Genomic DNA, 104,480 nt, shown 5'->3' with positions numbered 1-104,480 from the left:
ACTATCTCCTGCGGACGTCCGAAATAAATCCCAACGTCCATGTCCTGAATTGGATGTCAGGTGGACATCTTTGGGAGCTACATGGAGGGACGACCATAGCCGTACATCCGCAGGCTGTACTATAACGGCCGTTTCAAGGATTGTCCGAATAGGGTCCCTGACGGGATGTTACACGGAGCATTACCGCAGGAGAAAGATAAATGGCAAGGTGCGTCGCTGTGTGAGTTCGGCTTTTGATGAACCAATCGAATGCCTCAAACCAAGAGCACTAAGAAACACAGACATTATCGTCTTAGGGAGTTAATACGCCAGGCAGGTCTTCAGTCCAGTGTTATTGATATACGCAATCGCATTAAATTTAAACACCTCACCCTTTAGTTTGACTCGCGGCAAACAGGACTCTCGAATTTGGGAGGGTATGCCATTGCCATTCTAAGTGACCTTCATGGTTCTAACAAACCATATACATCCCAGGTACATCATGGCAATATCGCAAATTGGATGTTAGGATATCCATGGGAGCTTCACAGAGAGTCCGTTTACGTAGAAAGTACATGCGACTGCCGGATTGCCTACTGTCACGTCCCGGAACCGTCGCATAGACATCTATTTTGGATATTTGGATGTTCCGGGGATATTTTAAAATTGCTGCTATTTTTGTGTTGAATCAATTCGAAATTGATACTAATTGATTGCTATAACAAATGAATGCTGCACACTCTAATTAAACAAAAAGGGATCTGCTTTTGGCAGCACACACCACTTGGGGAGGGGTGCCCAGCAACCTTTCGGTCATAATCCAAGACCAATGCGGACCGCTCGTAATTAAATGTGCTTGCGCCTTTCACCATACGAGACGCACGCTCCCTTTTTGGCCCCTCCACCGCGTACGCGGATTTTGATACCAGAGCGAGCATATACTGAAATACAAACTTTGGGAGTATGTTCATCAAGTGTGGCGTGGCGTATCACGTTTGCAACGGTGACAACATCTTTGCAGTTAACTCGTGTGTCTGCAAACGACTCCAGCGTATACCTGCGAACGTTCTTGACGCCCCATCGTGGCAAATATCGTGTTTTTAACTCAAGCTACTGTCTGCAATGTGATTACTTGGTAAATAAAGTAGTCAACCCAAAAATTTTCCCCGTTTGTTTACGTCATGCCACTAAGGGTCACGTGTCCCAGATGTCTCCGAAAAATAGCGCGCGCTTGCTCCTTTATTTTTACATCTACGAGACCCAGACAGAACACTTTCTCCTGTGGACGTCCGAAACAGATCCCAAGGTCCATCTCCGGAAATCTATATCCGTCGGATATCACTGGGAGCCTCATACATGGACGTCCCAGGATCTGTATCCACAGGATGTCCGGTCGCGGCTGTTTCAAGAATTGTCCGAGTTAGATCCCTGTCGGGATGTTACACGGATCATTTATTGCGGGAGAGAGAGAAAAGGGTGGCAATGTAGCACTGGGAAGTTAGACTTTCGATGTACCAGCTGAATGTCTCTAACCAAAACCAGTAGGACGTTGTCTTGATAGCGAGTTAATACACCGAGCAATTTTTCACTTCGTTGTTGTATGCGTGCGTAATTGAATTAAGCTTAGACAACTCACCCATCAGTTTGATTCACAGGCGAGAAGGTATCTGGAATATGGGGATGCTCGCGAGACAAGCAGTACATGGTATCTGTTCTCTCTTTGGAAGGAAATGGCACTGCCTTTCGAAGTGAGCTTCCGGGACTGGGTGGTCCTGTCGGAGCTTTTGTATACATATATTTTTTTCCTGATTAAAACGCTGCGTTCATTCTCCGTCATGTCATGCACGAGAAACAAAGAGGAGCAACAGAAATTAAAAAGTGCGTAGGCGGGGATTAAAAAAATGTGGCAGGCAGAAAAAAGCTGATTTCTACGAAAACTGAGGATAAATGTATCTCCTCTACTGATGTGTGTATACCCACACAACGTGTGCATGTACATAAGTAGGTCCGTGCAATGTCCAGACATCTCCATGTAACATCCTGTGAGGACAAACGACGGATATATGTGGGAAGTCCGAACCGTGGCCACTCGGAGATGTGGGGGACGTCCGTAGGAAAAATGTCTGTCTCCCAGGGAGATCCGAATTTCCGTGAAGGGATATCCACAGGAACACTCCGAGAGGTTTTGTTCTGTTTGGGGATGTCCCAGGGATATAGAACGTAGGACACTTTTCAAAGAAACATTGTGGACGTACAGCTAACGTCGCATAGACGTGGTGGACATATGCGACGTGTGCGACCTTTGTGGAACGTACCTGGGATATTTCTGGTTTACTCGGATATGCGTGTCTTTATTTTTGCTTTTTAAAACTTCGTGCTCATAGCACAGCCCATATCGAAAACACGAGAACCAAACAAAGATGAGCAACAGAGAAAGGCCGAAGCTTAAACAAAATGGCAGCAAAAACACCTACTGGCCTAGTAAAAATCTATTCACTTACTCAGCACCTCAATAAAACAGCATCAATAATAATGAGAAAATACAGGGCCCAGAGTAGAGCCCTGCACCATCCGCGGATGGAAGCGGATATCCGCGGATATCCGCAATATACTTGCGGATTTGGATGAAAATTTAGCACTTTCTGCGGTGTGCGGATCGGATGCGGATGGCTCGAGGTCGGATGCGGATCTGATGCGGATACGAAGGCAGCGGATCGGTAGCGGATCGGATGCGGATATACCGCGTGCTGTCATTTTTCCACCCGCAATTTATTTGTGTTGCGCGCCGACAGCCGACAGCGAGCGCATGCTCTGGTTCACCTTTGACCATGCACGGCGCCAAGACGGGAGAGGAGGCATTCAGGCGTCTCGAACCGCGCGAGCGCCGACGAGGTAGCGTTCCACGCGTTCCAGAAGTCTCTCCATATCGCGTTTGTTGAAAGGTTTACCTTTGCTTGTCGTCATGACTGATTGGATTGGATTGGAAAAGAAAGAAAAATATGGAGAGGTTAGTCCCGACCCAGTCAGAACTGGCTACTCCAAAACGCGTTTGTTGGTAAACAAAAAGAAAGAAAAAGGTCAGCTACGAAAAATAGGACAAACAAACAAACAACCAAGCAGGATAAAGCATAAAGGAAGACGGGGGAAAGGAAAGGGGAGACGTTCGACGCCGAGAATCACTCACTGCACAATGTCAGATATAGTGCGAACACAATGTCACCGAAGTTTTCACAGAGTGTCCAGCAAGTCCGAAGCGATAAGAAAGTCCACAAGAGCGCGCCATGCCGGCACCTGGTGTTGGGCGGGCCAGCAGCCTAGAACCTTCACAACGGAGAAAGGGCGATTGTCGAGGCGGGCTAGTGCCGCCTCAAGGGAAAGACGAGGCTCTCTGTATCGAGGGCAGGCTTCTATAACAGGGCAGGGCAGGCTTCTTCGTCATGACTGAGTCCTTCCGTGACTGCATGGAGGCATCCGAAATTATAAAAACATGCTTCCGGCGGTCTTTATGCGTCTTTCGAAACGTGCGGATTTTTGCGGATCGGATGCGGATGGTGCGTTTTGCTCAGCGGATCGGATGCGGATGTAAACTGTTGTGTATGGTGCGGCTGCGGATCGGATGCGGATAACGTGTGCGCGGATGCAGGTCGGATGCGGGTGCCAAAAACCTCATCCGCGCAGGGCTCTAGCCCAGAGCACGTACGCAAGTACGTCCGTACAAAGTCCGGGTATATCCGTGTAACTTCCCTTGAGGACAAACGACGGATATTTGTGGGAAGTCCTAACCGTGGCCACTCGGAGCTATGGGGGACGTCCATCGGAAAAATGTCCGTGTCCTAGGGAGATCCCGGGAAAGGATATCCCCAGGAGCACTACGAGAAGTTTTGTTCTGTTTGGGTAGGAGCGTACGGACCACGGGCCCTTCGATCGCTCTGCTCCGCGCAGATCAACGATCCAAGGACCGCAGCCGAACCCAATGTAGCGTTATTTCAGCAATAAGAAATAGTTTTTTGTACGGGTCTGGCATCTCAGTAGTGCCTTGTTCTTCTTGTTACGATTGGCATTGCCCTTTGAACAGGAATTTTCCCAGAGGCCTAGGTCCCCCAGCTGAAAGGGGCGTGACCCCCCACCTTCCGCGGAATCTCAACACGACCCTGTGATGAAAATATTCCCAAATTCCTGCCTTGAGACTAGACGCAACACGATCTAGTGCTGCGGTCACAGTTGTCTCGCGAGGCCATTATGTGGTCTTTATCCTTGCGGTAGAATTCCATCATTTGGTCACAGGTCCCCATATTGCCCATTTTGTCATAGTATGTAATGTTGTGCAACTGATATGGAGAGAGTGTGCATTACACGTATCCCTAAGATAAAAACTTCACTTGATAATTTGTGCCAATTCCACATATCTCACAGTCCACATACACGGACCATGGGCCGGAGTCAGGATCGCGACGTAGCGAGACTGGCCACTATTTTCATTACAGTGCACCTACTTCTTGTATCGATCTGTTTGGCAAAGGAGAGGCTACTGCTGCCAGGCATTAAATTGCCATAGGTTATGAAGTGGGCATGATTCGGAACATTCTCCCTGGGCGAAAGGCAGAGGCAGTACTACGGTTCCTCTACCCCGCATTGCCACGCGCACACCACCGCCGGAGGCAGAGCGCAACATTCACATTGCCATAGGATACTTTTTATATATTTATATAGAGGGGTTTTGTGGACAGTGTGCCCCACCCCGTCCGTTACACCTCTTCCTCCTCAACCCAACACACACTCTCCCAAAGTAAACCACCAATGACCAAACCTAAGCGAAAACCCAGCCAGTCGGGCCACCACAGTCAGCCACTTCCCTTTCTACCACTCTCTCCCGTAAGCCGGAAATACGAGGGGTGTTCAAGTCAAACGGGGACTTTATGTCTCCTGAGTGTACAAATGGCTCGCGCTACCACAGCAGTGTCACAGTACTTCTTTTTCGTCATTTTCACACGCGACATGCAGGCCTCCGCGTTCACCACGTGGTGGTCCAAAGTTTGTGCAAAACAGAAGGCACGTGCTGGACAAGATGGCCGACAACGAGGTGAGCGCGCACATTGAAAAGCGAATTGTCATGAAGTTTCTTGTGAATAAAGGCGTAAAGTCATCTGAAATTCACAGAAGACTTCAGGCTCAGTATGGCCACGATACATTTAGCCGCACCAAAGCGTTTCAGTGGTGCAAACGGTTCCGAGACGGGGCGGCTCAGAGCCCAGTGTCAGAGTTCCCGAGAACATCCAACTTGTGGAGCGCCTGATCCTCAAGGACCGACGGATAACATGTCTCGAACTGGCTCGAAAGACGGACCTTTCTGTGGGAACGTTGAACACTATCATTCATGAACACCTCCAGTTTCGGAAAGTTAGTGCCCGTCCCGTGGCAGCTCTCCGTGTTTGACCGGCAGAGAAGACTGGAAATCTCCCAAGAGCTAAGGTAATTAATAATAATTAGGGGTTTACGTCGCGAGACAACTGAGATCATGAGCGACGCCACAGCGGTCGGTCTGTGGATTGCATTTGCCCACCTGAGGGTTCTTTAATGTGCGATGAAAGCTCACCACACGGCATCCCGTATTTAACGTCTCTCGCGGAAGACGGCGTGTCTTAGCAACTTGTACCCTGCCACCAAGTTGCTGGCGTCCTCGGACGGGTTCGAACCCGCGATCTTGGGATCAGAAGGCGAGCTAAGGTACCATTTAGACACTGAATGACAGCCTGATCGGATCATCACGTGCGATATGAAACGTGGGTGCACCATTTCACTCCCGAGTCTAAACGCGCATCAAAACAGTGGAAGCAACCGGGCTCGCCAGCTCCCAAGAAGCTCCGAAGCACCCCTGGTGCTGGTAAGCTGGTAAGGTCATGGCCACGGTTTTCTGGGACAAGGCTGCATGGCGTTGTTCATGTTGATTTTCTGCCCAGTGGTACCACCATCAATAGTGCATATTACTGCCAGGTGCATAGGTTCTCAGAGATATGCATAAGGCGCTGAAGCAAAAGCGGCCGGGCCTCATCACCAGAGGAGTCCTCCTACAGGACAATGCACGCCGGCATACCGCGCATCTCACGACACGCACCTTACAGGAACTTGGCTGGGAGTTGCTGCCACATCCCCCTTACAGTCCAGACCTCGCCCCCAGCGATTTCCATCTCTTCGGGCCACTGAAGGCGTTCCTTGGGGGCCGCCACTTCAGCTGCGACGACGAGGTCAAGAATGCGGTCCGATCATGGCTACTACGCGCCGGTAAGGATTTCTACAATGGTGGCATCCAAGCCCTCGTGAAACGCTGGGACAAGTGCATTAGTGCAGCTGGAGATTACGTTGAAAAATAAAACTAATTTCTCGCCTGTAAGTTCATTTTACTTTTGCGAAAAATGAAAAGTCCCGGTTTGACTTGAACACCCCTCGTATTTCTACCATTTATTCACTTTCAGGCGGGCTTATACGAACGTTGAGGAAATCGCTCTCTCTAAAGCTCGGGCACATGCTACTGTCCTCAACACTGCTCTTTCGTACAGCACTGGCAAAACTACTAGGGATTGAAATTCCCCAATCATCGTCATAAAATAAAGTTGTTGTTGTTGTTGTTACCGAAGAACTGCATAAATATATCAGTTGTACCACCCTAGCTGCCGTGCCACCAAAATGCAGTGCTTATTGTATGAAATGTTTCACGAAGTTAATCATAAATGTAAAAGACGGTTGTTTGTATCAGAGAGTTGAACCGAAACGTTTAACGGTCCGGTTCGGGTTTAGGTTCGGCGATAAGGGTTCGGATCCGGTTCAGGTGCAGAAGGCAATTATAATGGTTCAAACCGCTTCTTTCCAAACGGTTCGGTTCCCGAACCGGTTCAGGAACGGCGGGTGCGAATGAAGCACAACAGGGAGGTTAAAAGAAGCTTCCGTGTGTGTGTGTTACAGTGTTTGAAGTGGGCAGGAAGGCGTCAGTAGTTGTTCAGGATTTTGAACGAGTTTGTGCGACATGAAAGACAAGATTAGTAGCGGTTACAAGAAGGGCATACCCATGAATTACTGGTTTGAATTGACTTTCCCCGCACGTAGCTCAGGTCGCGGGGTTGTTAACGGAATCTCACCAGGAATGTCTGTCAACCAAGCCTGCTACCTTGGCCTAAGTCATTTAAGTAATTGAAATTATCCGTTACCAGTCAGGAGCGCGAATACACGTTAATCGAATAATGACGCTTCATGGTATGTAGTTGGATTGGAATGGTGCGATCGTGAGCTCGGGGACGTTATGTGTAAAGGGCACGTTATTGTGTCAGCACTGACCGCCACCGTGCTCGGCGTTAGCGTGTGGAACAAAGACAAAGCAAGTGCAAACAGAGAGTTCGACTCATTTTAGACCCACTGGCGAGTTTTAGATACTGTGTCAGTATGGTCGTTTTTGCTTCTTTTATTTTAAATCCACAAAGAAAGCCAACTTGGCATGTTCTTTTCATTCTGACCAGCATGAGTGTGGCCGGTGCTTTACTTTCTAGTACCCTAGGCACGCGGCAAACTTAATGCTTTAAACGGAATGACAGTAACTTCACCTCCTGAGCAACCATCGTCCCGAATGACTGCGTTCCCTGCGTCCCTGCTTTCAACAAGCCAGGAGAGAACGACGCCACACAAAATTATAGTTGGTGAGGAGGTGAACTTACCGCCATTACGTTTCATTAACTGTGGCTAGCGTATAATGGGCTTATGTAAGTTCACACGCGCACACGTTGGGAATTATGCTGCAGCGTTGTATACACGAATACGTGCTAGAGCTGAGCTCAGGTAGTTTGCTTTCGCAATGCATTACGTGCAAGAGAACAGAAGAAGAAAAAGAAAAAAACGAAGGGGAGACTATTTGAAAGACCGAAGGTCGCACAGCCGACGACATATACGTCGCTTGGTCCGCGTATTGGTATTTATATACAGGATGCCTGCGATAACGGCATTGATGATCTCGAAGACATAGAGCTGTCAAAGAAAAACTGACAGGTTTTTGTTGCAAACGGACTGATCTTGAAATGCAGCGCCAGGACACCCTGTGAGCTCACTGACTAGTATATTATAATATGTCACTTAATGACTACTACCCAAAACTGTCCCTACTGTCCTGTTGACCTTTAATTCTTATATATACTTATGTGTATGTCTTAGACGTTAGTAGTCCTGGCAGTTTTCAGTTACTATCTGTTGCTATTTCGTGACTCAAGAGATCCAAATAATTGTTGCAGGGCACGACTTTTTCGGCAAGAAAGACGATGTCTACGAAGCTAATAAATGAAGAAAAAATACGAAAAATAGTTTTTGTGTTCATGCACAACATCCAAAGTTTCGCACTTAATTCCGTGTGAACCGTTATTTCAACCGGAAACCGGTATTTGTTTACCGGTTTAGTTCCGGTTCAGCTCCAAGATGGCGTCGACTCTTTCGGTTCGGTTCAGTTCTGGTTCGGCAAAAAATAACGGTTAATAACGGTTTCGGGTTCGGGTTCGGTTCGACTCTCTGGTTTGTATTGACCTGAATCTGCATTTCAAGTTTTATAGCAAAGGGCGGTATAGACACGTAGAAAGTCAAGGCGAACAGCTCTGCCAGTGAGGGGCCGTGGGAAACGTCACGTGCTTACGAGAACCAATAGGTATTGCGGAGGCCCTTTCTCTTCGGAGGTTAGAACTCAACGCAGAAGGCAGAAGTGTGTTCAAAGGCTTGTGTCTCACCAGCTAGGTCACGTAGAAAAATAATGCTTTTCCCCTCAATAATCTAGCGTACAGTACATGATCCGTACACGATGTGTGCGTGATGCAATGTACTACATTCATCAAACTGTCACCAGGCGTGCATCTGGGGGAGGGGTGGGGTGCGGATGTCGTAACACCCCCCACCCCCCCAGAGCCGTAGCGACGGGGGGCGGGGCGGGAGGGGCAGCCGCCCCGGGCGCCCTTGCCAGAGAGGGCGCAAGAACGGCAGGGCCTGGCTGGTTGACTGGACAGGATACAGCGGGAACGAAGAGAATTTGAGTTTACGATCTCGGAAGCGCTAATAAGCGTTTTCATTTCTTTGTTTACAGGGCTTCTGAATGCAGTGGGAGAGGGGTGTGGGCGCTTCAGATTTACCCTGCCCTGGGCGCAAACTTGCCTCGCTACGGCTCTGAACCCCCCCCCCAAAAAAAAATTCTGTCGTAACCAATGTGCTTCAATCATGCTCTTCAGGACCGGACCCCCCCTCAGAAGAGTCCTGGATCCACCCCTGTAACGAACTAAAAAAGGGGACAAAATCTGGACTATCCTTGCGTTTGCTGACCAAGAGCGAGGGAGGCTCCGCCTCCTGGATGCCGGCCAATAGGAGGACGCGGAGGCCAGGCACTTCCCAAGCCCCTGCTCACACCACTGATCTCTATGTATAAAGGCTGGATCGCGCATAGGAGAGGGGCTCGTGGGAGAGAGGTGCCGCAACCGGCCGCCATGTTGGAGGGCCCACTGGCGCCGGCTGCTCCCATAGGAAACAGTGGGAAGCGATTTGATTTGGAGTATTTATTGCGCTTTAAACGCTCCTCATTGCTGATTAGCACGCATCTTTTTTATGAATCAGTGTGGTGATGTATTGCAAACGTGCGTCAGCCGTGTTCCTCTAGTTTTTAATGGTAATTGCCTTCTTTTTCTTCTCCGCTGCATGTATTCCGAATAGGGGGTCGTAACTGTCGTGCACAGGGCGCGTACGCAAGAAGGTGAATTTGGTGAATGTCAACCTATAAAATTAATTATTTTTGCTCAGAAAGGTTTCACACTGTCTGTTATTGTAGGTACCTCCGTTTTTATACTTTTTGTTTGTTGTTCGGTTTTCGTCTGCTGATCCGCGGTTCTCGTTCGTTATTATGTGATTTGGTATTGTACGGTTCTCGTTTGACTTTTTCCATTATCGTACTATGTTCTACAAGTGTCTGTGTGTGTGTGCTGCAATAAGACCTCGATCCTTATTCTGAAGGGGCTCGTTATTTTATTCACCACATCATCACCAGCAATGGGGTGGAGTATAGACCCTGGCAATGAAACTCCCTATTCCTCATCTTGAAATAACGTTATTGTCACGAGTGCTTCGCAGTTGTTCAGCTGTCAGCGTATTTTATTACGGAAATTCGAAGCGCTGTAGGAGCAACTGCACATACGAGGTTAACACAGCAGTTTATTTACTTCCACCGTACCTCAGAAATTACAAGAACAGTGGAACAAATTGGCATATTGGCGTACGTTCTCCATATCCGGTTCTTCGGCACAGCTGAGCAACTGTGAGGGGAACCTGCAAGCACAAGCGCATTGTTAGAAAATACATGGTCTTGAGATTTGTAGGAGCAGCCACACATACTTTCTTAGTACGTAATGGCACCGGCAAAGTTGCAATGAAAACAAGTCCGATGCACGCCGCACGAATAAACAGATTTTTCTTCAAAATAAAGAGCTTACCTATGAAAAATTATCTCTGTTTATCTGTCCGTGTGAAGTGTACTCAAAGCTGCAACAAACTGGCGTGACATGCTCTTTAATTTAAAGGAAATTTTAAAAAAATACGGGCAGCCCCGCTTGAACTAAATGCAGACGACAGGATGCGATGGGCCCACCAATATGGCGGCCGGTGACCACGCTGTGGACCACCCTATGCGCGATCCAGCCTATACTATAGAGATCAATGGCTCTCACCTAAGAGATGGCGCAGCATTACCGTCGTTTCGCGTGTCGCAAGGCTTCTGCCATGGCGCACCGTGGCGCACCAAGCTAACCAACTGCTCTGACCAACTGCTTCGCCGTCCGTTAACCAGCAGCTGCCGCTGTTTCGCCTGCCGCAAGGCTTCTGCCATGGCGCACCAATCTAACCACCGGCTTCGCCGTCCGTTACCCGGCGTACGCGCGACTCCAGCTTGGCCTCGTTCCCATGTTGACTGACGGCGAAGCCGTTGGTTAGATAGATGCGCCATGGCAGAAGCATTGCGGCAGGCGAAATAACGGTAGCTTCGTGCTTTCATTGTTTCGTTAATGCTAAATTAATTCGGAATTGAAGTGCCACTACGGACTGAATAAAAATATATTTATTTTATTTTGTGCATTCAAACCACCTCGCTCAAAGACCCAGCACGCAAAACTCAATGAACATTACGCGCGTCCACGAATTTTCCAAAGAAGCCGCTGCTATTCAAGGAATGGGCGACGCCACTGCTGCCACCCTGTGGTAGTGGTTGTCACAGGAACTGTGTACGTGTGGACATGTGGACTGCTGTTTCTCGAGTTCCTTCATTTGCCCGTGTTTGTGTTCGTTCATTTTCGTGTTCTTTGGTGTTCATTTCGTGTCCGTTCATTTCCCCCCGCTCGGGAACCGGTGTAGAAAAGATATGTCGCATCGGCCAGCACTCCTCACGTGAACAACTGCGCATATCGCACGCGGAAGCAAGCAATCTTCTTAATATTAATGCGTTAGCATTAGGAGAGGAGTGTTGTTGTTGTTGTTGTTAAACAACAAGTTGCTGTTGTTAAAATGGAAAAAGCTGTATGTACGTGTATGCGTGTGTGTGTGTGTCCGTGTATGAGATGGTGATGAGACAGCGGATAAGTGGACATGTAAAGGGAATATAAGAGGATAAATGTAAATGGAGGTAAATTATTTGAAATTGAAGTAGTCGAAGGTAATTAAGAGTAAGAGGTAAGAGTAATTGAAGGTAATTAGAGATAATTAAAGCAAGAAAGTTGAGTTTAAAGGTAATGAATGTAAGCTACATGTAATTAAGAGAAACATTAAATGAAATTAAAGATTACCGAAGGCAACCGCAGGTTAGCGGAGGTAATTAAATGTAATGAAAGGTAATTAACGTTAATTAAAGGGGAATTGAGAGTAACTGACGCAAGTGAACGTAATTAAAGAAAATTAAATGAAATTCAAGATTACCTCATGTAACCTGCGGTTACCTTCGGTAATTAAAGGGTAATTGCAGCGTAATTGAAAGTAACTGAGACTAATTAAAGGTTAATTAAATGGACTTACATATAGTAACTGAAAGTGTCGAACCGGAAGTCAGGTATAGACCGGAGGTGTATAACCGGAAGTCGATACTGGAAGTCAAGTATGGACCGGAAAAGGCGCTTAATGCTAACGCATTTCTCTCGCATTTACCGCTAAATCGCCACTGAATTTTTTTCCTTGATGTTTCGAACATTGATATGCTACTCAGATGTTTACGGGTTAGCTAGTTATATGGAATGCTACGTTATCGTCAGTTGTGTCGTTGCTGGGAACGAGGCTAAGGAGCGCACGGAGATCGGTGGTTTCAGAGTAACGCGATAAGGTCTATAGTTTCGGATTCTCCAAGAGTAGGGTGATGTCTTCGAGAGTTTGGTCTCTCTCCCCTAGCAACAGCGCGAGCCACTCCAATCTTCGCCCATCTAAAGTGTTGTTGTTGTTGTTGTTGATGTTTTTTTTTTGTGTGTGTGTGTGTGTGTGAGTGTGTGTGTGTTAGCGCCAGGGGCTCGGAACCGTTATTTTGGGGGGTTCGGTTCGGGTTCAGGTTCAGCGCAACCAAAATAACGGTTTGAACCGGTTTACGTGTGCTGTGCTAATCAGTGTACCAAATGTAAGAGGTAATATCAGGTTCCGGCGATGGCTTGCTCCTCCTTTCTTCCTCCAACTAACATAGAACAATGCAGTTCAATGCAGATCGTCCTTTACTGTACCGAAAAGTGCTGGGAAATGGCGTGCAGCATACCGAAAAAAAGAGAAGAAAGCGGTCATGATAGATAGGAGTGTCCCAGAGTCCCATGCGCAGGCCGGCACGCTGCTCTCCCTTGAAAAGTGAGCGAGAAGCCGCTCCTGTGTTTCCTTACTGCATGCTCTGGACCACACGCCAACCTCTTTCCTGTGGACTCTAGAGATCTGCGCTGCTTGCGTATGTCACTGTGAACTATTAAAATTTACGTCGCCTTCTCACTGCGACGCTGAATGAAAGAAGCAGCCAGGCAATAATGCAAAATGTACCTGTCATGGAGCGCATCTGTTCTTTTTTTTTTTTTTTACATCTCGAGTCACAAAAATGTACAGGGATGTCGTGTACCTTTTGGGGGTGAGGCTGTAGGAGGTGCATGGACTCACCCTTCTTGGTTTATCAATTTGTCCGCTCTATGAATGCTGGAAGATTCCGAGCGATGCAGGGAGCTGGTCAGCGGCAGTCCAGTGGGAAGGAATAGGCGTTTTTACCGTCCGGGGAACCGGTTACCGCATCATATTTTTTTCGGTTCAGTTCCGGTTCGCTCAAGGGGAGAAAAAAATTTTGACGGTTCGGGTTCGGTTCGGCAAAAAATAACGGTTATTTGCGGTTCCGGTTTCGACCCCTGGTTAGCGCCGCGAAGCAAATGCGGCTATGAGCGGCGTACAGTTGTGGACAGAGGACAGCAGGATGGAGTGGGTGACAGGGGGGTTAGTATAGGTCCTGGGCCGACTTCAGGGGGAACTGCGCCGACATTCTTCTGGAAAGTTTCCGGAAAACCCAGGGACAATCTCAGACAGCACAGCCGGTGGTAGGATTCGAACCCACCACCTCCCAGCATTTAGCATGACATTGGCTGCCACCAACCTCTCGACCATGTCGCTGGTCTCAACTAAGTACACTTAGCCCCACACGTTGGAACTTGGAAGTCTGCCAGCGGCTGTGGTGGTGGTGAGGCGACGGAAATCGACCTTCCGAGCGCAATGTTGCCAGACGCATTGCGATTGCGCATCCTGTGACGTCACGCTTCTGAAAACTGGGAATTAATTTTGTGACACTACCGGCTTCACATAGATTAGGAGAATACCGTGCGAGATACATGGATGACAATGGCAGAAATTCGGCAAGGTTCCGAGCGGCACTTCAAAGAGGCTGTGACAACTAGCCCCAAGCTATTCGAGATAAAAATGTAAAAGACGACTATATGCACCGATGTGAAAGAAAGTGAATTCCAACTTTTACAGGGAGGGGCGGAATAGAGGGGTAGAAAATCGAAAAAACTGGGAATACCGAAACCCATCCGAAAGTCGCGTCGCATGACGCCGGGCGTCGCCCGCCGCCACTAAGGCAGCCGCGGGCGAGAGAGCTTGATACGGAAGTTTGTTGGATGGTTTCTATCTTCACGAGGGGCGAGCTAGTCCACCATAGCACAGAGGTGTGCAAATGCCCTCACAATCTTTGCCCTCACCTCAATTTTCGTCCCAGATGTTTTTCCTCACCTCACCTCACCATATTCCTGAAAATGCGCAAATCCACAGTTGCTTCGCGGCGCCAACACGGAATTTAAAAAAATTCCTCGTCTCACCTCACCTCAACATTTCCAGGACACTTTTTCCTCACCTCACCTCACCTCAACCTACTTGTCTCATGATTTTTTGCCTCGTCTCACCTTAACCTGTTTCCGCAAAAAGTTTTCGCTTCACAATAGACCTCTCCCTGTTTGTAAACACATGACGTCATAGTGTTCGACAGCGCCACCAGTCTGGTAGAGTTGAACTATGCTCCAAGCTAGGGGCGAACGAAGTCGCACCCGAAAGCCACGGTGTTGAGGGGATTACGATTGTCCCTGAAAGGGACGCAACCGTCGGTTCTACTTTTCTTTCAATAGGAGGCAGCGAACAAGTGGCCATTCGTGGAACCACCGTGGTGGAACCTAGCCCTCCCCTTCCGATTTGTTTCGGTTTCAGTCTGTCTACCAACGTCATGATGACATTTCTCGGGTAGATGTTTATTGCTATTTCTGTTAGGAGTGGGTAGGTGTAGGTAATATGTCGTAGTTGGCTTTTTACTGCTTCGTTGGTTGATTCCTGACAAAAAGTTCCAAGTACCCACTATTAAGATTCATTACCTTGCTTGGTTCATCCTGGTTTCATCAAGTATCCACTACATGTACAATCAGTAAAAATTGGACGTTGGGTACTTGGGTAGAGAAGTTGCACAAACCGAGCAATTTTGAGCTGTTTCTCTTTTTTATACTGGCAAAAGAGGAATTGCTTTTATCGAATTGCTCAAGCGAGAATGATAATAGAGCTGCGAAGTTCGTTTTCGGGATGGTGTGCAGCTACACTACATCGCTACAGCTATGTGTACATCTTGCATTTTTGTCTGTTATGATTTTATATTATCGATCAATATTGTTTAAATAGTAGATTTATTCATTTGTAGCCGGAATTCGGGGACCTCGTCTTCAAAGACCCTTGTTTTGAAGCCATCAGGTAGGCGAGCTGTACAGGCTACTAGTGACTTATGTTTTGACTTACTAACCTATATAATATATTTTAACTTATTACTTAATTTTAAAATTACTTTATGAAGACACAAACCTCTTGTGCCTTTTCACCTAACTTCATTGCTGCTAACTGGTCACTAAAAGCTCAATGGGTTAACTTGTGGCAATACGGAATGCATGCCAGCATATGTGCGCTTATTGCACTAAAAGCGCGTGTAGTTTCCTCCATTTCTTACAACAGTGAGGTCATTGGTGGTCATGTACAGGGTGGTAGCAGATAAAGTAGCCCCACAACGCCATACGTGCATGAATGTGGGGCTACTTTACCTGCACCCACCCTGTACTATCGTTCCACTGTAAACGTATTTTTATTCGCGATGTATTAATTTTCGCGAACCGCGCATTCAGTCAGTTGCGAAGTTATTCGCGAGTATTTAATTTCGCGATTCCAGGACTGTTTCCTTTCGCGGGACAAACGTCAAGCTGTGTTAGCGAGTACAATTTTTCGCGATTTTTTAGCGGTGGCGAAATTCGCGAAAATTAATAGATCGCGAATAAAAATACGTTTATAGTATTATGTGAAACACATGGTTACAGACTGACTAAAGTTTAGCTTTATAGAAAATCTAAACACATAAAGCACACATAACCTATAATGACTTGTTCATGTATCTGACTCAACTGACTAGTTTGACTGACTAGAGAGCCCGATCTCACAGTACAAAAGCATTTCTGTTACCTTGGTAATAGACAAACTGGCTCTTCGTGCCCCTTTAAAGAGAGACTCCGCACCAAAAACGTGTTGAGGTAACAGCGCAACATCGATCCATACCGTATGATGTTTCAGTGGACACAATTTCTCATCCCCAGGTGGCACAGATAATTAGAAAACAAATATTTTCCTTTGCGTGATTCGGCGCTCCTCCATGAAAGAGCGGTCCAGCAACACTGGGCTTCACCCCCATCGGCATTCTTCACATGCACCTTTCTGTGGGTTCTGCGTTCTACCAGTGGAGAGAATACTTTGCAACGAAATCAATGGAGCTGATGACTCGTCATCCATGTCTCCCGAAACTGAGTAAACAGCGCACGAGACTACCTGTGACGTTATGCAGGGTCCAGGAGGCTGGAGAGAGGAGCCTTCAGGAGTTTCGGTTTCGATATAAGCTTCCTAGCTCTTTTGACAACTAACGAGTCCCCGACCGCCAAACCAACTTTGTTTCTCATTTCTGAAGAATGTACCGAACTTATTTACACAGTCACTATAGGAATTTCGAAATGTCCCTGAGTATCCCATTAAGTGATCCCGCTATTGAAAATAGCCGCTCCACATCTCCAAACGTTGCAGGCAATGCAAAAAATAAATTTTTCCTCACCTCAAACTCCATTTCGGAAATTTTTCCTCACCTCACCTCAATGTGCGTGAGGTGAGGGTGACGGCACTCTCACCATCATCCGCCCTCGTGAGGATGGCCACCTCTGCCATAGCGTAGCATCAGTGGCGTCACTAGGGGGTAGCGGGGGGTGCGGTCCTCACCGGGTGAAGCGACGGAAGGGGTGACGCGCCGCACCAATACTGCCGCTTCCTCCCGTTCTCTGTGGCACGATGACGCCAAAAACAACATGAGGAGCCTTCTGCGAGGCACTTTTTTTTTTTTCTGACTATGGTGTAATATGTTTATTTATCGTGAATCCCCTGGTACGGAAAGGTATCCGTTAATGGGGGCATGGGGAGGGGTGGGGGGTGACGCAAAGAGCTCCCGCACCGGGTGACGCGTACCCTAGCGACGCCACTGCCATAACGATTATTTTTCTTTTCTTTTCACTTTTTTGCCTCGATACTCTGGCGTGTAGTACAGTACTGGGCAGACGTTTCAGAGCACCGTGCGGCATCATTTTAAAGGGACGGTCGCATCCGGAAACCCATCTATGAAACGGATACCACTATGTTGGGCATCGGCCGACAATCTACTTGGCTAATTTTCTCATCCGAAAAGCGCTTAGATTTCTTAATAAACGCATTTTAAAGATCAGCGCTGCTTTCCCAGCTGGGGAGGCTGCGCAACACCTCCTAGATAGCATCGGGCCTGCGTTCCACGTGACACAGCGTCACACACGAAGGCCTGCTGTGGATGCTGTTTATGACGTCAATGAAAGAGCGAACAAGAGAAAAACTCGAAGCAGCTCGCAAAGCTCACGCAGGCCTTCGTGAGTTGGGCAGTGCGCAGGCCTTCTACTATCTAGGAGGTGTTGGGCTGCGACGGCAAGGAGGTCAACGTGACGTCACTCCCTAACAGGACGAGTGAGAGGAACGTCGTCCAGAGGCCCTCACCCCCACGGCATACCTCTTCTCGAGGCAACAGTGCAGGCACAAGTGTTCTGATTGGGGTGTGGCAAGTGGGGAACTCAGTATCGAAAGAGAATAAACTTAAAAAATCACAGGACGATTACTATTGTGTAATGCGAATTTCAGCGACAGCACGGTCGACATAAAGCCGTCATTTTAACCGTCCAGTTCTAGTCAAAGCAGTGTATAGCAAGTGAACGGCAGCGCGGCGAGATCATTCTTGAACCACAAGCGATCGCAGACCGAGCCTGTACCCAAACGGGTTCTCCCTGAATTGCCTAGCCCTTCGTGGCTCCTTCGGCTTTCGCTTGCCTCTGACGCCTCTTTGCCTCCGCTTTGGCGGCACGTGCTGCCAGGGTCTTGCCGCTGAGTCCGCCTTGCCTCTGTTTCGGCGGCACGCACTGCAGGGTCTTCCCGTCTACGTTGTTTTGCCTCAGCTTCGACGGCAAGACGTTGGGATCCTGACGTCGCGCCCTCTTGTTGGCGGCTCGGCGACCTCTGCGCTTCCGTTCGATCGCGTTCTAGTGCAAAGCTTGTGCGTCAGCATGACCCGGTATCTCCATGGCGTCTGAAGCAGAATCACTAAGGGTGTTTTTTCACTCAAGCGCCATGTCCTAACATTGTCCTCGTCGCCGTCGTCACTATAATGCAAGCGCCATGCTAACATTGTTCTCATCGACGTCGTCGCTATGCTGTGTTCGCTTTTCCTTCTGGGGACGACGCCGAAGCCGCGATCTCGGGGAACGAGGCACTAAAAAAAAAACATCGCGTAATCGAAACCTGGCTCCATATTGAGGTGAAGAGTATTAATTTCGCCCGTTTCTTTTTTCGTCTTTTCTTGTTCGCATCTTTATATGTTAGGTACGCCATCGAAGAGAGCGAACTTTAATAACCACGCGATGAGAACATTAGCGAAGGCACTTTGTTCATGCTTGAATCGTGACTCTATCGTGAAAGAGACAGAGAAAAAATAAAAGAGCGTCGTTCCTTCAGACCTGGACCTATACTGTTGCTATGGAAAAGGGGTATTTTGCGCAGACAACTTGCTGTGCGTTTTTCCCTCTGGATTCTCCGCGGATGCTTTCAGACAAATGTGAAGCCGGCCCCGGACGTCTCCCATGCTGCCATCTACTGTCAGGCAGACCGCTCTGGGTGCAAAAGTAAACAATGTGCAACTCGTTCTGGGAAATACAGAGCACGGTAAAAATGACTTCAACGGAGCGCATCTGACTTTTATCGCAGCTTTTAGTAACTAAACATAACGGTAAACTAAGAAACTAAATGACTCGCAAGGCTGTTCAGTATGACTCAGGGGTTATCCCAGCACCCCGATAATCCCCAAGGTGTACAACCCTCCCCCTCCCCACCACAAAAGGCACATCCAACATAGGGCCAGGCTCCCGAGCGCCATAACCCGGGTTTTCAGGGGAACTACATACCCTTGGTGTCTCTATGTGAGCCTATCCGGAAGCCGAGCGCCAGAGCCGCTGAGCGCGCGCCGCTTATCGAGCTTTCTTTTGTCGTCTGCTTCTAAGTAAACATAGCAGTAGACCATAGCAGTCCTCTATAATCGTATAACTATTTCCCGCCGACATCCAATGATTCCGGAAACACAAAGAGCATGGGCGGTTGCAATGTGTTCTAACGGTTGCGCCATTTCGAAAGGCAGTACACCGGAACATGCGGCACGCTCCGGAACTGGCCTCGCTCTTCCCCAGCGTTCTCCGGCTCCCCGGCTCCGAAGAAGGGGCTAAAAAATTCAGTGCCGATTTAGCGGTAAATGCGAGAGGGATGCGTTAGCATTGGGCGCGTTAAGAAGACTCCCGAGCGCCATATCCCGGGTTCTTAGGGGAACGTACCCTTGGTGTCTGCACTTAATGGTGTTTGTGAGACTATCCGGAAGCCGAGCGCCAGAGCCGCTGAGCGCGCGCCACCTATTGAGCTTTCTTCTGTCGTCTGCTTTTAAGTAAACATAGCAGTACACCACAGCAGTCCTCTATAATATTATAACTATTTACCGCCGACACCCGATGATTCCGGAAACACAAAGAGCATGGGCGGTTGCAACCGTTGCAACGGCTGCGCCATTTCGAAAGGCAGTACACGGGAACATGCGTCACGCTCCGGAACTGGCCCAGCTCTTCCCCAGCGTTCCCTGGCTCCCCAGCACCGAAGAAGGGGTGCGCAGGGTGCACCCGGGAACGTGCAAAGGAAGTCACTTTGGAGGTGTTAAGTGATCCCATGAAAGAGGGAATGTTCCCGGAGCACGAACCTAACGCGCCCATTAAGCGCCTTTTTCGGTCTATACTTGACTTCCGGGTATCCACTTCCGGTCTAAACCCGACTTCCGGTTGTCCACTTCCCGTCTAAACTTGACTTCCGGTATCCACTTCCGGTCTATACCTGACTTCACTTTCAATTCCTTTATTTATTTATTTAACATTTAATTAGCCTCAATTTCTTTCAATTACCCTTTAATTACCGAAGGCAACCGCAGGTTACCTGAGGTAATCTTGAATTTCATTTAATTCCCTTTAATTACGTTTACTTGCTTTAACTACTCTCAATTTCCCTTTAATTGACGTTAATTACTTTAGATTAGTTAGACCTTAGTTAATAGATTTAATTACCTCCGCTAACCTGCGGTTACCTTCGGTAATCTTTAATTTCATTATGTTTTAAAGTGTCTTCATGCCACACTGTATTTTCCCAAAACATTATTTCTCTGTGTGAAGCGGAAGTATTATAAAATTAATTTCTAATCTTGAGAAGTATAACGCCATGGGGTGCGCACTCTGGAAGGCGTCTAGCAACATTGCTCCCCGAAGTTCGATTTCCGTCTCATCACAGCTGCTAGGGGACTTCCAACGTTGAGTGAAGACCGGAGATGCTCGACCTGCAACATCGGCTCTCTCTACATGGCCCAAAAAGCTGTTAACAGACACGAGAGGAACGACAGTTAACAGGAACGACATACGGTTATAGATAGTGCACATCCCAGTGCTCATGAAAGAACATGAAAGAACTGATGTTCTGAGGCTGGAACAACATAGAAGGGACAAACAGATACAATGCCTCGTCTTTCATCCCAGTGCTCCTTGTGCACACGTTGCATCCTGGGGGATAGGGGGGGGGGGGGGCTGGGGGGTCATGAGGAAGGGAGAACGGTCCTTCACGTTTCGTTTTTGCCGACGTTGTCACCTCGTGGACAGTGGGTTGAGAGAGGAGAAATCGAAACAGCTTGGAGACATTCTCCTCCTTTCTGATAAGCAAGTTCCCATAGTTCAAAGCTGCGCTAAGCGCTTTGGGACTTTCTGAAGTCGTCTATTGCGTGCGGCAGCTTCTCCCCAGTGTGGCTTCAAGCACCACTCATGCGTAATTCGTTAGCGCTATGCCCTCGAGCAAACGTTAAAGCTATCGAAATTTGAGGCAGAATGCTAATTTGAAGCAATTTAAATGCTAGCCGTCGGCCGGAACGTTCTGCGGCAGCAGACGATCATAGCAGACGACGCGAACCTTCGTCATCTCATCGCACTTTTTCTACATACCCATGTGAACATTCACATATGCAATTGCTACTTGAATTGCATTCATCAAAATACGTACTGTAAACAGCCATTTTAATACTCTTAGGCATATTATCACATTTTACTCTGATCGCCATCCAACGACACTGCCACCATTCTGGACCATGTGGCGAGCGCCGTTGCGATAAGTAAGCAAACTAAGTTCGGCACAAGTTTTCTATGGGAGTATCGCGAAGCTTTCGGGCTTGCTGTAATACATGGAGGCCTAGCCTCACCACAGCTGCTGGCAACCTTACAACGTGGGGCGGAGAGCGGAGACGCGCACTGCTTTTGCTAGGAAACAGACGACAGCGCTCCCGTCACGTATACTCTCGGAGAGTCCGAAGCTATCATGCTTTGCGGGGTTCTTTCAAAAATTATTGGAATTGCGTGTAAAGTTCTCACGACTCAAATCTGAGCACATGACACCGACGTTCCTGGACGACGTGTCTCAGCAACTTGTGCCGTGCCACGAAGATGCTGGCGTACTCGGCCGGGTTCGAACTCGCATATTCTTGGTATCAGTATAGGCACAGACTTTTATCAACTATATGCCATAAACAACGGCAGTTTTACAAGATGTTGATTGAGTGTTGGCGACACGGGTCACTTAGCGCGAATCTACCGCTGTTCACTGAACATTTAGCCGACGTTCGATATACCAACGCAGGGTATACCTAGGACTTTAACTTTATTCGATGCCCTTTCTTACTACCGGGTATGGTAGCAGAAAATATATATAGGGCAGAGTTGACGTCCAATAGGTAGTAGCACAACAAGGTACACGCAGTGAAGCTTTCTTGGTTTATTGCATGACACTAGCTTTCATGCAATAAACCAAGAAAGCGTCACTGTGTGTACCTTGTTGTACCGGTATGGTAGTAAGAAAGGGCATCGAATACAGTGAAAATTAAAATTAAAGAAAACTCTGAGGGGGTACAATTTTGGAAATAGGCAAAAATGTCCGGTAAATTCTGAGGATACCCTTTTTGAACCATTGACAACTGACACACAAGAAGACAGGAAATAATCAGACCCACCGCACTCTTGTTGTTGTTTCTGTCTTCCTGTGTGTTAGCACTCAATTGTTAATGGTTTTCAGTATCACCAACTAGCCGCATACTAACCCCGCTGTCCCTCACTCCTTTCTGCTGTCTTCTCTCGATCTATCCACATCTTACCCGCTCATATAGCTACAGTTGCTTCGCGGCGCTGACGCGGAATCAAAACAAAACAAAACGTAATGATTGGAGATGTGGGAGTTGTGGAAAGGAAACTTATGAGAAAATTTTGCTTCTAGTACGGGTATGTTTGGAAAAACTGATTTCTTCTTCATTTTTTTTTTTTTTTTTCAAAATTAAACGAAAATGTCAATCGAAAACTGGTACAAGTTGCACATTACAACACTTTTTCGAGCGATAGCCAACTGTTCCACACAGCTTTTAGTCGCCGCACTCAGTGGATTGGCGGATGCAAGAGATTATAATTACGAGATGTATCAGCGCTAGGTGCCCCCATTACCAGCTCCCGTGGCTCAGTGGCAGAGGTGGGCGTTTGTCCTCACGAGCCTCGCCCTCACCTCAATTTTCTGGGAGAAAAATTTTCCTCACCACACCTAAAAAATGTTTGAAATTTTTTCTCACCGCACTTCACCTCAAAATTTTTTTGAAATTTTTCCTCACCTCACCTCAAAGGAGCTTTTGAGACTTTTCCTCACATCACCTCACCTCAATTTTTTTTGAAATTTTCCTCACCTCACCTCAATTTTTTCAAGCTATTTGCGCATTCGATGTGTCGTTCGCAGGGATTGAAGAATCTTCATCATTAAAGTCGCGTTGGCTTTGAGTGACTGCCAATGAACTCGTGAAATTGCTTATACCCCTGTCACACGGGCATTTCGATCCTTCTCGAATCCGATCTGCATCGAACTTCCCGAGCACGCTCGAGTTTTGACGCTGCTACACGGCCGTCTTAAGTTATGACAGTTCACCGGGGTCGAGGATGCAAATGGCGGCCGTCGAGCCGTCTTGAAATTCTCAAGCCTGTTATGGGAGCTGTCTTGAGTCAAGCAGGATCAAAGTTCGATCCTGCTTGGAAGCGGTCGTGTAGCACCATCCGATCTGCATTGGGTTCAAGCAGGTTCGGTCGAGCAGGATCGAAAATGCCCGTGTGACAGGGGTATCAATGTAACGTTTTTTTTTTTTTTTTTTTTGCTGGCAGATTTGGCCTAATCAATCACAGACAACGCTTCGTGGAACGATTGTTATAGACCACTTGCACTCCTACGTCATCGATTACGTTTCGCCGCCGCGCAAAGCATGCTGGTGGGCACCTATCAACCTTATCAGCCTTTTCGGCCTATCAGCAGACGCGTTTTTCCCGCTTCTTGCCAACCAGAGCAAAATATAACCTCGAACCGGTCTTCTCGGAACGCCACATGTTTGTAAACAGAAAGTGGTCTATACCCGTAAAAGTTGCGCGTATCACCGGCGAGAGAGGAGGACAGTCCCCGCCCAGGTGAGAGACAGAAGCTGCAAAAAGAAGGAAAGATATCCCGTGTACGCGCGGAAAAAGTTTTCATAAAGTGCGCGTTCATAAAGTTTTCCTCCCCTCACCTCACCTCATTTTTTTTTAATTTTTCCTCACCTCACCTAGAAAAATTGAAAATTTTCCTCACATCACCTCACCTCAAAAAATTTAAAAAGCTTTTCCTCACCTCACCTCAAATTTTATGAAGATTTTCATCACCTCACCAGAAAAATTGGCCCTCACCTCACTTCACCTCAAATATCGTGAGGTGAGGGTAAGTGAGGAAACCCTCACCCTCACACGCCCTCGTGAGGGTGCCCACCTCTGCTCAGTGGTTAGCGTGCTGGCCATGTCACGTCGAGGCTGGGAGGTACCGGGTTCGAATCCCGCTGCCGGCTGTGCTGTCTGGGGTTTTTCCTTTCAGACATATGTTGGCACACTTCCCTTAGAAGTCCGCCCAGGACGCACATTTCCCCAGCAACATTCCCTCTGTGAAGCCGACAACGGCGAGCCCTTTCACCAGCTCCACCACCAGGTGCCCCCATTGCTTTGACCCCTTATTGCTGGGTGATTATTGGATCAACAAAAAGAACATGATTTCCCTAAAGGAACCCGGGGAGAAAAAAATGAACTCTATTCATTGCATCATTCTCTCCTAGAGCTGGGATGATGTATGGTTTGGAGCTGCATTTGGACACGATATATATAGTTGCTTTTAAAAGTAAATGTGCCACTAGTATGGTTACCGAAATGGTTGATTATAATTTAATTATCCATTTGAAATAGTAGTCACAGTGAGAAACAAACCCGCAGTTGTCTCGCGACGTAATGCCCCGAATTATATGGCAAGAAACAAACCGAAACCTGCCCTCAGCACGTTCTTTGCGCTCATGTACAGCGTGATGCACATTGCGTACGTACAGTATACGCGTCAGCAGAGAAAGATGTGGAAGGTGTGTCTGAACTGAAGCAGCGCTTTTTTCAATGATAATATTTTTTTCCTAGTTGGTTAATTAATGTATAGCGATTAATCACACGAACATCGAAATTCTCTAACAATTCTCTAACGCACAACAAACAGTTAACAAACCGCTCAATTCTCGACACGGGACGCTTCCAAGGCGCTACAACGTATACTTTTGAAAACAATTCAATTGATTAATTACCCAATAATTAAAATGGATCCATTAACGGCTCGCGTCTATATCCAGCAACTCATGCTCCCAACTATCCAGCTAGTAAACTTCCACATATTACGCAAAAGCTTTCATGTTAAAAAAAAAGTAATAAAAAAAAATCTATTTTATATTAATAAAACAAAAATAACTTTTCCTGTGCAGTTGATCAGAGTTTTGCAGAAATAGTCAAAGACACTGCATATAGTTCCGTACGTTAACTCTCAGGTTGGAAACAATTAATAAAAAAAATAGACCACCGCGGTGCCGCGTATATGATCATGATCATAGTTGACCCGCGACATAAAACCATGAATTACCGGCTTTAAACTTATAATGGGACGGTTTGCATGTCGCTTATCGCCTGCCGGCGTTCCTAAAACCTTGCCGACGGGCATTCATTGAATTAGATCTGTACCCCCCCCCCCCCTCCCCAAACACACCTCCTCCTCTTATGTAATATATACTTCTTCTAAATATGCATTTTTTTTTTTCACCCCTAATTCGTCATGCTGCCTGGCCGACTTTGCAACTTCCTTTTCGCGGTGGCATATCATGCACAACAGTTTTTGTCATTTCTACTTTCTTTCCCTGCAGTTAATTTTTCTGTCGTTGCTTGTCCTCTGCCAGCTACCCATAATCCCACACGCAGTCCCACCCATCCTCCGCAAGCGACTGCTAAGGTGGATGAGCACCCATGTGTGTTTCAGAAGATGATCAGCCCTTTCTTCGGTGGTGACTAAACTGTATCGCTTGGATGGAAAACTACTCCGCAATGTACCTGGAATAACTTCGCTGCCCGTGTTTCGCGTCCTGTTGTGTGAGAATCTTCTGAATCCGCGGCGAAGTGCAAGACATTCTTAGGCCTAATGTCATGGGCTGTTTTGGAGGCTCGAGCTCGAAGAGCGACGCCGAAGAGGATAAACGTCGAAAAGAAGCCAATAAGAAAATCGAGAAACAGATTCAAAAGGACAAACAGATTTATAGAGCGACACACCGGCTGTTATTACTAGGTTTGTAGGCTCCTAAATCGTTTAGTGCCTACCGACAGTTGTTGATCGTGAAAAAAAAAAAAAAAAAAGCTTCCGTCTGAATGTTACCACCGGCACAATTTTCATAGCATGAACTGCTTTGTAAATGCTTCTATTTATGATTTATCTGCACGCGATCGCCTCACGTTTAGATAACGATATTTCTTTTGTGCTTGCTTGTTGGCTGTTGATTCCGCACGAGCAAGGTGAATCGTTGCTACCTGTACCTCACTTAACAGGATTTGGTGCGAGATCGACGGAGCTGTAACCAATTCGGCTAAGCCTAACTTATTATGTATGATATATTGAGTATACTTGGCTAATAATGCCTCGCTTGTGATGTCCTTACTGGCGCTGCGGGGGGAGTGCGCGATCGCAAGCCCCAGAGTACTGGGGCCTGCGGTTGCGCGGCCTGGGGATCCTATACACAGTAGTGTAGGCTCCATGTGTCATCCTAAGAAAAAGCCCAACCTTGTATTACGATTAGTGTTATCACGCGTACTTTTTTCATGTTTTGGTTATGTGAGGACGGTACCATTGCTATTTTCGTCGAGCAGGTATGCTTGAATATGCGTCCATATAGGAGGGTGTATCGCTCGTGTTAAGTAATTATGATACGAGTGGCTAAATGCAAGGGAGGAAATGCCGCAGTTACTGTTTTTGCAACTAAGATGCAGTATATCTAGCATTTCTGGAGGGAAATCGCACCCTGAAGGCTGTGAGAGGTAATCAGTGGTGTTTGTCGTGTTGTTTTTCATTTATTCGGCAAGAATTTGACCAAGTGTTGACTGGCACCTTCTGTGTCATTTAGTGTCATGCCCAGTTTATGCCGCTTGCTGATGGGCCATTAGCCTTGCTCCTTCCCTGCACTGTAAAACACACCGGATGAATGATACCTTGCTAGAACAAAAGTACTCTTGAGTTCCCTTTATCATCACAGCCATCTTCCTGTTACCCATATTTTACTCCATTGAAGCAGTACAAAACTGGCCTGTGGTTATAGCAGCATTAATGGGGTCTCTGCCAACTTATAAAGGTTCTGAATGATTAACAAGCAGCTGTCTATAATTTGAATGTTTCCTGCACAGTAATTTTGATGTCTAGTTTAAAGTTGTCACGTCATGTTATTTGAAGTAACAAGGTTCACTGAGATTGATTCTTTTGAAATTCTGAATTTTGTGACGGCCCTGACGTGAATTTTGAAGATCATAATTGTATCACAGAGGACACTGAAATATGCAGCTTTGCTTCTGCTCAGCTAATATGATATATCTCAGCAAGAGCAATTCAGCAGCTGCAGGAAAGCCCTTAATAGTGGGCATTTCCCACAGGTTTATAGCTCAGAGGTGTCCAAATGGCTTAACTTTTAACAGAAAGTGACTCATCAAGTTTGGGTAGGAAATGTCAGAGTAGCAAACAAAAATTAGGCTCAGGACAAATTATTCTACAAAAATTATTCAAACTTACTCAGTTCCGGCCTTCCGGTTTGCACTTTAAAGGGTAACACACTATATAGTATTACGGCTAGTCTTGTGAAGCTAAGATTCCCCATTGATGGATAAGTTGTTGGAGAGGGACTCTCTTTGTTTTGGCCGTAATTGAGCTGTACGTTTGTAATCATGGTGAGACGTAAGACTGTTCTTGTGACACTCCTCGTTCATAGAAATTATGGCTTTAGCCAGAAATAGTCTAAACTATTGGTATCGAAACCCATGTTCATGCCTTGTGTCTTAATCTCATTGCTTCTATCTTCAGTTGCCGTTATCAATGTCATAGGGACAAGTTAATCAATGATAGGTGATATCCATTACTGATAGAGGTGGCATATTGGGTTGCACCTCCTGTGTGCTGCTGAGAGATGCTTCAGGGCTCAATCATTGTGTTGTGATTATTTTATGCAGCTAACTATTGTTTGGCTTTCTGTAAAGAAACTAAGTAGCTGCTACACTACAGGTCAAAATGTGCGTCCAAGTATTTCATGCCAAATAAAAACATGTCTGGCCACTTTCTGCAGTGTATACCCTCTTGGCATGATGTACTTAATGCACATTTTTCCTGGTGCAAGAAAAAGCTCCTTACTTTTGCACGAGAATAAGGGACTGCATAGCTGCAGTTACTTATCTCTGTTATGAATTCAGTGGGTCTGTCAGAAAGAAAGGGAAGTGAAAGCCAGGTAATGATGGTTATTTGATCTTGGGTGCTATTTGGTGTTGGGGGGTGGGGGGGTAGCCAATTCCACATTTCGGGGATGGCAGATGTGAAATGACAGGTATTGCTGGGAGTTTGTGGGTTTGCGGTATAGTTTAGTTGTCGTGGTATCATGTAGCCTCTACGGCTAGAAAATTAATGCTCCTTCAAAAGTACAAGTGAGTGAAGTGAAGTAAGTGTGAGTGGGTGAGTGAGTGCCATCTTGTAGAATAATTTGTTGTGAGAACCTTTCCAACACTTTTCCACAGTAGTCAGGAGGGCTACGGTGGTTCTTGTACTGTTGCTGCTTCGAAGATCCATCATTCTCGAGTGCACTCTCTGCACCATTGGCTCATTGAGGCTTTTTTATTGTGTCTTGTTTTACAGGTGCTGGTGAATCTGGAAAAAGTACGATAGTGAAACAGATGAGAATACTCCATGTGAATGGTTTTAGTGAGGAGTAAGTACAATGCTGTGTCTTTTGCAGCTTTGATTCTTTAGGTCTGAGGAGAGGGTTGCCACCCTTTTTGTGAACCAGAGCATAACCTGTACAGCAAAGCAAGGAAAATGCTTGCATGAAGCAGTCCAAAATACTCAGTGATTTAAAAGGATGAGCATGCTTTGCCAATAAACAAGGATTTGGCGCAGTGGATCAAAAGTTTGGGGGCGATTCCTGTCACCTGAACTAATCGTTGCTACTTCTGATCATTAATAGAACTGGTGATGTGTTCAAATAGAACTTTGAATGTGCAGAAAGAAACACAAATTAGTATTACACTACAGAGCTGCTGTTATATTTAACTTTGGCAGGGTATGTAATCTGTGTTTGAATGTTCTTGATTTGTCTAGATGACGAGAATGGTGCAAAATTGAAGAATTCTCAGAGCCAAGAGTTTCTGAAGTAAACGGTATATAGAGAGCTATGCTTCATCATGATATGATGAAGTGATAGCATGGTATCTTTTGCTGGCTATTATTGGGCAAAGATATTAGGCGCAGCGCCTGACTTTGTCTTGTCGCACCCTATTGTGCTCATATTGTGACAGAAATGGAAGTGTGCAACAAATCTGTCTTACGTCTGGTAATGAATCACTGTGATGATACTTGACATAAAGTTAGTGCTTGTACTCCACGTTCCGTCAACAATTTTAGCTGTGCTGTCTTCCCCCATTTTGGGGGCGCATTCCTTGTCCAGGACATGTGCGGTTCACGAGAATAACTTGCTCTGCCGATTCTTGAACAATTGGCATCTTTGAATTTCTGCCACTCAGTGCTCAGCATCAGTGATGTGTTCCCAACTGTCTAGGTGAAACCCATATTGGTGGCAACCCTGTCTGAGAAAAATAGTAGAATGTATTTTTGTATCTCCCAACAACCGACTGCTGTTATGTGACAAAGGGTCTGTAGCCTAGACTTGAATGCAGGAAAGAAATGTAATGTAATATAGTAGGATACAATAGTGAACTGTTTGTGCACTGCGCATGCGAGTGGGATGTGTGACGCAGTGGAATGGGCACATATCAAGAATTTTCTTGTTGCCTCCTTTTTTCAGAGAAAAGAAACAAAAAATAGAAGATATTAAAAAGAATATTCGAGATGCAATCCTGGTGAGTGTCGCACTTTCGTGCCCTCCAGCACAGTTTGAAAGAATCCACCCGATCAGTCGAAATACGGCAGTCGTCGAAAAAGAGCCGAGGCGGCCGCGGGAACCGAACCAGTCGAAAGGCGCGTGCCAGCGTAACGTAGTGGTTAGCGCACTTGACCGGTAGTCGAGAGGAGCACGGTTCGGTTCCCGCCTCGGTCTGGCATTTTTCGAGGATCTTCGTATTTCGGTTGTTCCAGTTCTTAGGCATCTTGAGGCTTGCGTTGCGTTCACCCGTTTGTGTTTTTCAGCCTCGCAACAGTTACTTTCCATCGTGTCCACCTGATCAGTGTGCACAATGACTCCCTGTGTGCTATTATGCCGTGGAATGCACATTTACGTATCAGATTGTGACAACTGAATATTCAGTGGCTTTCAGAGACCTTCAACCCTGTGAGGCAAGGGTGAGAACAGACTCACTCTTACCCCACCTTCTTAGACACGAAGGAGAGATGGGGTTAAAGGTCACTGAAATAGCCGATGATGAGTGAAAGTGTAGCTGATAAATGCTGTTGAGGTAAGGTTCAAAAGTAAAGGGATTGAAGTATCAGTTGCGCTTACGGTTTGTCAAGGGTGACGTTAGGTCACCTGTCCGTTGGCGTGTGTGAGGTTGTGTTATTATTCAGTAACAAAAGACGTTGGGCTAGTTGGTATACATAAGACATTATGGAAACATTAGTGTGTTGTTCCCATCTTTTGTCCTTGTCTTTTGTGCACATTCCATAATGTCTCGTGTTGTTATTGCTTTTTGAGTGCGGTGCAGTATCCAAAGTGTTAAGGGAACCAGTATGTTGGGGAACCCTTCAGCGATGAACGTTAGTTAAAAAGGAAATTTTAAAATCTGCCACTCCACACTGCAGAGCATTTCTATCTCTTCACAAACCGGACTATTTGCCATCCTTGTTGTTTATGCCGTAAGTTGTATGCCGTTGTTTATGCATTGGTTTTCAAGCCACCATCATTATTGACGTTGGCTGCTGCTATGTTGATAACATATACGGTTGTGCAGATGGTGTTCTGTACACTGGAATAAGCCTAAACAAAATTTATGTTGGGTCAAGAGATGTAAAGATTGTATGGGAAGTCGTTGGGATAGCACAGAAGTGTAAGCCAATGTTTTCAGATTTCATTTCATTTCTAATTTTCAATGTAATGGCTATGAGATGTTGTTCAATGATGCTGCAGTGCTTCTGCACATTTTTTTGTAAGTCGACTCGTCAAAGGCCGCTGAGAATTAGTTGTAGTGATGACGTCGTCCTTATCACACAGAAATTTCTTCCAAGGACAATAATGCCTTCGATTTTGAGAATAGGACAGAGTTAGAAGGAACTATCTGAAGGCAATGTTTTTATTTTCCCACAAATGGGGAAACGTGATGTGCCAGAGGCACATTACAGACATGACACCGAACACCAACGGAATACAACAAATGAGAAAAAATAATTAAAAGTGTAAGCAGAAATATGAGTATTCTAAATGATGGAACTAGTCTGCACTGAAATCTGTTGATTGTCATTTTAACTCACAACCAGACGCACGTTCCAAAATTAGGTTATAATACCAGAAGAAAAAATTGCAGTGGGAAACATCAGTTTGTAACCCATACCCAAGGAACACAGACCTTTGGAATGTGCTGTAGAAAAAGGCATAGCAGACCAGAGTCAATATCAAATGTGACAGGGTGAATCCTGACCTCTTCAAAACTTTTACCACCCGTATAAACGTGTGTGTATGACGTATTTAGGATCCCATACTTTTGGAACATCACGCTTAGAAGTTTTGAAGGTTTCCTATCGAGCGGCAAACCTTTTTTGTGTGCTCTGTGAGGGAAAACTTTATAGCAAATATTTGAACGCCAAACCGTCGATATATGAAAGGCCAAAATTTCTGAGAAATTGTGCATAAATCAGGATTTTGATGCCTGGAATGGTCTATATTGCCCAGTGAGCATTACTTCGTGAAACTTGGTAAATCACATTTATTGTTGCAAATGCGTTGTAATGACCTTTGTACCATTGTGTCCTCAATATCGTCCCTGCTCAGGATGAACATTACCGTGTAACACTACATACATACTGACAGATTAGCACTGGACATACAGCTCCACATTTCTTATTTTCTATTTATAGAAAACATGACCCTGAGGAAGTAGACGGGACGAGACTGAGTCACGTCTACTTCGTGTGTTGTCTGCGTCTTTGCCCCAAAATCAGGGTCATGTCTTGTATGAGTAACATACACCAGCTAGCTTGCGTTCTTATACTATATTCTGCATTATTTTCTATATTCTCCTCCCTCTTATTTTTTCTTCTTGTCATTCCTATCTCCAACATAGTGCTCTATATTCTTTATGTGGTTGACCTACCTATCATGTTGTCCTACAAGGGACAGCATTCATTTTGACAGACAATTTGACCACATTGGTATCTCTGCTATCATGGTCGTAATGTCCATAAAAATGGTTCATTTTGCAATGGTTTCCCCAGTGTCCCGAAGAATATAAGCTAGCATTAAAGGGACTATGAAACGATTTTTTTCTTCGTTTCGTTCGAAAGAAGACATTTTTCTGAGTCTAGAACCGAAATTTTACTTTCGTCGCACGAGCGGATTTCTCGGGAGCGAATTTAAACGGAGCGGCGAAGGGAGGACAGCTAGCGCCACGCCGTGGCGAGCTGCCGAGCGGAGACACAACAGGTAACTTGACGCGACCACGGCCGGCTCAGCAACACGTCATCGTGACGTGTTGCCGAGCCGAGGAATCCCGCCAGGAGCATGCGCCGTAGGATCCCGCGTATGCGTTCATCGGGAGTGGAAGTCTCCATGACAGCAGCTTTCGCGCGATCGGCAGATTTCGGCAGTGGCGGCAGCCACAGCGCGAGCTCGCGGCATTACTTGCCATTGTGCAACACCAGTGACGTAACGGGGAACCGAAGTGCGGTCCGTACAGTTACACCATCGGCAGGGAAATATGCGCGGGAGAGGAGGAACGCGGAAGAGACATTTCCAGCGTGCGCTCCTCGCAGAGTGGAGCGATTTCGTCCGGAAAAATTTGTGGCATATTAGTTTCTCTGCGGGAAGAACAGTTTCCATCGAAAAAAAGTATGGGGGTTCGGGAAATTTCATAGTCCCTTTAAGTACGGATTTGCCTCCTTTTATTGGAAAATATCTGGTTTATCTCTGTCCATAAGGGCTTTTCATGGTCTTGCTCCTTCCAAGGTGTGCATTTAAAATGTTTGTAAGTTTTTACCTGCCCTTGTACGAGAAACCCTGTCACCCTTTCACGCAGATAGGTGAATCTGCATTCGTAAAAACAGCTTTCGTAGTAGGCTGTTCTACCCCCTTTTAGTATGGACACATGGTGCATTGTATTGACCTTCCGATGACAGCATACTCAGCTCATGAATTGAGGTCACGAATGTCTCGATATTCTGGTTTCGTACCCCAAAAAAATGCATTCACGTTTTTGAAAGCGGGGTTTTATAAATTGAGGGAGAAATACAAGAGGGTACCTTCTTTTACAGGGTACCGTTCACAAAGTGAGGTAATTTATAAAATGAAGGTTCGTAAATCGAGGATTAACTTTTTCCTCAGAATACATAAGTGGATAATAAAGCGATACCTTAATGTGTACAGGAAATGTTGTTCAGACTCTCATCAACAACCCTGAAGCATTAATAGGTTCCTGTGCGACGTGGACTGTAGTTGTGTGTGGATGTGGCAGTTCCATTGGGTTCCATTGATTGGGGAGCACGAGAATGAACACTTTGCCGTATGAACACAAACACTGCCTAGTGACACACGGGACGCTGCCGAACCCGTATACAGGGTGTCCAAGACAATTAGGCCGAAGCTTTAAACAAAAAGAACTGGTGCATTGCATGAAGATGGAACCATTGGGATTTGGTTTGCAGTTGTCTTCGCTAAGTAGTATTTCTTGTACTCTGCCCAATTAGCTATATAATTCAGAATAATTAACCAGATCATCTTCAAAGAAACATGCAGTTCAGTTCTTTCGTACACGGCGCGGACGAGACCAGTCAGAGAGTGGCTGGAGGGACCTAGGTGGCCTTGGCAACCTACCGACCGACAAGTGGGCGGGCGAGCCCGCATACTGCTGTGGAATGTTGTTTCTGGTTGGCCGCACGTGTCGCACGTGCTGATGACACAAGAAGGATTACACTTCGTCCTCCTATTCACTACATTGACTTACTGATTTTTCTCGAGCAAAAGTCTCTGTCAACTCTGAATGACCCAGGACGAATACATTGGGTCTATAAGTGAGGGGGACAAGGGAGACTAACGTGACAAAAAATACTTCATGCATTGACGTTTTCAGAATTTAATGCACAGTGTACTCTCACTTCACAGCAGTAAGGCCATGAACCATACAGAACTTGTCTATTTGTTTGTGTTCGGTCTGTTGGAAGGTCGTGGTTTCCCTTTTCCTTTCACAAAACAATCATGCAAAACATGAGCATTTTGAGCTGCAGCACAATGCATTAATTAGTGCATAGGCGCCGATTGCGGGGGGGCGCGGGGGCCCTTGCTCCCCCGGAACATGAACTGGGGGGGCGCCAGTGGCGTAGCCAGACCTCCAAAGTAGGGGGGGCTCTATACGAAAACCCGCCCCACTCCCTCCCCCCTGCTGATCCTGGGTGCGACAACACGCAATACTTGTGCACACCGCAGCATGCGGTTGGGAAAAAAAAAAAACGAACATAATTAATTTGGACATTCACAATACGGTTATACTGTGATGTCCAATGAGGTGATGTCACGTAATTGGAAGGATTTTGAGAAGTTCATACTTTGGAAACCATTCAAGTGTGCCGCTTAGATAGACGCCATGAACTGTAAGACCTTTCGCGATCGTCACACAGGTCCCCCCCCCCCCCCCCCCCGCATATATTATTTTCTCCTCGGATTTGCACGATTTGCGTGTGTCGGTCAGTGGCAGGTAGGGGGGCTCGGGCCCCCCTAGCCCCCCCGTGGCTACGCCACTGGGGGGCGCCGCCTCCCCCGGGAAGTCCCGCTAAGAGACTGACACCAACCTTTGGGGCTTGGCGCGCCCCGGTCAAAAGAGCGAAGAGGCGCCAACCCAAAAATGCATCTTGCAATTTGTAAAATATGTATCCGCCCACCATACTCATTATCACAGTAGAAGGTGAGGCGAAGAAACACAGAGGATGACACAACACATAGCCTGAATTTCGCCCAAAGCAATCAGATTAATGAAACGAAGCAGTCGAAAAGGTACCAGCAGCTGCCAGTGAGGTGTAATGGTAGGATCTTCGGAACGTATATTCGTTGGGAGCAGGTTCAACTCCCGTTGCTCCATTTCATTGACCATATTTATTACATTGCGCGCATTTCGGGTCAAACAACGAGGATTCAATACATTTTGTTCCTTTTGCACCCAGTTTTCAAAGGCGTAATGCCTTCAGTTGTGCACATGTTCACTGTTTACGTTCTCTCTGCTTTTTCTTTTGTTTTGTTTTTTCTGTTCTTCCTTCCTCTTATTTCTATACCAGTTCTGCATACATCATAGGATCCCGCCAGAGTGTGTGATTCTTCAGCTTTAGTTTTGTGTTCTTCATTTTTCTTTTCCTTTCCTTTCCTTCTTTTTGTTTTCTGATTTTCTTTGCCTTTTTTGACTTCCCCCTTTCACTTTTTTTTTTTTTGGAATAACAAGCCGACATCCATCTGGCTTACCTTTCCTTTCTTTTTTTTTTCTTAATAAATATACCACCCCCACCCCCACTCCCACCCCCGCGCCAGAGTACTTACTTTGCGGTGCGCCCTTGCCCCCTCCGAGAAAATGAAAACTCTCCGCCTCTGAATTAGTGCGTAGGTGTGAATAAGCGTTGTGTAAATCGTAGTGTGCACCTTGGAGATCAAACTCATTTTGTAATTTATTTTGAAAAGTGGGAGAGAGCAGCATGGTGTCAAAGAGTACTGCTGCCATGGCTGTGGCTGTTCTCAGTACATTGTGCGTTCACAATGTGTTTTTGCGTATGGGATGAGAAGTCGCTTCTCACGTATCGTCATAATACTGTATTTTGCCAAAAACCGCAGGCCATGTGTTGTGGGGGAGAGGGGTGCTGCAACACTTGTGCAGGAGCTGCCACTCATGGCTGGGTGAAAAAATTTGAAGTCAGATTGTTAGCTTGTTTATGTAGACGCCCTGTATTCTGCGTGCATAACATATTGTTCTGTTTGCATAGACTATCACAGGTGCCATGAGCACACTGGTGCCACCAGTGCAACTGGAGAAGGCTGAGAACCAGTGGCGGGTGGACTACATCCAGGATGTTGCCAGCTCACCTGACTTTGATTACCCTGCTGTAAGTGCTGCTCGTGTTTTGACCTCAAGATCTCGAGAACCCTAACTGAGGAAGAGGAACTCACTCAAGCACCATTCTTGGCACGCAGGAATTCTACGAACACACAGAGATTTTGTGGAAGGATAGGGGGGTGCAGGGGGCCTTTGAACGCTCAAATGAGTACCAGCTTATTGACTGTGCAAAATAGTAAGTGGCCTCTCTGACTTACGACCAGGCAGAAGTGGTGCAGAGAATAAGATAAGCACGTGATTGTTTGTTTCCCTCCCAGTTTCCTGGATCGGGTGGCCACAATAAAGCAACCAGACTATACGCCAAATGAGCAGGTGAGCATCCTCATTGAGCTGCCGATATTATTAGCCTGTGCCTGTGCCTGTGGCATAAGTGAATACTGTAAACGTATTTTTATTTGCAATGTATTAATTTTCACGATTCACGTATTCAGTCGTTTCGGAAGTTATTCGCGATTATTTTGTTCCGCATTTCCAGGGCTCTTTCCTTCGCGGGGTAAAGGTAAAGCTGTGTTTGCAAGTACACTTTTGCGTGATTTTTTAGTGGTCGCAAAATTCTCGAAAATTAATACATCGCGAATAAAAATATGTTTATAGTATATTGTCCTGCTCATTAATTTGGGAAGCTTTAAGCCTTAAACATTTGTTTGTTTAATGAGTTACTTTGATTTACTTGTTCTGCTCATTGTATTGGCCAAGCCATTAAAATGGAGGGTATGGCTAATACAGCTGTCACACGGCAAATTGAATGGTATTCTCTGCAAATGACATTCGCATATAATGTCATTCATTTGTATTGCATTGGGCTACACGGAGAAAAAGAATGTAATTCGCAAATGATGTCACTGTCTATGATTAAGAAACCAGGTCTGAACATATGAAGCTATATGCAGGTTCATTCGTCATATTCTTATTTATTTTTCTGGAAAATAGCGAAACATTAGACTATTTCACAAAATTGTTGCATTTTGGACGACGCTCAGTTGGCTACGTATCCCAAGCCAAGACAAAGTGTCAGTCGCACTGGAATGGGAGACGACTGGGAACGGAGGTAGTTCTCTGAAAAACAGTGTTAAGCCTTCCTTCCTTAATGTCAGAAGTTATGAAATTTGTGACAAAAAATTGGAGTACGACTTTTCATTTGTGTTTGATTTCCCCTAATGGTTTATTGTTGTTGTTTTTGCCACCTCTGTACTGACGAGGGTATTCAGGCAGTGCGAGAGGGAAAAGCGAATGAGCTCCTTGAACACATTCGCTGGGCGAATGCCATTCGCATGTAATGCCATTTGGTTTCACTGTGTGACACAGAACGAATGTCATTCAGTGCGAGTGTCATTCTACTACGATTACTTTTGCCCCTGTTCTGGTAAAATTCTTCAATTTAGAGGGAAAGATGGCCCTGACATCTTTGAAATAAATATGTCTGACAGGAATACGTGAGTCTAAATAGCTCTCCTACGAGCCCTTTTGAAATGACATATTTCTGGAGTGAGCATTCGTATTTTGTCGTGCCAGTCGTCAGTGGACCAGCACCTACGGGAAGGAGCGAACGGAGAATCCACTCATCTACTCGCGTGACCTATCCGTGATGTGTCAGTGCTCTCTCTCACACCTTCTCCTCACGTATTCTCTGCAGCGAGATGCAAAGAATTCTACAGCAGGAGAGAATTCTGCAGAGTCGCACGCCTAGGCCGCGTCCACATTTTCTTACCGTGACGTTGCGTCTTTCTGCATGCGAATTTTGAACCATGTGTATTCCAGTGATTTCTTATAACGCCGAGAATAAATTATAGAGCTCGTGTCGCCGAAAATTGATGCAGGGGTTCGATAAATCGCACATTATCTATTACACACACATTATATATTCGATACACGCACATTATATATTCGATAAATCGCACACTACCTGTGGAAAGTAATAAGCACGAATTGGTGATTGGAGGGTGAGCGATCCCTTTAAGCGAAGGGGCAGTTCCGTAATTAATATGTGCGGTCAGTGGAGAGAAATTTACCAGTCGAAATGTTTTTCCAGTGTTGAGCTTCTAGATATTTGCAGTGCTATGTGTAAGTAAGGGAGCTGTGACTGAAATATGGGGAGGGGAAAAAGTATCTTTATGTGGTGTGTTGCATCAGTTTCAACTATCGTGTGGTGCAACAGAATATATTTTAAGTGACGTACATCAGGAAACTTGTCATAACATACTTCGACGAATGTGCGGTACTATTTGTTAATAAGTAATTGCTAGCTAAATGTGGTTTGCTTCATATTTTGTATGGAAAGGTATGCGCTCCTGTGTCACCTCGTTGTCCACAATAAATGGCACTGCTGGAGCCCACGACCTACTAGATTATAACGACCATGTCATAATCGGCAAACCAAATGAGGAGCCCGTCCGCACGATCCACTAGGGGCGCTACTCATTGGCCCACGAGATCTGCATCATGATTTGCAGATGGAAATTTGAATTTTGAATGCGCAGAAGAGGACAGTTCCTATGAAAACACGTAGAATGATGATGATGATGATCAACTTTAGAAGGAGACATCTCTCGTGGGACATCCACTGCTTGTACAAAAATACTAATGTAAGCTAAAGTGCGGAGTACCGTAGAAATTGAGGAAGCAATAACCGGGCCAATGAGTAGCCCCGCCGCTAGCCTCCAAATGTGGCGCTGTGAAGGTGTCCTTATGACATGGTTGCTATAATCTAGTTAGTCGTGCTGGAGCCACTACTTCTCAGAATGCATCAGCATTTTGAGCATTTGCAGCACACCGTAAGACATAGTAAGCGACTGAGCCAGAAATCAAATTCTTGCATGAATCGTAATACATATAGAGGCAGCTCTGAAGTAACAGTTGACATTGTGCAGGATATCCTCCGGTGTCGTGTCCTAACCTCAGGAATCTTTGAGACAAAGTTTCAAGTGGACAAGGTGAACTTCCACATGTTTGACGTTGGCGGGCAACGGGACGAGCGCCGCAAGTGGATCCAGTGCTTCAATGATGTGACAGCCATCATCTTTGTGACGGCGTGCAGCAGCTACAACATGGTGCTCCGTGAGGACCCCAACCAGAACCGCCTACGGGAGTCCCTCGACCTCTTCAAGAGCATCTGGAACAACAGGTGCACCGTTGTCTCACATAGCTATCTCACCAGGAAGTTTCAGGGAGCAGTGGCAAAACTTGCATTAGTGAACAACTTTTGCCATTATTTCTTGTTACTTCATTTTAGTGTTGATGCTGTTGGTGTGCATTATGTGTACAATTCCCTAGTCTTTGGTGGATCTCTCAAACTAAAAATCTGCTCATATCCCAACCTTTTCATTTCATTTATTAACTCGTTACTCACGGCGTCAAAAATAACAGTTTTTATGTGGTTCGCAAATATAGTTTTTGTGGCTGTGAGTATCACATTAGAATAGGTTGCTATAGAGGAAACCGTACCTAATTGAGCGCCCTATCGAATGATATAGGTTTTGGAAAAGAAGCTGTCCATGTACTGCATTTCCAAAATTAATGTTGAAACACACAAAAATTGGTGCACACAACAGAAAATTCGTGAAGATACGCCTGCATCTTGAAGAAAAATACCAACCTAGAGATTCCAAAATATGGCAATTCTCAACACTCTAGGTCAAGAAGTTTGTGAGTTGTGAAAAAATAAGGTCGACACTCATGCCATACATGCCATTGGGTGACTGAGTTCCTTGAAGGAGTAAAACAGAAATTTGCTATTTCACCACATGTCCATTCCTCCTGGTTGGTTTTGAGGCAGGAAGAACAGAAACAGTGCAAGTTTTACATATCCTTACATTCAGGACAAAAGTCTGGTTTTATCTAACATGTTCAGAGTCGTGTGCTGTTTGTGTGCTAATAAACTAATCTACCCTAAATACGCTTGAAATGAGAGTATTGCGCACTTGCGAAAGAGGTGCGCCGCGGAAAGACGATGATGCATTCAAGATAAAATCTCCACACTGCCTCGTTGGCGCAAAGCCAGTTTAATAAATCGCTGCCATGAGGAGAAGCTAGAGGCGAAACCGAAACTGAATCTGCAGTGTCTGTAGCGTCCACCAAATGTCACCACTTGTCCATATGTGTTCGGGAGGCCGTGTAGTGCCGTTTGCAAACCGTCGATCACTGGTGATCGACACTCTATTGGCACGGTCAGGAAAGAGTTAAATCCTAGGAGCCCTGTAAGGGACAATTCATGGGAGAAGAATAAAGGCAGCAGTTACACATACCAAGTCGTGTTCTAGGGTTTAAGGGTTAGGGTGTCTTAGGGTTTAGGGTGGCGCAGAAAACATGGATCGAAGGAGATTATTCCTGGCAGGTTAATTGAGCATCACCATCTCAGACCTCTGCCGAAATTGGGGACTACCACTGGGGCAATTACTCGTCAATCTTATGAATTTCAGAACAAATAAGCAGAGATAATCTTAGCTCTTGCTCATTATGGTCAATACCCTGCTGAAGTGGACAGCAAACCACATAAACTGGAGCAAAAGTAGATACAAGTAAAGTATCAGATCAGCTGCTGCCCATGTTTTTAACATGGGCTACTCTTCACTCTTCAAAATGTGGATAACATGACCTTGAACTTGGGGACTGATGGGCAGCAGACAAGAAGTAGACAGATGAGATGCAAAACCAGCACCGAAGTCTTTATTGGACCACAGGAAATCAGGTTGGGAGGTTACAGAACGAAGGTTAAAGGGCAAGAGAAGGTAGATGAATGCACCCTTGACTTTGTCTATTAGTGCAAGTGGCATGACAGTGCTGTGCAAATAACATGTGCTCACGTCCTATTTGGTCCAGGAGCACATATGTACATACAGTAGTGTTGAACAACCTCCCGTGCTACGTTATATGAACAGGCCTTAGAAACTACAAGCCTCAAGCTCAAAAATGTTTGACCTGTTGGAATGTTCCTGTCAATGCTCAAGAGCCGTCTATGTCTTTGTCGCTGCTCCCACTCTAGTGGTTTACACAAACCGACCACGTCACCAACGATTGGACTCCCAGTTCTCTTCTTTTTTTTTTTTTTTCGTTTTTTTTTTCGTTTTTGCACATCAGTATTCCCTGGTAATGCTTTACCATAAATTTTGCAAATCCCTATGCTAAATGCTAAATTCATGCTAAAATGCTAAAATTGAAATGCTAAAAATTTGTGGCTGAAAATGACCACCTTTCATGGAAAGTTTGACCCAAAGAAGGAGTAGCCTTCTAATTACATCCTGTGAGAAAAGTTAAGAGAAAGGGCTGCTTTGTAGGGCACCACAGTATTACATGTGTTCTACAGTTGTTTGCTGACTGTGGGCTGGTGCGCATAAGAAATGAGCTTGTACTGCTGGTTCAAACCTGTGGATGCGGAAAATTCCGGACGATCAATCCTACGTGAAACCTTCCAAGCAAGCGACGATAAGCAAATGAATGCGTGTATTCACGAATTTCTCAATTCACAAAATTAGCAAAAATGAAGGGTTCAAGGGTTTTACGGTAACTGTGTGAGACAAACTTCGACAGTAGAAATATGGCAGTCGTCGACAAAGCCAGAAAGCGGCGGGGTTTGAACGACGCACTTCTTGATTGCCGGCCAAGTGCCCTAGTTCGGCCACGCTGGCATCTGCTCTTCTGCCGACCCGCCATGGAACCTCGTTCAACTAACTGGACACACTCTCACTCCCATGTCCCATCGCACTCTCTCTTACATGTCTTCTCATACACACGTGCCGTGAGTTGAATGGGCTCCTCTGTAAGTTGTCGGAAAGCAGATGCCAGCGTGGCCTGATTGGTAGGGCGCTTGACCGGCAATCAAGAGGTGCGTGGCTCAAATCCTGCCACTGTATGGCTTTTTCTACAATTGCCATATTTCTACTGTTCATGTTCTAAGGCATTGAGGCTTGTGTTGTGTTTGTCTGTTTGCATGTTCCAGCCCCGGAACAGTTACTTTCCACTGCGTCAACTTCAACACACTCTAGTTCACACACGCCGACTAGTACACTGCATAATCGAAGCGCTGACTAATTAGTGTGCGTTCTTGTGTTGCAGGTGGTTACGGACAATATCTGTAATCCTGTTCCTCAACAAGCAGGATCTGCTAGCAGAGAAAATTAAAGCTTGCAAATCTAGGTTAGAAGAGTATTTCCCAGAGTTTACACATTATCAGACCCCTTCTGATGGTAAGCCCTGATTACTTCTCTGTACTTCTGTGTTGTATTTATTGGATGCATTTCGAGAACCTGTGTGTCCTTAGTGCAAACTTACTTTTGTGTCATGAACTATGTGGAATGAGGCTGGGTGGATGATTGATGAATCTTTGAAAAGAAAAAGGATAGAGATCTGTGTTCCTCGCATTATTTTGGAGCACTTTTCAGGGAATTTGTTACCTCGATTGGTAGCTACCGTCAAGAATGTGCTTCCAAAGCCCTTTAAGTTGTGGCCACAACTTGGGAAATGTGCAAAGAATTTATTGTTGGAAGGTTGCACATTATTGGCAGCCTGACAGGTGTCCTTTTGTATCAAGAGCACAACTGAGCAGGCGCATTTGCATTACTATATGCTACGTGCATTACCTTACTCTTTATATTCAAGGTTGCATAATGTCCCGAATGAAGTTCTATGTAAATATACTGAAACATGCATTTTGTGGCATCAAAGCAGGGTGTAATACTCCATCTAATGAAATATTCTTTGCACATAACCTGAAGTTCCCCCTTTGGATGATTATCGTATCTCTGTGCACATTAGGGTGAAGACTCACTTTTGTTGCAAGCACAACAGCTATATCTAGTTCATGCATTTGTTTTTTGGCTCAAGTAGAATAACAGCTCTTCACACCTTTTCCTTGCTCTTTTTCTCTCTCTCATCCCCTTTCTCTGTTCCTTCAACATCAATCTCTGAAGAGCCGCGGTTAAATCCATTTCAACCCGGAACTCCACACAGTGAGCAGAATGAGACAAGAAAGCTTAACATTTCTTGTCATGCTTGTTGTTGTCTGTGTGGGAACTTTGTCTGCCTGCCTTACATTTTGTTTTTCTGTGTTCAGAACACTGCACAACAAAATTATTATTGACACTGCTGGCTCACTAAGAATGTTGAGATTGATAGGCAGTTGAAATTTGTCAGTGATTTTTGTGTGTCGTTTGAGGAAACACAGAGGCACAGTGCATGTTGCCCCTGCTGGATCAGTACATATGGCATGTGTTAACAGTATCTAAATCCATTTTTGGTTGTACTCAAGCTCCTGACATCGATGCTCTATGAAAATTGCGTGCTGACTTTTCTATTTTCTGACTTCTATTTCGAAGCTGTATCTGGATCTCAAGAAACCTTATCTTATGACACCGTATTTGCACGATTACTTACCGACCTTCAGTGCAACCTCATTGATAAAGCTTCTTGCACTCACATTAATTCTTCTTCACAATTTGCCTCATCCTTATGAGGGTGATGGCAACACAGCTGACCTCACCTTGCCTCACCCTCATCTGGGTGGAAATTCTTGTGTATCCTTTCTTTCATGTTGCTTCTGCTTTACTTCTGCTTTACTTCTGAGCTGTGGCTTACGCTCTTGAATTGGGCAGAGACAAAGCCATCCTCAGTGTGCTCGAGTGTGCAATGCCTTGTTGCATCAACCATGTCTTTCAGCAAGGTTGTTAAAATTCAAGCTTTCGTCCCTCACTCAGCATCAGCTTTTTGTATTCTTATCAAGGAAACTGCTGCACCGCTGAGCATACTCTATATACGTTGTCCATCAAACTTGTTGACACACCTCCGAATTAGAAGGAACACGAGTTTGAGGTCGCAAAAGATAGCTAACAACGCTTAATCATTTACAAAGCCTGAAGTTTTAGGGTTTAACCTGATTTGCACCCCGAATTTGCACCCCGAATTGAAGGTTGCCTCCTTACGGGGAAACCTAATTTTTACTTGGCAAATTGCCCTCACTGACACGTCTGTAGGAACAAACACTATCTTGTTTGACAGCAAATGCAGTTTACATCACCGTTTGTACCAAACCAGTTCAGTTAGTTTGAGTAGCTGAGCCCGATTTCTCCCCGAATTTAGCAGGAGTTCTTCCACCCGAAATCGCATAAATTTAGAGCACATGCTAATTTACCAGATTTTTACCCCCCGAATTTCGAAAAAAAATATTTCCCCAAAACTTCAGGCTCTAATCATTTACAGTGACTGACTTTCCATTCTGTCCTTGACAGTGATGGGGGGGAAATGCTCACATATTACTGTATGTATATTTCTGAGAACTTGTACTTTACTTTATGTACATTTCAAACTGTGCACACTATGTACTTTCATGTAGTACATCTTGTCAAGTTCCCAACTAGTGGTTAAAAAAAAGGAATAGTACTATATCAATAAATAATTTTTGTGTCTGGAAGGGACTTCAAAAGCGTGTGATATGTCAGAAGACAACAGGGAGTGCTCAGAAATGCATACTATCCATTGGCTTGTCTCTTTTCTATCTGGAAGCTTGTTTTTTTGTTTCAAGGTATTCCCAGAGATTAGCACCAGAATGCTGTGCATTGGGCAGATGGATAGCTCAAGAAACAGTGACACTTTGCATTTGCACAGCTGATTGCCAATGCCCATGTATATGCAAGTTGTTCCATCTGTTTCATTTTGTATTCATGAGTAAACAGTGAACTCGCCTTTCTCCGCATCTAAGACCTGCAAAAATGCTTGCTAAGGGAACTTGCCGAAAATACCAGTCAGAACACAATTACTTTCTCAGTTTTTGTCACCACCAAATGGGGAAATGTGGAGCCATGTAAATTAAATTTACAATATATGTGATGAATACCTTAACATACTTTGCCTTGTTCTTGGTACTTTACTATAAGTACTGTTGTTGCAGTATGTTTGCCAGTCCTGTCACGTTATCAATTTATCTGTAAGAACATCATTGAGGGAATAACGCCCATTTTACATGACAGCAAGGCCAAACTCACCTGGCCCATTCCACGCCACATAATCTAAACATTGCCGCTCGACGATCACCGATATTTTTTTTACAAATTGTGCAGGTACAGGGCTTCGACGGAAGAGTAGTTTCGAAGGTATCTGTTCAAACTATATTTTCTTCAATATTTGAAAGTGCTGGAAAGGTTGCGCCGAGTGAGAAAGGTGTACCTTACATTTTCGCGTTGAATTTGTCCGTGCGTTATTCTATAACCTTCTAAATGTGATTTTTATGTCATTGGAAGATGCGACACTCTAGCCTGTACACATCATGCAAAACAGGTTTCCTCCTGACCCTCTAATATTGCGCACAAGGGACATGATTTTCACCATGTTTGTCATTTTTTACTGCCTCCCTTTTATATTTCACCATTAAAATAAACACGGTCTCATATTGCATGGTATTTCAGGCGTACACACACAAAAAAGTTTTTTCTCTGAGCAGTACCTCTCGCGCCAATGTCGCTTGAAAACGGAAGGTTTCACAAATTTGGCGATTTTTTTAAACTCGGTTTTCAGAATGTGGTGGGCCAGATAAAAATAGCACAATTGTGTGATTTGATTGTAGAATGCACTTCGAAATATTGAAGAAAATATATTTTGAGCAGGTACCTTCGAAACTACTCTTCCGTCGAAGCCCTGTACCTGCACAAATTTGTAAAAAAAATATTGGTGATTGTCGAGCGGCATGTTTGGATCATTTGGCGTTGAAGGGCCCACCTGACAGACTGCATGCTTCACTTCCTGCTTCCCTATGTTTTGTTATACTCAACGCTTGCGTTCTGAAGTACGATAGCATTAGATTATACGTGAAGTGGTGGTTACCAAACAATTTGTGAAGGTAGTAATTGTGGAATGTAGATTGTACGTTCAGGTCATGCGCGGCAGAATTAGAGGAGCATCAAAGTGGTATCTAACATGGCCAAAAACTGCTGTCATCTTGTAAAGCAGTATGTGAAAAGCATTCCCACAAAATATTTCTGTCCAAAGTTGTTTCACCGCGGCGCAATTAATTTGCAAAATCGCTGCCGCGGTGACAGGTCGGAGCGTTCCAACTGCAGACCACACCCACTCTACTGTGACGTTGGTGGTAGAGAGCCCCTCATTCGTTCGTAGGAAAAACCGTCTGCTATGAACATTGCGAGCTGTTTCTTGTTGACTTCTATCCGTTATATGATTTAGATTGCATTTTCTGTAAAACAAAGCATATATGCAGACCGACAAAATAAGATTGCGATCACAAGAGTAATATCCGTGGCTTGTGTGCAATGTCAAAACTCACAGTAGCAGAAAGCAAGCAGTGTCGGCGCTATTGTGGCGCCACCTGTTAGCCACTGAACTAACTGTGCAGTGAAAACGGTCAGACAGGCTGCACACTGTTGGGAAGCACTGGGGTATCGCTGTACAACACACAGTTAGATTCGTGCTGCACCACTCGTTCTTCCTGTGGTGTCAGCGGTCCCAAAAAATCGAGGTTGTGTCGTTGACAGCCTCCAAATCCTCAGTTTCGGACATCACGCAGCCGGAGAACGCCTGGCATCTCCGAAGTGGTAGCAGAAGCTGCGGCCTGCGCGGTGTTGCTCACCTCGGTCATGTGATCCCAGGTCCAATGAGGAGCGTCCCTACCACTCACGTCACATAGTGACGTGCGTGGCGGCGCCCATCACGTGTCTATCGTGAAGGCGAAGGAGGGTGTTTCGCGCACGGAAGATTCAGGGAGCTATTGCCGGCGTCCCAATTTCGCTACAGCTGCACTAATTGTGGGAAAACTGTTTTCAGGCGCCTAACATTCTATACCGACAAAAAACAGGAGCAAAGTTGTGTGCCTCTAGACTGTTCCTTTAAAGCTGCAACACCTGAGGAGGTGATCAGTGTTACTTGCCTGCTCAGATTTGCCCTATCCACGTTTACGCTAATGATAGAAAATTTTCACTTTATCGTATGCAACATTCCCAGTCATCAGTTAGCTTCCAGATTTCTAATTAAAAGTTTTGAAGGATGCAACAATCGTGCAAATACGGTTGCTTGTGTTATTAATCCCTCAACCCATTTAGGCTTTTGCTGTATTAGTGTTTACTTGCAGATACCGGGTGTTTCACGAAGGTCCCCTGGCTGAATAATCCGTGAACAGGTGGCGCCATCGAAGAACTTTTTGGTAAAGATCCTTGGGACATTGGCCACGAACTGAGTAGTGAGCGGCTCATTTGCATACACTCACTAGTTAAATAAACATCCTAACTTTTGAAGTTTACTTCGGACACTTACGAAACCTCTGACTGTTTTACGTATTGGGACCTTTTTCGGTTTACATATTTCTTGCGCGGAACAGTGCACCAATGCGGTCTTTGGATCAGCTTATCCAGCTGTCCATTTTGTGTTCATCCGCCTGGTGCACGCACGGCGGAGACAGAAGATTAGGAACAGCCGCAAGAGACTCTTTGGTATTCCTTCTCAAAGCGACAGGTAAACAGCGCTGGCGGTTCTGTCGTTCCTTAGGTGAGATAGCGTGCTCTTATCATGGATGATGACGAATGCACCGCGAGCGCTGTGTACTAGTGAAGTAGAGCAGGAGAAGGAACACCAAAACGTCTCCTGCAGTCTTGCGGCTGTTCCTTATCTTCCGTCACCCTCGTGTGCCAACTAGGCGGATGAACACGAAATTGACAGCCAGATAGGTGATCCAAAGAGCGCATTGGTGCACTGCTCCGCGCAAGAAGTATGTGAACCGAAATTACTATTTAAAAAAATCACTGTGTCGTAGTTTTTTGTTTTTTCTGAAGGTTCTGATACGTAACACAGTGGTTCCAGAAGCGTGCGAAGTAGAATTTAAAAGTTAGGATGTTCATTTAATTAGTGAGCGTATGCAAATGAGCCGCTCACTACTCAGTTCATGGTTGATGTCCCAAGGATCTTTACCAAAAAGAGATTTCTTCGGTGGCGCCACCTGTTTATGAATTATTCAGCCGGGGGACCTTCGTGAAACCTTCGGACCTTCTGTATAAGTGGAGATGATGCAGCTGACACATTTACTTTGCATGACTTACCATAGTCAGAAAATTAAAGTGTGTTTTTTGTTAGCTTTTCAAATAAAACTGTTCAGCAATATTAACATAGAATGTAGTGTGCAGTGCAAAATCTACTATAGAGGTATTTGATGTGCCTCAGGAGCTGCCACTGCTTTCTTGAGAATTGTATTTTGGATAGTTTCTGCCAGCTATGGAAGTATGTTTACCACATTTTTTCTTTTGCCTGCTTGCATGTATTTGTTGGTGAGTCGTATTGTGTCTGATGTAACACGACCAGTTTAATTTTCTTTTGTGTTATGCAGAAACGTTCCTAATTGTTATACTAGTACCTGATATTTTGTGATACTCTAATCATGATGAGAGCACTGTGCTTATCTGTGTTGAGAGCTGTGAACGGCACAAACCTTGTTATGTAAGCTTAAAGCGCTATTCCAGTTCTTGCTGTACCAACTTTGGTTATTTTGCGCATTAAGGCTTCTTTGTATCGAAGGCAAAGAATAGTTGCAAATGCATCATTCTGTGACATGGTCACACATGGGCAGAAATAGCAGAACACATGAAATGTACGTTGCCTAACCTGTCTTCTCTCCTGTTCTAAATACTGGCGTTGAGGCAGGTCGTTTCACTTCTAGTGAGTTTATGTCTGTTGAGTAATTCTTAAAAAAGAAAAAGAAAAAATTATGTACCTAGTAAACACGGAAAAAATGCACCATAATTTCATGTTTGTGACCCACTGTTCAAAGTTAAATTTAGTGTTGTGTAATCTCAGCAAATGTGCAATACAATTCGCAGGAGTATACCGCCGATAACCTATCTATCAGCATTTTATGTGGGTTTATTGTCACAAAGCATAGCTGTTGGCTGAGATGCCACCGTAAAAGGACACAATACACTTTCAGAAGGACTTAACTCTCAGTCTTGCAGTGGAATTTTTGAGCCATATTATGTTCTGTCTTGGATTTCTCAATTTTTTTACACATCCTTGAGTTTCGAAGCACCTCGAGTGATTGTTGCATCCCTGCAAGCTTGCAAAACGTCAGTTGTCTGCGCGACATCTGTTAAAGATGCGCTGCTTCATTGACACAGCTGCTTTGGCTGCTGCTCTGTGCTGCACGTACTATGCCACAGCACCAGAAAAATGTGTGGCCTGTGGGGTGAATGAGTTATGTATATGACCCAAGTAAGAGAAATACCTTTGAAGAAATGTGTCTCTCATGGCATGCGGTGCTCTCATCATGATGGGTAATTGAAGGTTTGGACCGACCTGATGGTGTATTCTTGTTTTCCTCTAGCCGTCATAGAGACAGGAGAGGATCCAGAAGTCATACGAGCAAAGTACTTCATCAGAGACGAATTTCTGGTTAGTTTTCAATTTTGCGCAGTTTCATTGTATGTGCATGCATGACATAGCATCACTTGCACTGTTGAAAACAGGTGTGCCTATAAGATGCAGGATACAAAGGACATGCATCTGCTCATAAATTCTCCAGTAGTTAAAGCTTATATAGCTTTGATTGTAGTGGTCTCTATCACTTTGCCTAATCCATTTGACAATGGTAAGGGTGAAAGTTCTCAAGCAAGGTTTGGGAGTGTTCTTTGAAAGGGATAAATTTTGGTTGCATTTTGATATCATCATCATCTCTAAAAAAGGGGGGATTGGGATAAGTACAAAGAAATTCAACTCCCTCAGGAAAGCCCTGAAGTGCAAAAATTATTGAAGTCCGAGACAAAATTCTAGAGTAGGAAAAAAAAAACAGCAGGTCCTAAATTGCTAGCATTTATGCATCCATGACATTGGAACTCTTAGCTTTCAAATGCAGGAACAGCAATAAAAATGTGAAAGAAAAGGTTTGCTAAGCTTCCTAAGCAAATGTTCCTGCAGTGTTGCTAGCATTTCTTTCCCACACACTAACAAGTTAACATGCTATTTACTGCATGCAAGGAATGGAAACAGAGCAAAGAAAACAAGAACATTCATTGAACACTTGTTTAACAAGTCATTTTAAGCTGCATATGGTAGTGAGAGATAGAAATTATGAGATGTGATACATTGCTCATGTAGAGTAGGTATATTGGCGCAGACGATTGGTATAGAAACGCAAATGGTATAATTTTTCAAGGGACGTCTGTATTCTGTAATGTCCAAATGCTGTGTCAGTCTTGCAAATGGGTGCAGTAGCGATGAATAAAACTGCACAAGCGCAGAAAGTTGGGCTAGTTGGTGAGACAACATACTGCAGATGTTGGGACGCGGAAGACAGGGACTGAAGGAAGCACACAAACACAAGCGTCACTCGCAACTAATATGTATTGCAGGCAAAAGAATGCTTTTAAAACACAACCGGTAGGCGACATGTGCCGGGTTATAAGCCTCAAACCGTGCTGATAGACGCACGGCAGCCAGTAGATAGTAAGGACGTAATTAGGTACTTAGGAAGGCAAGTTCTTTATCAGAAAGTGTTAGAGATGGTTGACTGACACACTTGCCTTCCCCTGCCAAAAGTAATAGAATAGTAGTAATAGTAATAGTAAGTAATAGAAGCGCATCACATACTTTTGGCAGGGGAAGGCAAGTGTGTCAGTCAACCATCTCTAACACTTTCTGATAAAGAACTTGCCTTCCTAAGTACCTAATTACGTCCTTACTATCTACTGGCTGCCTTGCGTCTATCAGCACGGTTTGAGGCTTATAACCCGGCACGTGTCGCCTACCGGTTGTGTTTTAAAAGCATTCTTTTGCCTGCAATACATATTAGTTGCGAGTGACGCTTGTGTTTGTGTGCTTCCTTCAGTCCCTGTCTTCCGCGTCCCAACATCTGCAGAATAAAACTGCTTCATGCAGTACATATGGGGTCTGGCTTTTTCGGGTTAAATGCCTTTCCCAGATTCGGGGGAGGGGGAATCGGATGCTGTTGAAACAATGTGGTGTTATCGGGTTATTTTTTCTGTCTGCCCAGCAAACAGCCTGTAGTTTAAAGGGGCACATATTGGCCAAACATGCATTCCTCGCGAATTATTGTCACAAACACTGTTAGTGTTACATTATATGTGCTTCGCATAATTTATTGCTGCACTCAAATAATATTTTCACCAGATATGTACACAGATTACTACTAAATCATGTACGTCATACATGATGCAACGTAAGACGTGATTGGAATTCAGGGACAAATCAGGTTTAACCCAAATTTGTCCGAATCTGATTTGAGAGGGAGTAATCGTGCGGAATCGAGTTTAACCCCAAAAAAGTCAGACGCTATAAATGATGCACGTGATATGTGGTTAGAATTCGGGGAGAAATCTGGAGAAAACTGATTTGGGAGGGCGTAATTGGGGAAGAATAGGGATTAACCCGAATAAGTCAGACCCTAAGTACATACAATCCTTATTTCTTGACAAAGCAATTTTCAGTAACCTTATTGGCAACAGTGGTGTGGCGGTTTGGAACTGTTCTTAGATACTGTATACATGTAAGCTTGTGCATGCAGAGACAGAATGCACGTAAACAAATCCCAGTGTTTGGCCATGAACTCCAGCACAATTTCGTATTGTTCATGTCTGCTTTCAAACCAAATTGTTTTCTATCTGTTTCTCTTCTTCAGCAATTGGCTGAGAGCACCCGCGTGTCATCCATAGACATCTCAGATGTGCATCATGCGCATGAGCATGGCATGTAGCACCTGGATGGATGAAGCCAGGCTAAATGATAATCAACAAAGCAAATGCACGGTCCTCAGAAGCGACAAGGAGATACAGAGAGTATTACCTGTCGCTCATGAGAACCGTTGTAGCACCCTACCAGTGCTCGTCTCTCGATACTGTCGGAAGCACTCGTCGTTTGCTTGGGATAGGGCTTCAGATGAGACTGTAGGAAGGGCAGTTGACAGAAACGCAAAATGGTATCTATGATAGCAAAACCATAGCAAAAGATGAGGGACAAGGAGGGAAATACACACACAATGTCTCAAGAGATTAATGTCATTGAGACTTGCTGTGTGTATGTCCCTCCTTGTCCCTTGTTCTGCTATCATGGATACAGGATACTTATCATCAGCTCACTTGCTACCTAACCAACCTTTCACAAAATGGTGCCCTTCTCTCTCGCAGGATCCTTAGTTGCAATGCAGTGAAGCACAGCTTATTTAGTGACTGCTGGAAGCATCTTTTTTGTATTCTAGATGTGACATAATAGTGAACATAATAGCACAAGATAACAATTTGTTTTCCTTCAAAAATTATTAATGATCACTTTTAAGTTGACAAGTCTTGAGTGCTTTTTGGGGACTCACTCATCCTCCTCAGGCTTTTGAAGAACTGTTTAGTTTTGGGTGGATTACAGACTTTTCCTGTAAACTGTTCTTACTGAATGGCTACAAAATGCATGCAGCTATTGACAGATATAGCAACAATTTTTTTTTTGCAATTTGACCGGGGCCTGCATGCACGAATGCTGAGGAAATTCCTCAGTGCTGTCGTCTAGCTTAGGCAGCCTCAGGCTTAGCTCAACACATGAGCAGCGTTCAGGACTGTAGCGCATGCTCGTACCGCAACTGAAGCTACTGGGGACACCACTGAGGAACCTCAGATCACCTTTCAGGTGGTGTTCCTTTTCAAAGCTGACTCCATTAAGAATTGAAGGGTTCTTAAACCACCCATTGCCTCCAGTACTATCAGCATGTCAAAATATATGTAATTTTCTTTGCTTGCAGCGCATCAGTACGGCAAGTGGTGATGGCAAGCATTACTGCTACCCTCACTTCACCTGTGCCGTGGACACAGAAAACATCCGCCGCGTTTTCAACGACTGCCGAGACATCATTCAGAGGATGCACCTGCGCCAGTATGAGCTGTTGTGATGTGCGCCTTACCCCTCCCCTCCTCCACACCATCTCTTTTCCCTCTTCCATGTGCATGGTTCATGTTTGCTTTTCCTTCCCCTTTATTTAAAGATGAGGATCCCAGAGAGTTTGCAAAGATTGTGTCTTTTGGAGAGAGTCTGCCTTCTCTCCCTCCCTTGCTTTTCTCATTCTGGTAGGCCTCTAACCAGCCCTAGTCCCTCACCTTCTGTCCGTCCTCAATGGGGAAAAGAAATGAAAGAAGCCTGCTTCTTGTGACTTTTTCTTTGCTTTCATGGAGGTTGCCTCATTTTAGTTCTCTATGTTGGAACATCGTCACAGTGGACATATGTGTGCTGCCATCATGCACTGGCACCAGAGTCTTTTGAGGAACCTTCCTGTTGCAAACAAAAAAGGAAACTATCTCGCCCTCTCTCTTTCTCTCTTTTTTGTCCTCTACATGTATTTTTTTTTTCCTACCTTTCCTTCACTGAGCCCAGGCAAAGAGCAAGAACGGCAATACTACTTGCGTCTGCTGCTGTGGGAGCCACTCCTAAGTGTGTGCATGCGTGTGTCGTGGAACTCGCTTATGCATATCTAGTTTTCTTCCACTGTGGATTTTGGTTGTCTCATCTGATTTACTTTTTTATATTGTCTGCTCATTGCGATAGCGAGGAAAAAAAAAATAAAATTTCTATCCACGAGCTGGATTAGTAGTTGTGAGATAGAACAACGAGCGGCACCGAGTTTGCTGCAGCATTTTGCAACATTGTGTTCATTTGTGGGATAAGCTATACACTAGGTGGCTCTGTATGTAACTGTTGTGGCAGGTTTTGTGCTTGGTTTGCCACTCTATCCTTGAAGCTGCTACATTTGCAAAAACTTTCTAAGTCAAGCTCAAAGCCACAGACGTCGTATTGGAGGTTTCTACTCTCCTGTACGCTTCCATAACCTCGGTGCAGCCTGTCTAGCAAAAGCTTCACGGAGTTGAGACTGTTGCTGACTGCAGTCTGGCATGCCATAGTGGCACACCTTTCTAGCAACATTGGAAGCATGTGTGGATGCACTCTGTTCATTTGCGAGGTCAGCTATAATTGGCCAAGTAACCGCGTGGCTTGCAACTTTGTCAGTAGGTAGCAGTGCAATTGGAAGTGTGTGTATGCGTGCGTGCGCGTGTGTGTGTGCATGTGCACCATATGTATGTATAATGCTGCCTCCAAGTCTGAATTTAAAGTGGTGTTTAAAACCAAGAGGGAAGGGCAACAAAGTGAGAGGGGTATGAGAACTGTGACACAAAAACATTTTTCTCTTTTTCTTTCATACTTAAAAGTTGTTCGGCCCCTTAATTTGTTGGGCTTCTCTTTTGTTGGCTCAGCGTGCGATACTCCTGCAACATCGAGGGAAGGGAGAGCATATGTTTAGTTTTAACATTAATACATACACACATATAGATATATATATATATATGGATACAGACAAAAAACAAGCTGAAGCCCTATTACTGCATGTGAAGCGCGTCATACCCCTGCACTGCACTGACGAGTCGCAAAAATTACAAAACAGCTGTCCACAGCTGGGATAGTGGCACGCTCGATGAATAAACATAGATATGTATAGATATACATAAAGTGTGGAAAGACCAGTTCGAATGCCACAAACTGAAATTGAAGTTTGGTTGTAAGTTTAGTTGTAAGTTTGCAGGGAGACAAAATATTTGTTATTTAAGAGAAGGAATCAAAGTGGAAGTGGAGCAGCCATTACATAATGTCAGGGGACACACAAAGTTCAACACTTTATGTATCAGCTTTATGTACACTTTATGTGTCAGCGGTACAGTTATTATGTAACTTGTACCGCTCTTTGTGTACTTCAGCATTGTGTAAAAATCACTCCCGTTCAAATCCACATAATAATTGGCAATCTGCAACAGCTCTACCCAACTCTCCTGTTTTGGTCCCTTTACATACAGGGTATCGCATCCATCTACAAACAGATTTTTAGAAAATAGCTTGTACTTTTTTGTATGATGCGACAACCACATATTTTCTGGTTAATGGGAGCATCCAATGGGCATACTAACATTCATTTAGCTAATTGGGTTTTTATTACTTGTGAGGGTTTTTCTTTATTTTAGTTGTACATTAATGTCAGATGTCACGATAGAATTTCAGCATTTTGTGACTATGGATCCTGTGCCAAAAATATCGCCCTATTTTTAAAGGACATTTTGTTGAAAATTGTTCTGTTATTAAATGACTTTTTGGTCTTCATTGAGAATCATTCATTAGCTCGTTCATCATTCATTTTGTGGTCCGGTAAAAAGAAATACTAACTTGGGCTTAACCCTTCGCGGTCAGGAATGATGTTTTATGACGAATGTTCCAGTCTATTGAGAAAATGCGTGACTGAAACAGAAGAAGCATTGTAGGTATCAGAGAGCTGGTGATAAGGAGCCAATCAAAGAGTGCGGGAACGGCATGTCAGGAGTCGGCCATCACTTAAGTAAGAGGGCAGTTCGGGTAGTCGTGACATGTGACAAAGGGTTGAAGCCTCTGCTGGTGTCTGTGAGGGAGTCGTCATTTCTTGGGTTTTGTTGTGTAATTTTGCAGTGCGAGACAGCCGGATTATGGTAAGAGTGCTTAGTTGATTAAATGAAGGCAGCTAGCTAGATGATTGTTCCTAGGCTCATAGGGTGCACCTCAAAGCTGTTAGTTGCTGCAGTGCACTAATTTGGCTACCGTTGTGCTATTTTAGAAAAATCTGTTTCAATTTTGGTAAAGCACTACATGTCTATACATATGCATGCAGTGTGATCCAGAAGATTGAAGCGCTCTGCAAGGAATTCAGGAACTGCTCTGAGAAACATTTTCACTGTCTGGTGATATGGTAATAATATGAGTTATGACAATTAACTTTAGCTTTTTCAATAATTGATGTTAACAGAAACGTCCAAGTGGCAGTCTCAATATCTGATTATGCTCCAAACTTGTCTTGAAATGTAAAAGTCTTGTACACAGTGCAAACAACTCATACACCACCTAGAAAAAAAAGGGAGAGATCAAGGAACTGGTAGAGATAAAGGCTGTTTCAACACACTTGCTGCCGCTGCCGTACCATATAAGGTGCTCACTGATTGCTTGCAGTCAGATGTGCTGCTCCAAATGCATGACGCGTGCTTGCGGAAGTCTAAAAGTAATACAATGAAATTGAACCACCTATTCAAATGACATGTGCTGACCATCATCAACAGGCTTCTGTTTAGAGATTTTCATCTAAATTAATAGATTAAAACAATACTTATGACATCTCAGTTAGTAATTAGCTGAAATCACAAAACACTTTTTCAGTTCCTGGCATTTGAAATGAGCTACAGCAATATTCTGATTTTTGGCATAGCATCTTCCTCATTTTGGATCATGTATGTATCTATATATACATACACATATCTAAAACTAAATTGTTGTTTTAGACTAATGTTCGGAGTGACACAAGCAGTGGCGGATCCAGGAGAGGGGGGGGGGGCAATCCCCCCCCCCCCCCAAAAAAAAACAAAAACAAAACGACAGTTTATACATTGGATTTCCCTCTCCCCACTACGTGCTCAGACAAAGAAACCGCCCCCCAAAACCGAGGGTCTGGATCCGCCCCTGGATATACAAGAGAGGGAGAGAGTACAAAAAAGAGCTTATTTGAGAGACTGGGTCAGTATTTTGGCTCAGATCTTTAGTTTTTGTGTGAATGAGTTTGGTGTGTGCAAATGCTTTTTGTGCATGTTTTGAGCATTGGTAAGTTATTTTGCTGCCTCACTGCTTGGTTTTTTCTTTCTTTTTTTTTTCACCTCCACAGCAGCCCTTTTCTTTCTTTTTGCTTTTTTTCTTGTGCAGTTATGACCTTTTTTTTTCTGTTGCATTTTGTTTTGTTATTATTATTGTACATAGTCCAGGCAATATGTGCTGCTTAATTTTTTGTTTTGCTGTTGGATGTGTGGTGTTCTCTCCCTGATTTCTGAAAGCTTCGGGATTTATGTGGAGTAAAAACAGACATGAAGTTTGCATTTCAGAAACATAACCAGTTGCTTAGAAAGGGCCATCATTGCTGCAGTAATGTGCAGAGAATGTCTGGAGATGTTAGCATTTATGGCAGTATAGTAAAATTTGTGTTCTACGTAAAAAGTGATCTGTTAACATAAGCCTGTGTTTGTTCTTACAGCGCTTTTGTTTTGAAGATGTTAGACAGTGGGCATTGGTGGTCACTACGTCACTGAGAAAAATGCCTGTACAGATTTTGTACACTTTTCTTTTCTTTTTTGTTCTTGACATTCTGCATGGATTATTTTGCTACATAGGAAACTTTACGGAACATAAGCAGAAGTCCCAGATCACGCATCTAAAATTATGATTGTACTCTTTATTTATACAGGCAGACACTTAACCTAGAGCAGATATTTGTTGCGAAGAAGAAAAAAAAAGTTTTTGTCTCCGTGCATTACATAGAAAAGCTTATTTTATGAACCTTGTATTATGTAAGAGGTGCTAGGTAACTGCAGAAAACTGTGTTTTACTTCCCGGCAATTTTTTTGAAAGGGGGCAAATGGTTATGAAAGTGTGTACATGTGAAATCATAGATTTAACTGCTTTTTTTTTGGCAGCTGTGAATCTATACCACAGTACCGAGAAATACAGATTACCACCTGACCAGCGACTCTTACCAGGAGTCACTGTCGGTGTATCCTGTCGCATATTTTGATCCTTATGCAACATCTACTGAAATGTGTTCAAGACATTGTCTAGTGCAGGTTCCTGCATATTACTAAATGTGTTGACCAATGTCCTATAGCGATTGTTTGGAGGGACGACAAGCTTGTGTGTACTGGATGATCAGGCATGGGCCATGTGTCAAGCTGCACTATGGCCCGGTTTTCATGGACCTCTCCACTACCATAATCTAATACCTGCATGATGTTCTGTGGTGGACTCTAGACTTTTGAATGAGCCACACAAGGAAGAGTTGTTGACTGTACGTTCCTCAAATGCCCTTATGGAAAACCATGCCCTAGCTGGTCTCACGGATGAAGAACACTTTTTTTTCTCTCTCTCTGGCGAGGAGTTTCCGCGCACACGCAGCTGGTGATTGTATAGTGTACATAAAAAAGGGAGAGAGAGAGAGACGATGTACACACGCACATGGAGGATATGTAGGCAAGGCATTTTGTTGGCTTTCCTCCCCTCCTCTTCCTCCCTCTACACCTTTCCCTTCTCCTTTTGTATCGGAGTGCAGAGGACTGACCGCCGATGCTTCATTTCGTACCTCTCTGTTCTCCGTAATCTGTACAGGTCCAGGATAACAAAAAAAAAAAGAGAAAAAGAACGCAAAAAAAAAAGGTGTTGTTCCGTACCCAAGTAGGCTCAACTGTTGGTTTTTGTATTAAGACATTGTGTTTGTTGTGTAATGTTGCGCACTGTCTGTTTTTACCTGAAGATAAACCTGAACACAGATCGAAAGTGTGTCCGTGTGTGTCTTTTCAGTGGCAAGCTGCATTGTACACAGATGCCTGCCTTTTGATTGGCACACATATTCATATCAAAAAGTTTTGGGTACGAAGAACGGAATATGCAGTAGAGCAGTGCTTCCCAAACTGGGGGTCGCGACCCCCAGGGAGGTCCCGACAGGTTCAGCTGGGGGTCGCGAAGTGCCTCAGGAACTTGAAAAAGGAACAACAACAGTTTCTGCAGAAGTCACTTCTTGAATTTTGGGCAGGGTTGGCAAGAAGGTACACCCTGTTGAGTACTAGAGCCATGAGGATCTTCCTTCCCTTTGCCACAACATGCTTATGCGATCTTGGCTTACTGTGGTGGCGTCGATGAAAATAAGGTACAGGACACAACTAAACATCAAACCGGCACAGAGTTGCTGTGCCCCAACTCCACCCTCGTTCTGACAAGCTGGCTTCACAGGCAAGCAACAAACAACAAAGAAGTTCACTTTAGCCATTAGGAACAGTCATTCCTGTTGCTATGTGCTTTTGTGCTCTCACTCTTTTTGCGATGGTTTCTACTCTGGCCCAGCTGACCTTTCCTATTTATTTTAATAAACTTGCATTACCCCCCCAAGCTGTTTCACTGTCACATAAGTGTTAAATAGCAGCATTAGGTTTGTGTGGTACGGTTCATGCACTGAAATCTAAAAGCTTGTCACGATGCGAACAGACTACTGCGTGGGGGGGGAGCGATATATTATATTGTTGAGGGGCTGCCAGAGTTTGGGAAGCACTGCAATAGAGGGTTCTGTCAAAGTGGCACCATTCTCTTCCTTCAATCGTCCCCCAACAAATTTAAATTTGTGGCATTTCAGCTTATATCACACATGGCAGTTTTGCCTATTAGTCAGCACATTATGATTGTCATTTACTACCAGGGACAGCGAGAGAAATTACGGGACCTGGGGACGGGTCATGCCCAGATCCCCTCCTCACATCTTGATAATATAAGTATTACTTCTTTACGACGGGCCTTGGGACGTGCAGGCCCCTAAGATGGCCCGGGTGCCATCCCTGGCAACCCCCTCTCGCAGGCTCTGTTTGCTACCAGGAAGGTTGGATAGGTATGAGGGGTAATGGCAGTGTAAATGGAATGTAATCTGTGTCATTCATGCATGTACTGACTTCTATGGAGGTGTAATCAGTGATTTATTCAGACCTCCCTACACCTCAACAGGGGGACTTTCATTATTTTAGCTTTATACACAGGTCTGCAATGATTCATCCAACCAAAAACAGACCCCCCACCACCACTCTCTCTCCTCGTGGTTGCGATTCTGCATATACCACGGGGCAATTGTCCACCGCCTCTCCTTGGACCAGCAGGAAAGGGGGGGGGGGGGGGGGCGATGTGCGGTCAGCCTGCTCTGAGCTCGGTGCACCCAGAGGAGGTTGAAAGAGGGAGGGGAGAGGTGTGCTATCCCTCTTTCTCTGGGATATGGGTAGTCCAAGAAAACCACCCACCACAGACAATATACCAGCATTCCTCAGTAGTCTTCATTGGGATGCTCCCTGCACCACGGTAACTGCCAGGATTATTGGCGAAGTTACCCCATGAGCAGAGGGGGGACAAAAACTGCTCACATGGGAAGAAAAGGGATGGGTAAGCACCTCCCGCACGCTAGTGAGACAAAAGTTTCTGAGAGACTTTTCGCTCGTGTTGCCAACCGCTGTGGACAACAAGGAGTATGTAAGTCTGAAAGACAGAAACTGATTTCTATATTTTCGCTGGTTAAAACAAAACAAAAGTTGGCTGGACCCTCTCCTACGTCTGCTACATATGCGGAAGATCCGGAAACACCGTCATACATGCCAGTCATGCCGGCGTCCGGCGTTACCGTGGGGCCAGATTGGTAGACCCCGTCGCAAAGAGCGATCGCCATCTTAGCTGTTCTATGCTGTTGTACTGAAGAACTGTACTGTAATTTCGCTTTCTTTCGCTAACTTCTCTTGCGAGAGGTAAGTACGGCTAGTAGATCTGCCTTACGTAATAGTGAGACTTTATAGCTAAGTTGAGTTGTCTTGTTTTGTTGTATGCATCCATTACAGTATGTACCCATGGAAGCTACCTACAAATTTCGTGGCGTGTGCCAGTGCACTGCTCACTAGTTGTCTCATACGCTGTTACTCCAATTGTGAGGAACACGCATCAGAGCCTTGCATACGCAGATTTTACTTCTGCTTTTTCATAAATTTGTGTTGCGGTTAAAACCTAAGCTTGTGCGCGTCGCAAGGGGTGCACACGTCTCCCCTTGAACTTCCATGGAGGGGCGATGCCGTCCCTTCATGAATTTGGCCACAAAGCCAGCATACAAGCCATTTGCTTTCAGGATAGAAAGGACCATTGAAGGCACTGACTCAGTAAGAGGTCAATTGAATTCTCTAGATTCTCTTTACTTTACGGCGGGAATGACACCCAATGTTCGTTATGGCAACGTTGTAGTGGCCTATGTAGGTAAATACTGAACGCGCATACTAGCGACACGGCATAGGGAACGCGAATTCTAGCGTAAGGAATGCCCAGTAGAGGCACCTTCGCTACTTTGGGTGGGCGCTTCGTATGTGAACCCATTGAGTTGTGCATTTTGGAGCAATTTGGCACTCATCCTAGCAAGAGAATAGTAAGGGACAAGACTTCACGAGAGGAACGATATGTCAAGCATAATGCATTCGATGAATATTTTGCAGAGCAACTGTTCATTATATCTTGAGATGGCCTTTGTTGCGTGTCTTCTGCGTTTGTTGCCCATGGCTGAAAGATACAGTTCTGAAGCAAACAACTTTATTGAGATATGAGGAATGGGGAGTTTCATCACCAGGAGCGATAGTCTACCGCATTGCTGAAGCAGCTTGTCATGCTGCATCTGAAAGACTGTACTGTAGTGCAAAGTACTACTTTCCCCCAAGCAGTTGTGCACTTAGTTGGAACTTTGTGCACCAAAGCATTGCCAAACAAATCAGTACTACATGTGTATCATGCACCTCGTAACAGCAATGGCACTGTGGCTGCAGTGCTTTGTGTAGGATCTCTGATTCCAGGTATGTGAAGTCTCAGTAGTGAGAACTGTTAGCCTAAACAAACATGCATACAAACGATGAAAGTCACTGAGAAGGTTAGCCAGCTGTAGGGATCGAACCCACATCTTCTGGATTACCGGTCCAGGGCTCTACCAATTGAGCTAAGCTAACACGCCTCTCCAGCGACTTTCGGGGTGCGTCATCTGAAGGGACGACAAACCAGCCACTCACTCTCACTCACCCTGCTTTCACTCTTACATTTTTGCTCACTCATACGCACATTCATACGACGGAAATCGACGCAAGCGGCACCTGTTGAACAAGAGAGAAACTGATGTTCTGAGGCTGGAACATATAGAAGGGACAGACACAAACAAAGCCTCAAAAGGCTTTGAGAGGCTTTGTTTGTGTCTGTCCCTTCTATGTGTTCCAGCCTCAGAACATCAGTTTCTCTCTTACGCATACAAAGCTGCAATAAAAGATTCAAACACTTCTCTATTGTTCTGTGAGCTGGCAACAGTAATGTCAGCAATTCAAAAGGGGAATCCTGAGTGCTGACAGGAGGCAAATGACTTGTAGGAAAAATGGGGAGTATGGAAAAGTGAAAAGGGAGAAACCTTAAGAAACAGCGAAGGGATGAACTGTACCCTATGCATTTAGGTCAGCTGTCTATGCAGCTCCCCAGTATCCCCCACTCCCCTGTTGCCCATTGGTCCCTCTCCAAATAAGGGGCTAACATTTCAAGGTTGATGCACACGTGGTTTCTTTCCAGTCTAAGAGTGTTACTGAAAAACAAGCTTTCGGGCGGAGTCCGTCCATCAGGTGCGATACATTGAACACTTGGTAGAGATATTTATACTATTTTGCAAAACTCCTAATAACTGATAGCCTTTTCTCAACGTCTTTACGTTAGAATGCAGGCTTAACACGAGTGCTGCCATTGTTTATCTTTTCTCAAACCCCAGCAGTGTAATAGTTCTTCCAGGGGTCTTCTTTACCATGTTCGCTCACCTGAGATCTCTCAACGGTTTTTGTCTTCAATAACACTCCTACTGTACATCACCTTCTTTTGTATTTTCTTTTTTGTGCCCTCAGTCCTCTCTAATAAGAATTTGTATTTTCTCCTCACCACCTTCTTTGTCCCCTTTCTCTGATGTACATTAGTATAAATATCTCTACAAAGTGTTCAATCGCAAGCAGCACAATGTACTGAAAGTCGAGTGCAAAAGGGTTGGAAGGGTAGGTGGAAGGCCTTGAGCGCACTCGTGAAACTAAAGAACGTTGATAAGTTGCATACCGTCCACCCCTATTGCACTCCACTTGCAGTACATTGTGCTGCTTGGGCTGTATCGCACCAGATGAAGGACGGACTCCGTCCGAAAGCTTGTTTTTCAGTAAAATAAATGTTTCAATCTCTTTAAATACTTATCTTATTCACTTGCGAGTGCTAGACTTCTCCCATTTTTTGCCTGTTAGTTTCAGTCTACAAGGCCTCTGGTATTGCTGCCTTGTGAGTGGACAGACACTTCATTGCGTGGTTTCTCTAAACTTTACCCCCTCCCCTGCACAGAGACATACTGTCGTTGCCTATTGGTATGTCTGCAAACTGATGCTGGACCCTCGTTACAATGCGGCCTGCTAGGGATGCCCCTACAATCTATTCATCCATCCACGGTTTCTGTGTACAACACGACACTGCAATGCAGGGATGCAACCTTTTATTGTGATGGTGCAGCACCAGTGTAAACATCGTGACCCCACATAAAGCACCAAAGGGGAACAGCATTCTCTTATGAATTTTTTTTTAGTAGAAGTGGGTTAGAAAAACTTCAGTCAAAAATTCATGAACAGATTAAAGTCCAGTATGATGATGCATTTCTGTCAGCGCAGCAATGGAATTAAGAAGTTCTTAAACAGCAATGGCTCTCCAAATGAGTTCTGCGTGGCCATATCAGGCACAAAGTGGCGACACGAAGGGCATTGCTGCGTGCAGAGGCAGCATCGTGAAAAATCACGAAATAGCCACTGTACTGAACTTTCATGTGTCTGGAATTGGTTTCATTCTTTCATTACTCGAACGCGTATGGCAGGGCTGCCATGTTTGCTCTACTGTTGGAACATGTCAATATGTCATGTTGTGTTCATGTCTCATACTACCTGATGATCATCTTGATGGCTATTCCCTTTGTGTCAGACGGGCAGCGCAGGGATTCGTACGTGCCCTAGCCTAACATACTACATCCAACGGAATGGTTATGGCTAAGGTTTTCATTTTGTTGCTCCTGTGCGTGTTAAACAACGAATGGCAGTTATTTAAGAAAAAGAAGAATGCAGACAACAGGACAGTGTTCCTATTAATAGTGGAAACTTATGCATAATCCGGTAAAGAAACTCTCGTATTGAACCTCTTCGTATTTTGTGTTCCTCAATCTCGAGGAAATGTTACCTCTTTCTACAGTACACCAGCTTGCTTGCACCATTCTAATTTGCTCATCAAGAAACCGACGTCACTGCAGCTCTCACAGACATCTGCCTGATGCTATCTGTTGCCACCATGTAGTGGTTTGCTCTTAGATGTTTCCAGTGGCATCCCACAGATGTCTTGAGATGCTCAAATTAGACTAGGGTGGTTGCACAAGCTTGCCAGCCATTGTGTTTTGTCATTTACTGTATTGCTGCTCAGCATTTCTATTTGGAACTTGCGGGACTGGCATTTCATTTCGTTGCATGTGTTGCACCGTGATGGGACATAATAGTTGCTGTACAAGTAGAAATTTTCGCGATCAAACTTTTTTTTGTGAAATTAAGGTTCCGTGAAGTATAGGTAGGGAGTGACTTTTTCAGGTTAAATGCCATTCTCAGATTTGGGGGGATAAAAATCGGGCGCTATTTTTAAATCTGTAATTCGGGGAGAAACCGGGCAATAATTGTGCCTTCGGGTGTTATCAGGTGTTTTTGTTTCTCCTCTTGTCTATTAAGTCCTTTCCTAAGCTCTCTATTTTTTTTTTTTTTTTGCGGGATGGTGATCTTCCAGCGGTAATTCCCGAAGGCATAGACAGCGTTGACACACATGGGTGTATTGTTGGGAAACGTAAGTGACCCATTCTTACATGTGTTACACGTGGCGACCTTTGTTTGTCTTCCGTGGAAACGTCACTTGAGGATTTCGTAGTGACTGGAATTCGGGGAGAAATCTGGTTTAACCCGAATTGGTCGGAGGTCAGTTCGGGGATGGGGTGGGGTGGGGGGGAATAACCGGGCGGAATCGGGTTTAACCCGAAAAAGTCACTCCCTAAGTATAGGTAGCGGGGATGAAAAAGTATGAGCACTCGAATTCGCGACAATATGAGCTCCACAAAGACAAATCGACTTACTTGACTACCTTTATTCTCACAAATTTGTTCTTGTCAAACATTTCTATAACTGAAACGCGACTTCAACATCGGTAGTTTATTCGCATAGTGTATCACTTTACATTGCAGATACCTGCTTTCACAAAACCAGCACGTATGTCATTGTTACAGGATTGGAGTTCACGGTAAGCCTCTATAAGCCAGCCGGCATGTAGAGACTGGCATGTAGAAGCCGGCTAAATCTCGTTTTTTTACTGTCAGCAGTCTCATGAACCCCGATCTCCTCAATCTCGCGATTTCTGCTTCCACACAAATTTGCGAAATATTCCTGAAACGCGCTCCCACACGAATTATGAAGACAGCGAAATTAACCACGTTTACAGTATTCTTATGTATACTCTACATACTTCTGTATATCACACGAGTAATACTAGCTGTACATGGACACTTATCTGCCAGCTATCGAGAAAGAAAAGGCAGAAATACGCACAGTTTATGTAGTACTTCTTGAGGCAGTTATTTTCCAGTAATGTTATTTCAGGTAGTTACATTTTAACCACCTATAAAAGTGACTGGACACACTGTTTCACAGGACCTACGGTCTTGTAGATGGGATGACTCACCCTTAGGGATGCTTACATAATGAATGCAGGAAGGTCCCCAGTAAATCTGGTCCTGATGTCACTCTCATAGGGGCAGTTTGGGTTAATCGCATAGTAGGGGCCTTTTTTTGTGACCAACTGTTTGAGGGGTGTTGGCAAAAAATTACTGAGAAAGTGCGTCGGTGACACTCCGTATAGCTGACTTACGACCTCTCAGTATTATACCTTCTAGAGTATTATAAATTGTAATATACATAATGCTTTAATTTTGTGTGTTATAATACAGATACAAATGCATTCAGAAAATGTGCATAATACTATGTAATACAAATACTGAAAAGTATTACAGGAATATTATAATAATGCAGGAAGGTGATGGGCATGTTGGTTAGCACTGAACATGGTAAAGAACACACAAAGAATGCTGTCCGTGTTGGTGTCTGTTTTCTGTGAGCTCTTTACCATGTACACTATTATAATATAGAAGAGTGATTGGAAAAAAATTTGTGGTGTGAATGGGTGAAAGGATGATCCATGGGGAACAAACCTGCCTTGAATAAACACAGCACAAAGAAGTCTACATTACTTGCCAGTGCCAGTACTAATGCAAGCAACAAAAATATTCAGCATAGCGTGTAATGAGCTGCTTTTGTTACTTATTAGGTATCCACTCTATTTTTGACGACCGCACTGTTTCCTGTGCGGTACCCCTGAGAACTAAGTTGCCAATCTCCCAACACCTGTACAGGAACGGCTTGTACCTTCTGTAGTTGTCGTACCACCTTCGTTGTTGTACATTTAGGGAGCTGGTATCTGCATGTATTACTTGCACTCTGTGCCTTCAGCAGGGTTTGCACAGGGCCTTGAAACCCTTGAATCTAAAAGTGCATATTTAAAGGCCATGGCAGCCCTTGAATTCTGGGAATTCTGGGGCTTCATGCATCCCTTCCGTCTGCATCCTAAACCATCCATTCTGTATAAACGTGTTAGTTGTGTTGATGTTGATAGATGAACTTCAGTGTTCATATATCAGAGTAAATGTAAACAGGCATTGCTCCTCCTCTGGCCACACTGAGAGCTCTGAAGGCATCTAATAGCACCTTCGGTCACTGTGTGCATATAAGCTTCGCTTAGCAAGCCACATCACTGTATCTACTGTACTTATGTAGTGACTGGAGTACTGCCTGATAACATTTCTTCTGGCATGTCGTCTGGCAACTCTCCGTGGGATTATGTTGTGGGTGGACTCCGAATCTTGCCATCTATATGATAAACCAAAAATAAAAATATGTATGTATACTGCTATGTTGCCTAGATTTTATCGCATTGTTGGCACATTATGACCTCTGATGTTGTTCCGCCATAAAAACCTAAATCAACTCTCCATGGGAAAATCGCACTGCGCTCGTCTGCACGGGTACCCACCTATACATCTGCATGTTCATCATGCACTTTGTCCAATTATGCCTGACCTCATTGACTGCTAGTGACATTGTTAAGAAGTGCACATATTAAGTTAAAGCAAGTGAATATGCCTACAAAGTGTACCTTCCACACGTTGAGGCAAACCCATGAAGGCTACCGTCACTGGGTATTGCATGCAATATAAGGAGCTGTAACAGTTACATTGGTTTGATATTTCCTAATCATTTCAGTAATAATGTTTCTTTAGTAGTAGCATGCACAGAACCAGTTCTAAGCATAGAGAGAATACCCTAAAAAGTCCACGTGGGTTCTTGAAAACCCTTGAAAAATCTGAATTATCTTGCATTATCTGTACGAACCCTGCTTCAAACCAGCTTGAACAAATCGAAATGGTGCAAGTGACCTGGTGTATTGTAGAAAGAGGTAACATTTCCTTGAGTTTAAGGTCCTGTGTCGTCCTCATAGTCTTGTGTATTCCTCAAACTCAACGAAATGTTACCTCTTTCTCCAAAATCATTACGTTGTGCTGCCAAACTTGTTGCTGTGAAACTACTTTTGAGGTCGTGCCGCAATGCTTGAAGTTCACCTACCTCTTAAGGGATGAATCGGCAAGTTAGATCGTATAGGTCCTGGGAAGTAGATAAGGTGGTAGTGGTGGTAATGGTAACATTGTAGTAGATGAGGCAATGCTTGCCCTTCTGTGCACAAACTGCATTTGTCCTATGTTTAATCGCCTCATCCACTACAACGTCACATGAGAAAGATGCCGCCCACAGGTGTGTTTGTCTGTGTGAATGTGGGAGCGACTGCCAACAATGTATGAGAGAATGTGTTGAGGGAGAGTGAGTGTCCCCGTGTTTCCTAGCGTGACTTGGCACATTGAAGAGAGGGCAGCTAGCATGGTGTAATTGGTAGCATCTCTGAGCGGCAATCAGAAGGTGTGGGTTCAAAACCCACTGCTGGTGCCTTTTCTTCAACTGCCATTATTCAATTGAAGTAATGATAACAGCTTGCCGTTGTCGGCCTCACAGCTGTGGGCATCATCACGACATAGCTGAAGATAAGAAGTTGACGGCGTGGAGGTTAAATTCTGGGCCCTCATGTGGCTCGTGGAGAGGGTGCTTGGGACTACGTTCATGCTATAACACAATCACCTCTACTGAAGGTGCTGAGTGCACCTCAGCTGGTCCTCGGAAGTTTTTGAGCTTCACTACAAAGCTAATGCTATCCAGATATTTTCTGTGATGCAAAGTGGATAGCCATGACACTCTGTAATGCAAATAAGACCTTGTTTGTTGGGGCTAACCCCAGAAAAAAACCGTTTTTACCCACCTGCTTTAAATCATTGTCACTTGGGATAAAACCTGTACAATTCCCCAAAATTAACTTGTCAAAGTGCAAAGTCTGCCACTGATATGGGGACTAGCTGGCTTGCCTTATTATACTTTCAACTGTGCTACCAAGTACAGGTAGGGAAAGGTAACTTTGAGGACGTAGGGATACGTGCAGACATTTATTCAAAAGTACTCGTACTTGACTTCTTTGAACAATATATGAACATGGTTTTCACGAATGTTACTGACGTTTGCAACTTGCAAGCCACCATAAGCGTATAAGAGCTATGCTTCTATTTACTAGATACTATTTACTTATATGCTCCAGTTTGATTAGTTCATTTTAGGTTTAGTTCCTCAGTTAATTTTGGTTTGCTTCCTTCAGCTTTATTTCATAAATTTATCTAAATGATACTGTAAAGGATTTTAAGAATTCGGGTCCTGCAGTACCTGAATTATTACTGTAAATTATTTTCGTTTCCATTTCTGTTTCAGGCATTCTGTGTGTGCGATATCTGTTTCTGTTACCGTTACCTGCTATATATCCGGTATAATACCGTTTCCATTTCTCTTACCTTTCCCTGTGGAGAACGATCAGCTCTGCGCACTCAGCACAGCCACTAGGCATCTTGCTGTCCGTTTGAGATTGTGAGACATGCACTTTGTACATTTTCCTCCGGAATGTTTGCTTTTCCATCCCATATAGCCCGATTTCACCCTATTTTACATGTCCTGAAATAAAACCAGATTTTTACTCCAAATTTTCAAAAACATTGAACCTGAAAACACGGGTCGAAACACAAATTATTATTGATGAACAGAGAGTTACTGATGCCAGGTGTTGCTTGCATGTTTTACATGTAGTAAAGGTCACCACCACCAGTTTTTTTTTTTTTTTTTTTTAGAATCTGCTGAATGAGCCACCCACAAAAAAAATAGTTCACTAACTGTATCTCATGATGCTGCATCAAATATTAAATTATGGTGTTCACTGACAATGTGCAGTGAACATAGTTACACAAACCACTAGAGTAGCAAGGCAGAGTAGTTGGTATCTTGACATTGACCCAGAGAATATGTAGCAGGTAAAACTGACACGGAGAGGCAAATGTACACAGTCATTGCAAACTGCACGTTTGCCTCTCCGTGTCTGTGTGTGTTTTACCTGCAGCGTATTCTCAGGCTCTTACAACAAACTAACAGAATGAGTCTTGTAATAGCATCTGTATGACTGCAGCCAGTTTGAGTAGTCAGACATGGAATATGTTAATAGAAAATGCCTGACAGTTCGGACACCAGACAGTACTGATAGACAAATACTTTCAGACTCTTAAAACTATACTCGTGCGCTCTGCCATAAGTTTATTACCTCCTTTCCCATTGCCATTCTTCTACAAGCTTCCTTGCACCTGGGGTTAGATTTTCTGAAGGTCTACTGACACTCCCCCCCCCCCCTTTTTTTTTTTCTATCTAGTGCTCTACCTCAATCTCTCAGATGCTTTTGACCTGGTGTCTACCGACAACATCTGTTTCTGTGAATTTTGCCTTGCCACCACGTTCCTTGTAGTGAACAACCAAGTGTCCTGATTGTGTGCCCTGTAACGTGTTGCTACGCTCATGATCTGGTGCTTATATGATAACCTGTTCGATGTATTCTCTGACACATAGTAGGGGTATACATAGTAACCATATTCATCCAAATCCAAGGTGTGACATGCGCGGTGAGGGAAGGAGGGAGGATGCTGTCAGTCAGCAAATCACTTGTTGTGCTTATACCCAGTGCTGTTGTTTCATTTTCACCTGTAATTTTCTTTATTTGCATTTTCCGTACTACCTAGCACGCACGGCAAATACTCTGACCATAATGTATTGACTATGTCTGCATACTTGCAGACACAGGGGCTCCTCAATAATCAGTCTGTGTAACAACCCCCCAAGCGAGTACTTGTGGCAAAACCACCATTTTGTACTGGCTCCACGTCAGAGGCAGCATCATTTTGAGGTCATGTGACCTTGTTTATACTCTGTTTTCGCACCGACTGACAATTCGTCGCCAGTAACAAACGTATTTAGCTGGTGTAAGTTACACAGTGTGTCTTGCTTGGTGTATTAGTTCATTCCTACAAACTCTCAATGTGACACATTTGCTGAGTGAGTCTTTGCACCGGCATCATGTCGTAGTGAATGGTGGGCAGTGTGAGGCCACATGCGCAAGCGAACATGTTTACTGGAGATTAATGGACGAAACTCGTAGGTATATAGATTGAAAGACGTTGCAAAATGACACAAAGAAACAGCAGTTGCGTTATTTACGAACTGTTTGAGTGCCACCATTTTCATGTCTCGTGTATGATGTTTGCAACGCCGTCAGGCATGGACCTGTCCAATATGCAGTGTTCCCCAGGCATACTACCTTCCATGGAGAGATATGTGGGTGCACGCAGATATAAAAAGAAAGCCTCGTCCTGAACTGTTTGCTGAAATTGTACAGTGCTGGACAAAAGTTTATGGGACACGCTCCGGCGCATTCCTTCCTCAGAGTGACACGCTAACAGCGAATGTGGCCCTACGGACCTACAGACATGTGCCTAGGTAACCCAGTCACCTGTTTGCAAATCCGTAACAGTCCCATTCGTTGCTGCTGGAGTGTCACTCTGTGGAAGGAATGTGTCGGAGCGCGTTCCGTAAACTTTTGTCCAGCACTGTACCTGTATTTTGTAATTATCGTCAGCACTGCAATAATTGATAATTATTCCAAGAAAATGCTCCCACAGAGGCAGCTTGATGAGCAAAGTGTGCGCAAGCAAGCTTTGCTTTTGACAAAGAGTGGGCTCTGGGGGGGGCTTCTTAGCCAATAGGTTAGGCAGTTCCATTGGCTAGATCGTGGAAAGCCACGGCCAAGACCGGGGGAAGCACCACACGGAAGTTTAAAGTTCTCCCGCCGTTTAGCATCCTCCTTTTTTCCGCTCAGGGTGTGTTGCAGCCGAAAGTGGGACAAAAGGCAGTCCCACAAGCAAGGACAGTGGGACTACTGTAGAAGCAGGACCTGTCCCTCGTAAATTGCGACGACTAGTCACTTGAGGTATACAGAACATCACACCCTGGTGACAATCCACACAGCATTTTACATGCTTTGTTCGGAGCATGTTCTCTTATTACGTTGGACACGAGCTTCCCTACCTTGGCTTGGTTGGCTGCTCTGCCATATGTGACCGCCACTACTCCCCTACCACGCCTACTCTTCCTCCCTTTCTTTCTTTCTGTCTTTGGTGCTGCAGATTACTTTTTGGTATACCAGTGGCATGACAGAGGGGGTTAAAGCTCTTTATGGAACATTTTTCTAGGTTTTTCTTCTTTTTTTTACACTGAGAGGGAGTGGCCTTGGGTTGCATTTCAAGTAGACTAGGACTTTGTTTTCACCAGAAATTACATAATTGTTTTTCAGTTGAACTCCAGCTTCAATTAAATAAATTCCAAGGTACTATCTGGTGCGAATGACTATCCAGAAATTTCCTTGTGCAGTGAGTGTTAGACATGTCTAGAACTGTAACGAATAAAGAGCATAGGTTGGTCATTTGCTGGGTAATGTTGTGTGGAAATGCCTTGCAGTGGGCATGCTGAGTTGCTGCGAGACCTTGGTTACTCCATTTGAGACATTAAAACAAGAAACTGGGCTAGTTGGTAACAAGTCGCGTTGGGGAGATTGGCGCAACAAAGGCTCGTTCACATCTCTCGCTTGTTTTTGTCTTTGTTGCACCTGTCTCCCCAACATCCATTTGAGACCCAAAAATGTCTGCACGTTGAGTTACTTAGTAGGGTACCCTATTCAGACACATAAGTGTTGACGTGCCTCTAGGAAAGGATGGCGTTGACCTGCATTACAACGGATGCTTCCTTCCTTATTGCGAGACAATCTTGTCAACCAGCATCATGACACAGCTTTTCTTGCTGAGCTCTCTGTTGCTAGAGCCCGGAAAAGCATTTTTTATATATAGAAATTTTGAGTTCATGTAAATTTTACTGGTGTGTGTTTTTTGGATAAATAAGAAAACTTGGGATATCTTTGCGTCAGAAAATTCCAAGTCAAACGCAAACTCCAATAAGAAAACCTGGGACCCTAGTTACCCCTGAAAGTGATATACTCCTTACTGTGTGTGCAATCTCTGAGTGAACTTCCCCCGCATCATACAGATGACGCTCTGCGAGTGCGTGTTGGTGTTGCTGACATAGCGTGCGTCATTGATAGCTTAAGTATTCGGGTCTAGGTTGGAGTCCTGGTGTCAGCACCTTTTCGTGAGGTGTTGGAGTTCATGACTAGTTTTTCACATCGAAGTACTTCGGAGATATTGCGTGGTAATTTTCTTGTTTCATCTGTACATCCCTGTGGAAGCAGTTATACATCAGTCTATGTAGATCAGCATTTCTTAGGTTATTATAACACTTCTAATGACTCGTAATCTTTGCTTTGGAAATCACCTTTGAGTTTTGTGCACTGCAAAGTGCATCAATGGTTTGCACAGGCAAGCTTTTTCAACGCAAGAACTGACAGTAGGAGGGAGTTACCCTTTCTCTAAACGAAAATGTGCACAAATTGCTTCAGACAGACAGCTTTGGACCAAATAAGAAAATATTCTGCACGGACAAGTCTTTTCAGTGGTACCTAATATTTGTTTTGCATTTCTCATCCCCAGGAGCAAACATGGCTGACGATTTTGATGTTGAAGCACTTTTGGAGGCCCCCTTCAGGAAGGTAATGAATATGTCGTCCCATTGTTCCAATGTTAGCATGCATTACCATTCGAACCAGACTACGGCTCCCAACCTGGACACGTTGAGTTTTTTACTTTCTAAAAATAAGTCTCGAGGTGGGAAAGGGAACTGGCAATAGGCTTAGCGAGCCCGACAGGAAGGTATTGGCCAAGTGTTGCTGTGCGATTAATTCGTGTGGCTGGTGTGTGTGATGGTGGCTACTTTTGTGATTGCAGGTTGTCCAGTGCCCCACAAGCCTTAGTATTGTGCAGCGGTGTCTCTTTCCTCCTTCCTACTTGAGCTAGAGCTTGCTCTCAACCGAAGAAGGGCAAACTCTTTCACGTGTTAGTCTTTGCTCTCTCTCTCTTTTTTTTTTTTTACGTGGTATGTTTTCAGCGGTAGGGTACAACTGAGAGGAGGGCACATGTACATACTGATGTTTTGTCCATGGGGTTTAACTGATTGGAACCACCCCTTGGGATACAGAAGTTTTTATTCGACTAATCGAGCCCGTTTGGGCTACGGCAGCCGAAGACAGGCTACTTGTATGTACTTGGGGGTGCCTGTTGTAGGCGCACTAAATCACTGCACAACTTGCATTCAGTTCGGGGACAAACAATGCAAGCGACAACTCTTCTTATTTCTAGCACTCCTTGTGAAGATTTGTGAGCTTGTATCATGCACTAACGTGGCAGTGCATGTGAGTGCAAGGATATGATAATGACGACAGAGTGTACGATGAAGCATAGCGAACTGGGTAACCTTACACAAGCACCAAGAGGACATTGAGCTGTAATAGTGTACAAGGTGATAAGCATGCGATAAGCTAGCATATGTTTTTTTATTATCTTCCTGTGCTTTTTTTAGGAAGTGCTATGGGTAATCTAAAATAAATTGAGGCATGTTTTAGTGCCTCTTTGGAGTAAAAAATACATAGGATGGGAAGAATACTAAACTTTTAATTTAAATTGAGAACACTTGGAGGTGTAGCACACAAGCTAGTACACGGAAAAAGGTCACGCGCCGTGCAGTGTTATTGTTGTACAAATAGAATGCCGATTTTGGTATTAGTGACACAGTTTTTCATAATTGCAGATAGCCTTTCAATAAAACATAGTTCCACAAAGATCATTTGCAAGGGAAAAAAAATTCTTTGGGGTGAGTTGGTTTCACATTTTTTGTTCTCTCAAGAAGTGGTATTGTGGTGGGGAGAGAGACTGCACAGCTTGCTGAATGAGCTGCTTTCTCAAGTGCACTTCTGGTACGAGCAGCAGTGTGTAGGTGGGGGAGGCCAAAATTTAGCGATATCCATGTTGGGAGCTGTAGTCCTTTCTCGAAACTCACTGTCTTGTGTACGGTTTCTGGCACACTGAATGTGTGCCACTTAATGCTAAGTGTCAGAACAACAGTCTACATAATGCTCCTGCTTTGTGTCTTATAGACCCCACAATAGACACCTGAACTTCTTCCCTATGTACTACCATTGGGAGTCGTCAAGAAGGTAGTAAACTCTCTAGGGCATACACACCTTTGCACACTTGGAAACATTTTTATTTTCATTTCTTTGGCTTCATAGAGAGGTTTTAAGATGTGTGTGAAGTACATACACAGGCTGAGCTCTGCTTGGGAGCTTCCTGTGCAGGTATTGTGCTATAGAAAGAGCAAGTATGGAGTTTCTGTTCCTCGCTGGTGTGTTCATGTGTTATTATTCAGATCAAGAGGAGAGCTAAAGTTGTGACGTTCAGTTGTATCTTTAAATACGAGAGTTGATTTGTTTGCATCTCTCTGTTGAGAGAGACAATTGTACATATACACAAACACAAGTTCAGCGGGAGAACTGGGCAAAGGCTGCTTCTCAAATGGTGTACCATTCTCCTTGTCTCAGGGATGGCTGGGAAAAAGATGGCCGCCGACTTCCCCACGTTTGAAACGCTCCGATGAAGCCATTTGTCTTCCGTGGAGGCCACTTTGCGCTTGATTTCAGTTTTCTGTAACTTTTTTTTTTTTTCTCTCTCTCTCTTTCTAAATCTCTCTAGGTTTTGGGTCGAGCTCACGGTATCTCAGGTGTAAGTGTGGAAGTTGATTTTTTTTTTTTTTTTTCCTGTGTGAATGAGTGTGTTTGAACAGCTTGTAGTACTCGAGGACACATTAAAGCTGGGAGGGGGCTACAGTAGGAAGATAAGATACCCAAGGGATAGAGGCTCGATGCAGATCAGGTTTGTGGCAGGAAATTTGTTACAAATAAGATGTAGCTCTGAAAAATTAGTCAGTGAAGCTCTAAGGCAAATGAATATATGGAAATACATGGACACATTTGCATGTGCCTATGGAGGTGAACAGTAGCTTGTCTCAAGGACATCCCCCAGAGAAAGGACACACAGGAGGATAGGTTGTACTGTAGGCGATGAGCAACGCTTTTGGTTGCTTCATATTAGGGTAGATCTTTGTGGATGCATGAGATGTTATTTGTGTAGGTAAGAGCAGTGAAAAAAATACAAGGATGTGTGTGTGCTGGTGTGAATGGGGGGTAGGCTCTGTCTCTTCCAGGTGCCTTAGGGATTCACACAGGTAACCTCTTGTCGCGATGGTAGTGGCATTTCCTGTTTGTGCTACGAAGGTGCCTCTGAGAATCGCAGCACCTATCAAAAACCGTGTGGTACATCTGTCTACAATTCACATTGAAAATTCTCTGCAGACAATTGTTGCCTGATTACATCTCAAAGGCACCTTCGAACAACTCCCAGAAAGCTGGAAGCATGCAAATTGAAGTTTTCTGACTCCACACTCTGTCTCTTCCCCTTCCTGCTCCTGTGACCCTTTTGCCCCACCCACCTCCACTGGATGATGTGCTGTCCTCTTCTACTGCATTGGGTGCATCTTCCTCCTCATGCTGGATGGGTCATGTGCTGTTTACCTCCCTTGGTCCTCCGACAGGATGACGTTAATGGCAGAGGTTCGTCCAGCAGAACAGCAACGCAGTCCTCCTCCCAGGAAGAGCCTAGAAGCTCTGGTGCCGACAAGGAAAACAGGCAGTAAGTGTAGCTGCATGTCGTGTGGTGAAGTTGTGTTAAGTTGGTATATGGGGCTGATTACGATTTGTCTTGGTCAGCACATGTTTGATAAGTACAGTTGATACTCGTTAACTCTAACTCGGATATTTCGAAATTCTATTCTACTGTTCTATCAGTTGTACAGCAGAACAGAGCTCGGTTGCCCCGCCGGCCCAATCTTCTCATTGTAGGAGATAGCTGGCATTGCCGTGTTGTTGTACGAAGTGGTCGCAACGATGGCTGGGCAGCCAGTTGTCTCCCAAGTGCCACGTGTTCGTCATTTCCTTCGGTTTTCATTTTTCCCCACAGTGTCATGTAAGCGGGTGTCAAGTGCCGTTATGTTTCACTGTCCGTTCTTGGGGAAAATTTCTGACAGTGTGAGTGCCTGAATCATTACAAAGATGGCACAGCCCAAGCAGTGCAAAGCGTTGACGTTGGAACGAAAGTTTTTAACACCAAACATCCATCATGACGTTTCTCAACACCAACTGATTTAGACTTGGTTTTTTCTTGTGTTTAAGTGGTCATTTTGTGTAATTACGGTTCCGTATGAAGTTTACTCAAATGTATAATTTTTACAATGTATGACAATTACATTGTAAATTTTGGAATTTCGCATATCTTGAAACCCAACTTATCTGCTATTTTTTCCCCAGTTTTTTTAAAACTCAAGTTAATGGGGGTTTACTGTGTGTTCAAAATTTTCTCCAAATTACCTGCAAAGCAAAGCCTGCAACATGCAGCACGGTCTCTCCCGATGCCCGAGGCTGCTTTGAAATATCTCTCAGATCATACCCACCAACAAGTTCTTGCTAAGGGAGACATTCAGCACTTCAACGTAGCCTGGAGGTCCGATGCTCTCTTACGAGTCACTTCACAAGTTTCCTCTTGTTCTGTTACGTGCCCCTATGCAAGGCATTGTTGTCATAAGCCATTAAAATGAAACTATAAAAGTGGGCCAAATGGTGTCCAGAAATGTTCACGCTAAGATGTAGAGGGAACTATATATGTAGGTGCTGGATCTGCGACAGCATGGCCTACTGAGAATGGAGGTGTTCTATTGATTATCAGAACTCTGCTTTAACAAAGCATGTGGAGTATAGCAGGCGTACATTGAGTGTGAAATACTCTGCCTTGTGCAGTGACAGCAAGAAACGTCGTAGTCGTAGCCGAGGGAGGAGTAGGAGTCGAAGTCGTGGACGACATGGCAGCCGTAGGCACAGCGGAGACCGTGACCATGGACGCAGTCGTCGATCTCGTTCCAGGTCTAGAGAACGCCGTCACAGAAGATCTCGCTCCCGTTCCCGGGATAGGCGACGACCGCCACCACCCCCACGTGGACGCAGCAGGTGCTGTTATTGTTGGAGGGTACTAGTCCTTCTCGGAATATGCTGAAATGGTTTGATTTCTTTTCAGGAGCAGAAGTAAGGAGAGGCACCGACGCCGATCACCTTCTCCAAAGAAAAGGTAGGAGAACGTATCACTTGAGTGGTTCAAACATGGTACCTTTTGGAGCAACTGTGATTGTGAAATATTGCTTCTTGTGGCCTCTCTAAATATAGTTTGCTCCCGAAACAGTCAGTATGCCTTTTATTATGCAAATTATGAAGGAATGTTTCTGTCCTGAAACTGGGAAGGCCACATGAGATCGGACAACCTTTACATGGGACAGATTTTTTTCATTGAAATTTGTGTGTTTTGATTTTCCTTTTCTGCAGTGGTCGTGTTGATCAGAGAACTGTTGGTATAAATTTTTGTCATTGGCGGTTGTGCTGGTTTTTATGTGCCCATACGGAAGCCATTTGGTACTGCCTATGCCACCAAGATAGATAAAGCTTACTTAATGCCTCCTCTCACTACTTGGGGTGACGTCTGCTTCAGCCATTTGCTGCAGATGATTTCAAACACTTTCTGTGGCTGCCCGTGCGGCTGACTGCAACAAGCCCCCATAGCTACAGCTGTGATATGGCGTGAAAGCACTGAGGTCTTTGTCGAACTGTTAATGTTACGTCACATCCTTTAAGCAATCAAGCTTTGTTTATCTAAGTGACATTGGTACTGCCTGCCTTCACTTCTCCTCTTTTTGCCAAGAGAGAGAGAGGACTATTTTGCCAAAATGGTCTAAAGGTCCAGGTAGTGTCGCATGTACGTAGACAGGTGTGTTTGTCACTCGAGAAGTTAATTTCAACATTAGATTGGGGACCTCTGGCTAACTTGCTCAGTAGGACAATCTCTGCTCAAAATGCCGATGGCTCCAATCTGAGCTTTTTGCTTTTATCTCAGTTTTGCTCAGAGACTGTCAAAAGCTTCACCAAGAAAAAAAAATTGATGAGGTATACAAGTTTAATTGCAAAGACCCGTTGTTGTTACTAACCTCAATGTGCTGTAACAGTGCTGTAGCATTGACCAGTTGCATGACATCATGAAAGTGTGGTGTTAATTTAGGCAGTGCCAGATGGGGGTTTGGCGTGACCAGTACCTCCTAGGAACGGGCGGATTCAGACTGCGGGGCTGTTTCTTTGTTGAAGCGCGTAACTGGAGAGGGGGAAAACTAATGTATGATATAGTGTGTTGTGGGGGGGGGGCGATCTCCCACCCCCTTGGACCTGCCACTGCTTAGGAATGACTGACTGCTGAGCAGTTACTCTATTATTTCTCTTGTTTGCTTTTACTCAACATGTACCAAAAATTGACCCGCCTGCAACAACTTACGAATTAACGATGAAAGATGGAAGTCACTGAAAAGGTTAGCCAGCTGTAGGACTCGAACCCACATCTTCTGGATTACCGTGTTTGTCCTTCCTATGTTGTTCCAGCCTCAGAACATCAGATCTCTCATGTTCAACTTATGAATGTTCTGCTTTTTGAACGGGCACTCTATCAGGACCTCATAGTAACCGAGAAGGAATTTGAGTGTCAGATAGCTTTCTTTGTAGATACATGGAGGAGTTGGTGTAGTTGCACGTGCACATGGGGGTTTAATCGGGGAATGTTCTTTCTCTTGTTTCTATTGCTCTCAGAGATGACAAGGTCTCACCATTTGGTTCACGACCCCAAAGGTGAGCACAGTGACAACTTAGTGACATATTGTCCTCTCTTAGGTGTCAGCCACTTCAGTGTAATATATGTTAACGCGTCCTTGTGACAAAAAGGAACTGATGTAGATACAGGTGAACACACATGGGCTTTATGCAGGCACCCATGACATGCTGACACACGTTCTTGCTGCTGTTTAAGGCCGTGCTAGCCTTTGCAGAGAAGAAATATGATGCATATGTGCACACTGCCACATACTTTGCACATTTATAACAACTTTCTGAGCAATGATATTTACATTTACTTAGAGGGTGATAATCCCATAATCCCTGAATTTGAGGTGTGGAACATGGGTGCATAGTTCTTAGCTTGTAGTGGAGTACTCCTGCCTTCGGGGAGCTTCTCAGTCACCTGACGTTTCTCACATGACAGGCCAATGCTTGAAGAGACCACCCCAGAAGAGCGTGATATGCGGACAGTGTTCTGCATGCAATTGTCACAGCGCATCCGTGCAAGAGATCTGGAAGAATTCTTCTCCTCTGTTGGCAAAGTGAGTTGCAAATGTCACGTTCTGTAGTAATTGAACAGTGCTCTGTGATACTGATGAAGTGAAAATTTACAGTGTGGATAACCAAGGAAACAGAATTTAATGAGCTGCCATAGGAATTGATAGGATTTTGTCGATAATCCTTTTGTACGACAAATCAGCAACACTTGACACCATTAACCCTTTGAAGGGTGGGCAAAAATTACAACTGTGTAACAAAATGGCTAAGGCTGCATAAACAACATACACACCTGATTAATTTTGGAAAGTTATTTATACAGGGTGTTTTTTTTTATTCATTAAAGAATTTTTTTAAAAAATCTGCCAGAGCAAAATAGGTGCCATTTTAGCAGGTGGGTTATACGGCCAGGCGAACATCCTGTAGGACAGCGTATGAAAGTACTGGACGACTAATTAGCTAAAATTCATTAACTTATTAATTAGATTTTTTCTGGGAAATGCAAGATAGCAGAATTGGAACCAGTCATTAATCAAATCCATCGTCCTTATTAAGCACCCTGAGAAGCCAACGTACTTCGAGATATAAATTGCCAAATTTCGCTACGGAAATGAGCCGAAACTAACTACGAACCACTCGAGTGCAGAAAGAGCAACAGGCAATCCATATGAGACGGCCGCATGCTTTGGAGCGATGGATCTGATAGGTGGTTTTCAAGTGGAGAGCCACCACTAGGGATGATGGGAAAATTGAACTTCCAGTTCTAACTTTACGTTTGTTGTATGTTGCTGTAACAGTATTGGCGCTATTTGGCTGAATCCGCATGCAACAAGCAGCTATTTTCGATGAATGAGAGTCACGAAATGGACCTTCCAGCCAGCTTATAACTGAGACTACTGGAAAAATTCAAGCCGGAAATTGTGAGGTGACTTCATATCAGCAGGAAGCTGCAAACCACCTATTGGAGTAGGTGCTAATCTGTTGGTCAGATAGACCGCTATCAGACTCGGATAAGGCGAAAGTCGCATGGTGTCTGCGCTCGAAAAGCATGTAGTTCTGGATTCGGCTCATTTGCATAGCAAAATTTGACAATTTATATCTCAGAGTACGTCCACTTTACGGGGCGTTTAAGAAGCACTGTGGATTTGAATAATGGCTGGCTCCAATTCTGCTATCTCGCATTTCCCAGAAAACATATAATTAATAAGTTAATGGATTTTAGCTAATTAGTGGTCCAGTAGTTTCATATGCTGTCCTACCGGGTGTTGTCCTGACCGTATAACACACCTGCTAAAACTGCATCTAATTTGCTGTGCTAGCTTTTAATAAAAATTCTGTAACGAATAAAAAAAAGACCCTGTAGAGTATTCCTATGAATATTCCGTAAGACTTTGATGGTCATATTGCTTGTATTTGCACTTTACTTATGTATAACGGAACATGTTTTGTGTTTTTCTACTTATCTGCGGGGATTCGCGAGAGTGTGGTACTACTTGAAGGCACGGCTGTGCACAGAGGCCTGTGTCATGCTCAACGCATACGAATTCTAAGTTACTTGTTGGCGCAGGCGAAACGCCTCCTGCGCGTTCGGCCTCCTTGTGCCGCCGTCTGCAGTACGGGCGATTCTCACCCTTCAGCGATCTGGCCAGTATACTTGTAAAAATAATCCCCAGGTGGTGCCACAGTTCCCCGGAGAAGCTCCGAGCAGCCAAACATCACTCCCAAAGCAGTGCTGCAGCAGCATAAAAGGGGGGCAGAAAAGTTCAAACCGAGACCTTCGGACGCACTGCTGCACCCGTACCCTTCAAAGGGTTAAGAACGACACTATTATTAAAGGGGCACAAAAGTGCAAACATTTCTCCTCATGGAATGAATGAATCATGTTACCTTCACACCAACACATAAGGAGCGGGATTTATGAGCGAAAGAAACCGCAATCTACGCTTGCCCTCTTCCTCTCCTCCTCGATAAGTAGAGATGCCTCAGATTGGTCTCCTCAAATGATCTCCCGCAATGATTGGACAAATCATTTGCGGAGAGCAGTGGGAGCGCGTGCAGCATTGTCGGCCTTCGTGACAGAAAGAGGAAAAGCATTGCAGGATGTCGCTCATAAATCACGAACGACGTAGCGGATGACTCCCATTCCTTTTGTATTCCTTCAATGTAACAACATCTATCACTTTAGTGCCCCCTTTAAGGCATAAGGGAATGACACAAATGTCCTACGGCCCACTTGCATCATCATTGCATTGCTGAGGGGTAGTACTTCAAGCAAACACTTCTTTTAAATGTCTGATTTGTTATGTTATTCTTATGTCTGTACTTGTTTTCGTGCAGGTTCGTGACGTCAGAATGATCATGGACAATAAGACGAGGCGCTCTAAAGGAATTGCGTATGTCGAGTTCCAAGATGTGGACTCTGTTCCCCTGGTGAGTGTTTGTTCCACACTCGTGCCGCAAAACTCGGAGCTCCTTATGCTTTGTACGCTGTGCAGCTACACCAGAATTTCATTATCACCCTGATTTATTCTTTGATGGCAGTCCAGCATAATTGGATTTTGTGCAGGGTGGGACATATAATAACCACATAATGCAGTTTTGCTCCTCAGTAGCTATCATCTTTCACATTGTTGTACATTTAAAAAAAGCAGTCGTCTTGAAAGTGCATTTGTTGTGAACAGAGAATAGATTTCTGTCCCTGGTGTTCATAAATTTTGAGGTATTCTACACTAGCAAATAGAGAAGCTGCGGACCTCGATGCACTTGTTTTCAGTGGTTTCTGTAGAGCCTTCAGAGTGACGCTGTTCAGCTGCTCGACACGACTTGACTGGAAACTTATGAATAGGGCCTGACTTTTTAGGGTTATACGTGATTAAGCACTATATTTACCTCCCAATACAAATCTGCAAAACCGCGGTTTAGCCCGACATTTGCCGAAAAACTGCTGGACCCATCTGAGGCCATCACAACTGACACAGAAATTTTGAAACTGTGTTGTAAATGCAGTAAAAGTGCTGCGCCAAGCTGCGGCAATGACCGGGTACTCTGCCATCCTACGCCGTAGAGGATGTTTTTGCTGCATTTGCGCCAAAAGCGGGGAGTAGGCAACTACTTCGCTGTCCACTGAGATTGTGCGTGTCGTGAGAAAACTAAACTGGAAGGGAACGAGACACACCAGCGCTTCAACGTTAAGGGGAGATGCGGCAATTAAAATATCGAATTTTGTCCAAAAAGTCTGTTTTTCAAAGTGTGCATTTTTGTGCTCCTCGCGCCTTCACTTATCATGTCACGAAGTACTTCAGTCAAATTCAGACTAGAAATTGATACCTATTTTTGTAACCCCCACTCGCAAAAAAGTTAGTAGAAATTACGCTCGGAAGGCTCTTACTGTTTTGCCAATTGCGCGATAACTTTCCCACCGATCGGCGCCATCTTGGTATCATTTGCAAGAGGTGAAATCCAGCTCCCCGATGGCCGTAGTTTCGCACTTCTACGACGGCAAATAAGGGAGCCGGGCGCGATCGATGAAAGCAAAACTCAGAAAGTGATCGGCTCCCGAGAGTCACGTGGCCAGTGCACGGCCCTCCTATTGGCGGAGGCGGCGCGCCCCGTTCAAAATGCGCGCTTTCCTCGATGTTCCGTGCCGCGTCAGCTGTTCCGGGGAGTTTATAAAGCACGATGACATTGATTTTACGTAATATTAGGCTCTGAGAAAGCTGCGTGACTAGAAAGGCTATTGTCCTGGTGGGTTTTGGAGAGCTGCTGTAGCGATTTGTAACAAATAGAGCAAATGAAACTTCGGAGCTGGTTTTCTCAGCTTTTCATTTGCATCTGATTGTCATCACGGCGAGCTTCACCATATCTGTACGATTGAAAATAGAGGCTTCCTCCCTGTTACATGGAGTTCCAGACACATTAAGGAGTGCAATAAAGCTATTAGTTATTATTTATCTCATACGGAAAATTTTGTAAAGCCCTTTTTGTTAAGCAGTATATCTCTAGAAAAACAGGACAAGGGGTATTTAAACTTTGGCTAGTAATAAATGAGATGGGGAGAAAAAATAAAAGCTTTATTGCACAGGGCAGGCCCTTAGTAATGTTTTGACATAAAAATATAGTGAAATTTCAACACAATTAATCAATCAATCAAGAGGCTCGTTAGACAGTATGCTTATGCCTATAACTCAACAAGTGAAAGAGATATTCAGAAACTGATTGTTGCATTGAGATACTGGTGCTGAAATACATAAGCACACCAAATTTGGTTAAGTTTGTATTATAAATAAGGAAGTTAGCTTTAATTGCCACATCTTGCCACGAACTTTCCAAAGTACATATTCATCCACCAATATGGGCACAAAGCACCAAATTCAGCACAGCATGTCATATGTGCAGGCTCATGCAGCATTTCTTGTCTGAATTCATAGTCTTTACGGTTGTGTCTACTGGCGCGTGGGTTTTGGGGCATTTGCCTTGGACAGCTCAGCAAGCGAAATCCTCTACATACACAATACTTTTGTGCGTTCAGAAGTGTTGCAATGGAGGAATGCCAGTACAGTGCTTTTGTCCTTTGTATGTCTGTTTTAACTCCACTGTGCCATTTGTGATCTATTATGCAGGCAATGGGTCTGAGTGGACAGAAGCTGTATGGGGTACCAATCATAGTACAGCCCACCCAGGCAGAGCGAAACAGGGCAGCAGCAAATGCCACTACGCTACAGAGGGGCACCGTGGGACCTATGCGCCTCTATGTGGGCTCCCTGCATTTCAACATCACTGAAGAGATGCTAAGGGGGATTTTTGAACCCTTTGGGAAGGTAAATGAGCTTCTTAGCAAACAAGTGACTTTGTGCACTGCTGTCATAAATGTTTTCACAAATCAGTAACATAATGTGAGTATTTACGCATCAGTTAAAATGGTTGAGAAACCATATGCAACCCATTATATGTTTGGCTCTGTTTTTTACATTACAGTCCATCGATTCATTATGTAAATTAAAACGGCATTTTTTATTTTTTCCTTTAAGCCATTATTGATGGTGGCGCCAAGAGATGCCGCCAGACAAACGGGAAGTGGCGTTCAATCCATGCACGCTTGCCCTTGGACGGGAAAACAGCTCGCTTGCTGTCTCCGCCATAATGCATCACGACAAAAATTGGTTAAGAGTTGAGAGCGAAGGAGGAGCCTGCACAGCACGTGGTCTTAGGAGTGTAATAGCTTTGAAACACGCAATTGCACAGAGACAGGGTTTCGATATGTCTGTTTAGCACACATAAATCAACATTTACAACATGATTTCTTCAAAAGTTTGGAAGTGGTTTCACAACCCTTTAAGCTGATGATCAGCCTATTTCCAAGGTTCTGTGCGTAAGTCATACACTTGCCTTGTCCGGACTACATGACTTCATTGCTATGAATTTTAGAGTTGTTGCATAACAAAGTTAAAATGCCAAGGTTTAGATTTACAGGTCGTCCATCCAAATAGAGAAGGGTTTTTGGAAGCTGTAATTTGCCTAACATGTGCTTAGTCTCTTCTGTCTGATCATAGGAGAAATATGATTTGAGTTGAGAAATGTTTTGATGCTTGCAGATAGACAAAATTGAGCTCATCAGGGATATGGAGACCAATCGGTCAAAAGGGTACGGATTCATCACAGTAAGTAGTAAAGTTTTGTGCTACTGGAATTCATTGGTGTAGGCAGCAAATAACCTCATCAGGAAGGGGTAGTAAATGTCAATCACTTTATGCATTGTGCAGTTCCACGATGCTGAAGATGCGAAGAAGGCCCTGGAACAGCTGAATGGCTTTGAGCTAGCAGGCAGGCCAATGAAGGTGGGACACGTCACGGAGCGTACTGATGCCTCGCAGGCACCATCCTTCTTGGACAGTGAAGAACTTGATCGATCGGGTATTGATTTAGGGGCTACTGGACGCCTCCAGTTGATGGCCAAGTTAGCTGAGGGTATGTTGGACAGCAGTATGTTGCCTTTGTACCTCCATTACATAGGCTCGTTTTTGTCATGCTCTAGGCACGGGATTTCAAATTCCCCAGGCGGCAGTGAATGCTCTTCAGATGAACCCCCTGGGCCTTCCAGGCCAGCCACAGGCTACCCCAACTATTGCTACTCAGTGCTTCATGCTCTCCAACATGTTTGATCCGTTCACGTGAGTTTCTAAGTTGCTGCAGCGTAGACTGCTATTGCTACGTTTTGCTATTTCCACACAGTATCTGAAGCGTGCATTTGAACTTTTCTCAGTGAAACAAATCCAACGTGGGATGAGGAGATCCGCAACGACGTAGTAGAGGAGTGCCGGAAACATGGTGGTGCTCTGCACGTGTATGTTGACAAGGCCTCCCCCGAAGGACACGTTTATGTCAAGTGCCCGACCATCTCCTCCGCTGTGGCTTCTGTCAATGCCCTGCATGGACGATGGTTTGCTGGTGAGGCATTTGCTAAGCATGCTGTGCAGTTAGTCAGCATCTCCTGCTCTACAAATTAGCTTTGTGGGTCATTTTTTCTGTCACTGAGAATTACTCTCTGCTTATGTTGCAGGACGAATTATCACAGCTGCCTATGTGCCGGTGTTGAGCTACCACGGTCTTTTCCCAGACTCTGCAACTGCAACTGCCCTCATGTAATGAGCAAAATGGACAAGTTTTGTGCCTGTTAATCAGTAGGAACGCAAACATGGGCCGTGGGGGGTTGGAGAGTGTCACTGTGGGACGAGATGCTGAGTGCTGGCAACTTTTGCCCAGTAACTCGGCTGTTCATAAATCATGCTGTCATTTGTAATGTAAATATAAGGGTTCCTCTTTTTCTTTTTTTTTTATGTGTGCATCAATAAATCACTTTTGTACAGATCTTATGTTTGACTTTGGTTACATACGAGGAGCATTCAATAATTTATCTACCTAAGTAGGAAGGTAACAACTTATATTTTTATATTTTTCAATATAGTCTCCCAACAACACATTGCACTTCTCCATAAAAGTCTTTTGGTTGGTCGCCAGGGGGGTCCCTGTGATAGGATAGGAGGAACCGAGAGGTCTGCCTGCCTGATTAGGCGGCATGTTTCTCGGGAAGGGAAGGGTGGTGGAGAGGGTGAAGTGGAAGCTGCGTCCATGGGCCGACTTCAGGGGAACTGTGCCGGCATACGCCTATTACACATCTGAGGGAAACCCAGGAAAAACCCCAGCGGATTCGAACCGCGGACCTTCCAGTCTCCAAGCGCACGCGTTACCGCTGCGCCACCGGAGCTGGTGTCGTGAGCGGGCGGTGGAAATAGACGCGCATTTCCGGAGTCGGGAGAGGAGAGACGTCGAGCCAAAAAAAACTGCCATGCCGACCTTCTTTCGCGACGTCGGCGAGAGTAGGCGAGAGCTGCCGAGAACGACAGCTGGCGACCAATTAGGTGACACAGAAAGGCCACGCCTCCTAATTTTTCGTCTGCTTTGGACGATGGAATGCCAGTGTGGTGAGAACATGAAAATCGTGCGCGCTGACGGGGCGGCGAAAATGCGCCTCTACTTCCGCCGCCCGTACAGGCCGCCGCGTCCGGCGTCGCCAAGTGAGAACTGGCCCTTATCTGGGCCGGAAAGCGGTTTATCTGGCCAGCTGATCGGCAACTACTCCAATCATCTCCATCGCTCCAAATCACGTGGCCCTCTGACGTGAAATGAGCGCTGTGCTCCAGCGCACCTACAATGCCCCATCATATGCACTCTACCAGCAGTGCACCCTTCCTCTTCTTTTTTCTTTCTGTCGCCGAGTTATAAAGTTAATACGTCAAGGTGTGGCTGGTCCACTGTAATAAGTGCTTCAGTGAGATTATTTGTTTGGCATTCCCATTATTGTACAAATTTGTCGCAGACGTTGTGTGTGGGCAAACATGTATGGGGGTACTACGTCCCTACACATGTGGACAAAAGAGAATTTTAAAAGGTCGGCATGGATGCAGAAGATTTTGGGGGACCAAGTTTTTGGGAGACCAGGGGCGTGCTCCGTTAGCTTTATTCTATGGGTGCAAGTGTATTTTAATGTGTATTTATATTGAATTGCGTAGTACATAGAAAACAATTTCAAAAGACGCATCTGAAAACACAGACAAAAGAGGCACACATAGGGACAGGATCGCAGTTCGTCCTTTTGTCTGTGTTTTTGGCTGCGTCTTTTGAAATTGTCATGTACCGACTACATAGAAGACGACACTCAAAGCCGGTTCCCGTTCAGGTCTTGTGTAAGATATGGCGTGGTTTTTCCCTCTATTGTTATGCACCTGTAAATTTTGCCAATTTTCTTCTTTGCTGCTGTCTTTCGTCTTCAAGCACCTTAATTACGGACTGACATCATGAAAACGATGCAGTACTTACTGCACAAGCTCACGCCGTTAACGGAGGTGTCCTGTTTGTAACAGTAACCGCTATAGTGGCAGATACACCCAGAAATTTTCCCAGCCCCCTCTCTCCTACACCCTCAAACTATGAGCCCCTCTCCCCCACCCCACAAATCATACAACAATCATCCCAAAATTTTCTAACGTCATGCCTTTTTTCTTTCTTTCTTTTTTTTTTTTTTTGCGTGTGGGTGAAAATACATGACAACACGGCAGAAGCCTGCTGTTGGTATCACCACACCTTCCCACCAACCCCTCAGGAAGAAAGTCCTAAGCAATCCCTGGATCAGGTGAGGCACAAGACAGCAGCAGTTCTCAAATTCACAAGTAAATAATAAAAAGGAAAAAAGGAAAGGAACAAACAGAAACAAAGAGGGAGGGACTCGCAACAGTGCGACGGAGACGACGGTGAATCGGCGAAGCCAAGTTCCAGGAGCCGCGAGGCGCTAATTTGCAACTAACTTTAATCAGCCATGCGCAGAGCGGGACCGAATGAAGACCAGTTCTTTGTCTGTTAGGTTACACAATCAGGGCCAAGGCTGCTTGTCATCTCTGCTTCTATTATTTCCCTCGTTCGCCCGTTTTTATCTTTCCTAACAATGTTATCTGAAGATCGGCTCACAGTTGCAAGCGTTACAGGGAGGGGCCAGCCACCCACCTTTCTGATCGTTTACGGGGTTTACCACATGAAAGTAGGATCTGATAAACTACGCCTTCCACACATGCAACGCATGGACACCTGTGCTTAGTACCGCACGATTTATTCTTTGATATACCTGCGGGGAATTGCGTGGGCATCTTCTTCTTTGGGATCTCGCACCCTCGTACCTCAAATTGAGACGAAGGTATACTGTCGAGGCCAATAGACAACTTCAGAAAATCCCAGAGAGCTTATAGCTTAGCGCCGCTTTGAACTATGGGAAAGAAGGAAGTGATGAAAGAAGGAAGTCACTGAAAAGGTTAGCCAGCAGTAGGACTCGAACCCACATCTCCTGGATTACCCGCTGGTCACTGGAGAGGCGTGTTAGCTTAGCTCGATTGGTAAGAGCCCTGGACTGGTAATCCAGAAGATGAGGGTTCGAGTCCTACAGCTGGCTAACCTTCTCAGTGACTTCCTTCTTTTATCATTAATTTCTTAGGCACTTGAGGCCTTGTATGTCACCATATTCACTCTGTACGGTCAAAAATATCAACTGCAATGGGCATGATCTACAGGAACAAGGACAACTTACCAGTTAAAGTTATGTTTACACTCTATTATGCTCTGATACTGTCTCACATAAATTATTATTTCCTTGTGTTGGGTACAGCCGCAAAGAGTGCTTCTGATGATATTCTTGTAATTCAAAAAAAGTTCCTCCGTCTCGTGGAAGGTAATTATACAACTTCAGGACTATTTAATAAGTATAATATTATATCCATCCGTCATATGTACCAATATAAGCTATCATTGACTATATAGAAAAGCGACTCTTGAAAATAACACACTCTTCTTTGAGATAGCCAATCTGTCACGACTTCATTACACATATTTTCATCGCCACCCGCTAACTTGGACTATAGCAAAACGTAGAACAACATATGGTGAACAAAGACTACAATATACACTCCCTACATTGCTGAATAATGTTGACATAGACCAGACTTGGAGGTATCTTGAGTATTGTACTCTAAATACTGTATCTTAAATACTTTTGTTGGTATCTTAGTATCTCACTGAGTACGCTTCGTGAAAAGTATTTGTACTGCAATTAAAATACTTTTTTTTGGGGGGGGATGTGCCAATCGAATCCGCGAATCCTAGGCAGGGCTTCGAGATTCGGGAATCCGAATCCCAGTGCCCAAAACGGATCTTTCGAATCCACCGACCACTTTTTATTGTTTCTTTTTCAAATTGCTGCCTCCGGAGTCCGCCGAAAGCCTCATTGACCGACGGGTGTTTTCTTGTTTGTTTGTTTGTTTACGTTGCTCTAGACTGAAAGCGTTCAGGCAAGAACAGTTACATTACAACTTACAATTTTACAAGTTTAAAAGTAACATGGTTTTGTTTTTGATTGTTGCTTAGTTTTACGGAAATAATTCAGACTCGAGAACTTATGTATGTATTTCTTGTAGACGTTGAACAAGTTACGTTACGTTACGTTTAAGATGAACTATACGGGTATATTTTCTCACGAAACTGGACTATTATTTAATTTGTTTTTCATTAAAGAAATGTATCATATTCTGCTTCAAAACACTTTTCAGTAGAAGTGTTTTTTTTTTTCTGGCTTTTTAAACTCTTTTTAAAGAAAGATTCGAGATTCGTAAGATTCGTGGATTCGCAGAAACTTCCTTGGGTTCGGATCCGGATTCGGATTCGTAAAATTCTGGATTCGTCCCATCTCTACTTTTTTTGCAGTATTTAGTACGGATAATTAGAGTACTAGTACTCTAATTATTCCTTCATTTTTTGTCGTATATCCAGATGGGCATTCGTTTTTGTTTTGACAACAGTTCCGATATCGGAGGGGGGCGGTCGCCCCCCACCCCCTCCCCCCCAAAAGCATAGCCTGGTCCAGTTTTCGTCTCTTCCTCGAGAAAAGGTTGAGCCCGTGCCCAGAACCCCTCACTCCCCCCTCGCACCCAAACGGATAGCGACTGGCTAAAGGCTCGCCCCCCCCCCCCCCAAAGTACTTCTCTGGGGCCGCCTCTGTACTAACGCACACATGAACATTGTTCAACAGAAGCTGCCTCATCATTACGCTGTAAACACAGAAATATCATATCGCGCCAGCAAAAGCAAGAGCTTTGACCTCGACTAATATGACTGCATATTTTTCCCGTGACTTCCATCTTGTCACCCCACCGCTTACCTTGTTCACTCTGTTGACGTCATGAAGGCGGAGGCAGTAATTTCCTACCGCGTACACATTTCCCCCTCAGTTTCGCCCTTTCGGTTCATGTGCAGTGCTGCGGTTCAAAAGTGTACACTGCGGCTGTTGGGTATCGATTGCCCAGAGTTGCTGGGGTATAGCGTATAACTGGCATAGTAAGCACATTCCTTCCTTTGCGAACGCCCCGAGACAAATTCCTACGTCTTCTGCGCGACGCGAGAAATAATCCAAATTTCCACTGGTGTGTTCGGTGAAAAAGTCGGCGATTATGAGTCAAGAAAACGTAAAACCGTATATGCCTACGAGTTCTTAACATTTTCACCACCATCAGCCGAATGGTGAACTACACTACAATGGCGAATTACAGCAGCGGCTTGTAGTTCACGCTTCGAAACGTTTTCCTCGCCTTGGGGCAGCACCTCTAGAAATCTGCTCTGTGAAGAGCAGGGCTTTCATTGCTTTCATGTTTGGAAGAAGCGATCTCCTCTCTCTAAAACGTTTTCGAAACATCCGCGGCCAGCCCATTTCCTGGCAGACAGTGACGAAAAAAATGAAAGGATAGGAAAAAGAGTGAAGCTGCGCAAGCTCAGTGGCCCGCAACGGGAAGGGTGAGAAGGAAGCAGACGACGGACCCTCCTTGTCGTCTGCTATCGCTGGGCGTCGGCGCCGGCGACATTGGGTCTGCGTTTTTGCAGTCGATACTGTTACTCACATGCGGCGTCATGACATTTTTCGCCTTTGTTTTCTCGTTCGGACTGGCTATTTTTATAGCTCAGTTGATCTATGGAATTATGAATCATTCGTTTGTTTCTTGCTGGCTTCGTAGGTGTGATCAGTAAGCACATCCTACAAAGGGCAGAGACAATTGAAAAATAACCACATGTCGGGAACCCTTTTATTATTGTTATTATTTACAGTTTTGTTCATTGAGAGGGTTTCTTTTTCGGCAGTACCTTCATGACGAATCTACATAGTGAAATGAATACACTAAAAGCGTCAGGGAGATGATTCACTTTCTTCGAATGAAAGTATTTTAGGTATAATCAGTATCTGGCTAACAGCTATGACCTCGCATACATAAAGTCTGCACTACTAATAGTTTAAACCGGACAGATAAGCGTATTCCCTCACTGCACACAGAATTCGACGTGTCTTATGCATCCGGAATGAAAGCATTGTGCTAACCCTTCTGTAATGCATAGCAGAGCTCATCGTGGAGGTCGACACCTGTGCCGTCGCTGTTGTTGCCTCAGGTCCAAACCACTACATATTTATAATAGATGTTCTTTCTTCAGGAAGGACACCACGTGACATTTGCCTGTAGGGTGACTGGTCAGAAGCCGATGTCCAGACGCACAAACCGCCAATGCGTTGCAGCCAGTGGCGTAGCCAGACCGCCAAGGTAGGGGGGGCTCGATACGAAAACTGCCCCCCCCCCCCGCTGATCCTGGGTGAAACAACACACAATACTTGTGCACACCTCAAAATGCGGTAATTGATTTGGGCGTTCACAATACGATTACACAGTGATGTCCATGAGGCGGTGTCACGAGATCGGAAGAATTTTGAAAAGCTCATACTTGAAAAGCCACTCAAGAGTGCCGATTAGATAGACGACATGAACTGTAAGAACTTTCGCGATCGTCACACTGCCCCCCCCCCCCCACACACACACATATATATATTATTTTCTCCTTGGATTTGCGCGATTTGCGTAGGTCCGTCGCGGCAGGTAGGGGGGGCTCGAGCCCCCCCTAGCCCCCCCGTGGCTACGCCACTGGTTGCAGCCGCAAGTGTTCCCGTGTCAGTGCTTTGGTACCGTCACCGTGACTAAGACGAGTCACGTGGAGCTATGTTGACAGAGTGTAGAACGGTGTAAAAATACGAGGGCAGAAAACCTGTATTGGGACATGTTTCCCGTGAATCCATGGATGAAAAAGTTACCTAGTTAATTGATTACCAGATGCAGCGGTACTTTTTTTTCTCTCTCGCAAGCCACTTACTGACACTGGACACAATTCCCCTCTTCCTAAGAGAGAAAGAGAGAGAGAAAAAAAAAAAAAGAAGAAGAAAAAAATTAGCTACATCAAATCTTCGATTTTTGGGCGTGGCGTTCTCTCGATCACCCGCCATGTGCCGAAGTCATGAAGCAAGTTTAACAAAATTATGCACGTTGATTCAAGAAGGCCCATTAGTGCATCTATCCGGATCGAAGCATTCATGATTGAGCCTTAGTTCCAACCGCGAGCGTGCGGGGAGCTTCCGGCACCGATAAATACTTTCTCGTAAACAACGGGAATTCGCCGAGGTAGGCTACATTTATGTACAAACACGAACACGTAAGCCTCCGGCCTCCTTGTTTTATTTCATAAATACTTTCTCATTGGGTTTGCACGATTCGCATGACCGGTCGACCGCCAGGAGCTGGACCCACCCAGAGCCAACGCCACCTAGATACAGAAGGCCCGCTTGTTGCCTCCTCTCCCTCCTTCGCTACGTGGCCATATATAGTCAGAATTCGTCCGCTACTGCGGTTCGCCGTTCTGCGAACTCAAGAACTCGCAAATGCTTGCGGCTAACTTGGAACACGCTTTCCACAAAATCAGTTTTGAGAAAGATATGGGACCATTTTGCGCTCTATTTCCGAGTTCTCCCATTTAGTACGCGGGGACGTTCAATCACTACTCGCAGACGACGGGGGTTCGTCTTCATGGCCACGACCGCTGAATGCACGTTCGTGATTGGCTACCGCCATTGAAAACACGATCCTAATTGGTTGACTCTTAGTTGTTACGCCACGTCGACGAGTAAGCAGGATTTATCTAGGTGGTGTTGCCAGAGCCACCCGGGGCTGCTATACCGCTCCTATTCTCCCACCGGCTTTCTGCAAGCACGTTTACATACGATCAGCAAACATCTCGTCCTTTCTGTATACTCAAACCATATGAGGCGTTTCCTCCCATTCAGCTTTTGGACGCATGCAGCTGGATCGTTTCCTCGTTGCGTGACTTTCACGGAGAGAGGCCCCCGTTATGCAGCTCATACAGCGTATTAATATACCCCTCGGGATTAAAAAGCGTTGCAGACATAGGGGCATGTCCAGGGCTAAGAGAAATCGAGCGTAGAAATTCTCCCGCGTGGCCTCATATGGCCTTACGACCCCTTTTTATGCAGACGCGATTAATATAAACTGTGGTCTTTCTTGGTTCTTTGTTTCCTACGCCGTTCGATGCTCTGCGATGATGGTTGCGGATAAATAACCTCCATGGAGCCGGCTCTATGACGAAAGTATATATGCGTCCAGTAAGGCTGCACGTCGTTGTGCAGTAAGCCATCAACTCGGTGCTCTGTTCTGTGATAATGAATGTTGGCGATACGGCCGCGGTGTCATCGCAACTGTATGTGCGTATTTTGTGTTGAAAAAATAAATAAATAAAGGAAGACACGGTTGGTATACATTGTGCATGCCTTCATAACCCGATGAAAGGATGAAAGATGCAAGTAAAGTAAAGTAAGCACTGCACTATATACAAGCCATTGAGTGTCTGCCATGTTCTATGTTTTGTTGCTTTTTTATTTTATTTTTGTGTGCTTTTATTATGTACATATATGAAGGTGCAGAAATAAGAAGCAGACGAGCATGCGGCTTGCGACAACACACGTGTCTTAGACTTGGACGAGAGAAAAAAAAAAAGCCATTTCCGAGAGAACACATAAAGGGCAAGTCAAGACGGATCGATGGAAGCTTTCCCGCCGTCCGTCTCCACCACTCTCCGGCCATTGCCCGGCGGCGCTTGGCTCCATGACCCGTACCGGTTGTGCAGCACTTACAATAGCTCCTCCATGCAAAAGAGAAAAAGAAAGCAGCGAGGCACTTTTCACGTCGTTTCGTGCTTCGTAGTTTTTGTGCCATGAGACAGGCCATCGGGAAAATTTTGAAGAGAGGACGATGGGTGTGACGAATGCGGGAAATGACGATCACTCCGGAGTCCGAACCAATCACTCTGCGGTAACTGTACGGACCTGACAAGCACAGTAATTAACCTTGAACGAAGTACTATATACAAGGAAGGACGAATATGGCTGACGACTCCAACACCAAGCCTTGCACAACTGTCCAATAATCGATTAATTATATTTGAGCAATTCGTGAAAAAGCAATTAAACATAAAATACACGCGAGGACTCGAACTGAAACCCTCCAGACTTCCAACGAGAGATGCTACCTTTACTTTTTTTTTATTCCGTGTTAGCGCCGCGAAGCAACTGTGACCATGAGCGGTGTACAGATGTGGACGGGTGGAGAGAGGACAGCAGGAAGGAGTGGGGCACAGGGGGTTAGTAGGCGTCCTGGACCGACTTCAAGGGGAACTGTGACGACATTCGTCGGGAAAGTCTTCGGAAACCCCAGGGAAAACCTCAGACAGCACAACCGGTGGTAGGTTCGAACCCACCACCTCCCAGTCTTCAGCACGACCTTGGCTACCACCGCTGGCCCTTACCTCCACATCGGTATTCACGTTCTGTCTTCTCGTCACCAAAACATCGATGTTCAGTTCAATACAGTGCGAGGCACGTCGCATATTGTCGACATGTCGACCCATTGAGGCACATAAAACCTGGTTGCGTCGATGGGTCAGATTCCGCGCCTGTGCAAATCGGTTCGTGGTCCTTCCTCGAAACATGAAGGTCACGTCAGGAACCCCCAAACGCCTGCCCCATAAAGGTCAAAAAGGCCCGAAAAGCAAACCAGATACGGATGTGACAACTCCCTACGCAGAGTTCCAACACTATACCCTGATATGAAAATCCTGCACAAATCCTCGCCTTCGTGTCAACTCGACAATCATATGCGGTGTAATAAAGTAACATCGTGTGCGACGATATGGCATACAATGCAAGCCAGCTGGTGAACGAATCCCATCATGGAGAAAAGCCTCGAGTGTGGGCAATGCAGAAACACACACACACACATGAGTCACTGAGCCGCGTGTGTGTGTTTGTGTTTCCGCGCGTTGCCCAAACTCAGGTTTTTCGTCCGTGATGATGCTGGGATTGTCTCGCCGGCGAAATAACACGCGCAACTATTACGAACAAACCCCCAGGGATGCCAATTTGCCACCTATAGCACGTTCGCTTTTTATCTTTTCTTTCTTTCTTCATCACGCGTGATTATGTCGGAGCAAATCGCTTCACTTGCATCTCTCTAAACGGGTGGGATGCTTATTTATTGGGTACAAACTGCGCAGGTAATCTTCATTAGCCTAGTCGAGAAAACGAATTTCGGGGCATTTATCGACACGTCTGAAAGCAACGTCGTAAAAAGGGGAGCACGGAACGGTGTAGGCGTACACCGCTCTAGGTCGTCTCACAAAAATGGCGTACGTGCCACGAGAGCGAAGACAAGGAGGAGAGATTCAAAGAAGAAACGAAGCCTGAAGGGAGGCAGATGCGACATTATAATACAATGGCTCCGGATGACAAGTACTTCTCAGAACTACTGCTTGTCCCTTTCGCCAATAGCCGAGGTTCCGTAGTTTTGTCGTTTGAGTCTTTATATTTTTTTTCTGTCCTGATCTTTGATTTAAACATTGCACAACAAGCTACAAGAAATCAACAGACAAATTTTCTTTATTTGTGTTATTTTTGTAGAGATGATTCATATAGTGCTTTCCAAGTACGTGGCACCCCACGATAATAAGCGCTAAGCCCCTATGGGGGCCGTTCTTGGGCACTAATAAAACATTATTATTATATTGTTATTTTGTAGACACGAATAACTGATGCGAAGACAGAATAAAAGATTGCGCATCGGTGGAACGTGTTCGATGATTGTTCTCAAGGTTGCGGGATCGAACCCGGCGGTCCGGCCAGCAGTAGGTGGCATGACACAAGTTGATTGGACGGACATGGCTTGAGGTATCGGCACGCGTTCGTGAACCCTCATGTGGTCAAACCCACGAACCACTGCGGTGTGGCTCGTGGTCGCAATTAATAAACAATATTAAAAGCTCGCATTCGGTTAACTTACGGTTGTAACTTACATGGGAGAACTCGGACACGTGTGTGGCCGAAGTATTAGAAAGCCATCTTAATTTTATGCCATTGTTTGCAAAAAAAAAAAAAAAGCAAAAAGCAAAGAAAAGAACGAGCCACTAAACCGCTGTTTGCTAATTTGAGTGTCAACTTTCGGCAGGAAAAGTCGGCTTACGAGGAACGCTCTTTATCTTATATGTGCATCGTAAAAGGTGACGTTAAGCATATTGGAGGCAACACCCAGATGTGGAGGCTCTGAAACCGGTTCACTCACTTATTCGGGCATATGTATATATGGGCGCTTGAAAGAAAATCATAGGCGGTGAAGGTATAATGACCAGCTGGGAATGGATCGAGTCATTCTACGTGAAAATAACTTTGACAGAAGGCTTTGCCTGCACGTGAAAATTCGTCTGTGAATGTTTCTTCTTAAAAAAAAAGAAAAGAAAAGAAAAAGAAACACTCAAAGAACAGAAACAAAACGGAATGACGCCGTAATTAGGCTGGTCCCTTCTCTTCTCAGCGCTCTGTTGAACGAAAGGAAAAGCCGAAGAGAGAAAGAGAGAAATTTCTGTAGTGTAACTCCTACCTGTATATTTCCGATCCTTTTCCTGAAAACGGGAACACCAAAAGGAACAGATATTGTCATTGCGACGAACTTCTATATTTTATAATTAAAACTTTCAGTTTATCAAAATTATTTAGGACAACTCCCAGGAGGCTGCTAGTGCGTGCATTAACTGACCCATTTGACCTAGAAGATTTCCCTGTATTTTGCACATTTTGAGCGTGGACACCCTGTTTAACTCTTTATGTAGAACATAGCATAGTGTAACACACGAAACAACACAAACAAAATCTGCAATCGTTGTTTGTGCTACAAGAAAGAACAGTCCACGTTATCACTAATATTCGTTTCTTGTGACGCGCACGCTGAGATATACAGCGTGAATTTAGCAAAGGTTACACATTTCGATCGAGTTGTAAAAATAGAAGATGACGTTACTGGCGCTTCAAACTTTGCAGGCCGATAGTCATTCGCCTGAAGTTTCATCCATATTTTTTTTTAGATGCTATCACTTTGTAGAAAAAAGTTAGAAGCAAAGCAAATTATCACCCCATGCATTTGCTATGGCCTATACCGCCCGCAAACCGCTATTTTTTCCTCTGTCTGCTTCCCGTTCACATCACTACGTATAGGGCCGCTGCCTGGAGACGCAGCAAAATCAAAACCTATGAAACTACCAACAACCAGGTGGACCAGATTAGACCAGATGCAGGGTTCCGAGGCAGCGCCACCTATACGTAGTGATGTGAATGTGAAGCAGACGGAGGAAAAAATAGCGGTTTGCGGGCGGTATAGGCCATAGGAAATGCATGGGCTGAGAATTTGCTTTGCTTCTTTTTCTTTTTTTCTTCCCCAAAGTAGCAGCATTTGAAAAAAAAAAAAAAGAAAAAGGATAAAACTTGAGGCGAATGACTATCAGTCTGCAAAGTTTGAAGCGCCAGAGCCGTTATCTTCTATTTTTACAACGCGATCAAAATGTGTAACCTCTGCTAAATTCACCCTGTACTCTTCAGAACGTCCCGCATATTACAGGCGAATCAACTTTGTCGTTTTCTACTTAGTAAACCATAAATATTTTATGCATAGACCTGGTAAACTCGAAGCACAGCCCTCGGCTTTTACGCTAATAAATGGGCAGTGAGCTTCTTTCGCAATATCAGACTCTTCACAATCCTAACAAGCAGCTTAGGGTTGGTATAGACAACGCATAACCAATTTTCTGGGCAATGCAATAACTTTTTAGTTATAACAATCCTGTCACGACTGTTTGTAAGTCGATTTGTTTGTGTGTCAGTTTGTGAGACAACGTTTGTGTACACAACCTGTGTAACCGCCGTTTTGCCTACTGGGAGTTCTGGCCTTTGTCAAAGCATGTAAAATGTAAAATATTCGTAAAAAAAGAAAAGAAATATATCTGACACACTGGAAGGAGCCCGGCCGTGAATAAGAGGAGCCCCCCCCCCCCCTCCTTCCTAATAATTTGCAGTGTGGTTGTTTACATAATTACATGATGACAGGCGAAACGTCTGCTTAAAGTTTGTTTGTTTGTTACGTTAAGTCGGAGTCCTCTCTTTCTTTCGTTATGTCATCTCCCGGCTTTTGGAGTATTTTCGCATAATTACGCCGGGTTACACAAAATTGTTTGAGTTTGTTACTTACTTTCGTTACTTTTTACTCTCCGCACGAATTTCTCTTTTCATGTGTAATACACATCTCTCGATACACGCATATGTGAATAAATTGAGCTTTGAGCAATAGTCGTGTCACTTTATTACATTATATTTTAACGACCGGAACTTTTCTCGTAAGATTATGATAAATATTTTAGTACGAGTGAGTACAATATTAGGCTGAATATTTTCTTGCTTCATCTAAAATGAGAAAAGCTGCCGTCGTATTATTTCTGGAGTGTATTTCGCTGCAAGCGGCGTAGCTCCTGTCATTTCGAGAGGACGTACCACATGCAATCATTATTCACCACTCGCTTTGAGCTATCACCTAAAGCAAATCACCAGGTGGTGATGGTGGTGAAAGGGCTCGCCGTTGTCGGCCTCACAGAGGTGGGCAACGTCACGACTGATGCCCTGGGGGAATATGCGTCCTGGGCCGACTTCTAGGGGAACTGTTGCAAATCACAACCATGCTTTCAGGGGCCGTAGCTATGAAAACGAGCCACCATCAGTTCTTACGGGCCACTCAAAGCTACAGGCTTTGTGTGTTCGAAGGGAATGAAGATAATTTGAATTTACGATCTCTGCAGTGCAAATCAGAGTTTTCTTTGTTTACAGAGCTTCTGACGGCAGTAAGAAAAGGGGGGCTCTTCATGTTTACCCTGCCCCGGGCGCAAACTCGTCTCGCGACGGCTGCAGCCACTGTTTACCGCCTAAGCCAGAAAGGAGGAAATCGATACCAGGGAGGAAGCACACGACACGTGTTCCTTCTGTCTGGCTTGGGCGGTACACAGTTTTCAACGTTCTCTCCCGCGGCTAGACGGCGCTTTCAATATGGCGGCGTCCACGGGAAAACGGTGTTAGACAGAGTCGCGATGTCGTTTGCTTCAGTCAATGCCACGTCAGTGCTTCCCACACTATGCTGTACCATGCGACCCATCACAAATATAAAATATCGCGACCCCCCTCCCACTCGTCTTTTTGCGATGCCATAAGCTTTTCGATGGCAGTGCGTGAACCGTAATCACAAAATTGACTCTGCAATGTTATTTGACACTTAATAGTGAATCAATTGGGCCAGATACCATCGCAAAGACAAACGTATGCCAGATGAGCTTGTTGGTCAAAACGAGGGCGGAGTTTAAACTCAGTACCGGTCCGATGTTCAGCTTATACTTTGCTTTCATCAACGCTACCGCAGTAAGCCAAGTTCGCATAAGTATATCGTGGCAAAGGGAAGGAGGGTCCTCATCATTTTAGTACTCAAGACAAGAGCGTGTACCTTCCTGGCAACTCTGCTCAAAATTCGGGAAGTGTCTTCAGCGCAAACTGTTGCTGTCCCTTTTTTAAGTTCCCAAGCCGTCTCACGAACGCCCTGGGCGAACAATAGTTTGGGAAGCACTGCTGCAGACGATTTCAAACACAGGCTTTCTGTGGCTACCAGTGGCTTCCCATGCGGCTCATGGCGGCCCGTCTCCATAGATACTGCAGCCGAAAGCACGTCGTGATTACACGACGTCTCTCAATGATTACGTCACGTCATTTAAGCGATCAGGCTATGTTTATTCTAGGTGGCGTTGGTTTGACATCGTCCGCACCACCGCCCAATACACAAGGAAAGCCACTAGCCATCCATCCGCGGCGATTGGCTGACGCAGACGACACCGCGACTTTGTTTGTCTAACGAAGGAGAAAGAAGAGGCGTCCATCGAGCAGGCCTTCTGCAGCACAGATGGCGCTGCCATATTACAGCCGACGTCACGTTTGCCTCCGTACCTCCAGAAGAAGTGGAACTATCGTAAACCCCACTTTAAGAGCCGCCATGATGTCCCAGTTCGTTGATCGAAAGCGCTAATAAGTGGACAAGGACACATAGCACTGTCCTCGTCTTCTATTTGGGCCGTTTAAAACAACACGAGTATGTACTACCAACTCCTCCGCATCCCTATACATATACGTCAATTCTTTGGCCATCGCTCGTGCAGCTTACGTGAAAGACAGGCATAGAAGTAGTAAAGGCGTGTTTCACGTCTGAACAGTGTCCGTGCGGAGCGAATGAAGCGCCAAGGCGAATACGTGATACACGCGAACAGCATTGGGCAGTCCTTCGCTTTTGCAAGAGCACACACCTTTTATACTGAATACGTGGTTCGAAAATATGCTGCTATGCCCTTTGGCTTTCTTTCTGTTTTTCACTGCTGATTTCTCCCGGATCCTTAATATGCCAAATTCTGAAACGTCGAAATTTCATTGACGATAAAATAATAATAATAATAATGTTTATTCATACAAGAAAAGGAGGCGAGCAAAAAGCTAGATAAGTGGCTTGACGAGGTTCGACTCCCCCTTTTTTTTTTTCCTTACATTACTTTAAACCGTATTTGAATATTTTTAGTGCACTATCTAGTAGGATTTTCCGTTGATGGGCACTTTTAAATAAATAAACAAATAAAATAGTGCGGCAGCTGTATATACACTAATGCCATTTGCATAAGCAAAAAAAAAAGTTTTTATGTATTATACATATAACCAAAGGAAATTGTCAAAACGTCCGTAACTAACGGAGAACACAGAGAGGAAACACTAGTGAGCACTACATTTTTTTACACATAAAATAATCTACGATCTCTCCAACAGAGTCGTAAACGAGATCAATATTTTCACTTTCTGTGGCATTTAAGAGCCTGGGTAGCGTAAAGCGCAGGCTCTGTTTATCATAATTGATGCGGAGTCGAGGGATGCACCATGAGCATCTAGGTCTGAGCGCATAGCACTGAATTGAGCGCGATAGCTGAAATAATGATAGGAATGTATTATTTGTTGTCTTTACAGCTTTTCTGTATGATATGGCTAGCCTATAATCACATATAATTTCATTACGTTCATAATGTTATGTTTTCTAAAAAGTCATCTTGTTGTATGGGAAAAAAGAATATTTTCCATGATCCTGATGATTTTTTTTTTCTGTGCGATTAAAAGGCTGCCTAGGCTACTTCCCACGCCTCACACCAAGTGACAGTAGTTCAACCGCGAGTATACTAAAGCACTATACACCTATTTAACAATGCTTGGTGTAAACAAATACCGACTCCTAAAAATGCGTAGAAAAACTAAAAAAGAGAAATATTGTCGCAATATTATTATGTGTAACGAAATACACATAGGACACGAAAACAAAAAAGCGGTGAGATTGTATGAGGCGAAGGTCTGCCACGTGCGACTCATGTGTTATCCGAAGGTTGCTTGGAACGAATGTCTTCGTTATATGTGTTTTGTAAAACGTTATCTACTTATTTTATTTGCAATTGGACAATAGACCCCTACCCGAGAAACGTCATCATGACGTTGGTAGACAGATTGAAACCGAAACAAATCGCAAGGGGAGGGCTGGGTTCCACGAATGGGCGCTTGTTCACTGCCTCCTGTTAAAAGAAAAGTAGAGCCGAAGGTCGCGTCCCTTTCAGGGACCATCGTAATCCCCTCAAGACCGAGCTTTGGGGAGCGATCTTGTTCGTCCCTAGCTTCGAGCGTAGTTCAAGTCTACCAAATTGGAGGCTCTGTTGAACACTTTGACGTCATTTGTTTACAACCAGGGAGAGATCTATTAGTCGACGTAGCTAAGACGTGGATACGGGAAAGAGTGTGGTAGATCCAAACCTTTCTGCCCCCAGAAAGTCAGATAAATGCTATCTTCAACGCATTTACACAAGCTCGCTTGGATTCTTCCGTTTTACTTGCCATCGCAACTCTCTAGAGCGAGGCAGGCTGCCTTTTCAACGGATGTTTACGGTGTATCACGATGACTCCGACCCACCGTGCTCTGACCTCTCGGAAATCATGAGAAAGAGAGGTTGCAAACAGCGGAGTAAATAAAATCGAGAACTGACTGATGTATTTGTCTTTTTTGTTTAAATTATGTGTTAGCGCCGCGAAGCAACTGTGGCTATGTGCGGCGTAACTGACGTGAAGAGAGGGACAGCAGGAAGGAGGGGGAGTCGGGAGCCGACTTCAGGGGGAACTGTGTGGACATCCGTCTGGAAAATCTGTCGGAAAAACCTGAGACAGCACAGCCTGCAGTGGGATTCTTGCCTTCCACCTCCCAGTCTGCCCTTGGAGCCACCACCAGACTATGTTTTCGAAGTTTGTCGGCCCAAAGTTTAGATGAAGTCGAGAAGAAAATAGGAAAAGTGACTCGCTAGCAAGTACTGTTGCACAAGGTACACGTAGAAATGAATCATCCAAACGTCGCATCCAGCCGGTGATATTTGTCAGTCAAGCGATCGATGAAAGCCACATCTTTTGTCACGCCACTTCACACTAAAGGATCGATCAAATCAGGTGGGATCATGTGAATAGCAATCGATAGCGCTGTCGGGCACCCGTTTCATGGAAAATAATTATGTCAATTCACCCTTTGGTACGGGTTATCTCGCAAGGAAACGAGAAATTCCTTCTCGTATACAGGGTGTCCCAGAAAACGTGTCATTGAATTATAATAAAAAAAACTACACCACCTAGAGTCATGCGGAGTCATGCAGAGTCTTACTAGGTTTTTGCCACCTCCTGGTGTGAATATCATGTAACGTAAGTTTAATTATGTAAATTTTTGCGAACTGAAGTCGGAAATTTGCCAAGGAAAGGTCACTTTTTTTTGCCCCACCAATGTGAAGAGCATGTCTAATTTGACAGGGGTATTCAGGAGCTATCCCATCTGAAAAAATAGCCGAACATCATGCTCTACGGAGCTCCCACAACATAGCGCACCATGAATTTTTCAGCGAACACAGTCAGTCCGACGAAAGGAGGTTGGAAACCCAGCCCACACCGGCATCGCAGAAAGAGATAACCAGAGCCCGGATTTTTAGGCACGAAAAAACCTTGTTCTAGGCGCCTATAAAAGGCTCTAAAAATCCCGATTTAAGCACTAAAAAGCGGGCATTATTGGCACTACAAATTGCAGCTTTTTTTCCATCTGCAGAACTGAAAGTGCAAAAACAAAGTGAATAAATCAGTTCCATCCCAAGAACAATAGCGAAAATAGGAGTTGTTACTGTTTGTTTTTTTAAATATTTTTGCTGCACGAAATGCAAAAATTATCCATGGTACTATGCTCACAAGGCTTCTAGCCATTGCCACCGTTCCACGACACTTCAGAAGGACTTGTCGCGGCCCGCATACTGGCGATATGCGAGATAGGCTTCGAGCATCGAAAGCTTTAGTTTAGTCGCAAATTTCTTTATTTGAATTTTTTAAGACCCGGCTTCTAGATTTCGTTTTCGGCATGACGATAAGGCTCGCAACAGCTAGAAATATGGGTGATCAAGTCTCCGACGGGACGTCATTCTCGCTCGTGTGCCTTGCTGGCACTGACTGCAGGAAAGGGGGCAGCATCC

The 104,480-nt window shown here is 44.7% G+C and overlaps 2 protein-coding genes across 8 annotated transcripts; both read left to right on the top strand.

The window, feature by feature from the left end:
- The first annotated feature begins 25,504 nt into the window (after positions 1–25,504).
- On the top strand, positions 25,505–53,636 carry LOC135378240 (guanine nucleotide-binding protein G(s) subunit alpha). 3 transcript variants are annotated; one of them, XM_064611201.1, is made up of 11 exons: positions 25,505–25,890; positions 28,483–28,555; positions 29,648–29,702; positions 35,962–36,081; positions 36,170–36,267; positions 36,350–36,404; positions 38,960–39,213; positions 42,141–42,271; positions 42,995–43,033; positions 49,390–49,457; positions 52,807–53,636. In XM_064611201.1, the coding sequence occupies exons 1-11, from the start codon at positions 25,752–25,754 to the stop codon at positions 52,951–52,953; spliced, it is 1,179 nt and encodes a 392-aa protein (XP_064467271.1). In that variant the 5' UTR covers positions 25,505–25,751; the 3' UTR covers positions 52,954–53,636. The 3 variants fall into 3 exon arrangements, with proteins under 3 accessions (XP_064467271.1, XP_064467272.1, XP_064467273.1); XM_064611203.1 differs by lacking the exon at positions 25,505–25,890 and adding an exon at positions 25,967–26,203; XM_064611202.1 differs by lacking the exon at positions 42,995–43,033.
- Positions 53,637–60,312: 6,676 nt separating this feature from the next.
- LOC135378239 (RNA-binding protein 39-like) lies at positions 60,313–86,406 on the top strand. Of its 5 annotated transcripts, XM_064611200.1 has the most exons (14): positions 60,313–60,427; positions 72,892–72,950; positions 75,884–75,981; positions 77,142–77,348; positions 77,416–77,466; positions 79,020–79,058; positions 79,468–79,585; positions 81,879–81,971; positions 84,161–84,358; positions 85,133–85,198; positions 85,301–85,505; positions 85,573–85,708; positions 85,801–85,985; positions 86,098–86,406. In XM_064611200.1, the coding sequence occupies exons 2-14, from the start codon at positions 72,900–72,902 to the stop codon at positions 86,181–86,183; spliced, it is 1,533 nt and encodes a 510-aa protein (XP_064467270.1). In that variant the 5' UTR covers positions 60,313–60,427; positions 72,892–72,899; the 3' UTR covers positions 86,184–86,406. The 5 variants fall into 5 exon arrangements, with proteins under 5 accessions (XP_064467270.1, XP_064467269.1, XP_064467267.1 ...); XM_064611197.1 differs by lacking the exons at positions 60,313–60,427; positions 72,892–72,950 and adding an exon at positions 72,960–74,107 and having other exon boundaries at positions 74,391–75,981; XM_064611198.1 differs by lacking the exons at positions 60,313–60,427; positions 72,892–72,950 and adding an exon at positions 72,960–74,450 and having other exon boundaries at positions 74,835–75,981.
- Positions 86,407–104,480: the final 18,074 nt, after the last annotated feature.

The sequence above is a fragment of the Ornithodoros turicata genome, chromosome 1, assembly GCF_037126465.1.
Source record: "Ornithodoros turicata isolate Travis chromosome 1, ASM3712646v1, whole genome shotgun sequence".
NCBI classification, from domain to species: domain Eukaryota; kingdom Metazoa; phylum Arthropoda; class Arachnida; order Ixodida; family Argasidae; genus Ornithodoros; species Ornithodoros turicata.
Note: the sequence above shows the minus strand (reverse complement) of the source record. Positions and strands in the feature narration are given on the sequence as shown.

Coding starts and splice junctions, on each gene's coding strand:
- LOC135378240 (XM_064611201.1), top strand. CDS start 25,752: ATGGGCTGTTTTGGAGGCTCGAGCTCGAAGAGCGACGCCGAAGAGGAT. Junction 28,556..29,647: donor GTGAATGGTTTTAGTGAGGA/GTAAGTACAATG, acceptor TCCTTTTTTCAG/AGAAAAGAAACAAAAAATAG. Junction 36,082..36,169: donor CTGACTTTGATTACCCTGCT/GTAAGTGCTGCT, acceptor CTTGGCACGCAG/GAATTCTACGAACACACAGA.
- LOC135378239 (XM_064611197.1), top strand. CDS start 75,791: ATGATGTGCTGTCCTCTTCTACTGCATTGGGTGCATCTTCCTCCTCAT. Junction 77,349..77,415: donor CCCCCACGTGGACGCAGCAG/GTGCTGTTATTG, acceptor ATTTCTTTTCAG/GAGCAGAAGTAAGGAGAGGC. Junction 85,709..85,800: donor AACATGTTTGATCCGTTCAC/GTGAGTTTCTAA, acceptor AACTTTTCTCAG/TGAAACAAATCCAACGTGGG.